This window comes from Cuculus canorus, chromosome Z (assembly GCF_017976375.1).
Source record: "Cuculus canorus isolate bCucCan1 chromosome Z, bCucCan1.pri, whole genome shotgun sequence".
Lineage (NCBI taxonomy): Eukaryota > Metazoa > Chordata > Aves > Cuculiformes > Cuculidae > Cuculus > Cuculus canorus.
In genome coordinates this window covers 6,959,295-7,103,473 of record NC_071441.1, presented here as the reverse complement: position 1 = coordinate 7,103,473, position 144,179 = coordinate 6,959,295, and positions in this window count along the sequence as shown.

Genomic DNA, 144,179 nt, shown 5'->3' with positions numbered 1-144,179 from the left:
ATAGTTTTTGGGAGTTTTCTTTAATATGAAGCTGATCCCTGCTGATGAACTAGACCTTATAATTTGAAACCCCTTAGCATCCTGAATTACAGTCCCGAAATAGTTACTTTTTATTTAATTCACTGGGAATGCTGCTTCAGAGTCATTATTAGTGTTACATCCTCTTGGGCTGTCAGATCTAACCTCCTGCATCTGATCTCAGTGCATGACTCCTTTCATATACAGATCCAAGTTTCCATCTTCATACAATTTTGTGATCATTACTCTTACCAGAAAGGCTGGTCAAGAATGTCTCTCTTCTTGGTAAAAACTTGCTTCTAATTTTAGTGTGCTCATTCCTCGTCAGTTATAAATGCCTTTTGCTACCTTCTGCTTTTATTTTAATCAATTCTTTTTCATTTTTCTCCAATGTTCATTTTCCTGGTGCATTTATTTGGAGGTGTTTACCTCTTTTCATCTTTGTTTTGTTAGGCTGCATAACCAAGATCTTTCATTTTGGTTTTGTGTCCATGGGTTTCATCTCTTTTGCTAATGAGAAGACTTTGTGTACTTGTAATCATTTAAGCTGGCGTTTATTTTCATCCCTTCCAGATGGCGTTTATTTTCTCTTGAATCTGGATAAGAGGATTCCATCCCCACTAGGAGTTTTGACTGAGATCTCTGTGGGTTCAGTGGTTTCCCATTTCCATTCTGCAATTGGATTTTATAGTAAAATTTGTCTCTTACAGCCAGATCAAGACACATTACCTGGTAACATTGTCATATCACCAGGATTCTTTTCTCCGCCATCCTGTCTTAACAGGCAATATTTTTTAGTTCCTAAATGCTTCTTTCTTATATTTTGTACTATTGAATTTCATTTACTGTTACTCACATTTACCGTGTATGATACTCCTATGCTCTCTTTAGAGATGATTCATTCCTCGTATCTATTTCTGTCATCAGCAAATGCCTACCCTTTGTGCAATTGCCATTAATAAGGGTATAAAGATGAGCCATTTGAAGATCATGCCCTGAGAAATTCCACTAACAGGCCAGGACTCACCTGATCAACACAAGTTGTCTCCTTTTCACCATAATTTGTCCTTTCTCCCCAAAGCAGTTTCTAAAGTTGTTATTCACCTTATAACTCCTGTACTGATCCTTCTTTTCTCTGCATGACCTCAGAATTTCCTGTAAAACACTATGTCAAATGTTTTACTGAAGTCTAGACTATCATGACTTTGTTTAGAGTGATTTGTCTTATCAAACAAGTATATGCAACTATTCTAGCACTATCAACTCTCAGAAATCTTTTTGATTTACTAACATGATTTTAATTATTTTTTAATTTAAAATCCATTCCAGAATGTTGATATTATATTCAGTGACTCTGTTTCTCAGCTTATGAAGTGACAATCATAAATACCTGACTTTCTGATATTAAATGACAATGCACTGTGACTGTTAAAATGCTTCGAAATCTTTAGTAGAAAATAGTCAGAAATGCAAAGAACTCCTATCATTTTTGTCATATGCTGCATTCAGAGAGGTGCTTCTAACAGCTACATTACGTACAAATATCACTTCTATAGATGAAAGAATTCTTCTTTGAATGGATTCTCTCATTTGTTAATGCTCTTTTTTAAATTAAAATATTGTTTTCCTATTTGTCAAACTATGTCGCTTTTATAAGCTGTCAATCAAGATAAAACAAACTCACACTATCCTTGTGTTGTATGTCACATAACAGGCTTTGATCAAAAAGATAAAGGTATGTCAAACGCTATCATCAACACTAACCACTTCAGACTGTTATCACTCTGATATTTGATGTTTTCTGACTAAATTGCAAAGATTTAATTCTTTCTAGTGTTAAATCAGAATCAAAGTCCTCCTAAACTCCTTAAAAAAATCCCTAACATACCCATGAAAAAGTAGATTTTAGAAAAAGTAGATTTCTAGAAAAGTAGATTTTATCTTTCCATATTTAATGGAATATTTTTCGTTAGCCCTGGATATGCTTTGAAGAAATGAAGGCAATTAATATGGAAAACTTCTAGTAAATTCAGATCGTACTTGTTTTATGATTATTTTTGGAAAAAAAATTAAAAATTTCAAGTCATATCTGTCAACGCACCACATGTGGCCACTTTTTCTAGATTGCATATGAATTCTGAATGGAACATCTGATCTTTATCTGTGTGCCTAAGAGAGAAGACCAAGGGAAATTACTAAAGAGGAAGAAAAGTTTGCATGATGAGCTTTTCTCTTGAAATGCTATATGGGAAAATATTATATAAGAACTGTCTGAAAAATCCATAGAACTGAAGAAGATATTGTCCTTCTAATTGTTATGTGACGTTCTGTACTATCTCAAATAATTTTACAATAATTTATAATTTTAAAATAATTTTTATAATTTTATTTTTTAAAAATACTGCACATAAATGTATTTTCTGGCATCTAAAATTTAAAATACATAATATGAAATGCTGAGAGAATACAGCTTAATAGATCTTCTTTAATAAATGTGAGTAACATTGTCTAGGGATAATTCAGAAACAAACCACTGCTCTGATTGAGTGAAATATATAAACATGACCTTATTGAAACTCCTGAGCAGTTCCTCTGAAAACTCTCCAGTTGGCACTGTCCTTTAAAGATTCTGAGAGGTCATTTGATGCTCATTAGGTCCATAATGATTAATTTCGTCCCAGGATTGCCTAGTAAGAATTCCCAGGCTTCAGAGTAGATCCAAGACACTGTGTGATCATTCTTCATTGAATTGTTTATGCAGATAATTTCTTAAAGCTCTGTTGTTTCAAACTTCTTTTTCAATTAAAATGTCCTACAGTGAGAAAAACTTGTCTAAATCTGTATGTGTGTCTGTATAACCATTCTAAATAAGTCTTCATATCTGGTGAAATCCCGTTCTCCTCCCCGTGTAAATCTCAGAAAGGTGTTCCTTGAACCATTGTTTTCCTTCAACATTGTTTTATTTGAAAAATCTGATATAAATTAAGTCAATGTAATAGTTTAATGAGACTCAGTAACAAAATTAATACACTAACACACTTACTATCCTTGAGTAACATTACAACATCCCAACTTTCTGTGAAATATGTAAAACTTTTTTCTAATATAAGAATAAATATTCTTTTCACTTTCTTAGAGGGGCTCTTCTGAGTATAGAATTACTAGGAAATTTGTGAATAATCTTTTTCATTGACTGTCCTCTAAGTAATTGTCTTATTTACTGCTTAGTCTGCAGCAGTATTCGCAAAGGAATTCTTAAAGTACGAACATTTTAATGAATTTTCTTTTTAGGTATGATTCTCTTTCCCACATCTCTCTTTTGCGTAATACACATGAGTTTAGTGAACTTGATTCTCAAAGCAATTAATAATAAAACTGTGAATTAGTACTCATTCTTCTTTCAACACGATTTTTGTGGGATAATGGTTTAATAATTAACTTTTGCCAATATCTGTTGTTCACCACCTTTTTTTTTCTCAGACACTAAAGAATCAGATCAATTACAAAGAGGGGAAAGTTGTTATGAAATTGAAACTTGGGAGTGTTTTGGCACTTTTGACAGTTGCTGCTGAAAAGTGTAAACCCAAATGGACTCTACTTCAGACACTAAAATGCAGCAGACAAAACTATTATTTCATCCCCTGTGGGCCACTGTCTTTGTTCACTCTTACTTTTATGTCATCATGTTGGTTTGACACCTATAATAGGTTTAATAGGTTTTTCTCTGATGTTATTATTGGCTAATGATTCTGTTCTTCTCTGGGGATGATAAAAATGAGAAGTCACACTGTTCTCCGCTTTGTGTAGCCCTACAGGGACAGCCTTATCCATAGAATTCTATGGGAGTATGTCATCTTAAATCAATAGACAGCAAGTTAGCCTTTAACATTTGGATTTCTTGCTTCAGTTTTATAAATCAGGCTATCAATTATAAGACTATCTTTGTTGATCTTCTAGTTCCCTATTTATCTTAATTCATTATTTTACACCTTTAGTGTTTAAAAGGAACTAAAGCAAGAATTGACTTATAGAATGTTATCAACATCCTTTCTGCAAGGACTTTTGTTTGGTAACAGAATAAACAGCTATAACGTTGTGAAGACAACTGCAGATTCTTTGAGATCCTGTTCCATCGGATCAACTGTTTTAAATATACCTGATATATCATGCTGATCTTTAAGGGTCTACATTTCCAAAATCACAACAACGAGCAGCGATATGTTTTACACTTCAGAAACAATAACAGGAAAAAGATAAAAACATTACTACAAGATGAACAACTGCCAAACTTGCTACTTTAAATCAACAGTAAAATGTGCATGTTTTAAAGAGCAGCTCAGCAAACTTATATTTTTAATTAATTTCAATTAGTGATAAAGGGATAAAAAAATATAGTTAACTTCACATACATTGAGGAGAAGAAGAACTATTCTAGATTATTAGTTGTGCCTTTGGTTTGCACTCCAAATTCTGTTCACTTCATTCGAAACAATCCCTCATTGAGTTGGAATGTTTTCCTTTCAGCAGACGCAGAGGGGGAAAATGAAACAAAAATTCAGGAAATATCAGGAACTATATTTTGGCAAACGATATATGGGGTCACCTCGAAGACCTGAACTGGGATACCAAGGTTATTTAATTTCCTCAGTTTCACTCTTCCATCAGAGAAAGTCCTAACTGCTCTCTGAGGTGGATGCAAAGTTTTATTTAAACAGAGGTTACATGAGTGAATATTGTCACAGCTGTTCAACACTGTTAAAAAAAGCTTTACTGCTTTCAAACTTAGAGCTTCTGCTAATGTAAATTGAGAGTGCCTCAATATATAGCTATTATTTTCAGAGAAAATGAAAGGATTTCACCCCGTATGTGGGCATTATTTGAAAAATTGCTGGGAAATCAAAAATTTGCTCCAGAAAATAAATCTACGAATTTCTGATAAAAGAAATTATTTTATAAAAGTAATATTTAATTGATACTAAAAAGTGATAGCAAGCGTTTGGTTAACTGAATAAATATCTTTCAAACATATTTCAATTCAATTCAATAAAGTGTTCAATAAATAAAAATACAGCCCTATGTATAAATTTTCCATTGAAGAAGCAAGCATGCACCACATAATTGAATCTGAACTTTCTGGGTCCTCACACTAGGAACATTCAAGTGGGAAGGTATACAAAGAAAACCATAACAGTGTGACAGCCTGTCGTCTTTGGCCTTGTGTACAGCCAAAGTACATATAGGTGTTTGTGTCCATTTCATAGATACGGTGGGGGAAATTATGAGAAAGATGTGGAGTTTTAGACATCCACTGAAATATCTGAGCTTACAGAAAACTGCATGTATTGATTTTCACCATATCTGCTTTTCCACTGTATATGCCTTTCCACATCACATTTGGACTTCTCTCTGCCTTCTTTTCATACCCACCTCTTTCTTTCAATAATGTTATCTTTGCTTTCCTGTATTTCCAGTCTGTACACATGAACACAAACCATATATCAACCCAGTCCATCACCATGCATTTTCTTCATATTATAGGTTTCTTCCTTCATCTTTTAGGCTACTTCTTCCAGACTTACTAACGCGTCTCCTAGCGAGGAGTGAGCCAGCTGGTAGTTACAAACACTGTCTAAAAATCTGTATTTCCTATATATATGTGGAAATTCTTTTTTCAGTCAAGAACACCACCATGGAAACTGCTAGTGGAAGTAAGAAGCAGAAACAGGAGCAAACAAGCATGGTGAAACTTTGTGTTGTCTGATATCTAACAAAATGTAGACACTCCCATAGTGTCCTTAATATATTATTCACTTGGACCAGAAAACAATATTCTGTTGCACAAGAGCTTGAGACATCTGCAATCTGCCTATACAACGTAGAAAAAAATTAGGTGCCTAAGTTAGAAAGATACGGCCAACTAAAATTTAGCTTCTGTGAGAACAGTGTCATTTCATGTCCACTTTTATGTTTAAGCCGTGGTCCTTGGTGAAGACTTTAATTTCTATCCTGTATCTCTTCAAAGAATAGCAAAACTTAGATGGACTCAGAGACAGTAAAACAACATTGATCTGTAGTGACTGATCTTGACTTATTTGGGAAGCAAGTAAAAAATTGTGAACTGAAGAGCTGAATACAGAATAGTAGCTGTAATCAGAATCTCAAAACAGCTTTCTGTTGAACAGCAGCATTGTACAAGTTTGAGATGTTCCAGATCTAGTGAGATCTGTCGCCACCTATGGTAGGGGGGTTGGACTTAGATGATCTTTAAGGTCCCTTCCAACTCAAACCATTCTATGATTCTATGAAAAATGGATTTGAAAAAAACACCAAAAAATAATGAAATCAAAATTGATATTTTTTCTGCCTCCAAATACTTGATATTCCATAACAGATTTCTAAGGTGAAATGATGAACAGTAAAGAGATATCAGGTGGGATGCCAGACCATTTTGTGCTCCTTTTTCAAAATAGATCTTTGATTTTTCTGTGTACTTGTCCTACACCTTCCTCTGAAGCACCTGGTGATGATTCCTGCTTCAGAGTGCAGATGTGACAACTTCTGTTTCTGTAGTCATCTGTAGTTTCATTACACTCACAGTTGTGTCCATAGGAGGTTTGCTTCTGGCTTCTTTGTGAGTTCTTATTGTGTCAATTCAATATTGATTTGCAGGAACATTTAAAGTCACATTTTCAAGTCTTCCCATAACAAGAGTGAAATGTTTGCTCTCCTTTAATTTTGGTAGCACTTCATGATGAACAACTAGAATAGCAGAGGAGAAATCTAAAAAATCAGTGGCTAGAAAATCTGACCTGAGCCTCCCTTTTTCAGGTCTTTCTGATTCACCTGTTATATAGATGGTGGAGACATTGACAAGTCCTTATGGTCTGCAAAATCAAGACAAAAATTATAGGACTGATAAAAAAAAAAAAAAAAAGAAGCTGAGACATGCTGGTCATAAAGATGATTTTCTGATTTTCTGAGTCTATTTATGCTCAGGTTTTGTTTTCCTACACTCAGCCTTGAGTAGCACATCATCCTAAAAATAACTCCGTTAACCTGTCCTGTAATAAGTGCCTTTCAGAAAGTATTTCCAGACTCCTTTCTTTTCAGTGCTAATGTAAACTATCTTATGTTTTTAATATATATTATTTTCAAAAAGTTTCTCCTTATAGTCATGCCACTCATGCCTTGCTTACTTTTTGAACTTATTATGTACATAAATACTGACAGAATTCAGTTGGACTGAAGTTAAATCTAACAGATATTTGCAGTCTCACATTCATGACTGTTCCTGAAAGAAATGAAGAGCAAATTGACTCATGAATGGGATTTGGAAAAGAGCTAAAAGAGAGTTGTTTCAATTGCTTCCCCCTTCATTCGTGACCAGAATATTTTGTATTATTTGCTATGTATTTTGAAGGCAGTCTCTCACCCTTAATGAAAGCCAAAGGGAGCATGAAAGAAATGCTAAGATTCACAGAAATCTTAGGTGAATGTAGAACTCCTATTTTTCCCCCTGGTGGGTGGAGGATTTGAATTAAATCTAAATGCTCAAAATTTTTAAAACCATTAAAACAAAGAGATTTTTTTACCGTTCTAATACTGTGCATTATTTTCACTGTGGTAAGTACAATCCATTTAAACAAACAGAAGTTCTACATTCATGTTCTTTTTCATGTAAATTATAGAAAGATATCCGAGATACACACCTAACAAGAGGAAAAGCAAAAACAGCAGCACAGAATGGTTTGATCTCGCCCTGACTATGTTGCTGATACAGCCATTGATCATTGAAAAGTACTCAGTCACAAATTCAAATTGAACAGAAGTGACTGCACCGCCTGCTGCCTTCTACAGAAGCCAAAAGGCTTCTCAGTAGAATTTTTCTTTCTGCCTTTTATTCGGTAAAAATATGCTGCTTTATTTTAGCATGCCAGTACTAGACTAAAAATAGACAATGAGAAAAGGCTTCAGATGTTTTAAAGAACACAAGTGACACACAGGCTGACCTCTTGACTGCATGTGTTACAGCTAAAGGCAACACAAATGGTGCCAGGTGGGGATTACACATGGCAGAGCAACATCTGCTTCACTATCACAAGTGTAAATGATAGTTTCTCATGTTATGCCATAAACAGCCCGAGGTAAGAAAGACTGGTAGAGTTCCTGTCACAAATTAAACCCTTGCCAGCAGGTAGAATTCCAGTCCATCTGTTCATGAGAGTAGCTCAAACAGAATAAAAAAGCTTTATGAAATATTATCCAGAGAGATAAAAGGCAAATAATGCAATTTATTTGTGGACTGGAGCCAGAAATGAAAGCACAACTAAATAGAAAGAGAAGATGCTTTTTCCCTATGATGAATGAAAAGTGCTGTTATAGAACCTGTTTCCACAGCTAGGGGCCAGATTTTCTAAACTGCATTTTCTTGCAAGCATGATTTACATAGATACAAAGCCACAGAGACACGAAGTACGTATCTCGGACATACACAAACCATAGCTCTCAAAACAGGATTGCGAAGTTTTACTTGGTCACCCCCTTTTTTCTTTTCTTTTCTTCCTCCTTTAAGCTATTAATAAGATAGTCAATAATTGTGGCTATTCAGACCAAAGATAACTTTTTGAAGAAAGCAATGTGAAATGCTTAAGTGCCTCCACAATGCCTCAAACAAATACCTAAGAAATAAATCTAAGTAGAGCACTTAGATTTTGGAGAGCCACCATGACTGCAAGTCACGTTCTATGAGCTAGTCAACCACTTGCTAGAGGTTTGTTTTTTCTTGTAGTCTGATGTCAAGTCTGAAGCTTGAATTGCTTCACTTAGAGACAGCAGAAAAGTTGATATCTCTTGATGTAAGCACAAGGTATGCAAGGACCAAATACATTGACACACCAGAACTGAGTTACACGGTTCAGATTTCTTTCATTTTCAAGAAGATGCATATCCTCAATTCCAGCAACATTTCCAATCCCATTGATGACCAGTCGTGATTTGTTTAATGATGTTTATACTGTAAAGCAGGAAAAATGGAAACAAAGATAGTGTCCTAGAAAACAGTGTTTTGTCTTCAAAATCTTGACTGCTTATCAAATATCTAGGAATTTAAGTATTCCGGAAGCGTTATGTTATTTTTATTAAGCAAAAACCTTTAATTGTTTTCTGAGCATGTGGTAAAGTTTGGAATCTTCACTCAGAGCAGAAAGAACTTTCAAGAATATTTAGTAGAAGCTTATTTTTGATGTGTCTAGTTTTCTGTGAATCATTCTCAAAGGGATTGTCAATATCGTTGTTATATCCTGTATCAACAGTTATGTCTAAATAGCTAAGAAAAAATTCCTACCTTTAATGAATTATTTTTAGAATAATTCATTAAGTATCTGAATCATTTAGACCATTTGGAAAATATTTCTCTTTTTTTGGCACAATTAGGAAACTTGTCTAAGACTTTTGTGAGTTTTTCAGTTCCTAGCTGTATTTATTAAAAGTCTATTTGTCGAATATATTGATCATTTATGTATGTATTAAGGATTATAAAAAATATACTTTCAAAGATATCTTAAAATTTTGAGTTTGAAATTTTAACTGTATCTCATGTGATATTCTTAAATGGCTTTCTGAAACGACAAACTGCATTTGTTCATCTTGTGCTCCTCTTAAAATATTACACAGGAAAACCTGATCTAAACCTTCTTTATGTGTTTTTAAACTAACCATGAATTAAGAAAGCATATCTCTTTCTTCCTGGATCAGAAGAAGAATTAGATGCTCTAATTCCTCAAAGAAAAACCTTCTATATGTAGCGGCTTTTTACTCAAACAAGGCAAGCAGAACCTCACATGCTAACACACAGTAAAAAAGAATATTATTTCAGCCAGCATTGCTGAGAATGAAATATCAAAAATATACTGTAGAACTTGTGCATGGAGTCCTAATTTATGTCATCATTGTAAGTAAACAGGAGCTGCTAAGGGAAATGTAACATAGGACTGGTTTTACTCAATTAAAAGAGGAGCCCAGTGCAATTGCAGGAATGAGAATTCATTGAGAAAACATTGAGAAAACATGGAATTTAGAGTCTGTCTTTTTGGCAGGAAGGTCACAAGTCACAAGGTATTCAGGTAGAATTATATATAAGGTTGAGTGAGTTTTACTTTTAAAGATAATCCCAAAATTCAAAGTAATAAGAAGAGCAAAAATTTAAAGCAGAAAAAAAAATATTCAAAACCAAAATAAAGCACAACACTCACTACACTTTTTGTATTGTAACCTTCAAATATATATAGTAACATAGATGAAAACAGATGTAGAAGTAATTTTCTCTTGGAACTATTAATTATTTTGCTATTAGCATGAACACCCAATGAAGAAGAAACTTTCATCACAACATACTACTGCCATAGCACACTGCTATTTTTCCATCACTGCCTTCATAATGCAATGTTAATTGTTATTGTAAGAAATCTGCTGACACCTAAGATGATGTATGGCAGTCATGCCAAGTCAATATCTTAAAGAGCACATCTGCAGTTATGGGTCCTAAAGGAAAGGAGGAAGAGAAGGGGAAAAAAGAGCTCAAAAATAGAACTTAAAATTTGTTTTTTTCAAATGATTAATATATCCTTGCACAAAGGAGAAGAGAAAGTCAAGTAGAATTATACAAATGAAACGACCAGAGCAAAAAAAGATAAAAGTAACTAAATGAGCTGAAAATGTTTTTTGAATGTGACTTCCCAAAAAAAAGCCTAGACATGCGCTTAAGTTAGTAGGGGGAGGCCCTGAGGTATTCACTGGTTTCAGAAGTAGTACAGATTGCTGCTTTTGTATTTAAAAAATTAACAAGTATATTCAGGAGTCCAAGTAGAGAAAGTACAGAATCTTAATGACTCAGCCAAACATATTTAGAGTGACTGAGGAAAAAAAGTCATTATAGTATATTTTCAAATAAAAGGAGTAGATATAGGTCACAGAGGATGGGAGAAACAGAGAGCATTTCACTAATGACAAAAGGGCCACAGGTCAAGATATGGATGGACTTTTCAAACAGAATTTTTTGACTGGGTATCTACCTATAGTGTAAAGTATTTGTTATCATACATGATCTGTCTAGAATATGAAACTGGGTTATTTCTTTATTTCTTGTGGTCATATTAAATCTTGGTGTGTGTTTCCACCACCACTGATCTTTAGCTCCTTTGCTCCTGTAGTGCCAAAGAAAATACACTCTATTCATCAAATATCTATGGATTAAATGTCAAAATTGTTTTGTTTGTTCATTTGCCATGTATCAGCTCTTTATTCTTTTTGTTTAAGAAATGTTTTGCTTGACTGTCCAATAATCACCTGCTGGGATCTCCTTAGGGCTTTAAGAGACAGAAAAAAATCCCAATATACATTTTATGTCTAATCATAACAGGAATGATTTTATTAATCCAATATGGAAATAAAACATGATAACAGTAAAAAAAAAAATAAGAAAGAAAAAAATAACCCAACATTTAATTAGTTAGTCCCAAGATGAAGATAAGATTTATGCTTGCATTTTATTATTTACAGACAATAACAGGGCTGTAGCCATAGGTAGGTAGCTGCTATTGGGAAACCATCCTTCTCCTTTCTGTACACGCTGGTCTCCAGGCAGCCCCCAGGCAGCTTGTCTAGGTTGGCTCCCCTGCACCCTGAAGTCCGCTCCCTCAGCGCTCCTGGACTGCGCTTTCACATTCACTGTCCATTTGAACAGCAAATATTGTTGTAAGGATGGCCTTGGGGGCTATTCTCAGAGGACAGTCTAGACAGACATTATTGTGTACAGTCCATCTCTTTTGTATACAAGAGAGAAAGAGTTCAATGAATCTTTTTTCTTAATCCCCATGTAGCATCCTGCCAGGGACCAAATGGGGGAAGGATGGTTGTATACATTTTATAAAGGAACGAAGAGCATGCAGTGATTACTCCTGTATCTCCACTATCCCACTTGCTTGCCAAGTATTCTGTGTTCACTTGCTCCTGTTTACTCAGGATGCAACTTCCTTGAAAATCCAGTACCGCTTTTTTTTTAATTACCTTACTTAATAGAAAATTATGTTAACTTTTCTTGGTCCAAAGCCATTACTAAACATGCAGTGCAGCATGATGAATCTATGCAGAAAATTAAACCTAAGAACCCAACCTCTTATCCTTATAAAACCCAACAAACCATCTCTTCTGGGAACCATTAATTCTCATCCATATTTGAATGTAAGAAATCGTATTTTTTCTGCCTAGTCTAGTCTTATACAATTACGTTGATAGGCTGCCACATACTTCTGAGCAGTTATAGAGTTGCTTTGCTTTGTAAAGAAACTGTCATGAGTTCTGAAGAGATGTCCACATTTTCAAGGGACAGGAAGACAGAAATGAGTTTTTATGTTGGCTAAGGATTAGAAGGAGTTTTGTGAGGAACGATTTTTTTATAAATATATTTTTGACGATAAAAAGACAATATAAATATAAATAGTTATCACCAGCATGGTAAAGAAAAGACAGCCATAAATTAACAATATAACAACCAGAAACACCTCTCCTGAAACACTAGAAAAGTAAGAATTCTAGTTATATTCTGAAGTAATACATTCCATACATTTCTGTTTTCATCGAAAACCTGTACACTGTTCCCCAGTAGCAAAATTTCTTCTTCTTTATTCTTTGGAATCTGTAAATTCCTGTTTGAATCAAGTTATATTGTATGTAATTATCCTTTTAAATATAATTTCTCAGCTGGAATAGTCGTAGGTCTTTTTCTCATCACTATATATACAATCCTTCATTATACATCAGTGTGAAGATACTACCTGCTAGAAAACCTAAATTTTGCTCTGAGGAGATATCAGTATGTTCTGCAATGTTTCTCTGAGTGATTGGCAAACATGTGTCTGTACTCTCAATTTAGAAGAGTGCTGCTAAGAAGTACATTAACTATTCCTCTTGAACCAAATTCTATAATTATTCTTTATCTTATCTGTGTTATGAAAAACACATTAATGTAAAGAAGTGATACCAAACTGGCAAAGTATGTAATATCCATACATCCCCAATCTGAGCTAAGCAAAAATAATTAGTCCAAACTCCATGATCAAAGATGAGTGAGGTGGCTTCAGAAAGCATCTCAGTTTCCTGATCCTGTGTAGTTCAAATTTAAGTAGCCTGGGGACACATTTCATTTTTTGTTCTTGTATTTAAGGGTTTCTAACTTAAATATAAGATGAGCCCCAACATACTGTAATAAATTACGCCATGATTAAAAGTACTGCACATGCAATCTATAAATCCTGAAGATACATAGCTAAGAGGTACTAACTAGTAAGTGTTCAGCTTCAATCTCATATGCCTGCTCGAGCGATCAGTGCTAGTGTATAGGAAAAACAATCAATTCAAGCTTTATAGTAATTCTAAACTAACTAGATATAGTATCAGGGAAGGATGTAGAAAGTTTGAATGTTTATGGCTCCATTTGGGACCTACTCTGTTTAGCTGCCATATAAATTTGACAACATATGAGTTCCCAAAATATCTAAGATTTTGTCAGTGAAGTTTTTTACTCAACTCAAGTACTTCTTCTGGGAATATGTGTAACCATTTGAGTTGTGGTGCTATCGGGTAGCCTGACACTTTAATTCTGAAAAGTTTCTTGAAATAGGCACCCAAACATCTGTTTACTGTGGTCTCAAACTCAGTCTAGAAATTAGTCTAGAACAAGTTTATTGAATCATAGAATCACAGAATGTTTTAGTTTGGAAGGGATCTTTTTAGGTCATTAAGTCCACCTTGCCCCAGCAGGAGCAGAGATAACTTTAACTAGATCAGGTTTTTCAGAGTCCCTACCAACCCTAATGTTTTCAGAGACGGGGCCTCCAATAGCTTCCCAGGCAACCTATTCCCATGTTTCACTACCTTTATTGTAATTGTTATTGCAACAATCATCACAGAAAGCAGAAAAATGGGCACTATTTCTACTTTTGCCCAACACATTATTGCAGAGGTGAAAGATTGTTTTGGTTTTAGCTCCATTGGTGGATTTGCATTTGGGTTTTGAAGTCAGTTATTGGTCTTGCATCCTCAAAACTGAGCTATGAGATATTTTGAGTTGGGTCCTCTTCCTGAAGTTGTGTTCTATCTGATGTACATTCTGAGACAGAGCCCGTGATCTCTTCCAGGTGGGGTGTTTCACTTCAAAGAATATCCTCAAATATTTAACACCTTTTTCTCAGTGCCATATACATGTGCTTAGGCACAAGGAACAGATCTTTTCACATTTTCTTTCGGCATTTGAATGTTTAAATTTTTTATACAGATTGACCCAAAGACAGCAAGAAGAAACATAGAATGGTTTGGATTGCAGGGGCCTTAAAAATCATCCAGTTTCAAAACCCCTGCCAAGGACAGGGACATCTCCCAAACAACCAGGCTGCTCCAGGCCCCATCCAACCTGGCCTTGAACCCTTCCTGGGATGGGGCATCCACAGCATCCCTGGGCAACCTGTGCCAGTGCCTCACCACTCTCATCATGAAAAATTTTTTACTAATGTCTAATCTAAATCTTCCCCACCGCAATTTAAAGCCATTCCCATCAACTTATCACTGCATGCCCTTGTACAAAGTCCCACCCCAGTTTTCTTGTAGGCATCACTATAAGGTGCCCTTGGAGCCTTCTCTTCTCCAGACTGAGAAACCCTAACTCTCTCAGCCTATCCTCATAGCATAGCAGAGGTGCTCCAGCCCTCTGCTCATCCTTGTGGCCTTCCTCTGGACCTATTCCAACAGTTCCATCTCCTTCTTATGTTGGGAATTCCAGAACTGTACCAATACTCCAGGGAGGTCTCACAAGAGCTAAGTAGAGGGGTGCAATCACGACCCTTGACCCGCTAGCCATGCATATTTGATAGAGACCAGGATATGGTTGGACTTCTGGGCTGCAGTGGTACATTGTCAGCTCATGTCAAGCTCCTCACCAACCAGCACCACCCAAGGCCCTCTCCACAGGGCTGCTCTCACATCACTCCCCCATCCTGTATTGAACCCATGGATTGCCCCAACCCTTGTTTCTACCCTTGCACTTGGCTTCGTTGAACCTCATGAGGCTCACACAGACCCACTTCTCCAGCTTGTCCAGGTCCCTCTGGATGACATCCTGTCCTTCCGGTGTGGCAACTGCTTGGTGTCATCTGAAAACTTGCTGAGAGTACACTCTATCTTGCTGTCTATATTATTGATAAAGATATCAAGGAGCACCGGTCCCAATACTAGTCCCTGAGGGACACCACTTGTCACAGATCTCCATCTAGACATTGAACCACTGACCACTACTGTCTGAATGTGACCATCCAACCAATTCCTTATCCACTGAAGAGTCCACTCATTAGATCAATCTCTCTCTAATTTAGAGAGAAGGATGTTGGGGGGACCTGTCAAAGGCTTTACGGATGTCCAGAGAGACGACATCCATTGCTTTTCCTGTGTCGACTGATGTGGTCACCCCATCATAGAAAGCCACTAGGATTGGCAGACAGGACTTGCCCCTGGTGAAGCCGTGACTTCAGATATCAAACATGCTGCTATCAGATTTTCGTGACTGCCATGACTTTTCAGATATCATAGAGATTGGCTTGGCCACCAAATCAGCCAATTCCCTCAGGACTCTGGGAGGCATCTCGTAGGGTCCCATAGACTTACATGTGTTCAGGTTCCTCAGGTGGTCATGAACCTGATTTTCCCTCAGAGTGGGAGGTGCTTTACCACTGTGGTCCTCATCTTGTTGTCCATTGGCCCAGGAGGGGTGAGGAGAGTGGTGGTCAGTGAAGACTGAGGCAAAAATTTGTCGTGTACCTCAGCCTTCTCTTCGTCTGTTGATACGAGGTCACCATTTTCACTCATCTGTTGACTTCATTATTCATGAAGTTATCTCATGAACCTGTAAGCACTGTTTCCCAGGCTGAACCAGAAGGCTTACAATGACATTAATATATTTTATTTTGAATAGATGAAGAATATATTTCTTAAATTAAGGGATCACTTTCAGTCCTGGGGGACTTTCTTTTTGAAACTCATATGAAAAGGAGAAAAAACATTAATTGAATCTTCTCATTTACACCTTCCATCTGTTTTCATTCCAGCTGCATCTGCTTAGATACATGAGACGGAGGTCAAACGAACACCTAATGGGTCTCATCTGATTAATGCAGTAATTTAATAAAATTGGTGCAAGTAGGAAAGAGAGCTTACATTTTTATATTAAAATAGAGAAGTTTTAAAGCTCTTTTTTATTTGGCTTTGACTTTATCAGAATAAGTTGGGTGGGAGGAAGAACCCATAATTCTCTTCCAAAAGAAATTAGTCTTTTCTTTTGAGTTATGTCACACTTTGGCCGTTGTATTCAAACAGCATTACTTATTGAGAATTTGCTATTTTGTATATGGATTGGGTTCTTTTTAACAAACACTATGACTAAGTTCATAAATTTCTGTTCCACAGCTGATATTTCTGTCTAGTTTTCTGTCTTTTCCCCTTTTTCTAATTCTGTAAAGTAACATATTTTTATTTTTTAAATGTATCCTTGCAGTCTGCAGGGGCAGTCTTAAGATATACAATAAGATCAGATTTTTTTAATGATGTTTAACACCTACCTTTTGAAAACAAACCTTTACACTGCATTCATTTATTGTTGTTACTACAGTCGTTTAATAATGTAAGCAAAACATTGTTTAGTCTTAGTAAAGGATATTTTTTTCCCTTCTAAATCTTCCTCTTTTAAAGAATGCTATTGTCCTATTAAGAAAAGCTTTCTGCCTTGTATTCCCTACATTATATTGTTAGAAAATTGTTATAGTTTCCTAGGAAAGAAAAGTCACTGCTAAGGTTAACTTTATCCGAATTCAGTTGGATCCAACAGTTTTGTTGATTCTCCCTTCTGGAGATGGTGAGAGACAGATACCATTGGAAAGTAACTTATGCCACCTATGGTGGACACTAACAATAGAACAAAATATCTCTGCATATGTAGGTATGTAATTATAACTACTATGTCAGCCTAGGAGTACTAACACTTTCTATACTGCGAAACCTTCTAAGAACAGAATCTTGTCTTTTCTAACATGAAGGTGACATTTGGGAACGTGCTGAAGATCTGATGCTTAACTCTTGCTTACTATGCCAATCTGTGCTGATGAAAATTTCCTACGCTTGATGGAAGGAATTTTGCTCCACAAAGCAAAGAGGTGCTCTAACAGAATGTCTGATGGGACTAACAGAAGAAAGAGAAATCATGAGAAAGTCAGAGGCCATAAAGAAGTCAGCAGAGAGGTCAGTGAGGTAAACGTTAGCAGGTGTATGAGTAGTGAAAAGTAATGATGTCCATTCTGATCACATTTATCAAATTAGGCATGTAGGTCCGCAAAGATGGGAATGTCTATGTATTAACCATTTGGTGAGAGTAGACAGGGGCATACTTAATCCTTGATCTCTTGGAGCTCAAAGGTTTATAAACCAAAGTAGAACAAAGAGAATCCAGGTGTGTAATTAAGGTAAAAGAAAATTAGAGTACTATTCATTTGATTTTCTGTCAAAAGTTCACACTGTAAAAAAAAGTGTTGGTTAAACCTTGAAGATCAAGGCTGATACAAAGACTACAGGGAGAAGGCAGATGAGATAGAGTTGATACAATTGCAAATGAAGACGCATGTATGTCTTATGTTGTACTTATGTTGCAGAAATGTAGCTGTATTTTGGAAGTCACCGGGTATGCCTAAGGCAGAACAAGGGGAATGTTGTCAAATTATTAAAAATGTTAAAATGAGGTGTGGTGTTGAGTGCTTTTAGTATTAGATTACAAACTAAGGTTAACAGTATAGTGTACATAAGATGAGCAAGGAGGAACACATGAGATCTGAGTATCACGGAATCCATGTGTAAAAATTCTCTTTGTTTTCTCTCTTTTTCTTTAAAATCAGGTTCTCTAATTTCAACCGGTAGTAATTTCTACAGTCTATATTTAATTGTGTTCTGAGAGCTCATCCATTAAATGCCTGTACTGAAGCATTCCTAAATGTTCTGTAAGTGTTTTAAGATGCTTTTCTAAGCAAATATGTCACTGTAGTGTTTAGTTAATAGCACACAACTGGTTACACTGCTAAACACATAATATAAATTCATAGAAAAGATTTTGAGACTGGCTTAATAGAAAGGATCAGAATGATGAACATAGACACAACCAAATCGTGCTTCATATGGATGAAAAACAGTTTTGAAAAGTTATGGGGTTTTTCTTCAGAAACCTAGTAGCTGAACTCCCGGAACAGCACAAACCCTAACATTTAAATGAGCACATATTCTTGTCACAGTTCAGATTCCATGTGTTTCTAAAGTTATTTACATAAATGAAAACAGCATTCCTTTGGCATGTCAAAATTTCTACTAAAGTGAAACTGTGATGTGGTTCAAATGTTCCTGTTTAATACACACAAAATACCTCCCTGGTAGGCAAGTGAGTCAGGAAGGGAATGTAGGTAAAAAGTACGTGAGGGCACACTTAGTTAAGGGTATATGGGAGGGAAAGAAAAAGAAAGAGAGATAAAGAAGTAGAAAGAGAGATAAAAAAGTAGAAAGAGAGATAAAAAAGTAGAAAGAGAAGCCAGGAGGTACTATTTCTGATTACTAAAAACTCTCTCCTTTGCTGTCTCTGCCTCGTTTAGATTCCTGTAAGGAGATGAGCCAGCCTTGAGCTTTTACATAAGCACTGCAGAGGTCTTGTCTTTTTACATAGATGATATTTTGGTCCTGGTTATTGAACTATGGTCTTTGACTGATGGAGGAGTAGTGAAGGACTGACAAGGCTTAGCAGGAGAAGAGTCCTGCTGTAGCACTCCTGAATTTATTTGTGCTAAGGTCACTCTTAGAAACCTCCATTATTCTTCTCACCATTCCAATGCTGAATGCAGAGAAGTAACTCTTAAGCAAGCTGTCCCTTTTGTTTTTGTCCTTTGGAACCACCTTTACTTAAAGTTGCTGCAGAACATGTAAAATCTATAGGGTTAAATTAATTCACAGTGGAACTCTGAGATTCACAGAGTCATGCACATAATCAATTTGAAGTGTCTTCTGCATAGTGAGTACTCATCAATACATATACAGAGTAGGAGTCACAAAGATAAATTCTGGACGGTAAAAACCATGCTATCAATGAAGCACTCCACTAATATCTAACAGAGACCTTGAAATAATATTTTATTTTCAAAATTTGTATTCCATTCAGATACCATCTTTCAAGGGGTCTTTGATACCTGAAACAGCTAAATACATCTTTTAAATATCTATTGTTCCGATCAAAATAATCAGAACTATCAATGTTTTGCTTCCATTTTGCTTAGCTTACTTCTAAAGATCAGCCTCTCACACCTTCAAAATGAAAACAAAATGTGATAGTTATCGTGATCTTACATCACAGACAGAAATTGTTCAAAACAGCTTTTAGAATCGGGATATACCCTGTGGAGTTTTGATGTCTAGCTGAAAGAAAAGGGAACCAGCTGTTCCAGAACTGGCAGTGCAGAATCAGTGCAGATTGTATTTACATTTGTAAATACAAATTTACAAATTTGTTTTCTCTCTATCTTTTTCTTTAAAATCAGGTTCTCTAATTTCACCTGGTAGTAATGTCTACAGTCTATATTTAATTGTGTAAATACAAATGTAAATGATACACTTGTACACAGCTTTATTAAGAAATACTTCCTTTATGGATGATTTCCTTTTCCAGCTTCCATGTCCAAACGAATGTGTTCTGAAAACATGTTTTGGATCCCATTTCAAACATTGTATTTGGTAAGTTGCCTCAGTGTGCCATTCCACATATCCTGTTTATCCTAGTCCAGTGACATAACGACAGGAGAAAGCTGCCAGGATCAACACGTACTTCAATAGTAGGGCAGTTTAGTCTGTGGCAGCAAAATTGCTATAAAGGTTGCTTCACAATGTAGGCACTAGTCAGGCAAATATTTAGACACGTTCTTATTATAGGTGTCCTTAAACCTAACCTCATTCACTAAAGCACTTACGGACTGACTGTGGAACACATTTATCATTTTTTGACATGAACCATCACTACAGTTGGGCTATGATCTTGTACCTACATGGCTGGAATTTTTAGGAGAGAAGCAGCTAAGGGAAGACCAGGAAACCTTAACTGGCCTGAACTACCCTCATATTCTGAAATCTTGTAAAAGTTTACATTGCTTAGATAAATGTGTATGGGCACATTGAAAATGTTATTCAAAATGACAATATGGAGAAAAATGAGATCATATTATTTGACAGAGTGAGAAAAATCTAGAGAGATCCTACTTCTGGAAATGCATCGATGTGATGATACGCATAATTGTCCATATTGGATGATCTGAGTCTGCTGGTGAGTGGAAGGACATTAAAAGAAATCTTTGCTAGTTCTAGGTGGTTTTCATGCTCTACTCATTTATTCACAAGGTGACTGAACCCTGTCTAGCTACATTTATACTGTTTAATTTTAAGAAATAACTAATTATTCTTGTTTTCCTCAATTTCCCTTTAGTTTGTCTGGCATTTTTTGAGCATCCTGTGCCTTATGAATGTCAAACACATGCAACGCTCTTGACTGGTAAACTGAATGTAGTGATAGGATGTCGTACATGTATTGCTTTCCAAAATCAAATGAATGCTTTGTTTTGAAACCTCTATGACACACAACCCTTTCATTTGTCTTGGAATGAAATCATATTCTTTTTTTTATATCATATGTTCTTACTAACGTTATTATGGCCTGACTGTATGCTCTCAAGCCAAACAGAGACAGATTGCATCAGCTGTGACAACAGTAAATTCTGTGACTAAGTGGTACATTGTTGGGAGGGTGGGGGTGGTGTTCCTGGAGACAAGAAAACCCAAGAGTGGAGACCTCTGTTAGGAGACAGTAGCTCTCATCAGAGAGGTTGATGCAGCTTGGGCATTGCCAGTAGCAAATGTGGGAGATTTAAATGGCCGTAGGGAACACTACTGACCAGGACCACCATAACCAAAACATGCAAATAGAGATCAAGGGGACTCACAGAGAGGATGCTGCAGTTTGCACAGCAGTTTGTGAAGAAGAAAGCTATGCCATGGTCTCTGACTTGATGGTGGGCACTCACCTCAGAGCTAAAACTGGTGTTTCTACATAGAAAGCCCCAGTTATATAATGCTTCCACCCAGACAGAACTGGTAAAGAAGGAGAATTCAGTACAGATGGTAGGTTGCAACAAGTGCCCAGACTCTTTTTCTGAAGAAAAGATAAGTACTCATAAAAGATTGTTGAAGCTCTATTGCATCGGGTGGCTGAGTTGCAGTAAGCAGTAAAATTGTTGCACTGTATTAGAGGGACAGAGACTGAGATAAATAGGTGGTTTCAGAACCATGGTCCTGTGGTGGACACCATAGATAATGAGACACCTTGGACTCTGATCACCCACAAAAGCAGGACTCTTCTTCAGTCCCCTCCCTCTAGCATTACAACCAAAACCAGATATAAAGCTTCAACAGTTTCACAAGCACCCACAAGCAAGGTCTGACAGGAGAAACTCTACCAACAGCGCACAGCAAATACTGCAAAATGAAACTGTGAGCATTCGCAGTGGATGATTCTCTGTTAAGGGGCACTGAGGCACTCACCTGTCAGCCTGATATGGAGTCACAAGAGTGTGTGCTGCCTTTTGGGAGCTAATGTCTGAGATGTTGCTGAGAGGATGCCACAACTTTTCAAGAACACAGACTGCTAACGAGTGCTACTCTTTAATGTGGGCATGGATGACACTGCAAGCTGGAAAAGTATTGGTGCCTGAGTGCTCTTTTATCCATGGAAGATAAAAGAGCTAGTGAGTACACCAATACTCTCCTGCACGTACATTTAACACCTTAAAGGTAAGGGAAATAGGTGGAACTGGAGATGCCTTTAGCTTAACTGCGAGCTTCTGGGTCTGCTCAGATTCAAAATTGAAGAGTACCAGAGATGGAAAAGCAGAGAACTGCACCTTAAGGATATAAGGGCATTGCCAGGGGGTGCAGAGATGCAGTTACAAAAGCAAAAGCTCAGCTCAAGTTGAAATTGGCCAGATGTTAAAAACTACAAGAAAGGGTTCTTCTGGTACGTAAACAACAAACAGAAGGAAAACAGTGGGCTACTGTTAAACCGGAGAGGTGAACTTGTAGTGCTAAAAAATGCAGAGGTTCTCCACAGTTTCTTCATTTCTGTCTTTACCAGCACTGTTAGGCCTCAGGACTTGGGAACAAACGCCCAGGTTGGTGCATGCACAGACCCACCGTTAGTGAAGAAAGAATTGACAACTGTTTCAGGAGCATGACCCCTACAAATCGATGGGCCCTGACAATGTCCATCTGAGGACAGAGCTGGTGGACATCGTTGTGAGGCCACTCTCTATAATTTTGAGAAGCCATGGAGATCAGGGAATATCCCAGAAGACTGAAGAAGGTTAATGCCACCCTTATTTACAAGAAGGTGTTAGAGGATCCTGCAGACTACTACTAGTGGAATTATCACTAACAAAGATAAAGAAGTCATTATCCCACTCTACTCAGTTCTTGCCTGGACACACCCAGAACATTGTGTTCGGTTTTGGTCCCTGCTGTACAAAGAAGATGTGGATAGGCTGGAGAGGGTCCAGAGAAAGGTCTCAAAGATCATCAAGGATCTAGGAATCCGACATATGAGGGAAGACTGAGAGAATGGGAGCGCTTCAGCCTTGAGAAAAGGCGAACAGGAGACTTTATCACCATGCTCCAGTATTTAAAGGGTGGCTACAAAGAAGATGGAGACTCCCATTTCACAAGGCGCCACATGGAAAAGACAAGAAGTAATGGGTACAAATTACTCCTGGGGATATTTCAGTTGGACACAGGAGGAAAATTTTTCATAACGAGAACAATCAGCCATCAGAAAATTCTCTCCAGGGAAGTAGCAGATTCCCAAACATTGGACAGTTTTAAGATTCAGCCAGATACGGTGCTGGGACATCTTGTCTAGACAACACTATTGTCAAAAAAGGGTGAGATGAGATCACCCTTGAGGTCAATTCCATGATTCCATGATTCTATGAAGGAAATTCTCAAAGGGATTAATCACATAAAAAGAACATCTTCTATTTCTGCTCATGCCTTTAGAAAACCACATCCAATTATTGGAGATATCTTTGAATATAAATATAAAACCCACAAATTTTAAGCATTTTTAGAGAGAGACTATACATGTGTATATATATATATATATATATATAGCCTAAGAGGGTATACCTGATCCCTTTGTTGGTTTGTTGTTTTTTTTTCCAGAATCTTTCCAGACTAACTGTGCACAATCTGAATGCAAATCACATTAAAATATTCAATATAATTTGAAAATAGAGCTTTTTTTCCACTCACATTTGTGATCGAACAAATATTGATTTCTATCCTCTGTTCAAAAGGTACTTTTTATTAGAAAGAAAACACTCTAAAAACAAGAAAACTTGTACTTGGGCTCTTGCTTCTCCTTGATGAGTTTAACTTGTATACATTCAGGGTTTTTTTTCAAACTTTCCTTGGGATTTTAACTTCCTGCCTGGCAACTGCTTGCTCCTGAAGTGCTGAGCACAGCACTTGCTGAGAAGCAATAAGAAGTTGAAGACTTGATGTCAGGCTCACTCAGACTTATTTAATCACTATGAGTGGAAAGGAAGACAGATTTTGATTAAGACCAGTTAAACCGATCAATAAAGTCCTTGAACTTGCGTAAGTCACTACTGGGTACTTTCAGTAACAGTGATAGTCTGTACTTAGGAAGAAATATCCTTACATCAATACCTTTACATATGAGACATACATGTGGACAACAACTGAATATGTATGAATGTTCCTGTAAGGGGGTGCACTATAATTCTTAACATTGTGTTGCTATTGCTGTTGGGAGGTGTAACTCTATTTTTTGTCATTGAATTTGTGGGAAATCTGAATTCTAAAATGACCCTGAGATAGTTACACATAAACATAAAAGGAAAGTAATTGCGTAGTAAGCAGCATGACAACTTTGCAATGTGCAATTTCTCCCAATTCAGTTCTTGATATACTAGATGAAGTTCAAAAAGAGGAGAAGGTCAGGGTGGAGGTGCACTACTTTAGGATCCTCTAGATCCAATGGATATGAGACTTAAACAAACAAGAAATTACTTTCATTGATTAAATGTAGATTGAATTAGTCGGAAAAAATGACAGGCTCTGCTAAGGTTGTGTCCCCTAGTCATTGTTTAACTCAGCGTGACAGATTCAATATGCTCAGCCCAAAGGAAGGCCAAAGATGTCACTTATGGACTCTGAACAATGCTAGAGCCGTAGAAGAGCAAAATCGAAAAGTTGCACTTTATCAACTCACAGCCTGGAGCCACTGTTCTCATTTGGGTTGTGTTAGCAGAACAATGAGCTACAGCAGGCACAAGGCCGCTTCACATAATAATTATAGGTATCCCACAGGCAAAGCTCTTGTTGCTTTTAAGACTTGACAGAATGTGTCTTGTAGGCATGACCTAGCAGATGGGGGACTTTTTCTTTCATCTTTTCCAAAAAGCCACCTAGGAGAAACATGTATAGATTCCTGATAAGGGATATATTTTCTCCGAAAGGGGTAGGTTGATTACTATAAGCTGCTCTTCTTTTTCCTTCACCTTAAAAATAATTGCTGATTACCTTAGTGGAAAGAAGTCAAGTATAGCAACAGAAGCAGGGATAGACCTTTTGCTCTATCCTGCTAATTTGTGTCACCTACTGCACTGCCTTCTGTATTGATGGTAGAAAAAATGAAGCAGAAAATTAAGTCTGAAAGGCGTTTTTGTCCTGCTGTCACTTTGTACAACATTTAGTTCAGTTGACATGACACTGTGCCTTTTGTTACATAAAACTGTCACATTGTCCCCTTCTGGTTAGCCACAGTTGCTGGCCAAATCAATAATGTCTGTCAAAACTGTCAAATAAAGAAGACAGTCTAAAAATATGTGTTATAATAGATAATATTTTTAATGACCGTTAAAAAATACCAAAAAAAAAAGTCACCTACAATATAAGCAAAGAAATGAGGTAAAATTAACTATTGTCCCAGACAGACTGAATAAGGATGTTCCCATATATTTTGTCATTACTAGACATTTTAATTATTTCATAACCACTTTTAATGGGTTTGTGTGCTACTAGCCTTTGAATATAGTTTATGACTGCTAAAGGGTACTAAAGCTTGGTAGTATATATACGCATTTAAAGAATTTTTTTAGGGTTGTTAGTTACTACTGCTTTGTTTTACTTCAATTTTTCCAGGCAAAACTTAAAACACAGGCAACCTTAAAGAACAGAGAAGAGGGTTAGTGGAAAATAAGAAGACTACTAGTCTTTCCTACTTTTCCACTCTTTTCCTTGGACAATGGTGTGATACAGAAACTGAAGACCAATACTGAGATTTACAATCCACAGTTAATGATGTATGATGGGATTTCGTTTTTATGTTCCATCATTTCAAGTTGAAACTGTCCAGATAAGTTTTTTTTGTTTATAATTTCCTCTTACAAGTTCTACTAAAAATGTAATGATTGCCCCAAAGTGACGTGGTTTGTCCAAAAGGTGTTACAGTGCTGGCCCGTAGGACTGTGCTTCCTGGCTGGATGTAGGAAGACACATGGCCCAATTTGCCCACAGTTTTCTCAAACAGTCAGAACAATAGATACCAGTACTATCTGTGTATCCTTCCAAACATTGTCTCTTTGTTTATCAGATATTTTTTAAGAGAGTAATTTGGACATCAGACTTGTAAAACTGCAGTTCTGCAGTTATTTCAGATTATTTCTGGAAGGCCCAGCAGGAATGCAGGACTGGTGTGTTCACAGTTGTGCCCTGTTTTGTAGGGAGTAAAGGAAAATACATATTTGCAAGATTCACGTAATTTTTTTTTGAATTAGCAAAGACACTTCTTCTGAATTTTATGCCTTTCATGTCTTCACAAATGTGATTTCAGCTCCATCCTACCGACTACTGCGTTTCATCTATTCAGGCAAACTCAAGCGCACTTTTTATAGGTACTTTGAACACATACAAGTTGAAGGTGAAAGGAAAGATTAGGAAAAAACAGCAAGCACCAGGTTCGAGAACCATTAATTCCTTCAAGCAAATTGAAACAGATTTATTAGTTGTTCTGTGTTTATAGGTGCCAACAATATGGGAATTCCATTTTCCTTTATTTCAGCTGAAAAAGTTTTGCTCTGTAGATTTTGACCTTGATATGTTTCTCCTCCATGAAATGAAAATAATGACATTCTACTGCCGTGAAGGCCATAAGAAGTTTTAAAAGGTTGATTTTTTTTGGTAGAAGTAAACATATTGCAGGCCTTCTCTCTTTTTGTTACGATTAATTATACCTAAGAATTTTATATGAGAAAAATGTACTGTAATAATGGATATGTAGATTGAATATCTTGAGGACTTCAGACATATCCAAGTGAAATGAACAGACTCTACTTTCCCATTCCCAAGAAAATCAAATTTTAAACAATAATAATACAAGATTGATAGCCTTACAGTTTCCATCGTAATTTAAAAGTATAACCTCTGAACGCAAACATTTAACAGAAACAACAAGTTTTTCTAGCCAGGAACATATACTTCCAAATATTTTACTTTATGCAGGTTTTACTTTCAGCTTGAGTTTAGGTTTTTTTTCTGGTCACAGATACTTGTATCTTCTCCGGTAACCTGATCTAGTATTTAATCAGCCTCACGAAGAAAACTTTATGGGGAAGTTCTATTGTTACTCCTCATTCCTCCAGCCTGTTGGAGCTCTCCTAAACAGCAATCCTGCTGTCCTGTGTATCAAAACCAGACTGGTGTTATTCACAAACTTTTTGAGGGTGCTTTTGTTCCCATTACCCTAGTTGAAGATAAAGATGTTCAAAAAATTTGCCCCTTAAGTAATACAACTTCAAGGCAATTTCCAGATAGTATTTGAACTGTTTACCACAACCCTTAGTGTCTGACAGTCAAGTTGGTTTTCAGCCATGTTGCAGAACTCCAACATCCAATTCATATTTCCTCTATTTGACTAACAGCGTACAACGTGATATTGTACTAAAACCCCTGCTACAAACAAGAGTCATCTTCTGCCCTAGTCCACAATGCCAATAATTTCATCAGTAGAAGGCAATCAGTTTCATTAAACATAGTTTGCCCTTTGGTGAATCTGTGTGAATCTCAGACACTTTAACATTCACTTGAATTTTAATGAAATTTCAAGTCAATGTGAGGGAAAAGTGTTTTGCTGTGAGTGTGGTCAAACACTGTAATGGGCTCTAAAGGCAGTGGTGGAAACTCTATCCTCAGCAATATTTAAAACTCAACTAGATGAAACCGTGGGCAAATCTGTTTCAACTGGCCCTGCTCTGTAATACTTAAGTTAATCAGCTTTTTTTAAAGTACAGATTTTGTTCACAGTTTCTTGATGTTTGAGGAAGCATAGAGTCAGAGATTTAATTCTTACGAAGTAATTTCTACTTTTTCACTGGACAACAGGAAAAGAAATTCCTATGAGAAGAAAACCACAAGTAACAACATTTTCTCTCACATAACCTGATCTTACAGCATATTTGCAAACATATTCTAATGAATGTTCCTCTAAAAATCTGTAATACTTTTGGTATGTATCATGAAGAATTAAAATTTTGAAATGTTACTATGTTACTGAAATAAGTTCAGAAAAATTGAAGTTATTCTCTTCTAGATGAGACAATCATTAGCATTCTCTGTTAGAAGCTTGGAGTGTTAACCAGGCAAAAATATCAATTTTTTACCTCATTTACCTTTTTTTTTTCCCCACTGCATATATTCCTGCATATATTCCCAAGTCAGTTTTCCATAATGTTTGCAAAAAATTATACTTCTCTATTCTCATAGAATATGATTTTTCAAGATCATTATATATAGACTGCTCTTTAAGAAAATGGGTACAAATTTTAGTCTAGAAATTTCCTGGTGTTTGTACACATTTTTTTGGGTTATACTGTCTACAGTTCTTACTTTTTCTCTGTCGCTCATTTTCTTTCGGTGCAGTTTCAAAATTGAGGACCAATACCATTTCCAGGAAAAATTAATTTCACCCACATAAGAAAAAATTGGGGGGGATTTTTGACAGAATTTGGGTGTGGTGATGTTAAGTACTTATTTTCTCTTCATTTTTCTGAAAGCTCTTTCTGAGCATTTTTTTCTTTAACAACCCAAGGAAAAAACCTCTTTTCCTAGTTTTTAGATTTGGGATCACTTTCTAGCTTTTTTTTCCCTTTTTTTCTTTAACTACCTAATGAGCAAATTGTGTTCTTGTTCACACTCTGAAAGTGTAACTGAAATGATTCTTCATTTATGAAAGCTGGATTTCAACAAAGAGGAAATGAATAAGTGTTCCATTCTGATTAGCGTACGTGTGATAGTTCCTCTTGTGGATTTATCTGAACTGACAGTCTTCATTCATTCCTCTTTATTGATGTTTACAAGAAAGTTTTCAATGATATAAGGTATTTTGAGTCTTTGAACACTTATGCTGCCTTTAAAAGATATCATCAGTCATGCAGGAGGCTTCCACATCGAAAGAACACATTTGAATTGATCAGATACTTTCTTATGGTCCTTGTAAGGAAATCTAAATAGAATATGGGGCTAAAAGACGTATGAATTTTGCCAAAGATCTTAATGAGTTGACTCTAGGACTGCTACAGCTGTGCTTAGGAGTGGGAAGGAACTATGTTTCTCACTTACCCCCCCCTTAAGAGAATTGTGGCTCTGGATATCAGTGAAGCAGAGCTTTTCTGCCAAAATTCAAGAAGAATTAAAATAAAACTTCTAAAGACTAAATATATTTCCAGTTTGAATTATGATACTTCCCATTCCTTCTCCTGTCCTCAAAAAAAACTTCATAACTGGGAATGCGAAAATTAGTAATGATTTGTAATTTTTTCACAAAAATACCTATTATTTCTTTAGCAGATTTTATTGAATTGCCTTCATATAACAAAGGAAGAGTTCTAGAGTCCTGTGCATGATTACATTTCTCATTCCCTGCAGTCTAAAATGTGAGAAAGTCACCTTCAGAGACTGCTGTATTTTTTTGTTACCATTCAAGCAAGATGTCCATCTCAACATTGTTTTTAATTCTGTTTTGGTCTAACTGGCAGTTTGATACTATTATTCCCTGCAGTAGATCCTAAAAACAGCAAATCTTTATCCTTATACTGGTTAGTAGCTATTCATGCCTTAAAAATCTCAGCAAAGCAGGAAAAAGTTTAACTAGAATAAAATAATTGTATAATGAGCAGAATGAAGTGTAAGAAATGTGGCAAATGTCATAGAAATCATCTCAGCTTGGGGAAGAGTGAACAGTTTTGAATAACACAAATAAACTAAATAACCTAAAATGGGTAGGAGGGAGACAATCACTGAGGACAAGAAGGGTGGGTATTTAGGGTGTGAAGGGGCAAGTCTAGAAGGAGACTGAGGTGCCAAGAACATTTGTCTTTTTCTTTATTAAAAACTGTGGTACTCTTGGTGCTTCAGAGTACTTCATATTGGTGGCAGAGATGAAAGGAATTTTTTTTTTTGGAATGTTGCATCTGTTCTTCAGATAGAGTAATCTCCCTGACCTCTGCCATGCAGGAGCTCTGGAGCGCTCAGGTTTATTCCAAACAAGGAGGAAGTTCAAAACATAGACTCGCAGCCTGTATTAAATGTTGAGCATCAAAAAAGAGCTATTTATTAATCAGTTCAGGCCTAATAATTACACAGATACTATTTGCTATAGAATTCTGAAAAACCAAACATATCCAAGAAAATTGCAATTAATTCACAGATTTGCACCATTTATAAGCAGAATAAAAATCAAAACTTCTCAGACACTTTTTAAATTTTGAAATACACGATGTGCTCAATTTACAATCTAGACAAATACAATCCACCTGAAAGAAAATGATTATTTGATCCCCAAAGACATCTTTCTCATATATTCTTCTTCTTCTTTGGAAGTATTTAGTATCCTTAAAATGGCAGCATTTTCTTTCAGAGCTTTCTGTTAGGAAGCAATTTAAGACTGAAACTGAGGAAGGCATGATCACTTTATTCCATGTGCTTGGGTGGAAAAATCTACTATTTTTGTACATAATGCAAATTATTCAATTAAGATAACATCTGGAAGCACAGTGAGGATTTTGTATCTGCTTTTTTTTTTCATATAGATCAGCTGCTTTTCCATTGCAAACTTCTTTTCACAAGTGGCCTTCAATATTCAACATGTAATCCTGTTGGGATAATGATTCATCAGCCTACCCTGCCTCTACAAAAAAAGGAGATGAAACAAGACAGTTTTGCAGTAACGTTTTAGACGCAGTTTTAAATTCTTGCCTAACCTAGCATGACATACAGTTAAAATGAATATTGCTTTTAAAACTAAATATGTCTTTAAAAATAGCTATTTGCTATTAACAAAACATACCTCCTTTCCCAAGCTCAGGATGACAGTTGTCTTTCTCCTGGTTCTGTCGTTAGTGAAACGATGAGTCAAAATGCTTGAATCATTTGTTATTGCTTGTATACTCAGGAGAAGATACAGGCTTCATTGTAGAAGTACTTCTGAAATATTATTTGCATGACTACATAGTCTGTGAATTTTATCCTTCTTTCATTTGGATTTTAGAGATATAGTATTTTTACAAAAGACTTTCTGAATTTAAAAGGAAGGCATTTTTAGAGCCAAAGGTGGAATGCGCTCTTTTTCAAACCATCTAGGAGTCAGATTTAATGAAGTTTTAGCTGCCTAACCTGGGTGCAAAACGTGGGGACCAAAACTGCATCTCAGATGTCCCCTACCTTCATGTTTCATAGCCTCAGATGCCACAGAACATACTGAGTATCTTTATTTTGATTGGAAAGGTCCCTACATCTCAGCAGGCTGGCACCTACCTCTAGTTTCTGCCACATGGTAAACCAGAACTTAGTCATCGCTCCTTCTTTTTCCCAGGGAACACTAAGTAATTTCATGTATATAGATCCATGTGTTTCCAAGGCAGCTGCTGCTCAGAGACTGTGCACTCGTCAGCTGGTGGGAGATGGTAAATATATGAATTTGCATGAATTTTTTCCCTCTCAGTTTTCCCTGCACTTACTTAACTGTGTTTATCTTAACACATGAGTTTTTTCGCTTCTTATTCTCTTACCTGTCCCACTGTGCAGGGATAGTGAACAATTAAATTGCTAAGTGCGCTTATCTGCTGGTGAGGGTCAGTGTACAACACTGACTTAGCACAACAGTTGGCCCCAAAAAGTAAGCCCATCCAGCTGTCTGACATGCAGCATTGTGAATTTTAGATGAAAGTACCTCAAGGCTTAGTGACTCAGTCATCAGCCACAGCAAACTGAAATCCATATTATTATTGTGTTTTGTGCTGCAGAGGATAGAGAGAGAGCAGTAAATTTGCTTAAATATTTACCTATATTAAATTTAAGTGTAACTTCAAGTTATACAGACATAGAGTCCTTTGTGTTACAGTCAGATGAGACCTGTTTCTTCCCTGCTTCATCGTCTAGCCAAGATATGTTCATTGATATGCTCTTAACATTTTGTTTACTGACTTATAATGGCTTTGTGCAGGTGTTAATGGGAACCAGGGATATCTATATTTTCCAACATATTCAAAAGTTAGGTCTTTCATCAACTCTTATAACTTCTACACGAATGTTTGGAACTTGGCTTGCTTAGTTTTTCATCATATTAAAATTATCTTTTCCCCTTATGTTTGCAACTTCTCTACGTCTGCTGTACGTTGCAAGAAAAAACCTTTTCTAATTCCAGTTTGTCCTAATTGGTATGTTGGAGATCGTTCACTCTCTGTAGACATATATCCCTCCATAATATTAACAAGCTTCCAAAGTTTGAGTCTCTGAATTGCTGTACTGATCCATCCCTGATCTATTTATTATGTTGCTTCTCTAGCAACTGAAAATTCCCACTATCATTTTTATGCTTATTTATTCCATTTGATGACAATGTTAAAAAAAAAAAAAACATAACCTATACAGAACAGGAAAGTCTGGAAGACCTTATGAGAAGAGTAGCCCTTTTCAGAGTTAGAACTGAATCTTTTCTATCAAAAGCAGAAAGATGTTAAACCTTTTAGTCATCTTCTCTCTACTTACTAATACAGATTTTGTAGTTTGTGCCTCTAGAGCAGTGAACAGATGGCACTTGAATCTAGACTAAGCTTGTTTAACTAGTTGCTGCCAATCAGGAGGGCCCATTTCCTTATGATGATGAGCAGTAATGATAAGAAGGTACGTTTCTAACTGACTGTGACGTACAGACATTCTAATACTTTTATCTCTTTCTGCTCAGAGATTTTTTTCAAGACGCATTTCTCATAGGTTTTGCGCAGCACCAAATGAACAGTGAATGCATTTAGTTATTTGTCTGAAAAAATAGTCCTATTTTTTATGAAATGAAAACTTTTTGCTCCTACACTTACCTTTCCAGTTTAAGCTGTGCAAAAACTCCTGGGGAGAAGTAGGTGTGTGGGTAATAAGTCTTCTGTCACCGAGTGGTTGTGGCATTCGTGTAAATACAGAAGCTTTCTGGGGCAAACATCTGTTCCCACTACCATTTGTAGGTGGTTGTTTTTCCTTAGTGGCTATGTCACTTAAAATACACAAGAGGGCTTGAGGACAGGGATCAGAGGCAAGATCTTTGTATTCTCATATCAAAACTCCAGTTCAATATTCACTAACCTACTTTCTGGCCTGCTGAATCCTGAAGGTTTGTATGCAGAGCTATAAATACAAGAACAGAATAATCTTCCAATTTATTTGGTGCTTGAGTCTCAATCCTAGCAAACGGAAGTTGTAGATACACCCTGCTCAGATGTGGTCCACCTTGTATATGTATGTACTACGTAAAAGAAGGATTCTCTTCATTATTATGCCCCCCAAAAACCCCTATGGTCATACCTGCCTACTGTGGAGACTCCAGAGGTATAAGCAAGGTGCATTTGCAGAACACTGATGTGCAGAGCTCCTCAGATACTTACTGTGGAAGAATGCCTAGAGTTTCACTCCAGGTACAACTTAGGTCACAGGAATGTTGCTGAGCTTCTTGGTCCTATCGACAGCATTGGGCTAGACAGGGAAACAAAACTTCAAATCCAAGGCATGAACTGAATCAAAGCTTCCAGGATCAAGTGATGGCTATGTGGAGGATTTTTCAGAACTAGATTTCGTATGCAAGCACTTGAGTCCTTTCTTAAATCTTTCCTTGGTGTGCATGAAATGTATGAATGAATCATCAAGGAATACATCCTTAATTTGAAAAATTTTGTTAGCTGACTGTTTTCTTAGCTGTAAAACAGCCAATATCTTAGAGACCTTAAGGTTTTTTACGAAGTTTTAAAGGCACATATAACTCACCAGTTTTGACTGTGACCCTTTGATAATTCCATCCTTTTCTAATAATATTTGATATTCTAATAGTAATGGAATTGAGTTTGGAAGAAAGCAAATTTTAATTGGGTGTGTTCCTTGCAAGCACACCTTATTCTTGTGCATGTTGCTAAGTTCAATGTTTTTATGAATTTTGAATAGCCTTTTACAAGCTTCTTATTTGCTAATGAATGTCTTCTTACAGTAGTTCCAACTCCCAACATTTATTTTTATTTTCTTCCAAAAATTACACTTGCAAGCCTGTAAATATTGACTCACATCCACACTATGCTACCTATATTGTGCTTCACTTTTTAAAAAAGGCTATTTTGAGCTATAGCTTTAGTTGCTAATAATGAAACATCTACAGAAACAATTTTTAGGCCTGTCTATTCGTTGTGCACATTCCTCCTTTTCAGAATGGATAGAACATCTTATCTGTACCATTGCATCCATGCACTGATAGATTTTATTACTTCCTCCTGTAGAATTGAGCCATTATGAACATCCTGATCTTAAAAGGAGCTCAATACTCAGGCCTCCCAAGGGAAGCAACAGGAAATGCTCAGCATCTCTCAGAACCAGACCCTCGAATGTAATTGTCATATCTGCAAGAACTTAATGGCACTATAAGAATTAATTCTAGTTTTCGCATCTGTCCCTTTCTTTATTTCCTTAACTACAAAATTTTGCTTATTTGCAATCCTTCAAGGGTGTTTATGTATGAAATAACTCACCAAACTAAATATACTTTGGATGGTTTAGGTCATTTCATTATTTGTCGAAACTATCTATCCTGTTGTCTTGGATTTTTGCTGGTTGATCATTATTCACATAATCTTGTACACAGTGTTGTCTTGAGTTACAAATTTCTCATGTAGCTCTAACTATGTTGATCTTAATGTTATCGTAGCCTGGCTTACTTTCCAAGAAGCTTAATATTGTCTCAGTATGTACAATGCACATAGCCACAAGAATGAAAAATTCTCTTAATTTAACAAATTAACTGTATATTTCTTGTAGCTAGCTCCATACTATTCTACAATATACAAAAAAAGTAAATCTTTGAAAAACTCTGTCATATTTGATCACTTATGTTCTCTCTTATTTTATACAGGCACATATTTCAAGAAATCAGGTGTTTTTGAGACAGTCTACGACTTTGTTTACGTGTACCATATATATCTCTTTGTGTATGTGTTTGTGTGTGCGCAAATATATATATACACACACAGAAGTATGTATATACACACATACACCTGCACGAAAATACATGCAAGCACAGTAAGTACTGGGTAAAGCTATATTGATATAATAACAAGCACATATAGTATATAGGTACTGCACTGCTTCCAAATAATATTTGTCATGTTCCAGATGCTTGAAATGACAGTCTTTGTGTATAATATGTCTCCAGCACAATTTAGACCACCATACGCTCATTTGCCCTCAAGTAGGCCTATTTAAAGTATAATTGACTGCCCTGGCAATTATTGTGAATAGCAGCTGTCTGCTGGTAAAAAAAAAAAAAAAAAAAAAAAAGGCATATATATAATGACATAGAAAGGATCAAATACAAGCAACAGAAAAAAAGCATAAAGAAAGTATCTATATAAGGTATTTTAGACCAGTTTTTATAGTGGAAAGCCACAAGGCCTATTAGCCATTTCCAATTAGCGACTATCAAAAAATGAAAGAAAGTACTCATCTATTTATGAAAAGCAGCTGGGTCTACCCTAAATATAAACCTCGCAAAAGTTTATTTGTTCTAAAATTGTTACAGCTTACAGCACTTCATTTATTTTCATTAACTGCGTTAGGTTTTGTTGAAACCTTTGTTGTATCATGTACCTTCTGTATCAGACAAAAACACCTTGCTTTGTTTTTCTCCTAAATAGCTACATAATTAGATGGATTATTTCATGTGTCTGTGCGTGTGTTTGCTAAAGAGAACAAGCCAGATAAATTAGCACTTAGCAGAACACACAATAGCACATAATATGCCCTTGTGTTTCATATAAAGCTTTATTTGTCATTCACGGCTGGTTGGCAAAACTGACTTTGCTTTTGAAAATGACAGGTGGTACTCTGGTGCTTTCTGTATGAAAAAGAGAAACAACCTTCACCAAGACAGCGTCTGTCAATAGCTCCTGTGATTTAGTATTCAACCCTAGGCTTGTGTTTCCTCTAAACTTTTGTTTCATTTGCATCTCTTAGGTCTGACATCACCAAGCCAGTTAAATAGTCTATGCCACAAGTTACATTCAGTCCCAAAAAGACCTTCCTCTTTCCTCGAGGCCTGATTATAAGACAGGTGAAGTTCAGTATATTTCAATAAGCTCTGCATTCCATGTCAGGAATCAATAGCCCTCCTCTTTTCTTTAGGGGTTATTAAATTGCAGCTGTAACATTAGCCGCCTTTATCTAATTGATTGTCTTTTCACAGGGCTAAGAAAATCAATAGCAGTCAATGGGACTGCCCTGTTTTTCCTTAATAGATGTTTTCTCCTAATTGGCTGCCTGGGTGGCTTCAGTGAGCTCAGTATGTTTTCAGAAGTCCACAATATGTTGCAGCTCTTGTAAACTATTTTACCATGTGCAACGGTTATTGATTTTATAATGAAATCTAAAAAATTCAATAGCAATCAGGAATATAGATTAGGATTCCTAGGTACGTTAAGGCAAAGGGCAAACTCAGTTTGCTACCACTTCAAGCTGTGATCCAATTAAATATGTCCTTAAAGTATTATGTTAGCTAAAGACTTTCTGCAAAGTCAGTTGACCAGTTCTTCTAAATTTCATATGAAGGAACAAGCATCAAAATTTTCAAAGTTGTTGACCACTATGTCCAAAATTACAATTGAGTTTAAACAGCAAATGAAAGTAAGAATACATGGCATTTTCAAAATTGTGCTAGTCATTGAATTTTTTCTGTCTTGACCTCTTGAAATATTCATTCAAATAAGATACCTACTAGAAAATCAAGTTAGAGAGAAAAGGGGTGAGGTAGGTGGGGAGAAGCACTCAGCGCTACCAAAATGATGCGTTTGACCTTTGTTGAGAAGGTCAACATGTCAAATGCCTTACACTGAGAGTCCACTCAACATTTAGAAGCTCAGTTCTGCCTATAGAGAATCCTTGGAGCTGGAAAAATCTCACCAGCACTTATTTAATGTCATTTCCCTCTGCAGCGCTGCTGCCCCAATTCTGTTCTATACCTTGATGGCATATCTTTACCTTGCTCGAGTGTCAGGCAAAACAGCAGCATCAGCAGCACATCAATCACAGTCTGCAGAGATCAGCTGTCAGTGGTGTAAATAGTAGATACTAGGATACGGCCTATATTACATAAATTTATTACTGACTTAAGACTTGTTCTGCACCAGGGCATTGCAGCTCTGTCAATTGTATACCATGACAGAATGACAAATTGATAGCGGCAAGATCTCAAAATTTCTCCATTGAGAAGAACAAGTCAGAAATACCTCACTGTGTATTATCAGCCTGAAAAACTGGGAGAAAAAAAACCCAAAAAACCAAAACAACCAAAAAAACCAAAAATGCAAGTCTGATTCTGTTGTTTAAAGGACAGGAAAAGTTTCCTGTATCTTCCTTTCCTAATCTGTAAAGAGAACATAAAGAGAATAGATGAGAAAGAAAAATCTGTGTTATTTAAATTACAAATATAATTAGATGTTCTCTGATTTTCTTCCTTTGTGTCATTTTTGTTATCATTTTTATTGTTCTAATGAACGAAATTAACCTTTCTCTTGTTCCTTATCTTCAGCAGAAGACTCTTCAGTAGTCTGGGTCATCAAGGCTTGACAAGAGTTGTATATGTAGAAGACAACTGCTTGCATACAAAGGTATAACAGTAAAACAATTTTATCACTATCTGTATACAAAATAGTGATCAAATATTGTGGCATTAAAGGGTACTAACTTTAACACACATCAGACCTATAAACATAAATTACCAGCTTATTCTAATTTCTAAGGGAATTTTTTTCTTTATTAACATATATTTGTTATAAATTGAAATCTGTAACTAGAAGTCCCGAGATCCCTATATACTTTTGTTTCATATGAATATATTAACATTATGAGAACTGATGAATATTTTTATATAATCTGTAAGTTTTATTCAGACATAATGCAGCACCATGTGCACAGTTTAAAACATTCCTGAATCTTTGAGAAAACTCAAGCCAAATGTGGAACCATATTAAATCTGATAACTTTGTGACCTGTATTGTAAGAGGAACTTTAAAAAAAAATCTAGAATCTGCAACAGATTATCAAATGAAGATGTTTTAGCTGGAGGGAAAATGCCAGTAAACAATAAAGAAAATATCTTTGAGTTTACTCCATATGTCTTATGTTCCATACATAGATTAACTAAATAATAGACAGACCATCTATCCACCTAAAAAAATATCTTCTTTTTGCTGCTAGTTCCTTCTTATCGAACCAGTAAACAAAATCTTTGTATATCCATTGCAGTCATTGGGGAGCAGTGTTCGACACTCATGTGATCTATTCCCAGGCCCATTCCAAATTTTCTGGGTGTGCCAAATGTGTCCGTTTGCCCATCAGCACAGAGTGAAAAAGGACTAGTGGAGGAATTGCTCCTTTGCATTCCTGTTATATTTGGATCACATATAATGAGGAAACTTGAGACCTGATCTGGTGAGATATTGGATAGGTGTTAAGTCTTTTCAGTATCTTGCCTCGTGTCCTGGCAAATAGCACACAAGCATAAACTTGCCTGTTTTCTTTGTGGCTTAATGGCCTAAAATAAGAGTTCCAGTCTAGCAGAAGGACGTGGTAATTTTTTTTACATAATTGTCTCTTTTATCCCTGGTAGAAATAAAAAAAGTGTGAGGTGTTTTGTGACTTTTTCTAGAGTACAGTAATACAAGAATGGCAAGAGAATACTGGCATAAGTGATTTTTTTTTCTTTTAAAAACCCATTCCAGTTCTTGGGAGGCAAAGTTTGTTATTAATTGCAAACTGAATTACGCCTTTTGTTGATGGGATCAAATTTGTTCTCTGTCCAGCTTGTGGCATTTCAGACTGAATGTAGGAGAGATCTGTTCTAGATTGTTCCTAGTGCTGAGCAGCCCTTTCATTCAGAATTAAATATGCAGAGAAATGGCTCTTGCTTCATTCACTTCATGTTGTATTTTTAGTTTTTAAAGCAAGTTCTCTTCACATAAATTATTGGAATCAATTTATAAAGAGATATTGTAATTAAATATTCATTTCCCATGATTTAAACTATTGCCTTCAGATTCTTCCGAAATTCCTGAAGTCCTGGCAAAACAAGTAGGAAATATTATAGGAACAGAAAGGAGAAATACATTGACTGATAGAAACAAGTTGTTTTCTATTCTACCAGTAGAGGGACACAAGAAAACACTTAAACAAATACCTAAAATGTAGGTGTTTTTATATAGTGTCAGAACTAGTTTCAGTCAATTTTTTGACAATGATAAAAAAATAATAAAAATAAATCTCTCTTAGGTGCAGGGTAACTGTGAAAGGTGAAGGTCAAATATATTTCATTACCTAAAATTTTCCAGATATATCTTCAGCTTTATAGTTGCTTTTTATCATTTTCCTTTCAGTAAAACCTGCTTGAATTTCATCAGAATTATCCATTTTCTAGCAGCAGTGTTATGGAGAGAACAGTTCTGCCTCTATACCTAGTGGAAGTGGTCTCTGCCCAGGTGGATTGGAACTGGATGAACTTTAGAGTCTCTTCCAAGACAAACCCATCCATGATTCTATGATTCTATGAGTCTATGACATAAGAATAAAGAATTAGAAATATGAAGTATGAATATGTGAGGAAGTTACATAAAAGAATATCAATTTTCATGTGGAAATGTGGGTTTTGTAGAACTTTAGATGTATCCACTGAGCATTTTAACACCATGACTACACTTGACTGGATCCTATTCTGTCTGCAAAATAGGTAAACATATACAATAGGTTACAAGATGAGTCCTAAAATTATCATTTTAACAATAAGAGTGTCTACAACAATCTAACCTGAACAGATGAAAAACCTCTTCATTCTAGCTCAATGAAAGAGAAGCCTTGGTTTAAGAAAATGTCATGTAGGGTCTTACAATATTGGAGGTGGCAATGCTAATTATTTTTGCCCACTTGACTTGCAGCTTTCTGCATGCTCTCCTAATAGAAATGGCTATTTTAGCAAGGTGCCAAAGTGTATAATTCTTGATAGTGTGCCTTCATATGCACAAATAATTTGTATATATGTTTTTCTTTTTGTAGGCTTCTTAAAAGTGCTAATGGAATCAGAACAAGATACTACTGAAAAGATCTTCTCTTTACATTTTAGTAAAATTGAGTTGAATTAAGAGTGTGAGAAAGTTGCGAACTACTATTAATGTGAAAATGTAATGCTATGAAATAATTAAATTAATTCTTAAATATCTTTATATTTATTCTAACTATTTGGTTAAAAAATTAATTACTAAGCAGTTACTAACCATTTCTGGAGTGACAGCATTATCTTTTTTTTTCCATATATTTGTAAGAACTAATTAATAATTTGTACTCCAGTAGTTTTACACTTACACTTTTGAGATAATATTCAGTGTCCTAATGTTCTCCATTTCTGTCTCAGAGACATCTCTGAACATTATTCATTTAATCTTGGTCCTTGTATTTCTCGGGTAAACTGTAGAAGAAAATGATAATCAGGTTGCATATTCAATAGGAAGGAATTGTTACAACTAGCCATTTTAATCTGGAGGGAATATTGGTTTAAGTAACTGCCAATTTACTATAGCCCTACTACAAAATCATAGTGGTGCTAAAGGAGGCCTACACTGTGTTCGGGCCAGATCCAATATAGGATTTAAAGTAAGCAAAGAAGGTAGACTGAGGTCCTAAATGACGAATCTATTCTCAGTTGCCAGCTAAATCCGGAGGAGTCAACTTCATGCACTACACTGTAACTCTGAAGTTTTACAGCCACCTACTTTTGCTTAGAAAGGCTCAACTTTAGTGAATAAGTCTCACACACTCTGCACAGCCCAAGAGGATTCACACCTTTTTAGAATACTGCGGTGTCGGACACTTTGATCTAAATTACAACCAAAGAAAAAGCTGGTTTTGCAGCTCACTGGATCAAGCTATTATTTAAAAAAAAAAATAAACAAATCAAACCACCAAAAATTTGAGCCACATAGATTCAATATCATCTTCTGCTGTAGATGTTAAAGTTTCTATTAAAAGCCATTGGAATACAAGATGCCTGGGAAGGCAAGGCAGGCATACCCCTTCTTCTGAAGGTTTGCCACTGTGGAAGAGGAATTCAAGATTTATTTACCCAGAAAGAGCTCCCAATAATGACTGTGAAGCTACAACCCTATGACTAGGGCACTCACTTGTGTCATAAAGGACCACAGCACTGTTCCCAGTATTTTATCCAATATCTGATATATGCTTCTGTATTTTATCCAATGACTACCTAGCGGATGTACAAGCCCAGGAGAGTAGGTAAGGAAGTGGATCTTCCATTCACCATGTGAAGGTTGGTTTTTATGCTCTGTGTGTAAGTTTTAGCCCTTATGCCTCCATGTGGAATGCTCATAGAATGGGGAATAATAATTGTACCCAACTGCATTCTTCTTAGTCTGTACAGGTTCAGGCTCAAGTATGAATCACATTATAGATAATCGAATCATATAAAGCAAGATAGAAAGATGCTCTGTCTGTGGGAAGATACTGCAAGCTTGTATCATAATACAGGCATACTAGTGCCCATACACACAGAATGTAAAATGCCTTCCCTGGAAACAAGGCCTCTCTAGGGTGATTTTATGAAGCAGAACCCGAAGACATGTGCTGCTTCATGTGTGATTTTGATTTATTTATTTAACATGGTATAAAACAGCTCAGTCTTTGCTAAACTAGGAAAAATATATACATGCATCTACTGTGAAGCTGATAAGAAAGAAAATTCAATTTCAAAATGACTAGCACACCTTTACCTGCAGCAAAATACTCATGAAGACAACAATAACTGCTTTTGAGTCAATTCAGAAGGACATTCACAGCAGGGTCATGTCATGTCATCTGCAGCTGTCCAATATGAATCACAGAACCAATATGACTCACAGAATCATAGGAACCATGGCCCCTTCTCTGTTTTCCCTGGGTACTGTGTTGAATGTCTGACTAAAACTCTGAAATGGGAGTATTAGCCTAGTCCATCACTGGGGTATCATTCTTGCCTTTTTATTCTTTTCTTTCTTTCTCTGTCTCTCTCTCTTTTAGAAGGTGTGTTTATTCACACATAAATACTCACTAACCCCTGAAATTCATCTGGCCAGATTGCTGGTGAATCCCAGTGGGAGATGCCAGTGCCTGAGTATTTCCAATTAATTCCCACAGTCAAAGAATAAGTTATAGGAGCAGCTCTGCAGGGGCTATCAAATGCTTTTGTCCATAGAATTAGCAATCTTCTCAGGAATGGAACAGTCCCTCAGCCAGGGACTTTCCTATGCTGTAACTGATCAGTACCTCCTTCGCACTTTCTCTGGACCATCCCAAAGAGCCCAGAAAGGTGAGCATGCCACATGCCTGTATTTCACCTACACCTCTGCAAGCAGATGACTGCTGCCGTGGTCTGAAGCATATTGGGTGAAGACAGTATCTCAGTGGTTGGACCTTACAGTTCTTTTGTTAACTTCTATTGCTGCTACATTCTTAGAAACTCACTATGTCTCCTGACCCTGCAAAGAAATTGATGTCTAGACTTGATTCAGTACAATCTTAACTGTAGGTGTGTAGGTTATAAAATCAGAAGGTGCTCTCTAGTCATCTCATCTGAGCCACTGAATAATGTAAGACCCAAGAACTTCCTCCATTAAATTTTTGCTGAAACAGTAATTAGTCCAGGTACTTAAATGGGTGAGGTCCCATATTCTGAGAAAAGTTATGCAGGATGAGCACCCTGTAATGCAAGGTCTAAGAAAGTGATTGACATCAGTGTAGGAAAGCAAATTAAGCCTGGGAAGATATGGCTCTTTCCTGATAATCCATAAGACAATTTCCATGTTTAATGGCAAAGGAATATTTTTATATATTGAAAAGAGATGACACTATTCATAAAATGTTAGCACATGTGAAGTGATGACTATTTTGAGTGAAAAATAACCAGATACCAAACAAGGATGAAGCATAGCCGTGCACGAGAAAGTTTAAATTGCCTGCTTTCTCTCGTTAGAGTGGTGAAATACAAATTTTGTATGATCTCTTTACAACTGTTGTAAAGCAAATTCAGATTATTGAAAGCAAATTTCTTTCACTGACCTGAATCTGAGATCATTCCTTTTGCCTATGCATCGGGTTCCCGTACTAGTGAGTGTAAACCTGTGGTATATCAGCTGCTACGGTTTTTAAGTGCTAAAAGCAATATGTATTTCAGACACTTGATTTATAGCATACACAAACTTTCAGTGAGATGCACTCTCCATTGTTCATGGCAGTTCTGTTCAAAGCAGAACAGAGCCTGTGGGAGGGAGGGAGGATCTGGATTGTGCAGCCTGAACATGGCTATTAGTACAACAATAGAAACTGTAGAAAATCGTTCCTACTGAGGTTCCTTCAGTAGTACTGGAAGTTGTATGTGCATTTGTGTGTGTTTGTCTTTATCATCAAAGGAACGGCTACAGGTTTTTGAAGACGTGTTTAAAAAAACAGTAGAAGGAGAAAAACTTAAAATGTGAAAAACTGTTGAAGAAAACTTCTAAAGAAAATGTGAATCGAAACCCCTTACAACCAACAACTAGGCTTGCTAGATAGGTATGTCAGAAGACAAGCGTGCACATCTTATGGAAGGGACTTAAAGAAGTCACCTAAAATCCTGACAGGACATGAGTCTCTGAGGAATGGAGGGCAGCTATAAGCTCTCCTGTGGGTCTTTTCTGCCAAAAGCCTGACAGAAGGTAAACTCTGGTTTCTCATTAGCAGATATGCTGATATAATTCATCACTGTCTGAGGGAAAAGGGAGGTAGTCTCACCACCCCTTCTCAAGCTCTGCTGACTCCTATCAGCAGCTGAGCCCCTGCTGTAATGGCTGGGGAGAGCAGAAAGCACATGAAACTGTACTCCTCTCTGAGCCGTGGAAGCTGGAGAGCAGGACACTAAGTTGGGCTTGGGTGTTTCAGGGGGCTGTCCTGTTCTGGTACTGCCAACCTGCAGACCTGTGGAAGCATGGTTGTCCCCCACACGCTGCATGTTCCATGCGCAAAAGCTACAATAACTAGCTCAGCAAAACAGAAAATAACATTTATGGAATCCTTACCGTGTAAGTCACCTGGCTATCTTGGATTTTTCTTTCTTTGTTCTTCAAGGACATATCACAAACCAGGACATAACCTCTCTCCATTCCTTCTCAGATTTAATATTCTAGAAAACCGAGTAGTTATTTTTTATATTAGGCAGGTTTTATTCATCATGAAGCACAAGTTGTAAGCAGAGGTGCATAAATATTAATGCACGTGTACTTATAAATGAAAAATATATACAGAATTGTTATCAACATCATTAGGCAACCAGTAACTTCCTTATGGTGAGAGAATTATAATGAGCCTCTTAGTAAATCTCAACACCAGAAAGATGTGCTGTGTATTCTTTATAGTTATGAGAGAGTTGGCAGCCTACCTGAGTTCCCCTCCCATATATGCTTCCTGTGATAAGGTCAGTAGCAACAGTGCAGTGTTGCTGCCAAGTTTTAATTGAAATGTTGTGATAAATTTCACTGCCAAGGTCAGATGTTATTTTTTGGTTAAGGAGGGTTCAAGTCGGTCTCTTAAAAAACCACTCCTGATTTTTATAGCGTCCAGTGATCTGTTCCTGGAAGCTGATTTACCACAGATATGACCTGCTTACTCTAGGTTGACCTCTTCCAAAATTGTCAAGGCTCGAGTTCATTTACAGACATTGGCTAAAAGTGTATTTTAGTAAACTGGGTTCCATTTTATTAGTGTGAAAATAGGCCTCACCGAATCAATAAGACAGGAAGCCTTCATTTTATTGCTTTAGACTAGAGTCTTAAAGGTCACTTAATATAAACAGAGTTGGGCACATAGCAAAGACAGCAGTAAATGCTAGAAACCTCGACAAAGACAATCTTGCTGGCCTTTTATTGGAGAAGAAAATCAAAGACATCTTTCTATCTTCTGTTCACAGAAATACATTTTTTCAACAGTCTAATATGAGTTTGGTTATAAAACATTTACAAAGCTAGTCTACTTTTATGAACATATAAATTAAAGGGAAGATTTCAATTACTATGTTATTCAAGAGGCAGCTTGTAAATTATGAGTTTCATAAATAAACTGTGCATGAGTAGAATTAAAATAGAAGCAGTAAACATATAAAATATCTTTGTGAAGTAGTTGTAGTCGTAAGAATTCAGTCCAGCAAAGAGTTTTCTAATAGATGGTTTGAATATATTTTTTATATATACTTGCAACAGACCTGTTAAATATCTATAGTATTGTACATGCACTCAACAACATAATTATTTCAAATTACATGAGTTTCCATGTAACAGAACCACATCTCACTAAAACTGCACTGCGTTTGGCAAATGAAGGTTATTTCTAAAGGGTAATTTTTTCCAGCTCAAGAAATTAAATATGTAATAGAAATCTTTTGATAACAAAACTAAAGTAAAAGAAATATACTAGATTAATCATCCAGAATCATTACCAGTCACAGAAAATAAACTAGAAACAAAATTATATTTATTATCCGGTGCCACTGTCTGTTTACTGCAGAACGCTTTGGAGAAGTAAACAAGTTTATGAGAAAAAGCTCCAGTAATAAGACCTATACTGTATTATTCCTGTTGATATATATAAAAGAAAGGAATTATGAATTCTGTAATTAACAAACACTCATATATTACCTTCATTATTTAATTCACATAAGCTGCAATTAGACTTGAAATTTAAAACAAAGGTTTAAATTTCTACCTTTAATAAAAAAATAAAGCCAATTCTAAAGCTTACTATTAGAAATTGCAGCTATTTTCAGGGGAAATTTTTCCCGCAAACAAAGTTTACAAATTTAACGCTCTCTGTATAAGGATGCAGTTTCTTTAGAAATTACATAATTATATATATATATAAAGGTGTCTGATCAAGCAGCTTAAGAATTTTGATTTGTAAATTATTTCACAGGATATGATTGCTTTTATAATCTAAAGTGCAATTGTTGTGCCATCCAACATAACGTTGCAGTGTTCATCTGAGCTGCATTCATGTCTTTACAGCCTCACTACTCCATACTTTATTCAGTTTGCCCAGACTGGGCATATCCCATAACTCTCTGGTGAGTGAGGTTTGGTGAATAGGGCGATGTAACAGTGATGTGTAACAGTGATGTTCTTATTAGCTAAACACTGCTTCACAGACAAAGCATTGTGGGCTAGCATGTTGTTTTGGTGTAAAATCCACCTGTTTCTCCACAATTCTAGTAATGTCCTCATACGTTTGCACAATTTCATCAAGAGTTCAATGTAATACTGCTGATTTACCATCTGGCTACTGGAAACTCACTCTGCCATCACAATACACTTTATATCAAAGAAAACAATCACCTTGAACTTTGAACGACTTATGCATGCCTTTTATGGTCTTGGAGATATTGCTGACTCCCACAGAACTCATTGAGGCTTGTTTTCCAGATCATAAGTGAATAGTCAAGTTTCATCACTTATAACTGCCAAATCCAACAAATCTGTTTCATCCTCCATTCACAGCAAAGTGTCCATACTCAATTCTTTCTGTCTTTCTGAATCACATCTTGCAGTTTTTCATTGTTGTCATTGGTAACCGCTGTGCCTGGGCTGCCTGGGCGATCATCATCTTTCACACTTTCTCTGCCTTTCGAAAATCATTTACGTCATTCAAAAATGCACGCACGAGACATGGACCCTTCGCCATAAGACTCAGTCAATAATTCAAAAGTTTCTGTCATGCATTTTCTTCAGTTTCACAAGAAACTTGATGTTAACTCGCTGTTCATTCTTGCACATCATTTTCTGACCAAGAGTAAGAAAATGTCTCTTCTTGAAAGTGCATCCACTCACACTGAGTGAAGCGATCAAGTTGAGCGTTGTCTCACCGTGACAGGTTAGAAGACATTCTGTAACCATCCCTTTGTCTCTCCCCTCCTGCTCTTAGTTCCTGAGTTATAGGATTAGTCTTCGGGTTTTTGTGTTAGACCTTGCATGCAAGACACTTGTTTACAACTTCCAAAAATTTCCAAATTGGCCTGCCTTTTTGTGCATAATGTCTTCTACTGCTGGCAAATCTTTTCTGGGTATTTGCACTTTAATCTCTACTCCCTGCACCAGAAGATGCTCTTGTCTGAGAGACTCTTTTCTTTTCCCTACTATATCTCTTGCTATTAAAGACCTGGATCCCTTGCAGGATCCCAAGAATCGTGGGTCCTGGAGCCGGACCTTGCCACTTGAAGGTTATTAAAGACTATGTGTGGAAGTATCTGATGGCCAGATAGAGGTCTTCAAGTATCTCACAGTGCTCAAGGAACAGAGGACAGAGAAGAGCACCAATATTCATTCACTTTAACTCTGAAAATGTTAGCCATCAAGCTCAGCCTATCATTGGAAGAACAATACAAGATACTAGATATACCAACATCTCGCTGTATCATCAAACCTTACTCCTATCCAGAATCTATTCATCTTTCTCCTTTCTACCTATTAACACCCTCTTCCAAAGTTCTTAGTACTGTTATCCTTATCACTATGCATGTGTTAGCAATGTGCTCAGTAGGCATTCATGTTTCATCAGTATGGTCTCCTGTTGACCTTTCAATAAAGTTGCATGACACTTTCTTTGTGCATATTCATTCTTTTGTTCTCTGTGAATCGCCTACAAACCTCCTGCATTCGTATGGCTGCAGCATACAAAGTTTCTCCCTTTGCATTGGTTCCTATGCAGCCCCAGGGCAGGAAAACAGAGAATCTCTTGTGCAGTGATGATCCTTGTCTTTAATAGCATTCAAACCTGCTATGATGCTTTCCCTCAATTCCATAGCTGGTGTGCACTCCAACTGGTCATTTAACACAACTCTTGTGCCCCTCAGTCCCAACGGCGAAAGTCCAAAAGGGATTAACTGAAGCTTAAGCCACTATTCCAGTTGTGTCCGTGTTTCTCTAGGTGAGCTAAACCCAGATTTGATCCAGCCTTCAGCCACAGGACAAGCTAAGGGATGTACAGAGAGTGCTAACAGCTGTAGTTTGGATGCAGGTACATGGTTAACCAAACATTTAGATGCACTTACTGCAACTGTAACTTGGTCATGGTTTAAACCCAACTGCACCTTCATCAAAGAACCGTGGCATCAGGATCATCGATCTGTTATACTTAAATATATTGCCCTGTCTTTATTTGGCATTACCTTCCTTCCTGCATCTAAGAGAAGTCAAATAAGAAAGCTCCACATTTGTATAATTGTGACATGATTATGTGTCCATGCTTAACAGAGATGAAACATATGCTACTGCATAATCAATTAGAGCACAGACCCTGTATTATCAGTCAGCAGAATACAACTTCCACAAGATCTAGATCTGCTCTGTGGCAACTCATTAATCCAGTTGTATGCAAAATAATTGCCTTCATAAAATTTGATTGATTCCAGTAAAGTCTCTGGAAGTAAAATAATATTCAATAGGAAAAAGACTAACAGAACCTAATCCTCACGACAGCAAAATAAATTTTAGAATGTGATTATTATTAAATATTTTTTGCTTTCCAAAGCTAATTCCAGCTCTTAACTGAAAATACAAACAGGCTCTCCCTTTTTTGTATGATTCAAGTATAATCCTTTACACAAGATAAGGACATAGTTGTTCTTTTACATAGGATTTATATCACAATGTTGAATTGACACTATTCAACTGTCATTTGGCTTTTTTATTCCTGAAATAATATTTTAAAACTTAAAGAAAGTAAGATCTGCTCCCATGAGATCCTGAGCAGATGCCAGCTATTTACAAGACATAAATTTGTTGCATACACATGTAAACAGCTCTTCAGACCATGTTTACTTTAGATCTTTGGGGGGCCTTACAACCTTACAAGATACTAAGCAATGTTGGACCAATTGGCCTTTCCTGCTTCAACTGTTTGCTCTTTTGCCATTGAAACTCCTTTTCTTTTTTACTGGGTATAAGTAGCAATTATGTCCTCTTTGTTGGCCTTGTTTCGGCAGATACATTCTCTTCTTTCAGCTTTAGGTGGACTTGAACATCTAAATATTACCTATCCACCAGCTCCTAAGTGTTGTTCTGCTTGTCACATGAACTGGAAAATAGTTTAGTTGTTTATTCTTCCTGTGCTTTCTTGTCTCTGCCAGGCAGTGCACATGGCAAGGATATATAATTTCAATGCCTCTGCAAGAGGAAAAACTTACCATGAATTGTTAGATTCACAGGTAAAAATCGTAGGCCTTCAGAAATACAGATTTTGTTCTAAGGCCATATTTCTAGACACATTTTATTCAAATGAATAATGGTCAAGCATCTAAAGCATCTAAGAAATAATTAGCCAGTGTTGTATAGACAAATAGCTTTTTTCCCGCCTTTGTCCAGATATTGTTGCTAATTTTATTTCATATAAAAATCACACACAATTAAACAAAATTACCTACAAACTTACAACTAAGTGGCAGGATTTTTACAAGAGCTAGTTTCTTGGATATATTTTTAGCAACAGTACACTATTATTTCTAAAATGCTATTTTACTGCCCATTTTAAACCAGTCCATATATAGATAAAAATTGCAGCATGGAAGACCTAGCGGGTATGTGTGTGTGCATACTCAATTCTTCCTCTGGGAGAAAGGAAAGAGATTGGAAATAAAAGGAATCATATACTTAAGGTGATAAAGTATCAGAAAATGATCAAAGCAGAAATATTTTCAGGACTAAAGGCATTTTTTTTATAACCATAGAGCAAATTTTTGATTGGAAAAGACCTTCAAGATTATACAATCCAATCATACCTGTTCACTACTAAGACACATTTTTTAAACACCTCCAGGGATAGAGACACAACCCCTTCTCTGGGAAGCCTGTTCCAGTGCCTGATAACCCTTCCAGGGAAGAAATTTCTCCTGTATCTGAACCTCCCTTGGCAAAACTTGAGGCAATTTCCTCTCGTTATATCACTTGCTACTTCAGAGAAGAGGCCAACGTTCATCTCCCTGCAACCTACTTTCAGGTAGATGTAGAGAGCGATAAGGTCTCCCCTCAGTCTCCTTTTCTCCAAACAAAACAATCCCAGTTCCCTTAGCTGCTCCTCATAAGACTTGTGCTTCCACCAGCTCCGTTGCCCTTCTCTGAACACTCTCCAGTGCCTCAATGTCCTTGTTGTAGTGAGGGGCCCAAAACTGAACACAGTATTGGAGGTGAAGCCTCAGCAATGCTGAGTACAGGGGAAGGATGACTTCTCTCGTCCTGGCAGCCACACTGATTCTGATACAGGCCAGAATGCTGCTGTCCTTCTTGCCCCCCCGGGCACACAGCCAGCTCAAATTCAGCCATCTGTCAAACAACATCTCCAGCTCCTTCTCTGCCATGCAGCTTTCCAGTCACTCTTCACCAAGCCTGTAGCACTGCAGGGGGTTGTTGTGGCCCAAGTGCAGGACCCAGCACTTGGCCTAACCTCATACCACTGTTCACAGCCTATCAATTCATCCTGTCCAGATCTCTCTCTGGAGCCTCCCTACCCTCAAGCAGATGGGCACTACTGTCCCACTTAGTGTCATCTGCAAACTTACTGAGGGTACACTCAATCTCTTTATCCAGATCATCAACAGAGATAATTAAACAGAACAGGACCCAGCACTGAGCCCTAGGGAGTCACTTGTGAATGACCTCCAACTGGATTTAACTCCATTTATCATCATTCCTTGGGACTGGACATCCAGCTGTTTTTTCACCTCACAGAGGGTGCGCCTGTCCAAGTCAATGGCAGCCAGTTTCTCAAGCAGAATACTGTGGGAAATGCTGTCAAAGGCTTTACTAATGCCTAGGTACCTGACATCCACGACATCCACTTTCCCTGATGTACTAAGAGGGTAACCTTGTCACAGAATCATAGAATCATAGAATCACTGGGTTGGAAGGGCCCCACTGGGTCATCGAGTCCAACCATTCCTAACACTGCCTAAACCATGCCTCTCAGCACCTCATCCACCAGTCCCTTAAACACCTCCAGGAAAGGTGACTCAATCCCCTCCCTGGGCACCCTCTGCCAGTGACCAATGACCCTTTCCGTGAAAATTTTTTTCCTGATGTCCAGCCTGAACCTCCCCTGGTGGAGCTTAAGGCCATTCCCCCTTGTCCTGTTCCCTGTCACTTGGGAGCAGAGCCGAGCTCCCTCCTCTCCACAACCTCCTTTCAGGTAGTTGTAGAGAGCAACTTGTGGGTGTCTAGCTGGGCAAGCAAGTCTCTAACGTCCTCCTCTTGATTCATGGGAACCTCATTCTGCTCCTCTAACTCCTGGGGTTTGTACACAGGGGGAACATCTTCCCTTACTATTAAAGACTGAGGCAAAGAAGGCATTAAGTACCTCAGCCTTGTCTTCATCCCTTGTTACTGTTGTTCCTCCTGCATCCACCAGGGACTGAATATTCTCCCTAGTCCTCCTTTTCTTGTTAATATGTTTGTAGAAAGATTTTTTATTATCTTTCACAGACTTAGCCAATTTGATTTCTAGTTGGGCCTTAGCACTCCTGACTTTTTCCCTGCACGATCTCACTTCTTCCCTGTAGTCTACCCAAGATGCCTGTCCTTTCAAAGCTCATAGACATTCCTCTTCTTTTTCATATGTCTCAAGATCTCCCTACTCAACCAAGCTGGTTTTTTCCCCTGCCGGCTCCTTTTCCAGAACATGGGGATGGCTTGCTCCTGAGCTGCTAGGATTTCATTTTTGAAGAGCACCCAGCCCTCATGGGCTCCCTTGCCCTTAAGGACTATCTCCCATGGGACTTTGCCAACCAGCCTTCTGATCAGTCCAAAGTCTGCCCTCTGGAAGTTTAATGTGACTGTTCTGCTAATCCTCTTCTTCATCTCACCTAGAACTGAAAACCTTATCATCTCATGATTGCTTTGTCCCAGGCGTCCTCCAACTGTCACATCCCCCACAAGGCCTTCTCTGTTCACAAACAGCAGGTCCAGGAGGGCACCCTCATAGAAGCAGAGCAGGTTAGTTTGGTAGAACCTGTTGTTCATAGAATCATAGAATCAAAGAATGATTTGGGTTGGAAGTGACATTATAGGTCATTTAGTTCCAACACCCCTGCCATGGGCAGAGATACCTCTCACTAGACTAGGCTGCTTAAAGACCCCTTCCAACCTGGCCCCCTATGGAGGGGGCATCCACAAGTTCCCTAGGCAACCTGTTCCAGTGTCTCATCACCCTCATTGTGAAGAATTTCTTCCTAATGTCTAATATAAATCTTCCCCTCTCTGATTTAAAGCCATTCCCCCTCGTTGTATCACTACATGTCCTTGTAAAAAGCTCCACCCCAGCTTTCTCATATGCCCTCTTCAGGTACTAGAAGGCTGCTATAAGGTCTCCTTGGAGCTTTCTCTTCTCCAGACTAAACAACCCTCTCAGCCTGTCCTCACATTACATCTCAATCACATTATCCACCATCCTGTATTGAAACCATGGATCACCCCAATCCACAGTGTGTCGCACTTGGTGTTGTTGAACCTCACAAGGTTCACACAGGCCCACTTCTTCAGCTTGTCCATGTCCCTCTGAATGACAACTCATCCTTCTGGTGTGACAACTGCACCACTCAGCTTGGTGTCACCTGAAAACTTGCTGAAGGTGCAGTCGGTCTCCCTGTCTATATCATCAATGAAAATATTAAACAACACTGGTCCCAGTATGGACCCCTAGGGACACCACTTGTCGTGGATCTTCATCTGAACATCAAGCCACTGACCACTACTCTCAAAGAATTCCTTATCCACCTAACAGTCCACTCATTAAATCAATATCTCTTTAATTCAGAGAGATACAGGGGGAACTGTGTCAAAGGCTTTACAGAAGTCCAAAAAGATTACATCCATTGTTTTTCCAGTGTCCACTGATATGGTTACCCCATCATAGAAAGCCACTAGGCTGGTCAGGCAGGACTTGCCTTTGGTGAAGTTATGCCTGTCTCTAATCACTTCCTTGCCCTCCATATGCTTTAGCATAGCTCCTAGGAGGATGTGTTCCATGATCTTTCCAGGCATCAAGGTGAGACTGACAGCTCCTTCAACACTCTTGAGTGGATCCCATACAGCCCAATAGACTTGTGAATGTCTAAATAGCAGGTCTCTAACCAATTCCTCTTGGTTCATGGGAACTTCGCTCTGCTCCTGTCCCATCTACATATTTGGAAAGGAGTATCCTCTTCTGATATTGTCTGAAATTCCAAGCCTGCAGTTACCGACTTGTAAAAGCAACTAAATGATCTGTAAAAGGTCTCATAAATATGTGCAGTTTTAAATGCAGTGAAGCTTATGTTAACATGTTTAACGGTATTCTTGGTGATCGGTCCCATTGAAATCTATTATGAAATGGTTCACTGGATTGTTCTGTACCTTACGGAATTCTGTCATGTATGCTAGTTAAGTTAATATGCAGTCTAAAATGCCAACACTTTACCAATAATTCACATCATATATCCTGTTATGGTGTTAGATTTCACAAAACACCCACTGAAACAACATAGAGGAAAGCAAAGGTACAGCTAGCCTGATAGTTAAGATATAGGACATTTGGGTGCTGTGAAAAGCACCTGGAGATCTATTCAGAGTGAACATTCATGATCTGGAGTGTCAGAAAGTAAGCATGACTTCGAAAACTTACAGTGGATAAAGACAGAAGGGATCAAAGAAAACAGTTACTGAGTAATAAAGACTAATTTCATGATTTTATCAATGAGAAACTCTGGAAGCAACTCTTTAACACAATGCAAATTTAAAAATCTTACATGTCTTCATAATCACTAGATGTGGTTGTAGTAAGGGATATAGTCTTCAGTGACTACACAAACTATTTCATGTTTTTATGAAACAGATTTAACACTGCACATATGTTGAGAATCTACATTATGATATTTGCAGAGAAAGATTGGCTCCAACTGAAGCACAATATGTAATGAATTTCTACACTTTCATTATGTATTTGTAATTTTATAAAAATATAAATTATATATCGATCATAATTTACATTTTACATTCCATAAATAGTATATAATCGATGGTATAAATTAGTGCACTAACTGTTGCATTAATATAAAGTATAATGATTATTAGCATTACACTAATCATCTGTACATATTTCTACCTCTTTGTAGTAAATACATAAAGATAGTATATATGTATAATATTGATCTTTTTTATTAGAATCTGTATGCTTATCCAAATATCTTTACATAGACATGCTATTTAAATACTACTGATGTCTACAAAGACCAGTGACATCGCTGAACATGCAAAGCAGTTGTACTACTTATTTTGGGGAAGGGTTTTTTCTTTATCTTGTATTTTCTTACGAATAGGTCTCAGCTGCTCTATTCCACAATTTTACTCTAAGGCAATAAATAATTCAGTGTGGTAATTTGACAGATGACTCTCCAGGAGCCTCCTACCATTACTAGCACCATTAGACCATAATACGCATGATGGGCATAGACCATTCAGCAAATGTCCTTCACTTGTTTACCCCTAAAGAGCTGTGCTCTGCGCAATTAACTAATGAAGCATTATGGGCTTTTTTTTCCCCTTCTCTGCAATTTCAATATATCAATGCAGATTGTCTAAAGGCAAAATATATATTGTTTTCTCTTGGCAAATGAATATTTATGGGGAAGCTGTAGGCTTATCTCATGTTCCACCTCTGTGAATAAACGGAAAATAATAAGTCACTAAAATAAGAAATTATTATTATTTAACATTTCAGTAATTATTTGCACAGCCCATATGTAAGAATTGCATTGTGTAAAGAGGACAGAAAAATAAGAACTTAGGTTCATTCTTATGTCAACTGAGAAACACTGAATGCATAACTCAGGACTTTATGCCACCTTTTTTCTGGCTGGACTTTGGATAGCTGCAAGAATCAAGAGGGATTCTGTTAAAGTTGTAAAAAGCAAGTACTTATTAAATCACTTAGGGACAAATAATGGCCTCAGAGTACGCCAGCATGAATATCAATATAGCACAGTATCCAACACATCATAGAGTCATAGAATGGTTTGTGTTGGAAGGGACATTAAAGATGATCTAGTTGTAACTCCCGCGCAATGGCAAATACAGAGCAGCCAAATTCTATTAGATATGTTTGTTGGAAAGAGAAGAATACAGGAAATGTCCAAAGATAAATAATAAAATTTAAAAAGGAAGCTACAGGAGAACCATTTTTTTTAAGTCACCTTATGGCATTGAAGTTTTTGTTCCATAACAGATATTATTAGAAACACTGTCAACACAGGGCAAATGTCCATGTGCATAAATGAATCTGTAAAAGAATCTTCTGAATTGTTACTGGATTTTCCCATAACATGTGTGGCTAAATGTATCATGAAGGCAGTACTAAAACTGGATTTTCCCTAGAAGAATAGTTCTGTATCTGAATTTCTTTTTTCTTTAATGTCTCTGGTTCCTCACCTGCACATCCCCATTCTCTCTTTTCCTTAAATACTCTTACTGTTTTTTTCCATGACACTCCCTTCTACTGTCCTGTGTTATAACCCTGATTTCATCCCTAGGTTCTGAGTATGACTTTCCTTATTAGTTTATTTATTAGTACTCTCTAACTTTTTTCCTTTCTGCAGTTTAGAAGAGACACCGCTTCTTATGGAGACATAATTTCTTAATTTTTTATTATATTTTCTTAAGTGTAATGCATTCTAGATTTTTTTACAAAACAAAAATGTTAATATCAGAAATTAAATGTGACAATATCCCTATTATTTTTTCTGTAAAGTGGTTATAATTATCTATTCAAATGTATTTATTCACTGCCATAAAGGACACTAGCTCTTCTGAACTTACGTGAAAACACATAACTTCTTTCTGTCCTAAACAAGCTTTGTTTCAAGTCCTATTTCTCAGGCCACTTTCTCTCTTTTACATTAAACTGTCATTGGATGAAAAATGTCGTACCTTGGCTGTTATGCTGTTAGAGTGGGGTAAGGGATATAACTAGTTATACTCCGAAAGAAGAGGTCTGCAGAGGAGAATCCGGTCTGTTTCAGCTATACAAACTCCCTTCTCCTGAGAGGTCAGAGAACCAGAAGAAAATGTTTTATGTCTTTCCCTATACCCAAGTTCATCTGACTATCATTTGCATAAAAACTAATCAAATACTTTCTGTATTATCCCAAGCAAAATAAAAAGGAGATGAGAAGGACTCCAGGGAGTGAATCACCCAGTACTTGGCAACAGGAGGAAAAGGGACTCATTCTATCCCTGGGGTCAGCCTGGCACACAAGTCCTGCACTTTTCAAGGGAGCTGTCACCAAGCAGGTTTAGCAAATTAAAGTTCATAATGAGTTTGAGTGCTTTAGTAATGACAACTGTACTAAAAGTAGAAATACATTCCAGTTTTTACTAACTTTCTCCAAATTCTGAACATGGTGTCTGCGCTGATGGTGTATATATTCAGTTCAAACTTCAAAATCTACTAATTTTCACAGTATTTTTTAATTTATAGCATTTACAACTATAAATAAATCTCTATTTCTGCTAAAAAAATGTAGTAACATTTCACTAGAAACAATCTCAGAAACAACGGAGAGATTTTTTTACTGCTGATGCACAGTGCTTGTATAGGAGAAATACACAAATGCTTGTGAGTGCTAGGTATTGATAGCATAAGTGATTAGAAAACATGCAAGTAAGCATGTTCATATAAGATTTCCTATTTCCATACAAAACTACTCCTAAGAACATGTAGCACTTTCAAAAGTCTTATTGAGGCATTAATGTACAATTAAAAACAAAAATGAGATATTAAAACAGTAGATATTTTACACTTCATTTTTACGAGAAAAGTTTGTTTCTGTGAAACTTTCCTGCCTTCCATTAAACAAGCCTTATGCATGAAATGCAGCATACCATGGCAGGCAGATAGTAATAAAAAGACATGTGACACCGGGGACTAAGAAAAAAAGCAAACAATTTTCATTGAAAACAAGGTTTATATGGTTGTAGTGTGCGCTGTATTGTGCCAAACAATGGCATTAACACCCCCTTAGGCCTCATGGTAAGCACTGGACATGTGGCTTTAGAAAAAAGAAACTTCTCTCATCCCACTTTCTCCCAGTGGTGCTTTGTTGGTTCACAGCAAGGGTCTGACTTCATGTCCTGATCCCACTTTAAGAGGAAGTCCAGCTCAATTCAATTTTCCTCTCCACCTTTTAGTAATGAGACAACATGCATGTGAGCAAGCTACATGATAATGCAGAACAGATGGGCAGATTTTTGTCTAATTAGATTCTGGACAGCTTGTTTGCTTGTAGTAAATGTGCGTATATTTAGAGATTTCACACTTAGTAGAGAGACAACAGAGTAGTTGTAGGGACAGCAGGGACAGAACACTTTTGAGTTTTTTTTCCTTAGCATAGGTGTAGGTCTACTAGAGAGAGATGTTGGGTAAAATCTGTAATTTTAACTGAATTTTTCTTGGCTATTGTGTTCTTCAAGGTTCAAATGGTGTGTGCTTTGATACAGGAAGACTTCGCACCATACACAAACTTTTCTTTTTTAAAAGACCGCTAGTAAAATAAGGGTTTCCAATATTCGTGTCACTTATATTTTGCAATATTTTACAAATCTGTTTCAATTACTATGCATAGACAATGACTTCAAAAAACATTTCATTAGTCATTTACAGTTTTCCTCTTAATATGTATTTATCAGTCTGCATTTTTAGTGTTTCTATCCTTAAAGCATTTTGGAAGTTTGGTAGCAAAACATTGAAATGCTTTTGGAGGAAAATGACATTATCTGTGTTGTCATATTGCCTTATGGACAGAGCACAAAGTGTATTAAATCCAAAATAATATTGCAAGGCAGGAAATGTACTGTGTCCAAGGAAATATATGGTACTGGCATTCCCACTGAACTTAATAAGGTGTCTCTACCTGTTAGTTATTCACTTAGAATAGAAGTTCTAGTCACATCAAATTCTAATTTAAGACTAAAAAAAAGTAATTTCTACTTCTCAATATACCGTAATTTTGCATATGCTATATATGACCCTTTATTCCATCTGTTATGCATCTAAACAGACTTTAGTTTTAAAGTTGACACTATAGGAAAAATGCCAGTTCTTTCCAGTATTAATGATGTATTTAAAGAGGAATACAAAGAACAGTGTTGTGTTGATGCCCATCATCCTCATGAGTCAACTCTTACAGCATTTCAAATATATTCACCCTGTTTTCCTTCACTTCATGTTCTACACACGGAGAAGTAACGAGATGAGACTACCCATATAGATGTGGATGTACTAATGACATTCATCTGTGTATTTTGTTTTGCACAGGTGTGACTAGCTCTACAGTGTAGGCATCTGTGACTTGCCTGGACTACTGCACTGCTTTAGAGGTATTAGTTCATAAAACCCCAAGAAAGGGGTGGAGTTAAAAGGATACCGCAGGAGACATGTGATGCACCTACAATTAAATCATTACTAGGGGTTGTTTTTACAGTGGTTTGACAAGAATTTCTTGTTGTTAATGGCATTATAGTAAAAGCTTAAAGAATATACAGCAAGATTTATTCTATCTTCAAAAATCCAACCCTTGAATGACTCATTCTGTGTCTGTCCTTACTGACTCTGTAAAGTCACAGAGCTGTCTTGACATAGCGTTCACATTTTCACCAGGAAAATGTCACTAGTTTATGCCACTGTTTTATGGAATTCCATACTCTTTGGGTTTGTCAAGAAGGAGCCAATAGCCAGTTTTATCTCACTTTCAGTGATAAAAAAGGAAAAACTTCAATTTTTTTTTTTTAATTCTGCTCCCTGTGTTACAGTTCAGAATTTTGTGAAGTGCTTCCTCCACTCAAGATTTCCTGTCAATTTAACAGAGAAAATGTCCTGTAGGAAGGAGAAAGTAATGCTACTCTTCCTGCTGCATATGGTAGTTCCAGATTGTAATTATACACTTAGACTATCAGATAACAGAAGAAAGTGAGTTTAAAGAAACATTGATTATAATAGTAGTTTAGCTGACCCTATGTTTTTCTTTTCCTCTTATTAATTTTTTACTGTGGACCTGTAAGCGTTCACTGCCTTGTGAAATGTACATAAGAAATATTCTCCCTTGTGGTTTATTTGTTGCCTGCTAGCTGCATAGTTCTATTTTCATAAGTCCAGAATCTTGCTCAGGAAATTATCTTAAAGCATCTCAGCAGAAGCAGAGAGAGAGCTGTTGGTGACAACATAAGCCAACGACTCTTGAGAATCTATCACTTTGAACAAGGCTAGTAAATATATTTTATTTCAAAGGAACAATTTTCAGAAAACAATATCTACGTGGAAATATCAGTTTTGTGGTTTTGGTGCATGCCAGGTGGACAGACCACCTGACTCCAGCCAGTTTATCTCTTAATCTCAGAAGGTTCCTGCTTTCTGGAGAGCCACAGAAGTCCCAGCTCCCTGTCTCTTGCCTGCTTGCTCATCCTTCCATAGCTTGCCCATCCCCCCTGCAAAGTATTTTCTGAGTAGCCTGCAGGGGAGGGTTCTGACTCTTTATCTTCCTCAGTGAAGGACATTCACAGACCAGGTGAGCCATCTGCTCCTTCTCGATTTCCTAAGCTTCATAACAGAGAGCTGATGAGTCTGCTGAACATCTAGGCAGGGGTTTTATGCACCATTTCCAAAGCTCAACAACATAGCTTTTTGTCCCAGGTTGTAATTTGAACTTTTAAAGGAAAATTTTTGCACACAATGAAAATAATGTTTCTCTTGCAATTATAATATAGTTGGTTATCATTCCAAATGAGGTAATTTTACTGAAGTACTGGATTGTGCAGTAGTACTGCTAAAGAAAGCAGGAACATTTGCTAATTTGTGAAATGTTATTTTTTTCCAGATACAGGTTCATCTAGATTGATTTGTAAAGGTATATTTCATTCAAAACAGATCTGATTAAAATCCTCGTGTGAATTTTCTAGCTTGAACTAAATGACTCATGACTGAAATATATTTTTTAATCACTTTTTTTCTTACTAGACCGTTGAAGTAATCCATCTTAGCATTTTTCCTTTTTACTTTTTTTATACATTTCAGCCACTACATGTCCACCTCTAGCGCATTTTGCATTTAATACTAGCTGATTGGGATAGGTCACATGGGAAAACTCGCATGGCACTTTGTATACATCCTGATTTTCTGCTTTAGCCACATGTGACAAAACGGGTTACACTAACTGGCTTCCCAGAAGCTAGAGATTTAATTTCATTTGAGCTTTTTATTCCTTTGGGATGGTGTTATCAACGCTTGAGTGATCTGAACATATTACTGCCTTACTCTTAAATTTTAGACTGTATTTATGAATTGCTTACTTTTTATATTATTAAATGTTCAAGTCGAAAGCAATGGCTCTCTCAAGTAGTCAGGACATGTCCCTTTCTTTCCATTGTAACAGGTCTGGGACTTCACTAAACCTGGTACAACACACGTAGTAGGAATCTTGCACTGCTGCAATCATTATGATTCTGCTTTTGTGGAAAAAAAGTGTAAATTGGGAATGAGCACTATCTAGCTCTGAATTTGGGGATAATATAAACTGTACCAAGGCAACTATGTCAGCACAATCTAAAGGAATTAATAAGTGCCCGAGAGGGGAAAAGATAATCAGGAGCTGAACTATGGAGTCCTTAATGAAGAAGCCTCTGTCACAGCTAATTTCCTATGTGAGAAGGTGCTAAAATTGCATGCTTGGGAAACAGTATAAATATCACAGTAAATTAATTAACACTAACCAAAAAATAGGTCATGATATACTGTGAACAATTCCATGTTGTTCCATCACAGAATTAGCCTGGTTCTGATTGGAATATGAATGAGTCCTAGCCTTAACATAAGGAAGCCTGATGCAAAATAAACTAATTTACAATGGGAGGCTCTAGAGTTTCTCTTCAAAATAAGCACTCTTATTTTTAACAACGAACACACTATTTGTCCTCTGGATCCTATGATAATTAAAGCCTTAGGAAATACTATAGACTTAGAGTAGCAGAGTGACAAAAGGGAAAGTACTGTATTTGTCGGCTATAGCACTAGTGAACACAGTCAAATATAGAGAGCTGGAAATTGCTTCTGGATGGTCACGCTTTATATAATTCTATCTCACACTAATTTTATTTTACTGTTCACAATTTGGAATTTCGCAGCCTTAAACATGTGAAATTAAAACCATGGATGATTTCTTAATTGTGCAGTTCCTCGGTACTCAATTAGCATCGCTCTCCTTTCCCCTAACAACGACATAATACTGTACTAATGAAAAACAGGGCTTCTTTATTTGCTATGACCTTGGGGTCAATTATCAATTTATCATTGTGTCCTGCAGGTTTAAAATAAAATACTCTGTGCAGTGTAACCATTGTACAAAATTGACATTAAGTAGATTCTGCAAGTATGGACTTAATAAAAAATACAAAGAGTGCTGCCTAAAAGGGTTCTACTCCTATAAATTCTATTACGTTGCCTTTAATACAGGACAGTAGAAAACTGCAAAGCTAATTTAAAGGATTTTGGTTTGTTTTCTTTTCTTTTACTGTCTTTGTATTTTCTGTATGAGAACAATCAAGAAAGACCTAAATTTAAAATAGATTCACATGTATTTTAAGGATTTCTCATGATCTCAAACTGAACTCGTTTAACAAAAATGTTTCTCTTGCTCTTAGCTAATGCTAAATGCTAAATAGTGTGAAGTACTGCTATATATTAAAATATTCAAAAGCCAATGAAAAATTACTTCAATATGTGAAGTGTTAAAAAAATTCCTGTTTAAAATTAGACAAGCAGAAAATAATTAATCAGAAATAGTTTCTTATTAAAGCGAGCATCAGCATAGGAAGTTTCTATGCAATACACTTATTGTAAAATCTCCATACCTCTAAGGTCCAAAATTGCCCTTTCTTTCTTCAGCTCTAGCATAGGAAGATGGATCGACAAGAAACCTGGGGAAAGCAAATGAAAATTCAGCTCATTCTTCATTCCCATCACTTGGGTGCCACTTCCACAAGGAGATGTTCCTAGAACTAGGTCTGAGATCTCCTGACCAACACTGAACTTTGTGGGACTCCTTTCTTAACTATGACATTAACCCTGAGAGCCCGTATTTCAGCTCCTAGCTTGCTGCTGCATATCTTCATCCAAAAATCTTCTCATCTTTGCATGCTCTGCGAAGAATAATAGAATTTCAGCCTTCTTAAATCTGTAAACAACACGTATTTCCTTTTTATTTCACAATACAGCAGCAAAACCTGATCATTGCCTCAGAGAAGATAAGCAATACAGAGTTTGTCTCTGGACTGCACCATTAGAGCTGGCCCTGTTAACAGTTACCCTGTGCTCTTTGCTGTTATTGACGAGCTTTTGCCATACAGTCCAACCTGTCTTCACAGTCTTGCACAAAAGACTCAAGAAACTGTGCTTAGAGATCTGGTGAAACATCAGCCCAGCTTTGCCACCAGTGTGAGTGTCACTGCCTGCCTCTCCGCTGCGCAGACAGCAATTTACTGGTCATAGTGTTTTTGTGCATGAGTCATCAGTGGTCTCCCAGTTGTGTCAGAACGGAAGGACAGAACATAGGAGGACTTTGTCACATCTTTCTTTTCCTTTTTCCTGTGTTTAATCTTGGAGCCAACTTTACCTGCTTTCTTCCTGCTCCCCTGGGATGCTTTTCTTTCCCTCCATTATGCAATGGCTAACACTCAGTAAACTAAACAGCAGCCACACTTGTACAAGAAGGTGGTCAAAGACAGTCCTAGAAATACTTTTTCATGCCAGACAGGATTTTCATTGTATATTCATAGATGAATTCAAGCCTCTTGTGACAACAAGAGCTTGAAATGTACATCAATATTTTCATTCCTGAAACTAAACCAGCAAATATCGCAAGAGGAGAGTAATTTTTCAACTGGCGCCTTCTTCTGTGGCAGCACACAAGGTGGCATGACTGAGATATGGCCTGTTTAATTGATTAGTGCACTTGAGAGAGGGCTGGGTATGGTCCAGTACAGATCATTCTAAACATTGATAAATTACCACCTTTGTGCGAAATGGTTGAGGTGGGACCACTGCCCTTTGACAAACCAGAAAATGAAATGATTACTATTGGATTCTATTGACTTGTCTGCTTAAAGCAGTTGCGCTTCTTCCCAAAGGTTAATTGGACTTGAACTCAAGAAATTAAGAGGTCAGCTGGGGTCACAGTGACAGCAGGCAAACTTTTAACTTACTACTAATAATATTTGTCAGGGAAAGGACATGCTGGAGTTCTTTAGCCATGGCTCCGTTCAAAGATTTGCTATAAAAAATAATTGTTTGTCTACACTATTATGTAACCTGTAGGTGTATGTCATAAATATGTTCATTAACATTCTGATTTTCGTAAGATACTGTAGCTCAAAGATCAAGAAAATGACTTTAGGCTCAAGACAAGTTGTTGTCATTATTTGCATGGGTATATCAATGTGGATCGCAAAAATTCCCTCTTAGAGGTGTTAAGAAATGTAAAAAAAATGGCCTGAAGTATATTTGAGTAGAGTGTCTGTGGCTCAGTTTTAAAGTTCTTTACTTTGAGAATTCTTATACTAACTTTGTTATTGGCTTGATTTTGTGTGTTTTATTCTTCCTGATTTCTAAGTGCATATTAAGAGTAATTATAGTAATTCCCTAATTTTTTGATGGTAAAGGAAACAGCATCATTTAAGAGAATATGGAGCTCCATATTCTGTAAGGAGGAAGGAAACCCAAAGGATCTTCTTGGACTGCCTTGTTCTTGTTATTGAAAAGACTGGACCACGAGTTCTTCTCTCATGTATTTTCATGGTTTTTAAATAATATATTATTCAAATCTATTTATATATATATTATTCTACATCTGTGTCTCTTGCTCTCTATCTATATATTTGAGATATGTGCATATTATACATAAAATTCTTTTCTGAAAGACACTATATATAATTTATATTTCAAGATACATTAGCATTGATACTATTTGGTGAAAGGTCAGGATTATACTCTGATTTGTTATACATTTATTTCAGTTTATCATCTTAATGGGCCAGATTTTCTACTTCATCAAGTTTATTCTCAGTACAAGAAGGGACCAGTATAACTTAGTTTTGCATCCTTCACATGCTGGAACTTGTAGTGAACTGGAATATTTGTAAGACTTTTCGCTTGATATGTTCTATCTATACCTGTAAAACATTTTCTTTGTATGTTCAGCTGATCTAAGGACTTGGGGAAAGATTATGACTGGAACAGCAAGTGAGTATGTTTACTGTAAAAGAAATGAAATTTATGATGTACTTGGGTATGGATTTATTTCTTTTAAGTATGTGGATTTGTGAAATGGCAAGGTGTGAAATGGCAAGGTGTGACACTATATTCTATTGCTTAGAAACTACCATGACACTGTGCTGAATAGTTTTCCTGTATGTGTTTAGGCAGAAGTGAGTTGAACCTGGTGTAATCTCACACCATTCCATTGAGAAAATTGTCCTAGAAATTTTCAGATCATTCTCTGAAGAGGCAAAAATATTATAAGATTAAGTTAATTAAGGAAAAGTATGATGCTCACCTGTGGAGATTGCTTCATTGTGTACACAGCCAAGGAAACACCTGCATTTTAAGGGTTAATTGAATTACTTTGAGGTTGTTCATGTAGCGAGCCTTTTTCTCCTTGATTGTTAATGCAAACTTTACTAAAGCCACAAGATCTGGGGACAAATAGGTGGATCCGGACACAAAATAGGTGGAGATGCTAACAAAGAGCTACCCAATAGCCTTACTAAAAACTGAATATTAAGTCATATCCACAGTTTTATTTTCTACATACCTTCAGAAATAATGTAAACCAAGGTAGTAGAAGAAAAAAAAGAAATCTCACAAGTAGAAAGATGTAGATTTAATTTGGACGCTAGTAGCAACTGCTGTAGTACCAATTATAACTGACTTCTGGAAACATAAAGGCACCACAGGAATTACTCTATGGACACTTAGCCTTTACCTATTTACAGCAAAACCTAAGGAAAAGATTTATTTTCAGCTAATGGTTTTAATGCCTTTTTCATCACAGGTTTTCCAAATGTGAGGAAATAAGGACCTGCAAAATAGGCAGAAAAAAACAAGTCTGAAGATACCTATTAGAGAGACAGTTGCAACCCCCTCACATATGTGGACTTGAGTCAATCAATTGCAGACTAAATGGGACAGACTGATTTGGTCAAAAGGCCTTCATGTCGAAATAAAATGCGTGCATTTATTTCTTCATGAAGATACATACAGGGGAGGAGGCTGCATGCAAGAATTATTAAAAACAAAAGAAAATTTTTACACATTCTGAGACAAGGTCACTTAGGAGAAATATTCTTGGGAAAAAGAGATTTTAAAGAAACAACAAAATCCCAATTTAAAAGCTGTGCTCATAGACCAGGAGGAGATTGGCTTCAGCGTGGAAAAACAAGAGCCTTACTAAGCCATTTGTAAAGAGGGAAATTTGATGTCATTTTTTTCACAGAAGCAAAACTAATGAATGATCAGATAATAATCATAATATAGCAAATATTTTTAATCATTGAGTCAGTACTTTGTTTTTAGTCTAAAATTTCTTTCATAAATAATTTCATATTTCCTATGAAATAGAAATCTTGCATTAAAAAAATCATTTTTAAAAGTATTTCTAACTGCAATAACCCTGTTGGAGTGACTAATGCTGCTCCCATTATAAAATATATCATAAGAAATCATAAAAGGGAAGATGGGCTATCACTTCCGAAGAAATTTTTGTATGACCAGAACTCCAAATAATTATGACTTAAATTTTGTCATTCATAATTATGCACCACTTACTTAATAAATGCTTTTTTTGAGCATATTCAATATTGTCAAATTTTCAGTATCAACTGTTTGCCTCTGCTTCTCATATCACGCCACACAAGTTAATTTCTTCAAGGCATCACAAAAAACACCTAAGCCAGCACCTGTCTAAATTGCTTTGAATGAAGCTTTAAATGTGTCTTATATGCCCTTCACAGTATTTATGATTAGATGACCTATACACTTTAGTTTCTTTTCTAAAGTAGGAGATAGGCATATTTGGGGTTTTTTTCCCCCCAATGGGATAATTCACGCAGGAAGGTGCCAAACATCAAGAGAAAAATTGAGCAATATATAGTCTTTCCTAGCTCTATACAGTGACATTAAATTTGAAAAAGAAGTCTGTTAAAAATGTTAGTATTCTAGTTCTTGAGTTATAACCTTGGTTTATCTGTGTTTAAAGAAAAATGGAGTAGTGGCAAGGTAGGGAACAAGTTGCAAAAGTATTCTTATTGTATCAAATTGTCTCTGGGTCAGCACTTAATGTAATTTACCTTTGAGAAGAAGTAGAATTCTTTTAACCTAATTTTCTATTTGGGAAGTGCAGTAAAACAGCCCTGCTGGAACTGGTACATTAAAGGGTGGAAGAAAATAGTGGAGCAGCAGTGAAAGAGAGTAAAAAATAGAATGCTTTCATTCAGAGAACATGGAAAATTTTACTGTATTTGGTGTTGGCATTGCTGGATATTATACTGGAAAGAATTCATCTTCAAATTAAAATAGTGGCTGAATTAGTTTTTCTTGTATTTTAGGCATTTTGTAAATCCTGATTAATAGGAACAAAACATTTTTTGTCATGTTTTCTAAATCGGTACTGGGATTAGAAAGTTCCAAGGTCTACCTATCAGAAATGTGTTCTGTTTTCTTAAAACAAATCCAGAGTCTCACTGTCATATTTTTCTGAATAACACTTTTCTACAGAAATTTGATTGACTTCTACTTCTTAATGCAAAACAGTATGTTGCATCATATGCATCAAACTGCCATTGGTAGTCAGTGACCATCTTATGTCTCCTGACAATGATCTAGAAAATAAAATTAATTTGCATGAACAAAGGAAAAAAGTATTTGTTCTTATATAGTTTAATTTGTTTTACAAATCTTCGACAAATAGACAAAAAATATCGTTTTTAAGCTTTGTATACTTTAGTAGTAAAAGTATGCATGAATTAAAAAAAACATAGCATGCAATGAGTATTCTCACGTACAACAGGGTTTTTTTCTGACAGAAACAACACTGTTAGCGATTAATATTATTGTACTATTTATGTATGCATTTCTTTAACGTGACTTCTGCTACTGTCATTTTTGATAAAAACAGAAGCCTTCACAGTAAAATAACTTTTCTTCACTCTTTCATAAAGAAAATTTGAACATATTTTTTTAACAAGTGACTTCCTTATTTCCATTTTTTACCTTTTTCACATTCTGTCTTTTTCAAATTCCTTTTACCTCAGATTATCCTGACTGTTGGTCTTATGTTCAGGCTCGACTATAGAGACAAGAAAACTGAGTTGTTCCACCTAATTTCAGTTTGTCCATTCAGAATAAACATATTTTATTGCGCTTAATCTAAATGAAACTGTTATATCAAGGACCATACTATGAGTAGTGGAAGCTTAGCCAGACAGGAAAGCTAAATCAAGATCTTAATCTTGCTATTCTTGTTATCTCTCTGAACATCTTTTATAATCTTGGCTGTGCAAATCAGATTTCCAGGTCATAGCTTTAGGGTTGTTTTCATGGTCAAATTCCATTAAGACTTATTAGAAGTCAGGATGCCATAGTGGTATACAGGAAAGAAATTATTGAAATTAGTAATAAGCATAACAATAACCACTGGCCTACTGTCCAGCTTAGAGCGGTAGGGACAGGTATATGTGTTCACTAAACATATCCATTGGAAATTAATTATTTTTAAATCTAAAGTGAGATTAATGGAACTGTGTAAGTTAAAATACATTTGTGGTTTCATATAAAAGCCACAGTAAAAGACTACCTCTTTATGCCCATGGTGGGTCGATTCTGCCAACATGCTGGTCCTAGTTTAGCCACGTGTTCAGTGGCAAAGCATGAGGTTTACTTCCCCCTAAGGAGACCATGCCTAGTTGAAGTATGCATGAGGGGCAGGCTTGTGCCACATACTGTTGTGCAGGAAATTGAACATTTTGATTTTATATACATAGCAATTATCACTACAGTGATATGATGAACATCTGCCAATGAAATGAGAGAAATAAGCCTCATAACTGAGCCCATTCTGATAATATTTTAGTGTTATTCTTTCATATTGTTCAAGAACACATTTATATATTGGTGTTATAAATCCCAATCAAAAAAAAAAGTGAAAAAAATGAAAGCCATGAGTGCGCTACTCTTTAAGCACATATAAAAACTCATTGGCTCCCATAGTTTGCTCAAGCAAAAAGACAAATCCTTGCTTAAATGTTTCATTGTAGATGCTAGTGACAATTCCTAAAGTAATCTTAACAAGATTAAAATTATTCTTACTGCTAAATTTCATGTGGTCCGGTAGAGCATATGTGGTTGTATAATTTGTTTTATTCTTTCAATAATTTCTTCACTGGTTTAGTGGGATAGTTTCCCACTCTACTTAGAGCTAAAATTCAGTATTTGGAGCAGTTATTTTTATACAGAGCAGTAAATATTTTAGTGACCTTGCATAGCATCCATCTGAATGAGTTATTTCTAATCAGGTTTAAAATGTAAAAGCATTTCAAGCTGAATTTTTTAAAAGTCTCTAGATGTTAGGTGTATGTGCCATGCGTAATGTAAGTGAACTCCAGCCTGCAGTGGGGCTTCTTTTGAGCCTGTGAAATGCTAATACTAAAGAAAAAAACACAAGTATGGCTATCCTGATTCAGTCCATAGAATCAGGTAATCTAGTACCCTCCAAAACTGGATAGGCAGGCCTGGTGTTTATGACAGTATCTACCAGGTAGCTGTCTCAGAGGTAACTTGAAGGGGACTAAATGAGGTCTTCAGCATTTGGATGCTTTTCTGCACTTCTTTGGTTCATACTAGCTGATAATGGTGCCTTATTTGTCTGCTAGAAGATAATGTGGCTGGCTCTTTCCCTCTTTGTTATTCATTCCTAGTCCTGGCTCTTTTGGATGTACATAGAGTAGAAATCTTTCTTGATGCAGAGTCCCCCTTATTCCTCACCATGAAAATTTCTAATAAAGTAAAGGCCATAGTATTTCCTCCTTTTGTCCTTTCTAAGAGGCAGAGACAAGAGACGTGAGTTTGTGGGTATCTTCTCAAAAACAGGTTCGACTGTAATATAGTTGCAACTGTAACTATAAATTTTCAAACAATATTTTTTTTCATATTTTCATCGTCATTCCCCATAGTCAGAATATGTTTTGAAAACTACATGGAAGGTGAAAATAAGTTTTAGAATATATTTTAAGTTATTTGCATATCATACCCAGCTTGGACCAAGTTTGGTCAATTTTTTGAAGTATGCGTGACAGGACCCACGTATAGATTCATAAACATTTGAGCAAAACACTCACTGGTAAATCTTCTAGATATCAACAGAAGGTAGATGTAATCACTATTCAAAGTATTTTCTAAAAGGTTGAATACTTAGTATGGCCCACCAAAAAATTAGTGGGTAGTACTGCAGTCAAAACTTTTATGAACATCAGATCAGAAGACTTTGCAAATCTGGGGTTAGAATGCAGAAAACGCAAACTGAGTTTACTGACTCAGAAACAAAACCTACTTTAATAAATAAAACCTTCTCTGGATTATAAATCTCCCTTCCTTTTCACAAGAAAACGTGTTACAATTCTTCTGGAAAGGTTATAGAGAAATCAGTGGTGTTAATGGCTGTTGTTCCTGAGATAGGGCTTCCAAATCTGGATATTGTGCATATTCCTTATATAGATATAGATATAGATATAGATATAGATATAGATATAGATATAGATATAGATATAGATCAATCAAATATATTTTTGGGATTTAATCCATTCTCATTCTGAGCAGCGCTTTATTGCCTTTCCCTTTCCTAAGAGAGATAAATAAAAATTAAGAGCTATATTTAATTTTTTTCTTCTTTTTTTTTCCAGCGGCACTTTGGAACCTCTATGGCAAGGTATTTCTTGTAGTGGTGCCTGTCCTGCCATACAATTCCCTTCTCTGGACAGGGAGAGGCAGACAAAGCTGGCAGGAGGGTCAGAGAATGCTCTTTTTTCCTCTCTGAGCCTTCCTCCAGTGCCATGTGCAATCAGATTTGTGGCATGTCATTTCAATCTGTCAGCATCCCCTGAGTGCTACTCAGTCAACCATAAGGAAACACCATGTGTTTTGGCAAAGGATGTCCTTTAACAAGACCCAGTCACTCAGTCAAGCAGCCTAAATGAGGCAGCAGACAGCACCTTCACACCAGTGTATGTTAACTAAGCTCTCTGTCGGTGTGTCTTGACCTCATAAGAAGACACAGTGAAAAGGCCAGGATGAAGAGCAGAGAAAGGTCAACCTTGCCTTGTCTGCTAAAAATGGCAGCTTCCTTTACTCCACTCAGTCAGAAAAAAACATATTTTATACACATTTCTGTGCTTGCGTGAGTGAATATATATAAAAATAAAACTACACGCACAATTTCCTTTTTGCAGTATGGGAAGGTAGCCACTAGATGACACCAAGAGATAGTTGCTATAGACCTGATTTTTCATTCGTTATGCATCTGCCTGTTCAAAAGGTGACATTCTTGCTGAGAATGTAATTAAGATTACAGAGTTACGCAAATTAAGTGATCTGGCAAGTATTAATAGTTACCTTACTTTAATATTACCAATTACTATCCTAGAGTGCAAAGAGCTTGGAATTTATGATCATATGGACAGTGGATCTCAAACATTACCTCTCCTTCCCTGCAGTGCATACCTTTAATTGACTGTTATAGAAGCATCATCTGTATTGCCACAGCCAAGAGTCTGCTGGTGCTCCTACAGCAAAGTTCCCAGTTGTAGAGGCTTGTCATTAGTCACTGAGAATCCACCCAAGATGAATACTTGGTATCACCAAATCTTGGTGAAAGATCACATAATTAAGCCAGGCCAGAATTAACTGCTTTGTCCCTCTCTGTTACTTCCATCTTTCTCTCAAAATGAGCTGGAGCTACAGAGACTGATACTAACAAGTGTTTTCCCTTGCTCAAAGGAATGTCAAAATTGACAATTTGATATGAATTTCTGAGATTTAGGATTTGGTAATGGAAAAGAAGAGCAAGTTTGAAAATATCCTCTAATGGTCTTTTAATAATTAACATTTAGACTACAGTTTCAACAAAAAAAATATATAGGTATTCGAGGTTGGCAAGTCTGTAAGCAGGTTACATTAACACAAAATGGCCTAGATTTCTAAGTGGTAGACAGAAATTTAGTTCTACGTGTCTGTGTATAAATTTATAAAAGCAACATGTCAATTAGACATGTAGATCCTACTTGATAATACAAAGAGTTGGTTTTCCATACAATAATATGCAAGTCTTATGGAAACAATGCCCTTCAAATCTAACTTCCTCTATCTCCACCCCATGTGTCCATGTCCTAGTATGACTAAGCAACAACACGTCACTGGAAGCAATCATTCGTTAAGATTAACTGGCCTACAATAACAAAAAAACAGGTGTAGAGTAGTTTATCCCATATAAATATGTTTCAAGTACACTCGTGTTTCATACAACTCAATATTATTACTGATAAATTTGAACTAAAGGTGATGTCATTAAAACTTTAGCAGTTCTCCACTGTGTCTATTGTTGTCATCATGGCATAATAATAGGAAGACAGCACCTTGGGAGATCTTACTCTTGAACTCTACATATGTCAGCAACAGCAGAGAATACAACATAAACTCCTATTGAGTATAGTAAAAGGGAAAACAGTAATGGGATTTTTCAGTGTGCTTGTGATGAGGCAAGAAATTCAAATCTCACATATGCAACCTCTCACTCACAGCTTTTCTGAGTGGCTCAGAGTAGTTATTGTGATCCCCGGTCCATAGCCAGGTCTGAGTTGGGAGATGTACAAAGATCTACCTTGTCCCTACTGAGGAAATAGCTGCCATGGGGGCAGACTCAAGATATAAGTGCTGAAGAGGAACCCACAGCCTGGTCCAAGACCAGGAACTACAAGGAGATCCCCTCTTCTCGTAGGTGCATGGCTCTACAGAAATCCTCACATCAAACACACCATGCATGTAGCTGCTGGTGTGAGATGGGCAGCACACCCAGTTGGCTGCTGTGAAGGGGTCACCATCCCAGAACTAAAATGAGGGCAAGCACAAATAAATCAGTGAGTGTACAAAAGGAGAAAAAGAACGCCAAGTGATTATGCAAGGAAATAAGGGTTATAAGGAGGGATCACACAGCTCTTGGATGCAATTGAAAAAAATAAAGTGCTATTGCCCAATATGAGTTCCTCCTGTAGGACTAAGATCTTATTCTGGGACCATGGTTCCTGAGAACAGTTGAAACACACCAGCAGTTTTGGTGCTACACTTAAGAATGGCTTTCTTTACCAGTGACTTTACAAAAAAGTGGCTTGTAAAATGTCTTAAGATTCTTCAGAATAAAGCAGAGAATGCATGTGATTCTACTAGGATTACAGAGACTCTGCAACCACCAGTTTGTGAATACTTGGTTAGAAAAATTGACACTTTCATTCATTTCATAATGATAAGACAAACTTGCTGTGAACTTTGCTTAATTTTTCTGAAAAAAACATATTGAAATACTTCCTAGTAAAAACATAGCAAACATCATGGTTTTCATATAGATAGAACAAATGCCATATTTGTTTGATGTTTGAATTTGTTTTCACTTGTGCAAATTATATCCCTTTTTTATGTGGAACAATGACAATTGTTAGTGAAAGCATCAGATATTTTGTTCAACTCTGAGCTGTTAAAAATCCAACTAGTTTTGCCCCTTGAGTTTTACAGGTTATTCAAATTGCCTAATAAAATTTTAATGGTTTTCCTCATACACAACATATATTGTGTGGCAGGCATAGAAAACACGGCTTCTGCTGGGTAAAAGGTATAGTTAATCAAATCGTTGTTCCACCTTTAACAAATTATTATTATAAGAAAGTTGTGAGCAATATACTACCAAGTAAGACCCAATTGTTGCCTTTTTAAAGTAAATGACAGAAATTATTTTAGACTCAAAGTATGTCTTTTTCTTGTGGGAAATAAACTTGATGTGTTTTAATTTTTTTTTTTAACTTTTATAATGTTGTTAAATGTGCAAAATTTTAAAAGCCTGAGAAAATTGCCAAAGATTTTTTTAATTGACAGACGTCTCAGTTTGGTAGAGAAATAAAGGCTACTATTTTGTGAGGCCTTAGATGTAAGCCCCAGCCTTAATAGACTTTACAGTGTGCTATTGCTTTTATGCAGAAAGGGTGCATATGCCATGACATTTTTTAACACCTTGCAGTAGATGTAGGAGAGATGCATAGATAAGACTCACCCACACTTCCATTTATTTGCTTTCTAAGTATGATAAATAAATAAATAGTGGTAACAAAAATCTGAAGTGCTCAAAATTCAAAAGTTAATTCTCATAAATCAGGATATCTGCCTAGAAGTCACGAAATTTCTGGTGGTGTTGTTTAAATTATCATATTTTCAAGTTTTTCTCATCTGCTGTCTACAGTCATCATTTTAAAGGACTCGTCTTTCACAGTTTTAATATTTTTGCGCAACTATAAGGTTTAAGCCTATATTTGTTCTTAAATCCTAAACTTTTATTAAGTCTTATCCACCTAGGAGTTATGACTGTTAAATACATGCTGCAAAATACAAATTCCTGACACAAATACGAGAGTTGGCTCACTGGAGTGAAAAATATTTTTAGAAATCTGTGCATGAACTGAGACATCTAGGGTGAGATTAATCATCTTAGAAAATTGAGGGTTTTTTAGTTTAGTTTTGTGTTTAGTTCTGTTAAATCACTTTGATGCACTGCAGAGCTGTTTGTTCAAGTCAGCTCCACTCTGCTTGGGTTTGGCTGCTCCCTTTCGTCATCTAAATGAGAACTTTAAACTATGGAGGTACAGTCGCTAGTTCAAAGTCCATGACTCCAAAACTGACGCTTCCTGCTCACCCCTAGGGCCATATGTTTAATAAACCTATGTAGCATTGATTCTAGCATTCATCTAAACGTTACTATGTGTAGTTGTAGCATTAATTATGTTGGAGATTATCAGTAGTAATAATCATTATTATTATCACCTCAAATAGTTTAAGAATAAAAAGAATGCAGGATTCATGGGCAGAAATTTTCTTTTTTTATGAGTCCGCTAATAGGGTTGGAAAAAAATAAACCAGGGCACACATGCATTGGACCCAAAATAGAAGCAGCAAACTTCAAAGCTAACCTGAATTTATCTTGACTGCATTTTGTATTAGCACCTACAGACAGGCATAGTGGAGATCCATTGTGCAAAGCACTGTAAAAACAGAAAATAAGAGACAGTTCTTGCTCCACTGAGTTCAGAAGCCAAACAGTGACCAGGGGAAGAGCAAGAGGGCAAACAGGCACGCAAAGGTGAAGCTTTAACAGCTCAACAGCAGAACCAGAGAAGAATTCACATTTGAAACACAAATGGCAAGCTACATTTCCTCCCTCATAAGGCTTAATAGGAAAGACTTACATGTATGAAGGTCAAGATGGACATTACATTTGTCACTGTGTGGGGCTCAGTTCTGCAAACCACTTATTAAAGATGCAAAAGTACTCCTCTGCAAACTCACGGAAATTCGCTAGTCAAAATCCACTGGTGGAAACACAGTGAGCCCCGTGGAAAAGAAACATTTTAGGAGTGTTTATAAAAACGCATCATAGTATCTGAAAGATACCCAGACAGCATTTTTACTTGCTGATTATTAATAGATCATTTAAAATTAGCAGTCTGCAGGACTTGATGCATCAGAAAGTAGGTTAAAAATAATGTAATTATCTATTTTCTTTTTCCCCATTTTCTGATAGAGATATTTCTTTATTTTTTTCTCCATTTACAGGTGCAGAATTAAAGAACGTGTTCACTCACTATATTATTGATGCACTTAAGTGGAGTGTTTCAAAGCATATAATTACCGTGTAGGCTTATGGCCCTGAAGTAGATTGGGATAGTGGTGCTGCATATCCATGATTTGAAGGACATACAGTGATGATTATAGAGGCAGTACTCTACATCCATTCCAGCCCTTTTGTGTTTAGCTGGTTGCCATGGCAAATAATTGGATAGAATTTAAGCCACTTTCTTCCAAGTGGGAAATTCATAATTTTACCCTTCACCTAATTTTGAACGTACTTTTAAAGAATCTTAAAGTTTCTGCAGGAATGGAATATAAACCCAGTAGAAAAAAAAAAAATTTGATTTATACACGTGGAAAACACTTCATTTGGAAGATCTTTTTTAATTTATTTATTTTTTAATCCTAAAGAATCAGATTTTTAAACAGAACGATAGAGCAAAATGGGAACCTTAGAAAGAGAAAAAACATTAGAATGCAGAAAGATATAAAATCTGAAAGTGAATGGTCAAATTCAACTTGCTCTGGCAGCTGGTATCAATTAGAAGAAGATGGATAATTTCACCAACTCCAGTTTTCCAAATTTATTTAGCCCTATCCTTTCTTAAGCTTTAAAAATATTTTTTATGTTTTGTAATGGTTCATGGTAATCATCTATCACATCTTTTATTTTAGTTTGTTTCTTTTCCTGAAGACATAGATAAACTTTCTAATGAAGCCTCTGTGATTTTACATCAGTTCCCAATATATATAGTCCTAGCTCAGTTTAGGGATTTATTACGTTATAGACTGCACCCCTCAGCTGGAAAACCTCAGCAAGAATTGCACAACACATGGCAATGGGGGAAAATCCAAAGCTTCTTCTTCTCACTGTAATAGGACTCTAATAGGGTAAAAAACTGCACCTGTCCCTATAACATGTACACAGAAGAGGCCATAGCTGGATTAATGTCATTTTCCTTAGGCAGTTAATGTGTGCCTATTTTTTATTTTTTTTTAAGAGGCAACATTTGCAAAATAAGCATTTACTTGGACATTTAAGAAGTAAATGACTTTAATCCCTCTGGATATGGTCATATCTATCTACATTTTCCATGCCTAAGGTAGATGGACAGAATGATTTCAGTCTTGCAGAATGACAGGTACATCTTAGTTGGAAAGGAGACTTCAGCTCTCCTTTAATTTGTTGTATGCTTAAAGCATAAATACAACTATTTTCCTCCAAAGCAGTAAGTGAGCTGGACTGTAATTATGCTTGGGATGTGGGGGCCAGGATAGTATTCCTGACCTTTTTATCTTTCCAATTCGTATCACCATTCAAGAAAATAACTCTATGTCTTGTCTTCACAAAAACTGGAAAATTATTTTCATGATTTTGAACTGTACTCCTACAATTCAATTATCGTAACAAATTAGATTGTGGGTTTTGACTCTTTTGACAGAATTCTTAAATCCAAGACTAGGAAGTTAAAGTCTGATACTGACCGGGAGTAACCTGGTTAATATAAGAATCAAGTTGATTCAAGGTTTTAAGATTTAAGGCTAGTTCTGATCAGCAAAGATATTTCTCTAATTTTCTTTTTACCGTCTTCATTATGCACATTCAGTGTGGAAACTCAGCCTCAGGGGTTCTTTTTCATACTACTCAATACTGGACACTTACAGCAGAATATAAAAAAGGGAGACGTAATTTTTAAATAAAAAGTGCTCAAAATATGCCGTTGCTTTTTCTTTCACTGATCTTTGCAATTTTCTTTTTACTAAAAGACTTTATCCTTTAGTGAAAGATTCAGCATTGAATCACTAAGTTATTATTAGTAGTGTCTTACTATTTACAAATGGTTAACAGGTGTAATTTTTTAGTCAGGAACTTAGTAATAAATTCTATTTTTGAAATGATGGCCTGCCTAGAATCTAAAATAATAGGAGCTTCTATCTGACTTTTGAACTAACCAAATTTTGGGCATCTTCTTTGAGTCTCTCATGTGTGCTGGACTCAATCCACATTCTCCTTTTTTCTGCCTTGCCCAAAGTACATGTCAATAAATTTGTTGTACTTGTATATCTTTGATAGGTACACTTCACTGTTTTTAAATTTGGTATATGTAGAAATCAGAAAATCTGGAGTATCCTTTGGCCACTCAGCAAACAATTTCAAAACTTTTAAAATAAGTTTGGAATTAGTACATTGCTGCTTTTCTGAAGATGTATTACAGTTTCAGTGGGCCAGAGGCTGTTAGTAGCCTCATTTTTTCTGAGAAGATCTATGACTGTATTCTGTAAACAAATGCCATGCTGCCTTTAACCAGATATTGAAACAGCTTTAAATTTAAGTTAATAGTAGTTATATTGTTCAGGGACAGTGATGGCTAAAGGATCTTACCTTAGGAAAACAAGGTCACTGATATCCTTCCCCAAGAAAAACAGAAGTCATAGAAAGTGCATTGTCCTGGTAAAAAGATTATTCCTAAAAGAATTAAACATCTAACAAAGACAGCCATTCTTAACATCAGATTTTAGATAGTGGGAGAGATAAAACACTAACACGCTGAAAAAGGAAAGAACATGCAGGGTGAGAGGGAGGCAAGAAAATATAAATACCATTACTAGTAAAATTATAAACTCCTCCATAAAAGACTAAGTGTAGTATGGATAAGACAACTAGACTAGCAGTGTCTCGTATTATGCATCACTCTTTTTCTTGTGAGTGGTTTAGGAAAGGTCATTTAATTCCTTACATCTTGAGTCAACCTCTGCATTGAACTCTGCCACAGATTAAGAGAAGAGGCTAAGGGAGGGCAGCTGTTTCCACACCACAGAAAACTAATATGAATGTCCCTAGTATTTTCAGCACCATTATAACAAGAAAATAATTGTAATTAGCAGAACTCGTGACACAGGGAAAAATCTGGCAGACAAGAGTAGGAGTCTCACCTTGGCAAGTACTTTAATGTACATGAAAAAGAAATTGAAAAATGAAAAGCTGCTGATAAGTGGTACCTACATGAACTCTACCTAATGCTTCAGAATTAAACTGGAAGCTGGATGGAGACTGAAGGAAGTGATAGCTTTTTAGCAGCATAAAACTGTAAGTGCAAAATGTGGTGGTGATTCTCCCCAGTCAAAGTTTAGAAAAAAAAATGATGACACCTGGTCATAGTGATGTCTTAGGTCAGTGAAGTGTTTTATTCCATATGCCCCAGCAAACCATGGCTGCATTGATCAGAAGAAGCTCTGTTCTTCCCACCCACTTCAGTAATAGACAAATAGATCGTCTTGCTGCAGCTGTCATCTTTCCCATTTTAAGTCTGGGTACACATCATTTTCAGTTTCTGTTGGTTTGCTTTGGTTAGTTTTTTTTTAAATGGGGAATAAGTGTGATATTCTTATCCCTTAATGCTCAAATCACATATAGTTGACCTAAATTTTGCCTGATACCTCTTGCTCAGGTTCCATTCCCCAGGACAGAGACCCAGAAATATTAACCACTGTATCTATTTTGCAAAGATTAGAAAAGACACTTAGCTATACGTGGGCTTAAAGTTTGAACAATTCTAAGTTGGAAATGTCCAGTATGGGAGCATTTATTATTGCTCTTTTTATTAGAACTTCTCCGTATTGGAGGGACTATCACCAAATTTTTGCAGTGTAAATTGGTCTCCAAAAATTGCAAGAAAACATCATAAATTCTTCCTTTCCTTCAGAAGTGATTATGTTTGGCATGTGAGGCATGAGTCCTCAGTAGTCTCAGTACTATCTAATATCAGGTTATTCAAGAGTAGTAGCTTGGCATTTGATATTCTGGTTTTTTTAAAAATAAAAACTTGATTCACCGTGAAAAGATACTTCACAGAGTAAAATCATATTTTAGCACTATTTCTTGATTTCATGACGAAAGAAACCTGTTATTTAATAGAGCCACTCTTTATATGTATATATAAATTATTTTAAAGAACTTTAAATTTTCTTACGATATTCGAAATCTACAGAGGCTTCCACACATTATTAAACATGTATGAGCTACCTGTTAGACTAAGCCTGGAAACGAGCACTGAAAAAAACCTTTCATTTTAAGTAACATTTACGCCTTCCAGCGATACACCTCTATTTCTCTTGGCATCCTCAACACAAAGCAAATAAAACTCTGTCCTCAGTGGAAGTGAGCATGGGTATTATTGTGAAATGCATGAGTCTCAGTGGACAGCAGAAAATTTGCATCCACTATATTTAATACGAGGCCAACAGGAAGGGATTTTCTATGTCTTTATATCACAAATTGCTTCTTACAGAATAAGAGCTCTCAATGAACAAATCTATTAAACCACTGGCTGCTCTTAATAAAAGTCAATCCAGTCTTAAAAATTTCCATCAACTGGATTTGTCTATGCAGACTGGTAGGTTTTCGTCAGCAAACACACCACAGAACAAAGAGGTAGATCGCAGCTACGCGTACTGCATATTTATCCTCAGCTCTCTTAGATGAGACCACATCGCTTCGGGATGACAAATCCTGGGCAGATACCCCATAGTATCTCAGGGCTCAGCACAGACCAGTGGGAAATGGATGTGCTTGACTTGGGCTCCATAGATGAAACCTGAATGTGCTCAATGACACTACAATCTTTGTTGAAAAGCCAACAGGCCAAAAGCTCTTGTGCAGCCTGCAAATGTAAATTAATCTGTACATTGATCCAAAAAAGTATATTTTACTTCAGAAGTGCCATGTTTCCATGATTTTAGATATTCTTTTTTTCCACAATTTCAGGTAGATTGAGAACTCTGCTATTTATTCTCTGCAAATGTAAGAGATTTTCAACATTTTCTAAGAGGTGCTCACAGAGGCAGTCTCTGAGGAAAATTATCTCCTGAGCCTCCTCCAGGGGTGGTATAACTCATCCATCATTCCTTTCTTCAGCCTTTGCTCTCAGGAAAAATATCTGTAGCAAATTTGTTCTCTGCTGCCTGCCTGTAAAAGCTGGAGGAAGCATTGCTTCAAGGCATTACACGGGTCTTGAGCCAGTCATTTTATGCTTTTTCTTAGTGTTAAATAGTCTAGAGAATTTTTTTAATTACAAGTACATTTTTTAAGTACTAAAGGATCCTTTAAATTATTCTATGACATACTAGAAAATAGTCAAATAAATGATAGCAGCCCAATAGCAGCCTGATGATAAATAAACCACTATATATTTCCACGAAAACAATTACTCGGTTTTCAAGCTTGAAGATCTATTTCAAATCAGTTTAACTAAATGTTGTTAATTTAAAGATTTCAAGATATAAATAATTCAATCAGTTACACAAAATTAAAGAAGGCACTGCTTTTTCCTTGGGGAAGTTTTCTCAGCAAATGATTAAACAGTTAATTTGAAGTGTCGATAACAGGCCTAATTACCCATCAATCTTGAATCATGAATGAGGATATTAATTACCAAGATCAACTTAAAAATAGGTATACACACTTTGCTGGATTCCTTTTTAAAAAAATATAAGAAATTATTAGATTCTGTGACATAAAGGCAAAGAATCAGGATTGTGAATTCAGCACACAGTTTTCACAGGCAGTTATACTCTTGCTTTAGCTTGGTAATTCACGGGACTCAGCTTTATCACTTTGAAGACACTACAGTTTACGGAAATCCTGACGAATTAATTCAAAGCTAGAGATGATTAAGTTGCCTATTTGTTAAATTTAGCAAGAAGATGACATAACAAGAAAACATTATCACTGTAATCCTGGTGAAACACACAGATGTATCACATAACATTATCCCTGCAAGTATGATGGATTTGGAGTCTTGAAGATGTGTGAGGGAGGTTTATTGGCTATGCTTCATTTCTTCTGCAAAGAAAGTACAAATGGTGTGGAAAGCATTTGTTATCCAATAGTGGGGATTCTGTCATGAGGAAAGTGCCTACAAGGGCATACATCCAGTTGGCATAGCTTCAGTGGTTCTGAGAGGAGCCTCATCCCATCCACCCTCTCCCATCACTGTGCTTGAGGGTTCTAGGCGCAGAAAACACGGTAAGGGTTTGCTGTATTTTGATTATGTCCACCTCAGTACAAATTCAGGCTGCAGGCTGCTGCAAGCAAAGCCTTGTGGCTGCAGACTGGAAGAACAGGGAACTGGAGCTATGTCCTGGGTAGGCTGCCTGTGTTCAGGCACTAAGAAGTACGGATATGTCCCACTGCAGGTTCTTATCCCTGTTTTTCTTTTCTTTCATATAATGACAAGATTATAACAAACATTTCAGGAATCCTAGCTGCCGCCAGCCGTCTTGTATTGGCTCGGTTTGATTACGCCATGTACTATTGCCAGAGAACAGCAAGTGATGAACATGAATCCAATTCTTAAGCAATCTTCAGAGCAAGACACACTGCTGTACCTCTCTATGCTGGAAAATACAGCATGAAACTGTGTTCCAGTTTCCACGTCACTGCAATTCCATATTCTCTATGTCTGGGCAGTTAAGGAGGCAAAAAGTGACGTCACAAGTAAAAGGTCACAGAGATATTTTCACATTCAGTTCTCCACATCGCTATTGATACCCTGAATATGCTTGAAATTCCTGTCAGCATCCAGAATGCTGTTCTACCCATGATCTTTCATTTGAGGAGAGTAATGCCTTTAATTCAGAAGCAGTGGTTCTTTCTACCAGGTTCTCTGTCTCTGCACGTGTAAGAGTAAAAGTTGCCCTTTGCAGGGCTTGTTTGCTGGGTGGGCTCTGTGCCTGCCTGCCCTGGCCCATGGCAGAGGAGCCAGCTGCTTGTACACCATGCATGCAGCACTGAGACTGGCAGACTGACTCCTGACGTGACAACAAATCTTCACCCAGATGGTGACTCCTCCTCAACAATGAAGGTTACGGCCGGCCCCTTGGTATCTTGAGGAGTTAAGTGAGCAACCTGTGCTCCTTCAGACTCCATATGTTTGGCCTTTAACCCTCCTCAAATGCCTCCGTCTGCTCCTGCTGCATCCTGCCATACGGGAACACAGAATGGGGCTTTGTTCCAGTCTGCTCTGCAGCCATTTGGCATCCCCTCAGTGTCACTATGGCAGATCTGGATTCATTGTGCATTACAAGCATGGAACTCCACGCCATTAGCCCACCCTCAGTATGAACCCCTGTCCTTGGCAATCAAAACCTACCAAAAACCAATACTCCTTAAAAGATCCTCTTCATAGATTCATAGATTCATAGATCATAGAATCACTGAATCATAGAATAATTAGGTTGGCAAAGACATTTGAAAATACTGTACCTGTCGACTACTAAATTATATCCCTAAGCACTTAATCTATCTGTCTTTTAAATACCTTCAGAGATGGTGACTCAACTGCCTCCCCAGGCAGTCTGTTCCAGTGCCCATTAACAGTTTCAGTGAAGAAATTTTTCCTAACGTCCAATCTGAACCTTCTCTGGTGTTACTTGAGGACATTCCCTCTCCTCCCATCATCTATCACTTGGGAGAAGAGACCAACACCCACCCTTCTACAACCTCATTTCAGATAGTTGCAGACAGTGATAAGGTCTCCCCTCAGCCTCCTCTCCTCCGGGTTAAACAACCTCAGTTCCCCCAACCACTCCTTGTAAGACTTGTTCTCCAGCTCCTTCACCAGCTTCATTGCTCTTCTCTGGACTCGTTCCAGGACCTCAATGTGTTTCTTGAAACAAGGGGCCCCAAACTGAACACGACATTCAAGGTGCAACCTCACCAGTACTGAGTACAGAGACAGAAGCACTTCTCTAGTTCTGCCAGCCATGCTGTTCCTCATATAAGCCAAGATGTCATTGGCCTTCTTGGCCACCTGGGCACAATGCTGGCTCATGTTCAGCCAATCATGTCAATCAACACCCCCAGGTCCTTCTCTGCCAGGCAGCTTTCCAGCCACTCTTCCCCAAGCCTGTAGTGCTGCACAGGGTTTTTTTGTCCCAAGTACGGGAATGTGCATTTGGCCTTGTTACGCCTCATCCCACTGGTCTCATCCCATTGATCCAGTCTGTTCAGATTCCCTTGCAGAGCCTCCCTACTCTCAAGCAGATCAACACATCCTCCCAGCTTAGTATCATCCATAAACTTAATGAGGGTACATTCAATCCCTTCATCCAGGTCATTGATAAAAATATTGAACAGATCTGGACTCGGCAATGAGCTCTGGGGAAGACCACTTGTGACTGACCTCCAACTAGATTTAACTCCATGACTCTTTGAGCCTGGCCATCCGGCCAGTTTTTTATGTAGCAAAGGGTGCACCTCTGCAGACCAGAGGAAGCCGGTTTCTCAAGGAGAATGCTGTGAGAAATAGTGCCAAAATCTTCCCTGAAGTCCAAATACACTGTGTCCACAGCTTTTCCCTGATCCACTGAGTAGGTCATAAAAGGTGGTCACGTTAGTTTGGCAGGACCTGCCTTTCATAAACCCATGCTGACTGGGCCTGATCACCCACTTGTCTTGTGTGTGCTGTGTGATAGCACCCAAGATGACCCGTTCCTTGACTAGTTTTCCAGCATTAAGGTCAGACTGACAGACCTTTAGTTCCCTGTATCGTCACTCCAATCCTTCTTGTGAATGGGCATAACACTTGCCAAACTCCAGTCAAATGGAACTTCCCCAGTCAGCCAGGACTGCTGGTAGATGATGGAAAGGGTTTGGGTGAGCAGCTCTGCCAGCTCCCTTAACACATCCAGTCCCACAGACTTGTGAACATCCAATTAGTTGAGCAGCATACTAATTGTTTCCTCTTGGATCATGGGAGCTTTGTTCTGCTCTCCCTCCCTGTCTTCTGGCTCAGGAGGCTGAGTACCCAGACAACATCTTACCTTACTATTAAAGACTGAGATAAAGAAGGCATTAAGTACCTTATCCTCATGCCTTGTCCTTATTGTTCTCCCTGCGTCCAGTAAGGGATAAGTATTCTCCTTGGCCCTCCTTTTGTTGTTGACATATTCATAGAAAAAAAATTTATTATCTCTCACAGAACTGGCCGATCTAAGTTTTAGTTGGGTTTAGCCCTTCTGATTTTCTCCCTGCATGATCTCACTTCATCCTTGTAGTCCTCCTGCAATGTCTGTCACTTCTTCCTCTTTTTTGCAAGATCCACCCAGAACTCTCTGATAGGCCAAGCTGTTTTTCTGCCCTGCCAGCTCATTTTTCAGCACACGGGGATGGGCTGCTCTTGCACCACCAGATTTCCTTCTTAAAGAGCATCCAGTCCTCTTGGGCTTCTTTGCCCTTTAGGACTGCTTATATCAAACGTCAGAGGTGTGATGCAATAGTGAGGTAAATTCAGATAGGAAAAAGGAGGATTCATGGTTTTCTTCGGGCTTTCAAGTAGTGACACACTACTTGGCACCATTAGGGGTATCTCCCACATTGAAGCTGATAATTTGATACCTACATTATCTTGTCTTAAGCTGCTTTTCTCAAATGTAACACTTTGGAGGAAACTTGGAGACACAGCATTGAGGACAGGGTCATTATCTCAAAAGCTTTTTGCTGCACATATCCAAGTATTGTGAGGGCTTAGCTGGGTTTAGGTTAGAAAAATGGTGTCTACAAAAATACAAAGATAATAACAGAGCTTGCATTACCTTCAGTGGGACATAGGCTGAATTTCTTCTTACCTGGAAGAAAAAATACATTGGTCGAATACATTAGTTTATCACCTTTGGATGCACTGTGATGGTAAAGTCTGCTAGTTCAATTCCTTTCACTGGTGCACCCAGCCCACTAATGTCTGTGTTTTATCAGATGTCTGGGGTGGAATTACAGTTATAAGTCTTTCTTTTGATAGGAATAATGCAGATTTAATTCGGAATTGTAAGAGGTTTCATTACATGTTATTTCATGAATACTACCTTATTTCTAGTTAGCAACGTGCAGAAATCAGTATGAATGAACACTAAGGAGGAGCAAAAAGCTGTATTGTATGGCTAAATATTTTTCATTTTATTAGGCATTGCTGTGCTACAGCTGTTGGTTAATAGAGTTCTAATCAGATAGGAAGTACTTCATATATTTTTAGGAAGTTCCTACAAATATGACCAACTACAGAACATTAAACAGACTAATAAGTGTATGCTGTTAGAGAAAATAAAATACACTCTAGAATGTGCACAATGAGGTTTATCTCTTTTGCTATCTAGAATTGTACAACTCTTAAAGGCGCTCCACTTCATGTTTTCTAACTTGTCTGAAAAATTTCTTTCTCTTTTGTGTTGTTTCCTTTAGCACTCCAGTCATTTAAGTAACACTTTAATTTTACGTAATATAAAACATTGCAGGGATTTTATATTTTACTATATGAACCCAATTCACTTACCTGCTTTAATGGTTCTCTCCTTGTGAAAACATAAAAGAATACACGTCCTTTAAATTTTTTCATTGGCCTCACTACAATAAGTGTGAGAACCATGCTTTATGTTAATTAGCATGTATAAATCCTTTAAGTGAACATATGACCTGGTGTGTAGTTATGGTGTCATTTGTATAAACCTCAAGTACAGTAGAGGTATGAAGCTGACAATGCACACCCTGGAGCGTATTAATGCTTTTATAAAAAATCATACTTCTTTCAATGACTGTAGTAATGGACTCCAACCTGTGCAGATGTGGTTGTGTAATTACACATCTGAGAATCCTCATTAACCAATCGGGGTTGTCACTGCTCAGCAAGCCATGCGTGTTGGGCAATTAAACCTATCAGCCACAGCTCTCCCTAGGCAACTCATAGGATCTTGAAAAGTGTGTTATCAAAATTATTCTAAAACTTATGACTGAGAGAAGGAAATCAAGAAAGAAAAAATCAACCTTAACATTTGTTATTTTTCTCCTTTTTCCTGCATATTACATTGTCTTGTTAATAAGTAGTGCTCTCAATTAAAGCACCATAGTGTTCAGGAGCAGCTGACAAATTAGCCACTAACAGCCTCTCCAAACATTGTAAAATAAGGACAGAAAACCTTTGATTCAAAGAACTTAAAAAGACATTAACTTCATGCTTCATTTTCTGCCTGCATTTGATATTTCTTTTCCAAACACAAGCCATAGTAATATTTCTTGTCATTTGCTTTCCTGCACCAAAGAATTTTGTGTTCTAACTGGTGATGAAAAAAAAAAAAAAAATAAAAAGTGGTTAAAGCAGGTGCTGTTTGTAGTGTTTATATAAACACATTAGCACTCTTTTGACACAGCATGACCTGAACAAGTAGTTCATCCTACTAGTAGCAGGGAAACAATAACTGAGCGTGCCAGAGCCGAGTTCATTCAGACACTGCAAAATTAACACCAGATTATGAATACGCTTGCCACTGGTAATTAATCGTGAAAATTGCTGGAGGAGTTCCCCTACTGTGAGGGATATTGGCAGAAGTATTTACTGCTAATAGGCCTTGTTTAAGCTCTTTTTTTTTTTTTTCTCTTCTACCCCCTTCGAGATGAAACTTACAATAGACTGCGCGGGAACTGGTAGATTATTACACAGTCCTTTGACCTGTTTTCTTATTAGCATTTCTGAATATCTGTAATGTTTTTCTCTCGGTCATTAGAAATGTGCACTGCATGTTCACATTCAGACCATTAAACTGTCCCTTATAGAGGAGGATAATTTCACAATCTGGATATGTTTTTCTATATTCCACACTGATCTAACATTATCCCATGTTTTGCAGCAGTAATTTGGAGACATCATAAGGAGAGTTTTGTGTATTTCAAATAATATACAAGCTTCTATAACCTTGGGTAGTAGTTACATGATCTACAAAATCTTTGATGTGCCCATCATTTTAGCCAATTTTCCTTATATATGCCTCTTATTATGTGCTTTTAAAGTCTAAAAAAATGACCAAGATGTTTTCAATTCACTATGGTTTTAAATATAATAAAAACACACTATGCAAGATAGTTTAATTATAGGTTTCCCCCTTTAAAAAGAAATACAAAAATATATTCATGGTGCCTCTTTGTTAATAATTGTGTTATTGAACAGAAACAACAGCCAGCTTCTGAGTGAAATTAATGAAAGATTTGCTAGTGAGTTTAATGAAAGTGGTGTTGAGTTCCATATCTGTTAAAATTTTATTATTGTATAATAAGGGGATTATTGAGGCATTTATGGCTGATTTTATGATGAACAGCAATGATTCTTGGCCCATATATGCCAATATTTGATTAAGTCACTATGTAGTATATTCTTTGGGCAACTTAGTCAATAATTGTAACCATTTGATTTTTAGAAGACTCTTGAGATTGATCTTTTTCCAAAAAAAGTTTAACTATTTCTTTTGAGAACTATTTCATTATTTTCTTATTTCATAGGAATGAAACTTTACTCCTTAAATATTCAGTACTCAAGCACTATACCTTGTATTTTTTTTTTAAAGACCAGTGGCTTTGAGCTTTTCAAAATCACTCAGATTCTGGACGTAATGCTTTTAATTATTTTTTTCACAGTTTTCATCTTTTCCTCTTTCTGAGAAAAAGAATACTGTCAAGCTAAGCACAAATGCAGCCTTATGTTTTTCTGTGGGTTAGATATATATTTTATGGCCTATGCTTAAGCCCAGTGTAGACAATGGAGACAATGGAGACAATGGAGACAATGGACACATTACCATTGAATTCAACCATTCAAAGTGAGAATGTTGTCAAGTAACTAACATTGAGAAATATGCTATGTTTATTGAATTTTTACTCTTTGTGGCTTTGACAGTTTCAAACAAATGGAGCTGCTCTCATTAACACTACTTTTACATTTTGTTCATTTAAACGGAGGGACTTTTTTCTAGCTGGCATATTTCAGTGTGAAAGATCACAGAGTCAAAAGTAGGTTGTATTGCTCTAAAAGCTATGCTTTGTAGTGAAGATGTCTTGCAAATATTTATTCCTGATAGCACACTGTGTAACCTTCCCTCTGTCTTCCCCTCCGAGTCTTTTTTTTTTTCCTTTAGCAGATCCCTCAGGCAAAAAAACCCAACAGCTAACAATTAGTAGCTGTCACACTGTTCTGACACAGAACAATAAAACATTGCAGAGGTTAAACTGTCTCTGGTTTATGTTAAGAGTAATGATTCTGGTCATTTATATGCCTCTACAATATAAGTTTTATATAATTTAGGGGGTTTTTATATTGAATTAGTTGTGGTACAAAAGCATGTTATGTCTCATTTATGTAAAGAACACTAGCCGCTATTCAACAAATGGCTTTTGTTTTGAGTGAGATTGCAAGTACTTTTAGGTATCTGAGGGCTGGATTCAAAAAAAGAAAAAGAAAAAGGTCTTCAAATAAGAGCTCCTTTTCTAAGTATAACAGCTGTCCAGTATTAGCATTTTGTTGCTCTGAGAAAGGAATTGTTCAAGGCTCTACACACTGTATACATAAAGACAGTCATATGCTGAATTATTCAGTGTCCTTTGTGTCTTTCCAACTTCATTGTCCATTTAATGTAGTACATTTTTTTTAATGAATGTTTACAAAATGCATTCTATATTATTCAAATAATAATTATTTTTTTAAAAACTAGTCTTTGTGTTGCAAAGGCCATCTGAAGTCCGGTACTCTAATTCACAATGAATAATAATTTATCCATATTGTTTCTGGTTCAACATAGCAGGAAAAGGCATGTCTGACTGTCAGTAATATGAAAATATAAGTGTTCATCACAGCAATAGATGTTACTAACCATTTATATTCCCATTGGTACTAACAGGTTCCCTTCTCAAATGTCTTATGACCTTTACAACGTGGCATTCACAAATTCTTTTTCACCTTAAAATGAGCCTATTTGTATGACAAAGAAGCTCTGATTTTGGTTGAACAAATAATGTGCAATTTAATTGTGTAAGTGATAATTTTAATTTTCCCAATGAAACTATTGAACAACATATGTCACAGACAATTTGCCTATATACTGTGGAAATTAAATACTGAAAAAAACCCAATAATCAAACATATGTTACCACGCATTTGGTGTAGGAATCAAAAATTTGTTTTGTTTATATAATCAGAATATCTTTGATTTATATCTTAAAAAGATAAAGACTAAAGCATATTCCTGCAAGGGCTGTCACCAAATTCGCTGTAAACATTTATGTGTTCACAGCAGTAGCATGATGCAAAAAAAGGAAAGGAAATCTAAATTGATGGCATTTGTGTAACAAACTTGTGCACACTCAAACCCTAAACATTTACAGACATATACTAGCTGGACCATAAAGTGTTTCCTCTTCATCAAAAGGATTTAGTTCTATTTGACAAACTTTCTTCCAAAGAGAGGTAATTCAGCCATGTATTCTGCATGGACTGTGGGGGACCCTGGGGACCTTCAGAAGTATCTGCATCTCTCCATTGATCATTTAATAACTTCCTGATGCATAAACAGTTCTACACATCTAAAATGCTGGTGTATCTACATGCAAGTAAACTATATGGGTTAATCATGATGGATCAGGGTCTTGGGGTCCTTCAGGAAGCACTCTGCACTGGTCATTTTTCTAACACTTTGCACAAGGATGTATACAACCCTTGATGAACAAGAAATTTCATACTTTCTCACATGCATAACCTAGTAGAATTTGCTGATAGTGTTGCCTATTGTGATCTAATCTCTTAAAATTCCAGAGTGGACTAAGCATTCCCAGTAGCCCCAAACAAGTAAGTAGAAGTGGCTGAAAAAGATTGACTTATCATTTAAGTACTTTCTTTACATGATAGACACAAGGACTCTGAAGGAAATGTTATGAACCATCTTGACAAAAAATCTATTTAAGAAGAGCGCATTTCTATATATTTATACTGTAGACTATGTAATTACAGCATATAGGGTAAATAATATATGTATTTAAAATTAGTATTCATGCCAAAACACACGTTTATCTTAAAGACCATAGCGGCTTTGAGGCAGTTGCTTTAGTCCATCAAGTAAATAGTATATATTTCCTAAATGTTGCACAAATGTGTGTTATTATACGCTACATGTGTTACTGTATAATAGAGAGTGCTGGCTTTGAAAAGGATTAACTACTTTGTTGTGTCAATACTTCTAAAATTCATGTCATTATCTTTTTACATCCCAATATTGGGAAGAGAATAATAAGTAAAACAAAGAAATTAATAAAGGCAGCCCTGAAAAATGATTAAATTCACCACCCTTACAACTGTCTGATCAATCACTAAGGGTTTCACTTTTAACTTTCATGATTTCGGAGCATTTCCAGGTGGGACAAGATTCTGCTCTGTGTAACAAGAAAGGGAGAAAAAGCTATAATTTAACATATTACTAATGCTCTATTTCTTTTTGCTGGAGTGAAAATATAGAAATTGCTTAGCTTTGACAAGAAACTTTCCTTTGCCAGTATTCTCTACTATGATACCTATGCTTTCTTCTTACATTTGCATGCTGTTTGCATTGGAAGTAGCAGAGTTATTGTGCTGTCCGTGGGCCATGCAGAATCGAAATAGCATTTGAAGATGAAGATATGAAACGCACTAAGACAAATAGGAAATGTTTCAGGAAAAAAAAAAAAAGTCAAATTGATGGAAAGAATGAAAAGAAATGGCTTATGAGAAGACATAAGGAAAGAACAAGCCAAAACCGAAACGTGGGTTCTGAGACTGTGTGAGTATTCATTAGGATGTAAGGGACAAAAAGAAAGGTCAAAGATCCTATTCCCCTTCTCACCCATCAAATATCTTGCAAATAGATCAAATAGTCTTGGAGTTTATGCTCACAAAACCTATAGTGGTATAAAATCATGTACATTGTACTATACAAGAGGAAAGGAGGAGCCAAGACTAAGGCCAAAAACCTAACCCAGTGCCAACTAATGTTGACAGCCATGGATATAAAACAGAATTTTTCACAGTTCTTTGTGGATCTGTAATTCCTCCTCTTTTCCTCTGCGAAAGGCATCATTTGCCTCCTATAATCGATCCCTGTATAGTCATCCTGTACCCACTTGCCAACCAGCCAGCCTAACTCCCTCCTTCACCCAGAAGATGGAACCACAACACCTTTGCACGGTCATCCTCCAGTGCCTCAAGGTCAGCAAGCAGTAACAGGAGCGTAGCTACAATCCTGGTGGTCTACCCCAGCTCAGATGTGGGGGTCCAATCCTGTAAATAGTGGATTTGTGCTTTTCTTTCCTGTTTGAAATAACTCTCCCAGAAGCGTCTTGAATCTTCCTTATTTCATCCAAGAAACCGGATGAGTAAAGTTCAGTATTGATCTGCGTGGGCAGATGGTGAATTTACACAGTTCAAATTATGTTTAATACCTGAATAAGTGATTCCAGCTCCTCTAGTAGAAAAAGTTTAGTTTAAAAGCCAACACAAAACTTGCTCACATTATACTGAGGAATATGCCTACAAACTACAAGAGGAGCCGTGGAAAGTCTGCACCTCTCGAACTTCCACTCTTATGGGGGAACCCTGTAATCATCAATTATTGAAGAGATACCAGACAGTCTTCTTTATATGTATATATATTTTTTCCCCATTTACTTAAGGTCTACACCCCTGCTTGGAGAACTATGGAAACAAAATGTGGTTATAGAAGTGCTGAACGGATCAAGGTTTACTTCACTCACATGAACTTCTATTTTTAAAGCTGATAGAGAGAAAAAGATGAAATGATCTCTCCAGCCCCGTACATTTTCTGAATTCATAATAATTTCTCTTTGAAAGGATCTAGACTAATTTGTCAGACAGGAGCGCTATTATTATAGTGTTGATAGTAGGTGACAATTACAGCAGAAGTTCCAAGAACTCACAGAATATGAATTGATTTTTTTGTCCCTCGGGGTAGACCCTCTAAATGCAATCTGAATTTTGTTTGCTGGATAACTTGGGTTCTAGTTTCTAACCTGGAACAAGGTGGCACTTGCTTCAGGAATGACATCCCTATCTTTCCATTTTGAGGTAAACAAAGACAGGCATTGAGCAAATATATTCAGTATACTACTAAAGGGCAGTTACAAATAGAATTACTTGCATTTTAATTAATATGACATTCAGGAGTAAGTTGGAAAATGGAACCATTTCTGTAGGTAATCAATTAAACAAAAAGTTATTTTCCTATTTTTATCTTTCTCAGGTTGAAAATTCTCATTTGTGTGATACAACTAAGTTGTCCCAAATTACCAAAATCAGACATTTTAGTTCACACAGATAGGAGAAAGAAGTTCAGGATAGTTCTCACAATTCTGATATGTTGTCCTGATTTCAGAGTAATTACAAAATTTTAATTGACTGGGAAAATTATTTCATTCCTTTCTTGAGAGGTCCCTCTCCATGTATTGCTGAATTATCTATGCCACTGCCTTCCACTCAGTGGTTTCACAGTCAGGAGTATGGCTAGACTCAGAGTTTTACTTTCATCAGAGTGAACTTCAGCTCCAAAGGTGAAATATTTTTACCCTGAGGATAAAGGCACCGTGTTGCACATTTCAATTTTTCCAATGTGAGAGCTGGAATTTCTAGATTAAAGAAATTTTTAGATTCAGTTGGAATATTTAAATTCAAAACTTCAAAAACTAAACTTGTTAACAAGTATTTTTACCCTGGTTACAAAGACATTTTGTTTCACATCTGCATTTTTCCAGTGTGAGAACTGGAAATTTTAGATTGCAAAAAGTGGTTTTCCAAAAGAAGCTCAGGGAAATTAATGCATTGCAATTTTTAGTGGTGAAAAAAGTGTTTTCATGTTAACTAAAAGCTTCTTTGGCTCTCCCAGCATATTGAGCTTGAAAAGAGAAGCCCATTTACTGCATTTCTATATATGGAAGATTTTTCTTATGTACTTTCACATTTACTCTTTTTTAAAGCAATATTTATTTCTTCAGCTCGCACAAAGAGAGGATCCAATGAAAACAACACATCTTTGAAGACAGTAATTCCCTTGCTTGCAGGAACCCCTTGGTATTTTAGCCCCAATGATGGAGAAAAAGCAGTTTGTTTTGAGTTCTGAATTGCTTTTTATTTTTACATGTAGTAGCACTTAAGTGTCATGTTAAGCCCCAGGCAGGAAAGACTTTAAATGACCTGTTCTGACTAGAATTGTGTTTACTGTACTTTTTTCAAAATGCAGTGCAAGATCCCTTCCCTTATCAGTATTTAAAGCCTAACAGCTTGCAGACTCAAATTTCCCATTGAAGGCAATGTTGGATTTGTCTGTTGTTTTTCACGACAAAGGATTTCATGAATTCTGCAGTTTGGATTTCTGCCTTGCATTACCTGCTGTCACGCTCTAGGCTAGGAATCAGCATTTTTCAGCTCCCAGAAATTGCCTAAAAGGCTGCTAGAAGCATTGCATATACAGATGTGTAAGTACACACCTTTCTAACTGTTTTCATCAGGAATTCTGGCAGAGAAGTTGTACAACTACTCTCTGTGGGAGTAAACTGATAAACAATTAAGCAGTGTCTCTAGGGGGTCATTGCCCTTGGCGTTTGTGACTGCAGGTGTGGCATGCAGTGAATCCATATGGCAGAAGAGCCTTATAAATATAACGAATGTGGGAAAATCTCCCACTGGATTTTGACACTGCTGCTCTCCCCAGTCACTCATTGCACTCTGCTCTGGTTTTCCTTCTCAGGCTGTACCTTATGTTTCTCCCTATCCTGCCTTACACCTGGAACAACCAGACAATGCTATCTGATCCACTCTCCTGCACAAAAATTATTCTGAACTGAACTATTCTGAACTATTCCTTGAAGGAATCCACCCTCACTCCTGCTGCCATGTCCTATGAACATCTTGTGGGTTTGTTTTTCCGTTGTCCCTTCTCTGCCTATAGTTTCATAAATCCTTGAGGAAGAAAGGTTTATGATGCCTTATTTCATGCTATGTGTGGGGCAAGGTATGCTATGGATCTTAGCGACATACTAACTTGTGCCATGTTTGTTGGAGAGTAAAATGTGAAATGTAGATATCACTGGCATTTATTTTTACTTCTGTAGTGGTAACTCTCTTGGGCCAGCACATATACATTGGACTGTGGTTTCTTTCTGGCCATCACCAAAGGTCTCAGTGGCCTCAGCATCCTTCCGTGATGAGAGGAAAGATAGTAGCTCTATGGGGTTTGATATCATTTTTAGCAATGGAGTTGTCTGGAACATTCACATTCCCAATGCGTTAACTCCATAGGATATCAAAATTGACCATTCCTCAAGTGTACCTTCCCCTTGTGTTTTTGCTTCTTCCTGTTATCTATCTCTTGCACATTCTTCAGGGCTGCAGTTAAAAGGATGTGTTAGTTATAGAGGTAAAATCTAATTGCAACTTCAAAGACTGAGAGACATGTTGGACAAGAGTGGCCCAAAAGGGAAAGAACTCAGGTTCCTCAGGGTCTTTGCTGATCACAGCCAGTGTAAAACAAATGTAAATACATGAACACAAACTGCTGACCGTTCTCTTACAGTATGGTGAGATCCAAAGATTTGTGATAACCTAGTAAGAATCAGCATCTATCTTCAAGACTGTAAGGAAAATGGGTATGCCATAAGTGGGACTTTGCATGACTCACTTTTTCTCTTCAGCAATGTGTTAGCTCTGGACAAACCAAGTGTGTAGCCTTGTAGTGCTGCAATAATGCAGAATACACTAGTGTTTCAACACCAGATTGATTTTCTTGGCTAGGCAAAAGGTCTCTGTAATCAAAACATTGGTTAATTAAATCCATCCTGACATTGTTTGATTTGCAGTACTGTGAAAAGTAAAAGAAAATAAACATTAAAAGTAGTTTAAAATTCATGAATTAACCACAAAACATGTGAATCATACTAACTGTGACACTACTGCTTAGTTTCAGTGCTGTTCACTGAAAATATTTTCTTAATTTTGAAGATTTTTTCTTTTTGTTATTCTTTTTGAAGTTAACTTACAGATTATCTTAGGAATCCAATAGTAGACCTTAAAAATTAAAACTATATTCAAAACTAATAACCATAAAAGACTTAGAATATTAGAATTTTTCCTAGTATTGTAGGATAATTCAGCAGTATGTTGTCCATAATGCGCGTAATTTTAACATTAAGTCATTAAATGATAAAAAAAACCAGCAAACTTTTAAACCAAGGAACATGAGTTGTACATTTCTGAAAAGTTGAGATCACTAAAAAATAATTTATTGACTAAATATTACACCCTATCTTATTATCTCAACCATGATTTTCATGTTTTAACTCCTAAATAATAATATATAAAAAGAAGGCTCTACATGAACTCTGCTTTCTGGCTGCTTTAATATAGGAAACTCTTTCAAATACATTTCATATGTTTTTAAAGTCAGTCTGTAGAAATCTTTATTTAAGTTGAATACTTACATTCTTCGGAATGAAAATGCCCCCAAACCACCAGAATTAACTTACAGAATATGATAAAATAAGTTATTACTTTAAGGAAAGAAGAAACAATAAAGTTAACATACAAATTGCCTGGCCTGGGAAGGTGTCAAAAAAAGCCTCATGCCAAAAAAATTACTCCTGAGGTTCAGAAAATATTTAGAAGAAACAATAGAAAATTATACTCTAAAATAAAACTAATTCATTATTCTTGTTTAGGATGTAATCTTTAAATATTTACCTGAATGTTTAACTTAACATTTTGAAAATAATTCCAGGCCCTGATGTATATAATGCAAGGTAAGAACATACGTCTTTGAATGATTAGCTGCTTTATTATAGAAGCAGGGATGAATGAACTAAATATAAACTCCAATTTTATCTCTTTCCTCTAGCTTTTGCCAAATTACAAAATTACAAGAATTTATGAAGTACTATGTGTTTCTAAAAACACGTGCCAAACCCAGCCTGTCAATGCAATCAAAAACTTTTGAAAAAAGTGAGCACATCATATTTGTTCAGGTATCATTCCTTACTGGCTTGCTTCCTGCAAAAATACATAACATAACTGAAGAAAATCAAAAAGGTGGAAGAAAACATCTGAGAAGTACTGAAGCTCAGTTAGAGTAAGGATCCATTCAAAAGAATCACCAACAGAATTGCTAGGAGGATTACTTTCTGCCATTTCTATAGTATAACTCAATAGGGGAAATAAAACAGAAAAAGCAATACCAAACAAAAAAGACACCACCAATCCGCTGTAGCTTTAATTACTCGCAGCACTACTCCCCGTGTTACAATGATATTATTCTATTGCTGTCAAAGCTACATTCCTGTAAACCTAAGTGAATACAAAGATGAATCAAGTTATTTTTCTGTGATATTTATATAAATTACCTTATATTGAAGTCATACAATTCTCAGCCTCTCTTCTGTACCAGGAATTAGTTTAAGAAGGGTGAAAGGGATCTCAAAGTATAAATGTAGTTTCCAGTCTGAGCTTTCTCCATCCTTTTTGAGGGAGATGGTTTATGGGATCTTTTGATCTTCACTATAACGTCAATTAATGTTTACTTCTTAGACTTGGGGTTTTCCCTCCTCCATCTGGTTCCAATTCACTGCAGATCATGCTTTGTTTCCAGAAGTCTTCAGACACTAAGTCCTTAGTTTTACAAAGTGAGGCCATTTCATATTGTCTTCTTGATCTTTTATCAACAGTTAATGTTAATCCCTCTGTAAGACTTTCAGTAGCATAGACATTTTGAAACAGTAGCAAGAAAATCCAAACAAAACTTGTTTGATTGTCTATGCAGTGTCCATACTCCCTTTATTAAAGACATCTCATCTGAAAGATGTTTTCCTTCAAGTTCAAAAAGATGTTCTCTTTTGTTTCAGTCTACTTATGTTACTATATTTATTTCATTTTTTACTGAGCTAGACTGTACTCAGTCATAACGAGAAGAGGATGAGGAAAAGGAAAGAGTAGAATAAAGGAAAGAGATTCCTTTCATTATGCTAACTTTCATGTTCTGCTTCAGTTTAAAACTCTTGTTCTTGAATTTCAGGGACATGATCCAATGACGATAATCAGGATATGTTTAATGTGTTAAAACTGAATTGGATGATCTCCCTGCTAGGCAAATCACCCGTATGTTCATAAGTTTTCAGCACAAACTACCAAAAAACCCCATGAGTTTCCTAAAAAAAAAGATCACACATCAAAAATAAAGAAGCGACAAAGAACCATACAAATGCCTCTTCTACCTAAGTGTACCTAATTGAGACCTGTGTTCCAATATTTTCAAAAGTCTTCTTTATTTTTTAATAAGCCAAATATAAAATCCAATTGATAAGATAAAAAATAAGAACTGGAATTTGGATTTTAATGTGTTGCACCTTCTCATCCATTGTACCTGAATCTCTGTTACGTAAGTGGAAGAAAATGAAACACAACGGCACTTTTTATTCTTTCATTGAGCAGCTTCCCTGCAGCCCACAGTTTCAGTAAGCAGAGGTTGGCTCTGCAGATACAGAATCTTGGTTCAATAAAGCCTCACATAGGTTTTCTACTTCAAATGGTAAAAACAGCTACTATTTCTTTTAAAAATGCTGCAGTGAAATTCATTCACTGAAAAAACTCAAGCACATATTGCAGTTAAATATATTCTAAAAATGAGGGACTATCAAAATCCCAGCGATACAGAGTATTTCCAATTTTAAGTGTTGACTTCCCCACTTGGAAAAAAAAGAAAATTTGAATGCCTGATTAGTTATCACCCATCTATCTTCACTACAACTTAACTACAAATTTAATTCTTCTGAACTTACATTCATTTTTGGATTTGGAAAGTGAATAACATGAGTTATTTCAGTTGTGATTCAACTCTTGATGATGTCATTGCATCCTATTTTTGGCTCTAATATAAAAGAAATGTCTAGCAATTGAAAAAATAATGCACAATCAAATTCATCTCACCAGATTACCCTCCTTCTGGTTTTCTCAGAGTGCCCCAGTCTTCCTGTTCACGCTCCTTTGCATTATAACATATTGTTAATGGACTTTTCTGTTATATGCAAAACTAATCATAGATGCAGTATTAAGCATCCACGTAGTACATAAAAATATATTTTAAGGGTCTGACTACCTTTCTCAACTACTTTGATACTTCAGAAACTTTATGTAGATAGCTACTTTTTCAAGTAAGCTCAGAAAACTTCCAGTTATCCCGAGAAAAATTTAAACAAATGTCAAGTATTTCTTTTTTTAACAAGTAAGAGGAGAAAGGCACAAAAGCATTCTCAGTGGCTCATATCAAACACGCGAATTCAGAATTAAGTATAAAATATGTCTTCCAAACAAAATCAGTGGGCATTTAGTACTGAAACATTTTTCAAACGTTACACTTAAGATGATTAAAAGCAGAATGTGAAGAAGATAATATTTATCGGAAACATTTTCATTCCTAGACAGATTATCTCTGGTGATGAAACAGTGCTGGAAAGTGAAGTTCTTTGTTTCATGAAGAGTAGTCTGTTTCAAAGCAAAATTACTGCTTTCTCTGTTCTACTATTGACCTCGACTTTGACCTGGCTGGACCACCCTTACTAGAATGGGAGGTAATAAAGTCCCCAGTCTCACTCAGCTCTAGGTCTCAGTTAAGCAGAGACTATCAATCATATGAAATTAAGTGTAGTGGTTTTGTGATGTGGACATTTACTAGGAACTGAACTGTGATCACCAAACACTATTCATTTACATTTCCAAGAAACACTTAAGTGAACATGAAAACAATAAAGTAACAATTCTGATGTTCATAACAATTGTTGAATGATGCAGCAACTGAACTTAAGAAATTAGTGGCATTACATTGTAGTGAAATTTAGTGTTTAAAACTTGAAAAAAGAAAATGTTTTGCTTTAAAACAAGTTTTATTATCCTGCATGCAATAAGGAAATATAACATATAGAAGACAAATTCAGTCACTAATTAACTGTATTTTTTCTATTTAAGTTAGCCTGAAAAAAAAAATAATAAAATTAAAAACATTATGCAAGATACCTTTAAGATTCACTTTTTGAAACTTTTAATTCTTAGATTCTACATATGATAGAGAGAAACACAGCAGATTATTCAAATGTCATCTAACCTTATTCCATTCACCATTGATATTTTGCCCATCAAAAACTCTCAGAGAGTTTACAAGCTCTCTGCAAGTAAAGAAGTGGAGTAACGCTTTTATTTTTATTAACTAGTTCTTAGAAGTTCCCCAGTAATGTAGACCCTTTTTCTTTCAGTACTATTTAAAGTTTGAGACTTTTGCCATCTCAAAGAGTTTATCTTTCTACATACAATAAAAAACCTACAAAGTGAGGGGATTGGGAAGAGGAAACAAGGAAATTTGCCCCCACTGTCAGATGGCATTTCCTCCCCCAAAAGAGGCAGTTACAAAATGTTTTCTTGTGAGTAGGTACATGTTAGACTGCCTAAATCAGGCATGTTGGTATAACAGGACACAGCAAGCACTTCCCACATAGACAGGTCAGTGGACGACTGGGAGGAGTTTTGGCCTTTTGAAGGGGAGCCTTTGTTAAACAGAATATTTGCTTTTGCTGGTAGAGCACCTCTCACAGTTCTGCTCTTCTGGACAGAGTGGGAGGAAGAGGAATAACACCATTTCTTCCTTTCTGTCTCAGGTTCTCACCGTAGTTTCTTTTCATACATTCATCAGTCAGGGAAAAAGTTCCTGTCACTTATCTTCTCAGTCAGAAAGTGTATAAACAGATTTAAATAGACGGTCATTTTCTGAAGGAAACTTTTGCATTCCCTAGAAAATAGCCTCACTATACACCCTGGGTTCATGACCCTCAGGTTGCGAATCAGAGATACCAAAGATATCCTGTCAGTCCCATGTGGCTCAGCACTGCTGAAGGCTTCTGTCTTATTATTCTCACACCTCCACCAGAGAGATGGATGGGTCCCTCAGTATTGATTGGCATGCCTCTTTTCACTGCTAGGTTTCCTAAATTCTATTGGCAGAGAAGTTTTGAATAGCTGAAGTACAGAATTGTCTGCACATAGAGGTTCCTTCTCAGGGTTGCCATCTAGGAGACGTGTTTCACCATGCTTGTTATAGTTTTATTAATAATGGAAATCAGATCATTCTCTCTCTGCCATAAAATAACTGACTTGACCTCATGCTGTCATGTGTAATCCTACTAAAATTGTTTTTGCTCAAGCATCGATTCATCTTTAATTTTAATCAAAAAAAAAAAAAAAGAAAATTATCAAGCAAACCTTGCCTAATACCTAAAATTTCCCATTTAGCATTTTCAGGTATTCAAGCAAAAAGAATGAAATTGCAACACATTTTCTTTCTTTTAAAAAGGAGTGTGTGAAGAAGGCTGCTGTTGAATTTAACAAAGCAGTATGTGATTTGGCAGCCAAAAGGCTGATGCCATCAGGAGCTTTTCAAACTTGTTTGCTGAGAAATCAAGATGATACTCCTCTGGCAGGCTGCCTTCCTGAATGAATGCACAACTTGATTTCAGGGCTTGGTCAGATTTGTTGCACTAATATCTTCATTCTGTATTCTGTAACGCTCTGCTGGCACTAGAAAGATAATTTTATAAATTCCTAGTTTTGTTAAAACATATTAGCTCTGTTAACTCCATTGACTGTCAGTGTTCTAGTATAATTATCCTGCTGGTTTTCCTTAACATTTAGCCTTTTGGTTAGTGCTGCTGCGACCTAGCTGATATTGAGTCAGTGGTAACAATGATAAACACTGTATTTTACTAATTGAGTTTGCATTTGATGTTAAAAAGCAAGCCAAAGCCCTAAAAAGATAGATTGCACAGCCCTAAGCTGCCAGCTCTGTCCTTCAAAAGTAAGACTGCAACACGTGGAGCCGGTTACGGACTTAGTTTGACTGGGTAGTATTTGTTTCATTGATCAATGCAGATAGGGAGAAGGAAAGAGATAAAAACCCCCCAATCTCCTCTCACCAAAACTGTACCTAATCCACACTATAGGTAGACTTCAATCTCTCAGATCAAGGTAATAACTAACAACCTTTAAGTGACCCATTCACTACAGGTGGATGAAGACAGAAATCTTGACAGACACAAATAATACAGAGCTAGAAATCTTGGAGTTCTTTCAATCCTATAAGCCTGAACCACTGCTTCTGAGTCTTATCTAGTCTTCACAAATAATTTTGCTCTCTTACTTCTGAGTTGCTCGTCATAGTGTGCTTCCCACCACTCTCAATCCAGACATTCTTATTCCATGCTTATGGCTATGATCTTCATCACAGTATTGAATAATTAAAAAAGAAATATAAATTGGAATGTATTATGGCCTAAAACATGAATGTTAAATGCATTGGCTAAAGTCAGGAAATCCTGGTATCTCAGTCAGAAACTGAAACTTTAAAACTGAGTATTTTGAGACTGTACATCAAGATTAATGGCATTTATCATGGTTAATGCTTAATTGTTCCCATATGACAACCTAAGAAAAGATGAAAGAGCGCTGTCTGTTTGAGTTTGGCAGTGAGAAGGGAGAAGAATCAGTACTTCAATGGTGTCCCTACACCTTTCAACTCTGGAGTGATACATTATATAATCAATATGTTGTCTTATAAATTCTTTGGACACTTGATATTAAATTATAAGCAATTAAAACTGTGTTCATAAAGTTGATGATATATAATTCAGATTTGAATAGTTTGTTCTAGACATGATTTGTATTTCTCCATTGTTCATATTCTCATTTGCAAAACCCAGTCCTTCAGCTGCCTCGAGAAAATGAAGCTACTAACAGAAGATAATAGGTAAATAGATCTGACTGACGTGAATATGCCTTTACAGGAACATATGTTTCGTTCATATGACCTCACTACAATCAATACTAGAGATTGTTCACAGTACTTCCTCTTCACCATTGATTTCAATAAGGGAAAATATTACATTATTTTGCCCGACATTCCCTCCTCTCCTTGTTTTGGTGCAGTCACTACACATCTATGCTTACAGACAGTATAAGCAAAGAGTAACTTTACATGATCTACTTAAGGGACTTCATGGGCTCAATATCATAAAAAGTTCAACTTTCAGAAAGGAAGATAGAAAGTTCACCAGGATCATGTAATTAATAGACATGCAAATCATTGGATGCAATCGGTAATCTTGGATTGACTCCAGGTTATTAGTTAAAAAAAATAATTCACGCAATCTATTTTCAAGCATGTTCTGTTTTGCCACTGTTCTCTGTATGGGAGAGAAAAGTGTCACCCATTGCACATAGTGTGTACATTTTCAGCGTGTTCATCAGGTCTTTCTTCTCAGGGAACAATGGCAAAAATACCACAATAGAAAACCCTCTAAAGTAAAACTACGCTCAATAACATCAAGCTGAGATACAGCACTTTCATTGCTTTTATTTTTCTCCATGCTTAGTAATGTAATAACACTAGACATTACAAAACTCATACGTTATGGAGTGTGATTGAAAGGCTCTGGGTATATGAGGATTAATCTTCTTTTATCATAAGAGACTAGCATATTAAAAAAGGCCCCAATTGTATAACTGCTACAAATTGCTTTTGGAATTCAGTCAAGTAAAAGGAAGTTCAAAAATCCTTTTTGAAAATTGCATGAGAACAGAAAATCTGAAATGCATGCAAAATACCACCAAAAAAAAAAAAAAATTCAAATGCATTTTGAGTATCAGAAATAGATTCTGTGGTAAAGAAGATGGGGCAAAGAAAATGTGGTACTCCACTAAATCTAAACGGGTGGTTACCAACTTATCTAGTAAAATAAATATATGTGGTAAATGACACATACCTATTTAATGACACTTGGAGTTCATGTGAAGTTTGGCAGTGTAATAAAAGTCTTATCTCTTGCCTGCACTGTTATTGCACAGATTTAAACTGCTGTCTTAGAGGCAGTTTTACTATCTTTTTCAATCTCTCCCATAAAAGTGAGACTTGATTTGCTCAGCATGAGAACAGATCAATAAAAGCTGAGTTATACAGCAGATTAGATCACTAAATCAGAGATCAAAGATGTTAAATACAACTTGTATAGGAACAATTAGATCAAAAGTTTAGTTCAAATGTACTGTACTTGCTTGTAAGGCTCAAAAGAAATATCATCCTGATATGAAACAATCATTGAAAAAAGTCAGTTTATTTGTCTTATCTAGAAAAAGGAAAGTGTTGGCTCTGAAAAGTCAAAGACACTGTTTCTAACAATAGAATAAGGTTATTATAGGGTTTCACCATTGTGGGTAATTTTTCTTGCTATTATATCAGAAAAATATTTGCATATAACGTTCTAGATTCTAAAAATTCTTTGAATTAAAAGGCAACAGTGCTCAACAAAAAAAGAAAGATCAATGATTTCTGAAATATCCATGCAGTACTGAGAATAAGGATATCTAGACTCCTACATGCTTTAAATATCCCTTTGTTAAACTGAGGAGTGTATTTTAAAAAATTGTAACCTTCAAGACCTCCTTCAGCAAGGACTTAGTACTTCTTAAAGTGCTAACATTTCAAAGCTAGTTACATCTTGGATTAGTTTACTTAACGTGAGTAAGGTTCACAAACAGTTAATTAACAGAGAAGTTACAGTTACAAAGTAGAAAACAAATTCACCCATAGTCTACTCACAGACAAATGGGTGGTATGTTACCTACAGCAAAAATTCATGTCAATGGATGTTTTGGATTTAATAGCTGTATCTATCTATCTATCTATATCATAAAGGTATACATTTTGTGAAATTACTTACATTGTAACAGTCACTTTTATTTAAAGATTTGTCATCGTATTGGAACATAAAAGTTAATTTTTTTCTTGATAAATATATGTCATTTCAACTCACGTTAATGTAAGCTTCAGTTTGGGCAGAACAGCTCTTTTTATTTCCAGTATGGTGCAATACTATTCCTACAATAAAAAAGGGGAAAAAAATCCAGAACAATTTTTTTCTTCCTTTCTTGGGATGTTGTTTGTAGATTTTTAAAACCCTAAGTGGCTTCGTCAGGTAATTCTCTATATATTCAGAGTATGTGATTCAAATATGGTTTGTGCCTACTCTTGTCCTAATTCAGAGAAAAGCAATATTTGAAAAAAAAAATAATAAAAACTTCATCTGTATGATGGCCTTTAGAAAGCAAAGTCCTGAGCCCAATCTATAGTCTCTGTTGTATATAATTTTACTGTAGATGTTTGAAAAACACCATGATCTTTGAGTTTTTAAAATTCTAAGGTAGTAGGCAAACAATACCACAATAAAAACAACAATTTATAACAATCACTTTAAGATAAGGAATTTATATATTGATTCTTTTCTAAAATTATTGTTAATCAGATAGCTGATTTACTTACACTGACATATTTCTGTTGATATTAAAATCACAAAGATGGCATATTATTAGGAGAAACAAGTTTTATGGTTTGCATTAATTAATTAATATCACACTAAATGCAACACTGACAATTCAGTTGATTAGTTAAACCATAGAAAAAAAACATTCTTTGGATTGCTGAGTTTACCTCTTGTGAATCATAGTTTCCCTTTCCATATTTTTGTAGGTTTTGCCTACAGTTGTTCACTTTCAGAAGTGTATAGGAACAAAGCAACTTCATGGACCCACTCCTAGAAAGACTCTTCTGAAGCAAGGGAAAAGAATTCTATCACAATCTTTCTGGTATGTAGCCGATGCATTCCAGCACATGATGGAAAACAAAGAATTTCTGAATGCCCTACATGTGACTGTTTTTTAAACACTGCATTTCATTTATCAATTATTCTGTATTCTCAGTTTGGCACAAAACAGTCCTCCTGCTATAACCCCTCTTTTACCAAGACAATTAATGGCGAACACACTCCTTGAATTTTCTGACGTGGTATTCCTCCGCTTTACTGCAGCCCTCATAGCAGGTCAAGGTCTCAAAAGAATGTTGAGTGCTTCTCATAGGAAGACTGCAACCTCTCTCACAAATGCAAATCTGCCTATTGTTTTTAGGGAAGCAAAGAAATCATCAGATGATTATGACAGCCTTTCATATATTGACCAGCTTTTGCTATTTTGGCATTTTTGAGGTAAAACTTCTATGACAAATATAACTTGCTTTGCGGGTGTTAGCTATCACCTCGCTATTTTTGTCTGCATTCTGCTTTGACCAGGATATGACGCAGAGAGGCATCAAGACGATAAGTTTGGTTGGTTTCTTCCTGTTGGTAGACTAAGATTCCATGTCCAATCTGTAATTTTTAGACATATCAGTTGTTTCAAATTATTTTTAATTTTTTTTTCATTTGTTTTAAAACAAACCTTGCTGGTAGTTGGATGCTTTAAAAGGATGTGACTGCAGTTTTTCAATATCTAGGCAAAACTTGGTTAAGACTGAAGTTATGGTAGATTTGGGGGAAGTTCTTTGTGGCATGTTGGAAGCAATTTTATACTGAAAGAATATATCCATCATTAAGAAACTCAGGATGAATTAAAGAACATAGCAGTATCTGAGTCAGTTGTCTGCCACCTACGTCTGTCCAGAAGATTGTTGAATGTTCTAATGAAAATTCTTTATGAAAGTGGATCATGTCATTATTGTTTCTGACTTTTAACCTTCAAAGAACTTAAATACCTTCTGTATGGGGCTGCAAATTCAAATCCTGTAGAATAAACCAGTACACCACCTGGCAGTCTGTTGAGAGAGGTAGCTTGCTGAGAGTGAACAAAAAACAGTGTTTCATAATCTACGTGAACAGCACACACTAACGGGCTAGATCAAGTTCCGTGAAGCATGTTTCCTTCCTCAACCTGCCAGGGAGGTAAAATGTTTTATACATTTTTATTGCCAGTAAGATTTTTGAGAACTACTGAACACCTGCAGGTTCTGCAGTGCTGTGTTCAGCTAAAGCTGTCAATTTTGACAGAAATCCTCTTCCTCGAGCCAAGAATGTGCAGCATCAGTTCCCAATTCCATCAGTCTACCGATCACATGTTATCCCAGTTATGTAAATAACTATGAATCCATCTCAATGCATTCACAAAACGAATTTGGCTTCTGTAAGACGGGTTAGTCATCCCCTGTTTCAATAACTGAGGAATGTTACAGTCATTATAAAGAAGGTTTGGGCTCGACTGGCCAGGCTACTGGAGAAGAATGAAAGAGGAGCTGTTTCCAAGTGGCAGAGGGAACATTCCACTTGCCTGCCAGTTGAACCCCTGTGACAGTGATTTTATTTTTTCTGAGAATTAGTCGAAGTGTACTTACCTAATGACCAATTATGATAATTACATTAATTCTATTTTTATTTAAATATTTATATTTTAATTGAAATAAGTAGATTTTTTTTAAACAGTTAGGATGCAAGAATTATTACCAAATCATAATAAACAGAAGACAAGTGTACAAAGGCACAGACAATACCAGCAAAATGGAATGACTGAGATTATCCTATTGTTCATTCCTTCCTTGGAGAAGGCATTTTCTGCTGACACATTTCCGGGTTTTTTAACCTAGGTGCAGGATAATGGAATTTCACCTTTTCACTGACTCAACAAAATTTAGTGACGGTGGTGGTAGGTATATGGTGGTAGAGAGAACAACCATTTAATTAATGATGATTTGAAAGGAGGTTATTGTCCCAAAGGGAACAGTTGGTGGCAGTGTTGTGGGTATCCCACCTTCCTTTGCCAGGATGCCGGGTGCTCTTAATTGAATCCAGTGTGCTGAAAGCAGCTAAAGGGAAACAAATCTCATGCTAGAAAAGATGTCATTATGTCAGTTTTATAGAATTCTCATGCAAAAGAAGTGAAAATGCAAACTCTCAGGTATTTTGATAAATAATTATGTGGCACATTCCATACACTTGAAATAAATTGCTGAAAATGCGTCCTGAATTGATAAAATAAACTGAAACTGATGCAGCTTGTATGGGGAAATAAGAATCAAAATAATTACTTACAAAACATAAATTAAGTCACAATTGTACACAAATAAGGTCATTGAACGTTGAGCTAATTGCTATGAAAGAAAAGTTCATACTAAATGTGATATTTGCCAAATGCAGAGAATTTAGTTTTGCAATTAGAACTGACAGAAAATGACTAAACTAATTAAACTAGAGCTCCATAAGCAATTTACCTCATTAAATGTTTCACAGTTCTACATCTGCACCAAAGTTATTTTGTGCTTAGTTTAAATAATAATAAAGAAGGGAAAATCAAGGTTAATTGGCATTTTAATAATGAGTATCTCAATTAAAATTATCTTTACACAAAATACTTCCCCTGTAAATAATTACAACATGTTCTCTATTTATTCTGCATGTTGAAGAACAGAATGAAAGCAAATTTGATAGGTTGCTTCAACGTGTGTTCCATCCTGTATTGGTGGAAGTATCCACATCTGTTATTAACCTCTTATCACCTCAGTAATTGTTATTAGTGAGTACATCTGTTCTCATTCAATTATTTATAAAGGCAGGTGTGTAATTCTGTATGGATATTTCACTGCTGGAAGAAAAAAAAAAAAAATCTACTGTCCCCGCATGAAAATTAGGTGAAAAAGATTAAAGGTAAGGTTATAGATGTGCAAAAAAACTTCCAAAACCTGCTGAAAAAGATGAGTTCACTGTCTTGATCTTGTGACCTACTGTGACTATTGTCAAAGATGGTTTGGGTCAAATAGAAATTGCACACTTTGATATCTTTCTGTTTTCTGTGACCGAAAATATTTGTTTTCTAGTACCTTCTGCTTGGCCATTGATTGTAGACATTACAGACGTAAGGCAGATACCTCTGTTTTACCTATCGGATGCAAATGAACATACTTCAGCAATTTTCCAAGTAGATTTCCATGGTTTCATGTAGTTAAGAGCAACTGGGAAAAAGCATTTATAATTCAGATATATAAAATGGATTCAGATTTCCATTCATTTCATATGGCTGGGTGGTTGACAATTTCATTTCTGTGCTTTTTCCCCTCTGCTGTTGTATCTCGCAATTGTACCTTCCCAAGCCTTTCTCTAAATACAGTTATGGAGATGGGAAGGGAATCCTCATAAATTAGCCTTTTTCACTCAAGAACTTAGCACTCAAAAAAAAAAAGCAGTATATTAAAGTATTCAAAACACAAATCTGAATGAAAAAATTAACCCCCCATCATTCCTCTCTCTTTTTGGCTTGCTGCTAATTACTCTTATAATTTCTTTAATTTTTGATAAATTATCTTGGTTTTTGAAGCTACGGCTGAATCTTCATATATATATGTGTGTGTGTATATATATATACACACACATATATATGAAAACACAGAGCACCACTAGGAAACTACTGTAATAGAAGCTAAATGTCCAGTTTAAGAGGGATCTTATTTATAGGGGTTGTTCAGGCACATTCCGCTCTAGAGCAGAAGAAGAAATCATTAGGGAAATTAAGACTTACAGATTTCAATTCTTCCTTTCTCTCACTATTCTTCTGTCAAATGGCAGCTTTCTGGCATTTTCTTAAAGCAAATTTTCCTTCTTTAAACAGAAAGCATAAACACAAAAATATAGCAGTAATTTAACTCACATGTAATATAAGGTATGTAAATAAATGCCGTGTTCACTTAATGGAACAACATTCCTAAATGTGAAAACAAAACAGGCAGGCTTTTTTTAAAAAATACGATATTGTGAGATACCATTTGCAGTCACCCACAGACCAGATAACCTGATCTCACTTTTATAAGGGTCCTGCTATATAGACCTAAGTGGAATGAAACAGAGGAAAGGATTTAATGTGCTCAAGAATCTTTGAACCCTGCTAATCGAAAAGGCTTTCTTCAAGGCAACAAGCAAGAGAAGTATCCAGAACTTCTCTCATTGTAGAAAAAGTAACAGATTTCGAAGACATCATTTTTTTTTTTTATTTTGAGATTGATGTGAGCATACCCTTAAAAATAAGAAATATCCGAGCATTTAACAAACCTTTAATGTTACAGTACTATAATCAGATTCTGTAGAAGAAACAAACGGAAATGGCATAAATGCAACTATTTTCAATGAAACATTCAGACCAGATCTTCCAGAAATGTTCAGAAGTTTTTGAGTGACAGCCCTACCTTTAAGTGTATTGACTATACCCCCATGCTCAGGGTCATTGACAAATTTGCTGAAGGTGGACTTTCTCTCCTCATCCAGGTCATTGATAAAGGTATTAAAGTGGATAGGTGCTAGAACAGAGCTCCAAGACACTCCACAGTGACTGGCTTCCCAGGAGAGTCAAAACTCTTAATCCCTGCCCTGGAGCATTATGGACCAGTCAGTTATTCACGTGCCAATTTGTTCGCCTGCCCAAACACAAGTTTTATTAGAAATCACTGTAAAACAAGGTGTCTTCCAAAGCAACCAAAAAGGCACGTATACTAAACAGGAAGATGAATATAAAGAACTTCAACTGAATTGCAAGCAATTCCTGCCTCCAGTAAGAAGGAGGGTCCTTGTCTTCACTGTTCTCACAGTTCAGCAACTTTGTGCAATATCTTACTTTGTAAAGGAATAGGTATGTATGTATATTAATTTTAACACAATACAAATATATTTTCTATGGATATGAATGGCAATATGAATACAGATATGTGTATGAATATTAGTATTTATGTGAGTTCCAACACAAAAATATATTAGTTTATAGATATTAATATTGTAGCTCAGGAACCAAGAGTGGGAGTGGAGGGACAAAGAGCCTGTTACAGGACATGTTCTAAGATTTCATCATGAGACGAGGCTTAACTCAATCGCTTCGCTCAGTATGAGTGCACACAAACACAGACACTTTCTTACCTTCAGCTGCAAAACATCGGTGTGCAAGAGTGAACAGCAAGTTAACATAAAGACAATGTGCCAGCCCACAACACTTTGTCAGTAAAGCAGGTTTTGGCTATTAACACCACTGTGCTTGAGCACCCACCCAAGTCAGTGCTTAAAGAACCCCATCTTTTGTTGGTAGGAGTCGTGAAAGAAAAACAACAGAGATGTACAACTTTTGGAAAATGAGCTGTGGAATTGATTTGAAAGTTGGCAGCATTGTATTGCAGATGTGTGATAACTCAGAAGGGAACTGTTTTGAAGGTGATGATAGTCTATTTTCTTAATTTGTTAAATAAGAAGAGTTGCACAGTCTCATTTTTGTGCATGTCAGACCTCATATATCTCCTCTATCTTTCATTCACTCACAAAGCTTGGCTTTAATTTTTGTTTCTATCAGCAATCTCTTTCCCCACATATCTGTCACTGTGATCCCAGCCTCTCTCCTGGAAGTCTTTCCCTCTTTCCTCCCTTAGGTGTACCCCGGGAAGTGGCATTAATCGCATTATTTTGCAGTAAGTAACTACGTAACAGCATATCAAACTAACTTCAAGTAAACAAAAGCAAAAAATCTAGAATAAGTACTACTATTAATTCCAAGTGACGTGCACCTATAATGAATTTCTGCTGTTAAAAGAAAATATATTAAGTAGTGAAAACTAAGGAGCAAGATACTGTTTCACTAGGCTGTAAGACTGACTTTGGGACTGTTTGAAAGCCAACGCAGTACGTGGCTGGTTACCTGCTTTCCTCAGCGAGAAATAAATTCTAGGGGAGCTTGTAATTGTCTTTTTCTATCACTGTTCACCCACACAAGTATTTTGGGAGCACTAGAAGGATGATGTGTCTTTAGGTAGGCTGGTGGCAAGAGAAAGCCTCTGTTGCTTAATGAAATTCTTATTGTTTAATGAGTAGTTGGAAAGAAGGATAATTTCTCACGTTAAGGCATTCTGGTATTCAGCTGCCCGGCAAATGGCTAACGTCGTGTACTCCACTTGGGGAGGAAACACAGCAGCAGCAAAGTTACTGCTCTGCAGCAACTATTCCTGCAAGGGCAAAATGCTCTCGTAGCCATGTCTCCACGTTTTGCTGAACAGATCTCAAAGGTAGGGTAAAATGTTACACATGACGTCTGGTGTAATAATTGTCAACCTAACTGGAAGACAACAGAATTAATTCTTAGTTCTGTGACTCCTAGTCATGATTATTAACATAGCCACATTGTTTGTTTTCGTGGCTTTCATTGTTTTTGAACTAGAACTTGATAGTACTGTTGGAAATCTGCACAACAGGAAGAAGTTTCAGCTATATGATTTGATTCCCTTCTAAGAAGCTGAGGCAGGGTTTATGCCAGTAAATCAGGCTCAGCAGCCTCAGGGTGAAGCACCAAATAGAATCCCTGAAAAATACGTTCAAGAATCTGTCTTTCAATGGACTGTGTTTGTCTTTTGAATAAGGCGAATGCCTTTCTTCTGTGGCATAGCTGGATTTGTGGAGAAGTGTGTGCTTTTATTTTTCCACAGAAAGAGATCATTAGCATCATTTGTTTATTTTAAGTAGGTATACTGAAGATCTTAAATTTGGTTTTGAAACCCTCATATCTCTGACTCTTTAATGTCAACGCAATGCTATAACTAATCTACGAATGATAAAGACAGTAAATTGTTAATCTTTCTTGCCAAATGACCTGTTGATAAACAGCTGTGATAAGGCTTTAAAATACAAATGCCAAGGACTGAGATGTTTCCTTTGGCTGGGCAAAAAGATCTTAAGGAATCCTGAAGAATAACATTGCTATTCTTCACCATCAGTCACCAATAACAAAAGTCATTCTTGAAAAAGAATAGAAAGCAATGCTTAGAGGACAAACTGAGATTGTGTAGTCCTGTCACACAAATAGACATACATACGCACAGCATTACATAAAAACAGTAGTTTTAATAACAGAATTATGTTAGTCATTAGAGGAAACAAAATAAAATTCTGGGTAACAAAAACAATGCCATTTTTTTCTCTTTTTTTTTTTTTTCTCATTTGTGTTCTGAAGCAGTGATTTCTTTCACTGTGGAAAAAGCAGGGCCTGCTCCCCACCTCAGTCCCAGCAGGAATCTCTCCATCTTTCTATCACTCACAGTCCTGTGACTTCTCACTGGTGATTCTACAGAGCTTTTAATTCATTGTGGATGGAGAGAGATGTTATTGCTGGAGCTCAAATTTCTCATGACAGAAACTTTCCACACACTGAATCTACTGGGTATGAGCAATCTCTGGTGGAAAACTAATCACAACTACATCAAAAAAAAATTATATTAAAAGCATTTTACAAAAAGATCATAAAGCATAAGGAATCTAATTTTGAACTGAAATCTGTACTCACGTAGGCTGAAATTTAAATTACATAAATGCTGTTCAACACAAATACACACACGAGAAACAATCTATTGGCTCTCCCTATTCCTAGAGAAGAGTGAATTTGATATGTAATCTTAAAGAAGATCAGTGTAATGTGAAGCCAAAAGAAACATCCCTGGAGGTGTTGAAGGCCAGGTTGGATGAGGGTTTGAGCATCTTGATTTAGTGGAAGGCGTCCGTTCCCTTGGCACTGGGGTTGGAACTAAACAATCTTTAAGGTCACTCCCAATTTAATGATTCTATGACTCTATGACATAGCTAAGATTCCCTACCCATTTCTTCAGTTTTCTTTGTCTTATTTGGTGAGAATTATATCCAGCTTTTAGTTAATTCAAGATACTCAAAATGTAAATGGGAGAAATTATGAATATGTAACAAATGAAAATATATCAACTGCGTGTGCCTGCTTCACAAGCATATGTTCATGAGTGTGTATACACAGAAAAAATGCTGGCATGTTAAGACTTGGTGCTACTTACTTGAAATCAAAGGCATTTTCAGTTGGCTTGAGGGGAAATAAATTCTAGTCCTCCGTAGAGCATAACCTGTGTAAACAGGAAGAATTTGACATTTTCAAGGATTTTCTGTATTGATTCCTTTTGACTGGAGTGGGCTTCTGCTTCTAACAGGTTTGTTTCTAAGCTCAGTGGGTAAACAAAGACATGGTTTTTGAACCTTACAATGCTGATGTTTGTTAATATTGAAGTACAGGATGCTTTCTGAAGACATACTTTGGAAAACAATTTCCAACAGTTTGTTTTGTAGACATTTAAAAATAAACAAACACAGACTAAGGAAGTTGTCCCTTCAATAAGCAAAGCAATGTCTGTACCTAATAGTGTCTTGTGTTTAAGCATAGGTAATTTATTTTGATAATGTTCTCCCTTAGAAGCCTCTATACCTCAACGAGGTACAATAGCTATGTTGTGCGTCCAGTACGAAGAGCTGGTTCAGTTCCAGCTTGCCTTGCTCTAATCTCCTGAGCTAGGACTTGTTACTACCAGAATTAATATATAAATATTTATAAAAAATGAAAATACAAAAATATGCATATAAGCGAGTATTTTCTATTAACTCCTGCATCACATTTTGATTCATCTCACTAATGAAAATTCTGCTTTCTGTGAGGTTTTTCCCTACTAGGAAATAACATTGCTACTCCTGGGCTTTTCTTTGACAAGGTGCTTGTGTAGACCTTCACTGTGTGCTAGAGAAACAAGCACAAACTAGTTAATAACCCCTTTCGAAGCAGCACTCTGCACAAAAACCTCTTTTCATTAGTCTTCTTTAAAGGCATGTCTTACCTGAAGATGAGCCTAATGCTTTTCACTGCCTTCGACGTTTTCTCTGCGATGCAATTTGGACATGCAAGCCATCTCTGAGCCATAGCCGATAGGAAATGGTGAACTTTCATGAGCTTTCATTTTTGGGAACAGCGTGTTCCTTTGTTTTCTGAAAGGGTGTAACTCATTAACTGACCAAACGAAAAGCTGCGCTAATGCACCTCTTTCTTTCCAGAGATGCTTTGTGCAATCTGTGGCAATACCTTCTTGGAGAGAGGCAAAAAGATATATATAAGCAGGACACAAATGAAACTTGATGTTGAATGGTTCCTGTGGCTCTGGGTTAACATCCTGTGTGGGTTTTCTGCTGTCTGTTAAGGGTGCCATTTCTGTAATGGGAAAGTGTTTCTGACAAGCACCGGGAAACTCTAATTCCTTGACCTATCTGTATCTAATACCATTTTAGTTATCTAACCAATATCTCAGATAAATACATCTTGAAATATGAGGAAACAATACTTAAATAAATCAGATTTAAAATGCATTTTGAAGTGCTAAATATTCAAATATTCACCTTTCGGCATTGTCTTCAAGAATATTTGGACAGATTATCTCTCAGCATATCAGATACTGATAAAAAATCACCCTTATAAAAAAAAACTACATAGTCTTCCAGAAATTACAGTTACCTACAAGAAGAGTCAGACTTGCTCTACTTTACTGGGGGCGAGGGGGGAAGAAGAGAAACATCAAGCTTCTTAAGGCTTTTCTGAAAGAAACGCTAAAAATGCTTTTTCTTTTGCCCTTATCCCCTCTGTGGAATTGTGCACTGTTCATGTACACCACTGAGGAAAAATATGTTAACAAAAAGAGGGATGGTGAATCACAAAGGGGAATTCTTTATGTAGCTTGTTTCCATATGAAAGTAGCAACATTTGTGCATAAATGGCTTGCAGCATTTTTTATGAATTGGGCCCTAAGTGCTCATGATTGTCCTTGGTATTCAGTTTTCAGTCATTAGGTAGCGTTGAAACAACAGGAGGAAAAAAAGGAAACATTTTGTACCTGTGGTACTCACTTGGACAACACAGTTTTAGTAAAATAGCTACACTCTTTTTCCTTTTTGTTACAAATTATGAAGGGACAAAATGATGTGTGAATCAATGAAAAGGCAAATAATATATTTCTGAAACATTAATAGTCAGTACCATACTCCAGATAAGGGGGGAGAAATTGTTACACTGATTTTTCTACCTGATTTAAATTCACTTTCCCATCTTCACTAATCTGGCTGCTGCCTTGACAGAATCAGATTGCGTATGGAAAAAGAAACAATACTTCTCTCATCTCCAGACTAATAGTGCTTTACTTTTTTTCTTTTTTTTTTTTCTTTCCTCCTTTCTTTCTTTTTTTCGGATCTTGTTGTTTGTTGTGGGGTGGGAATTTTCTGTTGGTGGTTTTGGGTTTTTTAACACATTAGCCTGCCATCAGCTTTTTGAGTAGGGTTTATTCTGAATCCTTCAAGCAAAAACCTGTTTAAGATTTATTACAGGATCTGCGGGAGGGAGAGAGGGAAGGCGTGCGGGGGAGGGGGAAGAACACATGGGTTTGCTTCTTTTGAACTCTGTCAAGACCCTGATCCTAAAACATATATACGTGAATGAAGCAGAAGGCTTTGCTTTAACATGATCCAAGTAAGAAACAATGGTCATTTAAATACTTAATATATAAATTACTGGCATATAATACTTATATACCAGTACTTATATACCGATACTTATATACCAATAATACTTATATACCAATACTTATTTAAATACTTATATACCAGTATCTGAGCCTAAATGAGACTAGAAAATTATTTTTCGTAAATGTTAATTTCCAATCATTTTAACTTTTCTTGTGTTACTACAGATTGTATAGTACAGAGTCTCAGACTGTAAGCAGAAGTCAGGCTTTTGGTTGTCCTGCTATCTGGACCCGCCACCACTTTTGCTTTTGATTTCCTTTCTCTCTCATTCTCTTTTTCTTTTTTTTTTCCGTTTAATTTGTCTTTCTGCTTGAGGAAAATACATCACTGTAGTATTTCTAAACTACAAGTGCCTGGAACCTGCTACAAGCCTGTGGAATCATAGCAGTTAATGATGTGGTTAAAAATTATCCTTAACATTAAGCACTAATGTTTTCAGGGAGAGATAGGTAAAAACACTTGGTTGTTATACCAGGACAAATTTGCCTTTAATGGAGATATTGGTTCCTATTGGATTGTTAATATTGCAACATACAGAATTGCTTTGGAGGACATACATCCAAATACTGAAAATAAAAATTTGATCTTAATTCAGAACATGTGATGAGATCAGAGGTAGCATCACTTGTGTTCTTGTGTAACAGCCAACTCTGCTTGAAGTTTGTGCATTCAATAAATAAACTAGTGCAGTAGCCTCCCACAAGAGAGTTTCTGAAAGACTATGCTTAAAAAAAAGAGATGCTTATATTTAATATTTCTTAGACTAAAGGAAATATTGTTAGCGCTACCACTAGCAGGTGTAACCACTAAAATAAACTTCAGAAGTTATCCTGAGAATAACATTTAATTCTAGGCTGAGATGAATACAGTGTTTAAAGAATACCTGTGCAATGATCCTTGCCTGTAAACTTTCAAATTAAGATCATAAGGAATTAATTTATTACTTTTTTCTAGTGGCAGAAGCCACAAGTTGTCAAATGCCTCCCTCGGCCCGTCACCAGCATCTTACTAATAAGGAAAAGTAAATCTGACTGGTAGATAATGTAGCTGGCTTTGTAACTGGACTGAACAAAAGAAATCCTGTCCTCTATCTCTTCGTCCTCATGAGTTCATAAGCATAAGACGAATATATCAAGTTTGTTTTTTTTTTTACTTTTGCCTTCCTTTCTCTAAAAGTCCAGACAGCTGACCACCAGTCTATCCACAGGAGATTCTCCAGCAAGCTTAGGAGACAATCATATATAAAAATGAGACAATCACTCTGATCTTCTGTGCTTCCAGGCCAGGTGTGATAGTAGGGTTTAGAGCGAGTGAATGTTTCCTCAGTTATCTCAGCGACCTGCACAGCAATATATCCTCCACTCCTCCGTATGGCGTTACCAGTGGCCCCTGTTAGGAGATGGGCTGAGGAAACTGACGGTATTTAGCCTAATCTCCCTAACAAATCTGATAATTAAAGTGTTCTAAAACTCAGTGCTGCAGGCTCCTGCTCCGAAACAACTGCCTGGTGGAAAGGGAGGAGGACAGAGCAGTAAGCAAATGACAGACACAACTGTAGATCAATGTGGTGATTGTATCAATTTCAGATTCTCTACTAACAATAGGTGTCTGATTGGACACCACTGACTTTATTGGGAAGTAGATGGGATATAATACACCTTCCAGTGCATTAGTTATTTCTGCTGATTGGATGAAGGATAAATTTCCCATGGAGGACAGTTTGAGTCCCATCATTCTCACAATTACTTTGAACACCAGCTAAAAGTATCCTGTTGCTGCTGCACTTTACAGCAGCAAATTAGAAGGATTTTCCTAATGCATTTCCTCACCACAGTCTGTGCAGCATCATTCTGCTATAAACTGAGATCTGGGTCAAAATGTCTCACCGCTCTTAATTTCAATAATTCCATTTAAAGGGTAATCACTTTCTCTAGAAAAAGACAATACAAAGAATAAACAGAACAGTGAGACTTGTGGAAATGGAACAAATAAATTGAATGTTAAGAAGATTTTATAATAGTAAAATTTGCTTTATTCCAAAAGACAGCACTGTAAAGTATGTAGAGAAAATAGCCATAAAACAAATCATCACACTCTTAATCCCATGACTTTACCCCCCCCATATGAATTTTAACAGTACTAGTTTATCCGGACCACCTCCCATTTGTTTTTAACCTTGCACTTAACACTGTGCAGAAACTAATGTTTGAGACTCTTCATATATATTTTGAAGTTTCAGCTCTGTAAAATGTTGAAGCCTCTACTAATGATCCAGTAAAGGGAAAGAGGCAGGGAAGAGGAGGAGGGAAATCCTGTAGTTTGCTGAAAAACTCGTTGTTTGTCTTCTACAGACTTAAAGCTTTGCAAGTTAGCACTGCTGGCTCAGGGCCAGCCTGCATAGTACCTTTTAGAGACACACCCTAAGACCCCAGTTCATCAAGGTACTTAAGCATTTGTCTGATGTTCAGTATATGAGGAATACAATTTAAATTGAAGTTTAATTATGTGATTAACTCAATTTATTTAACATTCTAAGCAGAGCATATAAACAGACCATGTAAGTAGAGGGTGGAAGAGTTACTTCAAGGGTAATTCAATAGCTGTTAAATATTTTCTGTATGGTTCATGAATTGTGTGGCCTCATGTATTTACCTTCTAATTGTTCAAGACTATTGGGATTCTAAAAACAAACAACTGAGAACTAATCTGATCCAAGGAGCTTTCCAAGGAACGTTTTTTATCATTTATCAAGCCCTCTTTGCTCTGCTAGACTTCACCAAATGACAAGGCTATTTTCAAGCCATAAACCCTCATGCCCCATGCAGTTATGGCATGGAACCAAAGAAGTCTGGAGGAGAAAATGAAGTCATAATTAACAACAGCTGCTCATGCCTAGCATTTCCAAATAACATCTGAATTCTGTGCTCTGCTCCACCCCCCACCAAAAAAATAAAAAAAAAAATAATAAAAAAAAGACCCTCCAGAATCAACTGAGACACTAATGGTTTATCTTCAGTGTAAAAAGAAGAAGCCTCACACCAATCTCTGAGGAGTCTCTTTGTTGTCCAACCCACGCAGGAACTTCTCATCACAGTGTATTTGATTTGAGGTTTCACTGTTGTTTGCTTTTTACATTCAGTTACTAAAATCAAAGTAAAGTGACAGTATTTTCCTCTGTTCATGTATTGTTATAAGTTTGGTGTAAGGCTTTGTCATCAAAGCACACAGGAGTGTTCTGTCCTTTGGAGGCTAATATTAAAATATAGAATAGAATGATCATGTTTTATTGGCTTAGCCTTTCCCTGCACTGCTTATAAAAACAGACAGTGCTTTAAAATGTCTCACTAATGTTCATTTTCCTGAGGGTGGAGTTGACCTCAAGTAGTTTACAACTTGGCTGTTAGTTTAGACTAATTAACTTTGACTTTGTTGTTAGAATGGCCTAATCTGCAGTTTCATCTTAAAAAAGTCAAAGAAATGGTATGTTCAAACGAAACAGTAGAAATAATGAGTGTTTATATGTTGGCTGTATAAAGCGGTCTTTTCCTCTATAGACTTCATCTCTATCTTCCTAAATATGTTAATGATTTCACACACTTTTACAATTCTTTTTAACTTGGTCCAGAACTCTTCAACAGAGAGAAGCGCTCTATGTAGCTTGCACATCTTATCTCCTTATTTCCAGTTCTTGTGAGTAAGCAACACAATTTCATTTTTAAACAACCTAACTCATACGAAATAGTAATTACTCTTAAAATGGTACCGCTTAATGCTTTTAAAGAAAAAGCATTGTGCTAAAGACTAAATTCACAACACTTTTTAATAGTGTCATTAATCTTTGACATACACTTTCTGTGGGGCCTTAAGTGTAAGCCATAGTTTATTTGTGGAAAATATTATTTCAATTTAAGCCAGAAGAATGGAGACCCTCATGTTTTAATTATGCTAAAATTACAAAAGTGACCATATCATACCATTTCTACAATGAAATAATTTGCATTAGACTATAACTTTTGAGTAAATGATCGTCTTATTTTTGGTATTAAACATGGGCTGAATTTGTATGATAGCCATGAAAGTGGTCTTAATGTAATGTTTGGCTTTAATATATCAATTAGATCAATGCATTAAGTATTACTTTAACTTAAGTGAAAGTTAAATAATTCAGTTTTAGAGAAATAATGGCAATGAAGTCTAAATTGCTCTCTTTAAAACTTTGGTTTATTTGGATTTGTATCTTTGCAATTAACATAAAGAGAAAAATTGTTGGAGCATATTACCATATCATTAGCATTCCAAATTAATTTTTTTTTTCTTTTACTGCAACAGAAACAAAAAAAATTGGAATTGCTAAAGTTCTGTGTTTATATCCCAATTCTACAAATGCTTTGGGACAAACTGGCTACCGTGAAGTATAAACAACACATTCACAAACCGTGAAATTGTTGTTCATAATGTCATATTTTATTAAGATAGTATCAAATAGTACTAAAATAGTACTAAAATAATTTTATTATAGCTATTTTATTAAAACTTGGGCTGGACTAAAAAGCCAAACTGTGAATGAAGCTGTACCAATGTTGTCTATTAAACTTCTGTTAGTGATTCAATTACATTCCTGCCTGATGAACACCACTGTACCCACAACACTGGAAAAGTCAGCTATAATTTCAGTATCATGGTGGCCTGATCACTGTCCTAAAACTTGTTGATTTGTGCATAAGCCTTACATTATGTGTTTCTTATTTGAGAGTTCCTGAGCAAAGGAGAGTATCCTTCCGTTGTAATCAGAAGTTTTGGTCACTAATTCAAGCAGATAAAAGACTTGGGAGTTTGGTGTTGATTGGTACTTCACCACTGTTATATAGAGCAAGGACTCAGAAGCTAGAACTCCTGGAGAAATGTGGCTGTTTCATCCAACAAACTCTCTCAAAGATGCTCAGAAATCTTCCCCTTTTCCACCCAGCTGCTGCAGTTAGCCTCTCTGGGATCTTTCTCTCTGCTTGGCTGAGGTTAAGTGCATATTTTAATACCTTTGTGTGTATTTGTGAGGCAGGAGCATATACCGCTGATCCTAAAGAAAAGGGACCAAGGGTAATGCCAGCAGTGGGATGAGAGGTATGTACCGCCAGGAAAATATTCTCCTCACACTGGCTGCTGCCCTGCCATTAACGGGGAGCTAAAAGAGAAGATCTGGGAAGGAGAAGCTCACCGTGGCCCTCTGCATTCCCACAGGTTGTTCTAATACTGCAGTGACGTTATTGTGATGCAGTTCAAAGAAGCATTGACTCTCTGTGATGCTCTGGACTACTGCAGCCCTGAGACTGACTGCCGGAGGAGGTCTCTTTAAGGCAGGTGGAGCTAAGTGAGTTTCAGTTAGTTGCACAGACTGAAATAAGAAAATACTTCGGCTTAGCCTCTCAGGAGAAAATTTACCCTGATTCACCTGCCAGATATCAAGTAAAGCTAAGACTTTGACCTATGATTTAAATGGGGGTTTGGTGTACTGGACAAGATACTAACTAACATTTTTGCACAAATCTCATTGCATTTTTTTGCAGTACAACATTCCATATACTGTTTTTCAATCAGTGCACTCCTTAATATCTTTACTTATTTGGATGGTGACATATAGATGTGTTTAAGCCTATAAAGTTCAAGTCTCTGTGGTTTAATTTTTCACTTTGTCTTATTGTCTGCCTTCATTTTTTCTTGACAGTTTACCTCCAGGAAATATTTTCCTGTTTGCATGCATTTTGACCTCCCCAGTGATCTGTTATACAAACTGTCAGCAGCTGAAACTACTCATGAATTATTTTTTTTCCTCACTCCTGTTTTTTTAGGTAGTCTTTTCTGCTTGTAACACATTTCTTAGCAAGTATGATCAGGTCTTCAGTAAAAGAAGGTGCCATGCCTGCTCTTCAAAGCCAAATTATTTTCATTTAAACAGCTGAAACTCTGTAGATGTATTGAATTTTATTGAGTGCTCTTTCAGCCTCCTGTTTAAACAGCTCTAACTATATTTTACAGAAAGGTGCTAAACTTCTTAGTTTAGCACACACAGGCTTGACAAAGAGGAGATACGGTGACTGTTCCAGTTGCACAGGAAAGTTTAGTGTCTCCCACTCAAATGAACAGAGATAACTGCCCCTTAGCAAAATTCTGGGAGACTGAATCATCTCTACTTCAAGTATAGCAAGGTTTTTTTTAGAAAAAGTATTGCTATGTGATTCAAGGAAACAGATTTAGGTAATATACCTTTGAGGGCAACTGTGACTCATTACATCTGAGATTCCCTTTTTCTTTTTAAAGTACAAAGTGCTGTTGTTAAGTAACTTATGATCTTATTAGATTTTTAGGTGCTTTGTTCTAGGTTTCCACAGGAGAATGAGATATACAAGTTGTCTTCATATACTTGGGAATTTCAAACTGCCTAGGCACCAATGTAACTACTCTAGATGTAAGCCCAGTTTTAACCATTGAAGCTGCTTGAGTTTTCCAAATATCTAAGGGGGGGGAAAAAAAAAGCTGCTTCTCTGAGGCAAATTCCAGGCTGGAACTGTATTGCAGAAAGTGAAGTGGAATGCACTGTTGTCACACTAACCACATGCTTGCATGTGGGTAACACACAAGTGGTATAGAAGAATAATTACAGAATCCTGTTTCCTAATCATACTTTCAAGTCTGCTGCATAGGCTAAAACTGTTCTGCAATCCTGCTAACTTTATGCTGGATGCATGGAGACAGTACCTGTTCCTTAGTCCTGAGTGAAAGTCAGAGAAACAAGGCTTACAGTCTGCCAACAGCACAGAATAAAGCTTTTCAGTTCACTACATTAATGTGATCAACACCCAGTTAACTGTAAAATTTTGCTTACTATTTTAACATTAATGTTATTTTAACAAAAAGCTCATAACAGAAACAATTGTGAAACTTGATAGTGAAGAAAACTTTTAGTGACCATATACCAAAATAGTTTCATGCAGCAGGAGATAAATCTCTTCCAAAATTTCGGTGTTGACCAAGGTCTTAAGGCTTCACATTGAAACTCCTGGTGTGAGCTACTGTGGTAGCTCAACAGATAGCATGACTGGGAAAAGAGTTATGATGTATCATCTGCAACAGTTGAAAATTCTTGGTAGATTTTGTAGTTTTGAAAGAGATTGTTCACTGATTATGGGGCAAGCATTCCTCTTGCATTATCTTTTTTTTTTTCATATCAGCTCTGGAAGATGACTACAAGTTAATAACTGCAAATATTTTTATTCTTTACTCACCTAAATACATGAGCCAGTTCCAGTTTGTACTTTTTAAATGCTCACTTACACCTGTACTAATAAAAAAACAGACTGCAAACCGCTCCTGAATTCTTAAATAAAGTTATGATTAAACTTAACTTAAATAAACTTAAGCTAAACTTAAATACACCTCAAACTGCACTCACAATCTATGGAAACAATTAATTATTGTGGCTAGAATAAGGGAGATTATATCAACTAATTACATGCATTTAACAATATAAAACCCTTTAGCATAAAGTTGTAGACCCTTGCATACATCTTATAAAGCCTCAAAATGGTCACATAAAATTCCTGTCTGACAAGAAGATCTGATATTCTAATCATTCTCTTCTTTTCCACTTTACAATTAGGGTCTTTTTTCATCCAAGGATATGAATTACACTTAGCGACAGTGTAGGGTTTGCACAGAAGACATCCATTGCTGTGAGAACCCTTCCAGTTACTGGCAGTGGCATTGGAAGAATCAGAGAGACAAAGTCTATTAATATGTGGCTCCGTGGCTGGTGTCACTGTAATAACTTTGGATTTTTGACAATGGGATGGCCTACACAGCACCAGGTTTACAGGTGTCGGATGGGAACCACCTTTCTCCGAGAGGGAGGAGTATCTTTGCTCAGGAGCTTGCAGGATTTATTGATAGGGCTGTAAACTAGATGTGAAGGGATACCATCAGGCTTGCCAGTGAGAAGCTGCAGGAGGATGCACGATGGATAGAGGGATGGGGTGTTGGTATGGGCCCTCCACCTGTTTCCCTGGAGCATGCTGTGGATGCCACAGCACAGCTGAAGTCTTACAGAGATGAGCTGGAGAACCCTGAGGTAGTAAGTCCGAGCAAGGAAATTTCCCTGAAAGACCTTAAGGTAAATAAGGGGTGTTCCACTAAGAAGGTGATGAGGCAAATGGCCCAGCTGAAATGCCTCTATACGAACGCCTGCAGCTTTGTGTAAATTTAATTTGATGTTTAGATTATTCCTCAGGCACAGTTTGAAAGTTCTGCATTATATTGTTTGTCTTATAGTCAAGTGTGCAATGGTACGGCTGTGCTACTGTCCTCTGAGGCAACCCTAGAGACAAGCAGTGTATCTCTCGAGCCCACCCTATTAAGCAAATTTTTAAATAAATAACTGCTGCATGTGCCAGGAGTGTTTTGATTGATCCATTGCCTGGGGAAAACCACCTTAAGGGGGAATGGGAGGAATAGCTGTGTGAGGCCACTGCATCATAAGCAAGAACGGAACAGTCCCAAGCCTGTATTTGATGATGGACTTTGTAAAGTGTTTGGAGATCAGTTAACAACCTCGGTGAGAGCAGAATTGAGCTTTAGCTTAGAAATATTTACGAAGGAAAATAGTCTGTCCCCAGGCCGCACAGTTCTCCCTGTGACATATTTACAGAAACCTTTTCTCTTTCTTGTAAAAGATCATAGAATTAAACAGGTAGAAATATATTCTAAATAGAAGTCACTAAGGCGGAAAAGCAGAAAAATCTGACTGATTAAATCCTAATCACGGTGAATGTGGGGAGGTTTTTAAATTTATTTCAATAAGTTTTAGGATTTCTCGGTGTCTACAGATCAGACTCAAGACCACAGAGATGGAACTTAAGGGCTTTGAGTCAGATGATTTCACGTTGCTCTGTGGTGATACAGCATAACAGAGCATCAGTGAAACTACTAAACATTAAAGGTATTTAAAAAATAACCATGGCATATCTTTTCATAAACTTCTACTGTTTGAATTCTTAAGCAAGCTCTGAGCACAGTAATTAAATTTACTTAAATATATATAACAAGTTGTTTACATGAACATAGTTGATCTTATTGGTACTGACTTCTTCAAGACTTGTGGGCACATCATCTTCAGGGCATCTAAATCTAGAAAGGACTTCATGTTTACAGAGATTTTAATACGTTAATAGAAAATATGTATATTGTTTACTGTTGAGATGCATATCATCTTGTAATCAAGTTTTTATACAGACACGGAGGTAGATGTGGACAAGAAAATTATCACCAGTGATGCAGAAGTTACTGTATGACGTGCTTCAAATAATCTGAAAGCTAATGTTTTATGTTCCTTTTACAGAAACCTTTAAAATTAAAAATAATGATGAATGCCACACCTGTAGCCTTGCATCTCTGTCTCTTCTCTCTAGATGAACACCGGCTCTCACCCTCAGGCTCTCACCTATTGAAGGCTGAATGTCAGTTCTTCCACTTTTAAAGATGGATCTGCGTACAACAGCACACTTATGCAAACTGTTTCTTTCTGTACCCTCTGGAGACATTCTTTTCTTTTCCTGCTTAGAGATCTGTGCCAGTGCTACAGACTAGCAAGCAAATTCCTCTAAAACAAATAAAAAAATAATGTGGAAAATTAAATTTAATATGAACTTTCATCCTCAGAATGAAGAGACAAATGGAAAGCCTGGGTAGGGATTACTAACAGTCTTCAGTGAGATGTAAAGGGTATCAAATCAATTTAACAGCAGGTAGGCTGTTAACTGATACGGAATGAATAACATTAGAATGCATTAGAATAACTAATACAAATTATCAGTTTCTTTCTAGTAGTATATCGAGACTCCTTACGTTCAGCTCCTATGGATGTTAAAAGTCTGTGTAACTTCAGAGGAACATAGAAGTAGTGAGGGACGAGATAGAAGATAAAGCTGCAGTGGAGTTCTAACACCTGACCTTATCATAGAATCATAGAACTGTGTGGGTTTGAAGCGACCTTAAAGAAAATCTATTTCCAACCCCCCTGCAATGGGCAGGGACACCTCCCACAAGACCAGTCTGCTTAAAGGCCCCATCCAACCTGGCTTTTGTTGGCCGTCCAACACTTCCAAGGATGGGACAGCCACAGCTTCCCTGGGCAACACATTCCAGTGTCTCACTACCCTCATCATGACGAATTTCTTCCTCATGTCTGATCTAAATCTTCCCTACTCCAATGTAAAGCCATCCTCCTTTATCCTATCACTACACTCCCATGTAAAAAGTTCCTCCCCAGCTTTCCTGCAGCCCTCTTCAGGTACTGGAAGCTGTTCTAAGGTCTCCCTAAAGCCTTCTCTTCTCCAGGCTGAACAACCCTCAGCCTGTCCTCATAGTAGAGGTGGTGCCGCCCTTGAATCATCTTCATAGCCCTCCTGCAGACCTGTTCCAGCAGCTCCATATCCTTCTTATGCTGAGAATTCCAGAACTGGACACAATACTCCAGGGGGGTCTCACAAGAGTGGAGTAGAGGAGGAGATGGCCTTCACCCTGCTGGCCTTGCTTCTTTTGATACAGCCCATGATGAAATTGGCTTTCTGGGCTGTGAGCACACATTGGCAGCTCTTGTAGAGCTTCTCATCAACCAGCACACCCAAGTCCTTCTCCTCAGCGCTGCTCTCAATCACATTGTACCATCGATCGTGTACCATCCTGTCCTGAAACTGCGGGATCGCTGACCCAGATGTAGGACCTTGCACTTGGCTTTGTTGAACCTCCTGACAGAATGAAGTGATTTGTGATACATTATTTTTGTTTCCTTTTTTCCAGAAATTCACTGTGATTATTCACAAATTGTGCTCTGTTGAATTCCAGTCGGTATTCTGAGTGACCAGTGCCTTACTGTTTGTGAGAAATTATAGATATGTATCGTGGAAGGAATGAACAGTTCTCCTTAAGTGCTGTCCACAGCTCCTGCTATAGTCATAGTTTTGTTTCTTCAGGTTACTGTGAAAGGCAAGCATCTCTGTAACATTATTAATTCTTAAATCTGATTTTTTGTGGTTATTTTGAAGTGTTTGAATACAGCGTTACTCTTGCACCGCCACGATGTTAAATAGAAAAAAAAAGAAAAAAGAAAAACCTGAATGTTTAGATCACTAGGAAAAACATTTCTGTGTTTCCATACTGCCCCTCCAGAGAATGACAGTATATTTCACCGATAGATTTGGTTTCTGAGGTAGGAACAGAAAATCACAAAGCAGCTGATACAGTGTTTATCATCTTAACACTTCTCTAGCTGAAATAACAAAAGCCGATTTTTTTCCTTCAAAAGACGAATATTTAAAGGGTGTTGATTTATGTATATCAATAATTTATCATCTTGTTCTCTTTCTCCACTGCCAACCAGATGCTTCTAACTTTGCACTGCCAGACGATGTCAGCTGCAAAGCCTTGTGCTTCATGTAGAAATAAGAACATAAATATTTTAAAAATCCTGGTACAGGAAGTAAGGGGGAGTTAGGGTAGGGGAAAGATTTTGCTGGTTTACGGTGAGAGCAGTGCAGGTCTACATATTTTATGGGCTGGTTTTATCAGAAGCGGAGGCAGGAACATTTCAGTCTGATTTTTATCTCCTAACAAGACTGACAGACCCAAGTCTTTTCATGGCAATTTGTTGAAGACATCTGGTGAAGCTTTCTAGGGCATGAACACACAGCAGAGTGTTCCTCTGGTATCAGTTGGCATGGCAACTAGTAAAAGACTATTCAACATCCGTAGGTCTCAAAAAGGTTGAAGCCTAGTTGAAAATCCATTTGGAATCATATCTGAAAAATTCTTCTTTTGAAAATGCACTAAACCTTTTTTCAGGAAACTAGGCTGAGCCAATAAGTACAGTTGTGGAGCCTTCCGTCTCAAATAATTTCCAAAGCACAGTATTAATCATTCCAAGAAGCAGAGGCTTGAGATGATAGACAGTATTACTGGCACTGTACAAAACAGAATATTACCAGGAGGCTGGTAAAGACTGCTGAAGCCAGGGGGTAGCGCAGGGAAAGATGAGATGAGACATAGGGGAGGAGGAAACTCTTATCAAAGTTTAATACAGTAATTATCATGAGTCACCACAGGCAGATGACTGATTATGCTTCATCATTTTATATTGTAAAGCAATATAACATTTATTCTATACAAGGAACTCCACTCCCTACTTGGCAAGGTTCATATCATTCAAACACACCCAGCAGCTACACAGTAGAGGTTACTTATTTTAAAAGACTGACAGAGGAAAAAATATCTTGGAAAATGGTGTTCACACCTCCAGCACAAAAAAACAAGTAAATTGTCTTTGATGGATAACTTGGTGAGCATTGAGAATAGAAATAATCTACCATCTTCAGTCTTGTCCTCCCATAGTCATTAGTCTAATCTCTGCAATGCCTGTGCAGAATATGCATTTTGTGGAACAGATTCATTTTGAGTTTGCTTTTCTTTCTGCAACCTGTCCCTTCACATAAAAACAGTGGATTAACAGCTGTACCAGTTCCATAAACTTAATTTGTAGATTTAAATTTATTTACATAATAGAGTTCAAGAGCTGATTAGGCTGGAGCTGTAACCAGAGAAACATGGAAGAAAAAAAAAAGTGTGGATCATGGCAAGGTGCAAACTTATTTATGGATAAATAATATTCCTTCATCTCTTTCGTGCTGATGTATAGGAAGTAGGAACAGAAACCATTTAAGAGAGTCAGTGTATGATAGTAAAATCTCTCTCTACACACTTTGCAACAAATGCAGACGGACAACAGAAAGATCTTTTCATAGGGCACAGGACTGTGGAATACACACTGTCCATAACTTGTGCATTCTTTTCCAGAACATAAAGTATGGTGGTGCACCTCTGAAACCCAGGCCAAGCACACCCTTCAGGGCTGATGATTTCAGCAGACTTGGGACCATACACTAAATCAGGAAAATAGGAATTGCTGCACTGAGAGTGTGTGTGTGTGCATGTGTGTGTGCATGTCTTTGCTTAAATTTGGGGTTTTATGCATGTATTTTTGCCTGTTGCTAAATTATATAGGATATTTGGTAATCCATTTGTGTGATGCACTTTCTCCTTCAGTATAGAATGTTTTTTAAAAAAAAGAAATTCATTACTAAGTGTGAGATAAAAAACGCTAAGCTTGAATGTGCTGTTGTCCATTTAACTAGACCTCCTTAGGAAACCAGATGTAAACCTTAATAAGGATTATCCAGGTTAAATACCATTGCTGTAAACTGTAAAAAAAATAAGTAACCTGGGTCTAATTACAATTAAAACTTAACTTTTTCCTCTTCTCCACCCCAAAAAACTTTGCCTATGATCTTTCCAAATTTACACAGGGGATAAATTCCTGCTCATTCTATTCATCCTCACTCCTAAATTATGATTCTATATTATTCTTGGTGGTGATAAAATGATGAATATGGATGCATTTATGTATGACTTTAAAACTTGCAGTTGAAGCACAAAGTTCATATTTTTTTCCACTAATGAAGTGACATTTTCTATCCTAATATTGCTGTTCTGTGAGTTAATATGGATTACTTCAGTGAGATCTCTCTTCAGTCAAACATCCAGTCTCCAGTGTTTCGTTTCACATTTTTGGATCTATGTAGGTGGTACAGAAGAGATGGATTCAGTCTGTAACTGCTTGTAATTGAAGGTGTTCTCTAGCAGAGAGTTCCCTGGTTAAGCACAAAGTTGGCAAAAATTGCTGTTTTGATGCTTTCTTATTTGAATCAACCACATATATACATGGTCACATGTGTGTGAGTGGAACAGGCAAGGGCTGGTGCCACCCTTATGATCTATTGACATATGTTTTAGAAGCAAAGGAACAACGGCTATGGATAGCACTTGCATCAGGCTCTAGGACAGTTCACTTCAGGAGGGAGTGAAGACTGATATAGACATTCACGGAATCATAAAATGGTGGAGTCTGGAGAAGACCTCTAGAGATCTCATGAACTAACCTCCCTGTTCACACAGTGCTCCCTAAATCCAGTTGTCCAGGACCATGACCAGGTGGCTTCTGAAGATCTCCATTGGTGGAGATTACACAGCCCTTCTGGGTAACCTCGTCCAGTGCACTGTCACTCTCACAGTAAAATAGCATTTCCTGATATTCAGAGGGAACTTCTTACATTTCAGTCCGTGCCCATGGCTTGCTGTCCTGTTGCTGGACTCCAGTGAAATAATCCTCACTCCATCCTCTTTGCACTCTCACTTCAGGCTTTTGTATACGTTAATAAGATTCACCGCTTCATATTCATTGCCTCTAGAGCTTGTGATCATCATTGCTCTGAGGTGCATTTGTCAGCTAGTATTTAATTCAGTGGGAAGACGCTTGCCTGAATTTATATCATTTTTTTTAGATCAAATATTTAGCAAGCTCTCTGTTCACTTATTAAGTTCAGTATGGCTATATAGCCATGTTAGAGATCCAGGAGAAGCTAATGACAAGAACTTAAAAATGCTTAGTCACTATATTGTGGGAATGACTGCAGAGGTTTTTTTCTATTTAATTTAAGGCAGTAAAATTTCTTTTAGGCAGCAGTGGGTTTGAGTCTTGAATAGGTCCTCACGTACCATAAGACTTTGAGTAAATGAATAGATGGTAACCTAAATTGAATCCAAGTAGGTGTCATTTGATCTCCTTTTTTTCTTTCTTTAACATATACCAGCGTAAATTCCATATCAAGGAGAAAACACCTTATTTTCCCACTATATATTTGTTTTTTCATCAGGCAAATAGATACATACATCTTTGCAAGATGCACTTTGAAGAAACAGACACTTTTTTCTGAACTGAATCATCACTGAAGGCAGCCCATGGACTTCAGCCTCCACGAATATGTAGACAGCCCACCTAAAGCCACTTGATTTCTTTGCCTAGAGGTAGAACATCTGTTCAATTACAGTTCACCCTTTGATCACATCTTGTCCTCTGTATGAAAAGAGCACATTGTTATGAGAGCAAGTGTGAGGAGTCCATTGTACCAATTTTAACTCCTTGTTAGCCTTCAAAATACTGAAACTTTGGGAAGCCCCAATTAAAGTGGGGGGGGGGGGATAGAAAGGAGACACAGGTTTGTCTAATTCCATGTTTGATTTGATGATTAAAGTTCATTCTCCTTTTTTGTTGTTGTGAAATGACAAGTGTTTTACTATATTTCAGGAAAGGGTTTCTAGTTGTATTTTTTCTACCTACAGTGTACTTTGAAGTAGTAGGCTAAATTTTGATGCAAGTTTTCTTTTAAGATATACTTACTGTAATCCATGAGCCGATTCCACCAGGTCAAAAATCATACTTGGTATTAACTATCCATATTTTTTGGATGTTTCTTATTATTTTCATATGTCTGGTTCTATGATTCCATCTCTTGTTTTCATTTGATACGTAAATAAAAGGACCATTCAAAGCACTGTTCATGTGTATGGCTAGGAGTCTTCACTACCAACGCATGCACACAGATACCTCTGTCTTGGGCTCTCTCTTTTTCTAGAACTAAATGCCACAGGTATCAAATTATTTGAATGACCCTTTGTGTTATTGTTACATAGCCTTAATAAATCAGGGTGTTGCCTTCTCTTTACCTTGGTTTCCCCAATTGTAAGCAATGCTGCTTTATCACTAAAGTAGTAGCAGAGTGTTTATTATTTAATTATTTAAACACTTTTGATTTGATAAATTTTTTACAGAGATATCGAAATTATATATCATTTTTAGACATACCAATTTTGATTGGCTATTGATTAATAACTGAGTAATTAACTGGCCTTCTACATAAAGAATACAGATTACTTAAAATACATTTTATTTAGAGGACATCTATTATTTAATCACGTTTGATTCAGAAAATTATTTAGAAGAGCAACCAGAATTAAACAGGAATAACTGCCCCAAAAATTCAGTGAACTACAGATGGTGATTTCCAACCAATCATGGCAGAGAGAAGCTATTACTTTGTTCTACATTAAGAGGAATACCTAGAAGGCTAGAGAAAAGTGACGTACAACTCACTCCAGTGACTTCCTAGCTTGTTCCCCCAGATGCAACTGGTCTCCGTTTCAAACCCAGATTTCATTCTTAATTCATACGTATTGAGCCATCCTTAACCTATTTTCCACACTGTATTCCCAGTAACACTTTAAACCTCAGTTATCCTTTAATAAAAATAAGCTGTGTTAAGATCTCAGCCAGCGCAGTCAGTCACATACACTCATTGTTTTCTGTTCTGAATCGGAGAATTGTGCTACATAATAAATCTTTTTTCACTGTGACCCTTTGTAAAACATTAACTGAAAAGCTTAGGACTGACAGACTCAAAGCGTCGTCCGATCACTAAAAGCTATATTCATAGAATCATAGAACGATAGAATGGTTTGGGTTGGAAGCGACCTAAAAGAGCATCCAGTTTGGATACCATAGCCATGGACAGGGACACCTTCCACCAGCCCAGGCTGCTCAAAGCCCCATCCAATCTGGCCTTCGACACTTCCAGGGAAGGAGCAGCCATACTTTCACTGGGCAGTCTGTTCCAGTGCCTCACTACCTTCATCATGAAAAATTTCTTCCTCACGTTTAATCTAAATCTTCCCCCTTTCAATTTAAAGACCTCACCCCTCATCATATCACTACACACCCTTGTAAAAAAACCCTCCCCAGATTTCTTGTAGCCCCTTCAGGTACTGGAACCTGCTCTAAGGTCTCCTTGGAGCCTTCTCTTCTCCAGCTTGAACAACCCCAGCTATCTCAGTGGCTCTGAGGTTTACAGTCAGACCTGTATTCAGAAACAGATTAGAGGTAAAATATTGCCTTGAAGCCTGACTCTTTTTGGATGGCTATATTACACCAAAATAAGAAAGAGCTAAAGCCCTCACTCACTCTTGGCTTTCAAACTAGTTTGAGAGAAGGCTCTGACCTCTAAAGCAGAACTGAAATATCCAAAATATACAAAATATGTAATCGTAGAAATAGTTAAATTCATCAAGTTTCTATTCTATATTTTTGATCAGAGATTCTAGCTCATAACTTCCACCAGGAACTCAATATCTGTTTTTTAATTGGGGTCGAGTATCTAGGTCTTCTTTACAGTAATTTTCATGTGAAAGGGCACATCTACCCAACTGACGCTCCTCAGAGATACCAGTTAATCAGCTTACAGTAATACTAAACACTTATTCAGAAATACGCTTTTAGATACACTGGCTTTTCCCTCAGGGAGATAAAAGTCAGCCAAGTGGACACCTGAAGAATTTAGAAACCTGGTGTATCGGAGGCAAAACTTTGCATCAGTCTCAACTTAAATTTCTCAGCTTCTCTAGAGGCCTGCTCAGGTACAGAAGTCCTTTCCTGGATGTTTTAAGAGCTTCTTGATCTGGGAAAGTCATCTCTCAAAATGAGAGCCATTACAAGGACACATTTATTACTGCCTTTGAGGAAATATTTATTATTTTAATTGCTACTACTATTAGCAGTAGGCATTGCATAGTTAAGAAAATATTTTTTACCCTAAGTGTAACTTGATTTAAAGTAGCTTCTTTTAATTTCTGCAAAGATATGACATACAATTTATAATAGTAACATGCTATATAATAAAATTACGTTGAAATTACATACTCTTTCCCAGTTTTTATCACCAGTATCATTCTACTCTTTTTAACTTCAAGGTATCCTCAAAACACTTGAGTTTGTGAAAGTCACAGAAAAGAATAGATCAATTTGGAAGAGCATCATCAGCAATTTAAATATAAAATTCCAAAAACACAAGCTACAAACACAAGCTATAGCTTTATCCACTGGAACAGCCTACAGAGGAATGTGGCATATTCATACACCTTAAGACACTATGTCAACATTGAGTTTTCTTTTTGCATTTCCCTTCTACTACGCATCAAATGTACACTCATGTTCATCCAACTATTGGTTAGATAAAAAGGTTCTGTATCGTATATAAAGCATGAAGACAAATTAGAAACTGGTACCAGACATGATTGTAAATACTGAGGAGTTTATGACTAGAATATATAGTTTAATTAATATAATGCATAATTTTAAGTGCCTGTGGTGTTGAGCCACCCATTCTGGTTCCTAATTTGAAATTGGATGTCTTCTTGGACAGTGAAGTTCCAGAGTGATGAGTAAGTAGTTCAAATACAGTTTCTAGGGCTGCCAGAGACCATGAGACATTCATCAGATTGTGATTATATTAAAATATGGCATAGATTATTCCTCAGATTAAATCAACTTGTGAGCTAAATTTTCAGTGAAGGTAATTATAAGATTAAGGAAGGTCTGAGGAAAAAAATTATTTTATCTCAAAGCTCCTTGAGATAAATTTTACTTTACTCTCAATAGCAGCAATCTTTGTGCCAGAATCCTGAAAGATCTGGCATTGCACATTCAGCAAGACAAAGTGTTTAGTAAGTGCATTAACTTCAAGACGGTAGTTTTTACACCATGTTTATGAAGAAAAAGTAAATCAAGTAACAACAAGCTTAGTAGTCTGACCTCAATAATGCGCAAAGCTTTTCAGAGTCAAAAAAAAAAAAAAAAAAAAAAAAAAAGGGAATAAGAATAAATGTAGGAAAATAAATGGAAAATGGGATGAAATGCAAAACATCTTTGTCAAAGATAGATCATGTCAGATTAACCATGCTATCCTGGTTTTTAAATGGCAGTTGACAGAGGAAATGTGTTCTGTGTAGTCAGTTTAGATTTCACTAAAACATTTGATAGGGTGCCACATGGGAAATTACATATTGAATTTGATAATATGGGGCTAGTACAAGAACTTTTAAAGTGGATAAGATGAGCTAAGTGGGAGGTAATAATGGATTATGCTGCAAAGGGAATTACTAACTTGGAGAAAAGTAATGCCATGAATAACCTAATGACCCATTTTGAGACCAGTCTTATTAAATACTTCCTTTAATTCTACGGGCAAAACCAGCTTGTTAATGACGGTTTCTGAAGGTAATTTTTTGGAGCATCATCAATATAGGACTTGACTGGACCCCTATATGGGAAAAAGAACATGATGAATAGTATGATGGAGGTGGACTTGGTTATATTGTCACTGGAAACCTGAGGACATGCACGTTTTCAGAAAGGTGACTGCACTGAAGAAGATGTGAAGAAGAGCAAATAGGACCAAGTGGAATAATAAGGGTGGAAGTGGAAACCAATAAGGCTGATTGTGAGGGCCTAGTGGCCTGATTGTTGATCTTTAGTGTAATTTAGTTTGGGCTATCTCTAGTCTGTTCTCACGGATTGAATATTTGATATAGTAGAGGACCTTAGGTGTCCTTAGAAGCACATACTTGGATTTGCTTTCAACCTGAAAAACAACTATCCTGCACAGTCCACAAAAGCTCTACTACGCAAACCAAAGCATGATAAGCAGGGACAATCAGTTTGCTTCAAATGTGCATTCCTGGTTTAAGAAAATACTAAAAGAATTTGTCTTATTTACACACAGGTAATTATATCTATTCCCTTTAAATACAAAGGAAAGTGTGAGGAGCAACTTGGTTTAAAAAAGGAAATTCACACAAGAATTAGTGGACATGAAGTGAATAAAAACAACAATCTCAGCAAAGTGGAATTTTCTAATTATTTGTTTGAAAAAAGTTAGGTTAAAATAACTCTGAAAGACATAGAAATGCTCCAGAGTCATTTCAGAGTACATCATGAATCCTGCTTTAAAATTTTGTGAAATTCCTCAGTCATCAACTCTGGAAAATGGAAACAGAAATCCCAGTGACTCAGTTATGGTAGGAAGACATCAAAGAAAACCAGTCACGGATATTTTTTTATTTTTAATTTTTTTTTCTTAGCCTTGTTGTAGAAGAATGTGAGGAAGGTTGAAAAGTAAATAGTAATTAAACAGTAGTATTTATTCATTCTTTGTCCCCCTGAAAATGTTCAGGTTTGCGTTCAGTTCCAAATGGGGCAAAGGTTCCAGATCACACAAATATTGAAATATTTGTTCTCAATAGGAATTATTTTTTTAAGAAGGAGAGAAAAGTGTAGCTGTCATCAAACTGCTGAATTGCTTGATCCGTTGAACTCTGTCTTTTAAATCATAAAAATACGTCAGTTGTTTCTTTGCTTACATTGAAGAATCCAGGTTTAATATGCTGGAGAAACAAAATCTATAAGTTAAAAAAGATAGGCCAGTCTCATTATACAGTCACTCAAGAAAGGAAGGATGCTTTGGCTGAGGAGAAAAGTAAAAAATTTTGATCATGGGTCATATTTGTCTTGAAACATTTGGAGAAGTATGCACAGACTTTATTTGTGCTGTCTGAGAAGTGCCCATGAGTAAATCTACTCTCCCAATATGTTACCAGTATAAAAGAAATGCACGTTATCTACATATTGTGCATAATAACTGTATACATCTTCTAAACATATTATTGCTATGCACTCCTTTTGCTGTGGTCAATTCATATTTCACATCTTTTACCTAGGGATTTGTTCTTGGGAGAAAAGAACTACCCAGTCCATTAGCTGATCTGAATTTATGATGATAAATCCCTTGATGTTTGGCCATGACAGGAATTACTCTGTTCTAATGAGTAATAAATGTGGATAAGTCATGTGTCCCTATGGATTTCTGGGCCAGAAATTACATTTAGAAGAAGGCTAATTGTCTAAAATTTATCCAAATCCAATAGAAATTTTATTGCTGATAATTGCCTTTCCAGGTTTTGCAGCATTAAAGATATTTAAATGTATTTGTCATAGCACTTTTGTGCATGTGTAATGCTTAAGAACAGTACCAACTGCCATCATATTTAGGCATTTCAAGTATTTCTGTAAGTCAGCACTAAATCATTATGACTTGGAACACAATTTTCCATTTTTAATACCATAGTAAATCGTGTTTTAAAAATTGTGTTAATCTTTCTGTCATAAAATTTTCCTTTACTACACTTGTTTTGTAATTCTGACGTGCTTTAATTACGATGGCAGTGCTATAAGCAGGAGACACTTTAATCAAACAACACCTGCTAGTGCCAATAGAGTTAAGGTTGTGTCAGCATTACCATGACAGACCACACTTTTCAGGTGTTTTCATGTCAAATGGTACAATTAACTCTGAGCTTGAACTATAGCACAGATGACCTCGTAGTTCTAAGCTCTGCATAAGTGTTATGCAAGGTAGAGAAGAGATTATTATTATTATAGCACTAACAATACATGCAGGATTGACAGGAGACATTGCTGTACCGGAATCTCTGTTCCCGTGACACAGCTTCCAAGGCCCTTGCAAACACTGTGTTTCACATAAGTGCTATTGTTTAGGACTGTTGTTTATCGTTAAAAAAAGTAAAGCTACAGTGTGCTTAACAAAGATGATTCTATTAGGACATAGGAATATTGTCTGTTTCACAAGTGTGTTCAGTGCATACTACAGATAATGTGGAAAATGCATTGTGGGAATTCTGTTACAATTAGGGTCACCAATGCTCTGGACTTAAACTTTATGCTTTTGAAATCATGCTTTTACTCAGTTTTATCACATATTTCTGTTCAGCCAAAGGAAATACGAAAACATTTCAATTCATGGATTTTTACTGCACTAAAAACATCAGTGCACCAAGTTCAATTATGAAGGGTTAACATTTTTACTACTATTATTGCTATTCTGTTAAAATTAGGTGGGGTTGGGTTTTTGTTCTTATTCAGTTCGCAACCTTTGACTTTGCTGTAAAAATGATTGTTATGAGACACAACTGTCCAATCTGCTGAAAGAATCGTTTTCTTGTAGAGGACAGGAAAGAACTCTGTTTCTTGTATTTTGACCTCCTAAACCAGGAGCAAGGAGTACAAAATCTCAGGCACAGAGAACAGGGAAGGAGTCACTGGGAGGGACACAGTGGTTTTTGAGCTATTCAGGCTATCTGTCAATGTTTCATTTCTTCCGGTCTAAGTTATGGTCAAAGTCTATGTGGTTGAGCAAAACTGGAGTTGGTGAAGGCAGAGGAGTAAGGAATTACTTACAAAGTGGGGAAGAATACTGTGTTGCAACATCTGTGAAAGAGATGGGTAGAGGCAGAGCCATAGATAGACCCTTAATATGCTCACACCTTAATAAGTGGCATCCCAGACTTTTCTTATTACAGCGCATCTGGCCCTTTGGGCTGTCTTCTACTGTTCACTTATGCCAGTGTCTGGGAATGGGACTAACTGTACCGTGTAGCTATTTTTCAGAAGTCATTGTCTTTGGCCTATTTTTATAACCTCTCAACTGACTTTGAATTGAAGAAGTCAATTGTCCCAATACAAGCTTTGCCAAGCTCCTTTTGTTTCCTGTTGATTGTGGGGTGCTGGACTGGTCTTTATTTCAACCAATGAACAAAGTTTAACTCAAATCACGGAGGACTCCCTGTCTGGTTGTTCTATTGAAGTAAACAGTACTTGCTTGCATGGTTAAAAAGTGGAGTTGTTTAATCTAGAGAATGAAAGATGGAAAGGAAGCATGATAACAGTTTTCAAGTATGCAAATGCCATTGTGAAATAGAAGGCAATAATACATTTGCCACATCTGTAACATACAGCACAAAGAGTAATAGATTTACCTTTCACTGAGAAAGAATGTTGGATGTGAAGAGAAGCTTTTAAATATCAAGAATAATGAAGCATGGATATAGACAAGGGAGGCTGTGGGGTCTTCATTGTCTGAGTACACTGGTAAGATGATCCTGGGTTTTTTTGGAAAAAGACGTTGTTTAAATAATCCCTTTGGGTTTCTTTCACCTTTTTTTAATCACTTTCCCTCTGCAGCATAAAGAAAAACGGTTTACATGTTTATACGCAGTAAACAACACTTAAAAGTATTTGAAACCTGGGCAAAGAATCATGTTTTCCCAGTGCCTTCATTCCCAAATTCTTCTATTCTTTCAGCTGATGTGAGATGAGGCTGCTCCCATTTGCTCATCACTGACAATGTGCCGTGAGAACTTTTAGTTAAAAAATAGTTGTAAATATATCTGAATCTCAGTGTTGAAAAATGCACAGGTGTGCTTTGTATTTCTACAGGATGAATAATAACTAACATATTTGTAATCTATTTTTATAATTGTTTAGGATTTTTCACCAAAAGTTCTGTATCAGACCACAGTTATTTCTAACAATAATGAACTTCTTGTAGTATTCCTATTCCTTCAACCTTCTGCTTGCAATCTGCTCAAAATTCTGCCTCTTGTTTGATTTATTACTCTTTCAGCTACTCTCATATTACCCTTTACTCAGGCAACTGCATTGACTACCTCTAAAGCTGAGCATCAACTTCAAAATTTTATTGTTAACATTAAAGGCTCTTCAAACCTTTTCCCCTTTCTATTTGTGAAATCTGGTTCATGTTTATGGCCTCTCTCATAATTTATGTTTGGCTTCTGACCTGTTTCTCCTTCACCCCTACCATTTGCTGTTTCAAAATATCAGGCTTCTCCTCAATTAACAGTGCTATTTTGGAAACCTTTCCCTTTGTAGAATTCTAAAGTTGAATCTTTCAGTGTGTTTACCTTGAAGGTAAACCTTTTTCTGTTGCTTTCTGTGAGAATACTATTAAAAGGAATATTTTATGGCCCATTGTGCCATTTGCCTTTGTTATTTTCCTGTATTCTGGTATTTAAGGGTTAGATGTTATTGAACAACAAAGTAGTTATGGTTTTGAATATTCAGCTTATATAGCTGTTGTTTTTATCATCCATAATTGTATTTGAATTCCCAGGCAAGTTACACATGGATACAAAATCATAACTGTTGTCCTGGAGTTGTAGATGTCCTGTCATGACACAATACCAACAGAATTTAGGATTCAGGGACCAAGATAATCTGGAAAGGACAAATAAAAGAAGCCTGACATAGAATTAGAGAGACTTACAAGGAAGAAGAACTATTAATTTATCATCAATAACCATAAGCACCCAGAGAAAACCAGAAAATGAGACAGTACTTAGTCTCTAAGAGATCATTGCAGGTTTGTGTGCTTTCTTCAAGAATAAGAACACAAGGTGTCTTCTGTAAAAAAGCCTGTGACAGCTCTATGCTTTGCTTATATATCTCTGCCTGTCTTGCCCATACCCATTCCTTGGAAATGCAACCCTCTGTGCTGACAGAGGTCATGGTGGCTTCTCTTCTCCCACCCTAGCTCCTATCTCTCTGAAAGTTTTCTTATTAAAACTCTTCATAACTTGAAAATAAAATTTAAGTTTGTTCTGATTCATATTATATAAAATAATATTGGTCAACTATTAAACAGCAGAGATGAATTAGTCTGAAACAACAAGGCTGAAAATGCAGAGGTTCTCCATATTTTCTTCCCATTTGTCTTTACCGGCATAGCTGGCCCCAGGCCTTGAGTACAAAAGCGCAGGTGATGCAAACACAGACTCACTATTAGTGAAGAAAAGGTTGACATGCGGACTATTATAGGAGTTCGACCCCTACAAATTGATGGGCCCTCACAATATCCTCCCAAGAGTGTTGGCTGATGTCACTGCAAGGCGTCTTTCCATAGTCTTTGAGAAATCATGGAGGTTCAGCCTTGAGAAAAGAAGGCTTATTGGAGAACTTATCACTATCTTCCATTATTTAAAGGAGGGTTGCAAAGAAGATGGAGACTCCCTTTTTACAAGGAGCCACATGGAAAAGACAAGAGGTAATGGGTGCAAGTTAACCGTGGGGAGATTCTAATTTGACACACGAGGGAAATTTTTCACAATGAAAATGATCAGGCATTGAAATAATCTCCTCTGGAAAGTGGTGGATTCCCAGCTTCAGACACTTTTAAGATTCAGACAAAGCGGGTGCCAGGCAATCTTGTCCAGACTAAGTTTTTGCCAAAAAAAAAAAAAAGGGTTGGATGAGAACAACCTTGAGATCCGTTCCAATGTGGTATTTTATCATTCTATGATATAAATAGGGCAGAATTATTATATTAAATGAAAAATCTAGTCTTATTTATCATATACTGTTTTTTCCTTGAGAGAAAACTATTTCCCTTTAGTCTCTGCAGTGTAGATAGTCAATATATTGCAGACATGCAAAGACTTTCTTTAAAAGACTTCAGATGTACTAAAGTAATTGTGAGGGCCAATCATGACTTTAACAAGAGATCTGGTCTGTTTTACTGAAATACACTAGCCCAGTATGTTTGTTTAGAAGGTAAGGTGAGAGGACCGTGAAAATTGTGATAATGGGCGTGTCTGTACAGTTTGGAGTCATTTGCATACATTGAATAGGTACATAGGTACTAAAGGTTGAGTAGTTACAATAATTTACCCCATTTAGAAAAGAATTTTTTAGATTTATAATGCTGCAGGTGGTGCTATAAACATGTCGCTGTCCTAGAAAATCTGTAAGAAAATGGAGTGATTGTCAAAGAAAATAATATTATTATTATTATTATTATTACCAGATTTAGCATGAATGTGTGGGTTTGAGTACAAAATATTCTTTAGTGCAACACTTAAGTAAAAACAAATACACAAGTTGCTTGTAATGTTTTCTGCTTCCTTGTCATTTTCCACTTTAATCATGAGGTGAACTAAATAAGCTTTTCAATGAAGCCTATGGCAGCAGATAAGCCCTTATTTTGATAAAATCTGGGGCACAACACTCAATTTGAAACCATACTACTTCATATATTTGACTGAACCTCGGCCATTGACACCATATATGTTTGTCTGTGCCCCAATTTTCTAACCCATTCACTGAGATATTATTTACCTGTTTTACAAAACATTAATTCGGAATTATTTGAGACAGGATTTTGGCCTCTTCTCATATGTCTATGAGGTTAGGAAGAGATAGCAGTCAGTTCGCCAGGTATCCATTTCATCACCTCTGAAATCAAAATACAGGTTCACAAATCCTGGATGTGAAATTCACATTCCCAGAAGAAGAATGATGCCAAGGGCCATCTGCTGATCTTTCAGACTGCCGCTGCTTATAGCTGCATGCTCTGTAGCAGTCTAGGGACTTTGGGGCAGATTTTAGTATCTGCCAAATCCTTGGTGATCTTCAATTAAGAACTACACATATTAGATCTTCTACAGTTATTGATATGCACTGCTCTGCAGCCACTGAGAATTAATCTTAATAAAGATTTTGAAAGAGAAATGTTATGTGTGCAGTGAGTGTAGTGGGATCCTTCCTGGCACACAGTTGATGGTAGGTTGAGCCTTCCCAGTGAGCCCGGGTTACAGACCCAATCCCTTCCTTTCCACTTCTCTATCAGATTTCAGGGGTTTGATTTATGATTCTGGAGAGAGTTTCATGTCGGTAATGAAGCAGTGATTCCTACAAATGAAATCAATAATTCTTTGAGTGCCTGCTTTACCAGGCAGATTCTCCAAAGGTTGTGGAGAAGACCTACATTCTGCAGAATCCATCAGTTCCCCTAAAGGGTCTTCCCTCCTGAAGATCCCCCCCGCCTACGTCTTTATGGCATCCATCTCATTCCATAGTATTCAGTCTCTAAATGGTTGATTTGCATGAATTAAAATTGCACATCTAATCTTTTTTTTTTCCCATATCTATTAGGTTAGACTATGTTATTGGCTCTGAAACTAGGAAGATTTGTGTCTTTTCAGAAATGCATAGATGTTATTTGAAGAAATATTTCTATTTTACAGAATGCTATTCTATATTTAAAAATAAAAATCTGTCATGTCATATGAACATTCATTATCTGAGGCCTTGAAGACTGTTCTGCAAAGTCAGTGCAGTAATTTTTTTGTGGCACAAGAGTCCTCGTTGCACAGGAAGGTAATAACGAATCTTGTTACCTCCACAATTACTATCACCAATGGAAAAGAACTTGGCTGGGGAGATGAAGCATGGCTGACGTGTCCTCAAGATGTCTGATTGCAATAATGGCTCCAGGTGACAGTCAGCAACTGGCACGAGTTAAAGAAACACTCCAGTTGCTGAATCAACTGCTTGCAGCAGAGTTGTGTAGAAGAGCCTTTGCTTTCAGCTGCCTTTTGGTCTTATTTTTGCTAATTAAAATCTTTCTGACTTAAGCCAGAGAGTAGTTTGCTATCTGCCTAGAACTGCAGACAGTTTCAGTCAGTAGCTCAGAGGGTTGAACTGTTGCATTAGAAAAGGAAGAAAAAGAATTTAAATTCTGGCAATTTAAGGCTCACTATTAGCTATTTTAGCATTGATCTACCTAAAACTAACATGCTAAACTGCTCATTTTGTAGTTCCAAACTACTACTAACAAATAGAACGGACCATAAAAACCTCTGCAGAATTTCCATACCCTCCATTTTTTATCTCCTTCAGTTTTTAGTGCACTCATGCTGCATACAAAAAATCCAATATACAATATGTGTAAAATATATAATAGAATAATATCATATGCATTAAATATTCTCATAGCATATATAAAGCCTATTAGAAAAGACATATTCATATGAATTCATATTCATATGAATTCATATTCATATGAATTCCTGCTGAATGTGAGGCCCTGAGCAACTCAGAATGAAAGGCAAAGAGGCAGGATAGGGGTTGCTGAGTAAGGAGGGAGACTCTACAGCCTTCAAATCTTTCACAAGTAGGAGTCTGTTCTCAAGATGCGGAGAAACCAAGAGCGTTACCTACTGTCCATCCAGTAAGAAACAGGACCTAGTGTAGCCAAGAGGCTCTCCTGCTCCTCTGTGCAGCAGCATTGAGTCATGCCATGCAGAAGGAACTAGATTTACTGGGAAAATGGTGTTTTTCAGGTAACTCCCTAGAAAACGAGTGTTTCACTGGGTGCTACCTTTGTTTACTGTAATGAACTTTAGGTACTACTACATGGCATCGTTTCGGGGGGAGGCAGAATAGACGGATGTGTGTTGAAACCTCAAAAATTAGTCCCTTAAATAATCCATCCACACTCTCTAACAGAACAGATGATATTATTCTATTTTTTCATCCATTTGTAAATTCTGAATAGTTTTATGTTTTTCAGTGAAATGAATCTAGACAGCTTGCTCTTGGCTAGTATCTTTTTATGGTAATGCTTAAAAAAATGTGGTAACTTAGTTAAAAAATACTGAATCCCTCTGAACTTTTTTTGTTGAGAATTGCATGCCATAGACACCCACATAATTTATTGATGATCCACAGTAACTTTTTATGTGGTTAATTTAGCCTGTGGTTCTTACTTAAGCCCTGAGATGACCTTGTATTTGCCATGTATGTGTACAGAGTGCTGACATATGGTAACTGAACCCTTCATGGCTTCAGTTTGATTTAGTTTACTTCCCTTTGGGGTGAAGTAACCTAACTGAACTTCTACCACCTTAGGTGCGCACACACATATTATTTCAGTTCAACTAATTAATTTTAATGTGATATCACTGATTTTCCTAAATCAAACTAATATTTTCCAAATGTCTCTATACAGGCTATTCTTAAGCATGAGTCTTATATTACTTGTAGTTCTGGAGTTTTTTAGTGTTATTTTCTTCCCCCAAGTTCTGTCTTCATATTTTCTCTTCCCATATATGAACAGATACTTTGTCACTCTCTAAGGTTGAGCTCCTTACATAAATTACCCTGGTGTCCATAGCTCTCCTTTATCTCGAACAAGCTTGTCATACAATCTCTGCTGGTTTTGAAATAGTGTAAAAACAAAGGTTACCTTGTTAATTGGAATAGTTTTGTAAATGCTCTTGATAAGGCTATGTCAGGCTCGGCTCTATGTAATCTACAATGTATCTATTGCTCAACTTAGTTACACGGAGAAATTTTTTCATTTTAAAACTGAGTTCTGCTTCAATACTTGCTAGATTTCAATATTTCTGTCTTCAATCTGTAGACCCATAATCTTGCTCATCACTGATCTCTCGATTGTTTACCCATATATGTGTGTGTATCAGTACGTAACAGATGCTAGAAACTAATGCAGGTTTTATCTAAAATTAGCTACCAATATGCTAGCTGATGCTGTATTTTTCATTACATTTCTTTTCCTACACTCATGCACTTTTTCAATACACCGTGAAACTTTCCATTTCTTTTAATTCTGCTTTTAAACTCCTTCTATAAATGTCC